At 35.8% G+C, this 144,179-nt stretch overlaps 2 protein-coding genes, 2 long non-coding RNA genes, 1 other non-coding gene and 1 pseudogene across 6 annotated transcripts; 4 read left to right on the forward strand and 2 right to left on the reverse strand.

Annotated features, from left to right (window-relative positions):
• The first annotated feature begins 12,464 nt into the window (after positions 1–12,464).
• Positions 12,465–62,610, forward strand: TMEM196 (transmembrane protein 196). 2 transcript variants are annotated; one of them, XM_010984663.3, is made up of 5 exons: positions 12,465–12,817; positions 53,819–53,875; positions 57,993–58,247; positions 59,417–59,490; positions 62,192–62,610. In XM_010984663.3, the coding sequence occupies exons 1-5, from the start codon at positions 12,671–12,673 to the stop codon at positions 62,196–62,198; spliced, it is 540 nt and encodes a 179-aa protein (XP_010982965.1). In that variant the 5' UTR covers positions 12,465–12,670; the 3' UTR covers positions 62,199–62,610. The 2 variants fall into 2 exon arrangements, with proteins under 2 accessions (XP_010982965.1, XP_010982968.1); XM_010984666.3 differs by lacking the exon at positions 59,417–59,490 and having other exon boundaries at positions 12,666–12,817.
• A 3,506-nt stretch (positions 62,611–66,116) lies between these two features.
• On the forward strand, positions 66,117–72,842 carry LOC135321748 (uncharacterized). Its single transcript, XR_010381785.1, has 3 exons — positions 66,117–66,264; positions 70,327–70,419; positions 72,784–72,842. It is a non-coding gene; the product is annotated as an uncharacterized LOC135321748 (long non-coding RNA).
• A 4,228-nt stretch (positions 72,843–77,070) lies between these two features.
• Positions 77,071–107,306, forward strand: POLR1F (RNA polymerase I subunit F). The gene is made up of 4 exons (XM_031455019.2): positions 77,071–77,374; positions 82,108–82,249; positions 103,953–104,161; positions 105,407–107,306. The coding sequence occupies exons 1-4, from the start codon at positions 77,121–77,123 to the stop codon at positions 105,810–105,812; spliced, it is 1,011 nt and encodes a 336-aa protein (XP_031310879.1). The 5' UTR covers positions 77,071–77,120; the 3' UTR covers positions 105,813–107,306.
• On the reverse strand, positions 87,561–87,633 carry TRNAA-GGC (transfer RNA alanine (anticodon GGC)). The gene has a single exon. It is a non-coding gene; the product is annotated as a tRNA-Ala (tRNA).
• Positions 102,107–104,007, reverse strand: LOC116154009 (uncharacterized). The gene is made up of 3 exons (XR_004137814.2): positions 103,900–104,007; positions 103,577–103,709; positions 102,107–103,158 (listed from the first exon to the last, which is right to left on the reverse strand). It is a non-coding gene; the product is annotated as an uncharacterized LOC116154009 (long non-coding RNA).
• A 29,626-nt stretch (positions 107,307–136,932) lies between the features above and the next one.
• LOC116154008 (RNA-binding protein with serine-rich domain 1-like) lies at positions 136,933–138,107 on the forward strand (annotated as a pseudogene).
• The last annotated feature ends 6,072 nt before the right edge of the window (positions 138,108–144,179 follow it).

The raw sequence follows: 144,179 nt of genomic DNA on the forward strand, positions 1-144,179 counted from the left end.
ATCTCCCTTGCATGATATTGTGGAAATGTACTTCTCACCACCTAACACTAGATCTCTAGTCCATGCTTTCATTTATTATTTCAATAGACTCCTATTGCTTCCATCCTGACCCCACCCTTCAGGGGATTGTATTAGAAACTTGATTTTATTAAATTGATTTTATTTGATACAAATGAATCATGTCACTTCTTTTCTCAAAACCCTCAATCTATCCGCTTAGAATTAAATACAAAATATTACCAGGGTCAAGTAGGCGGAAATAATCTAGTCCCTGGCTACCTCTTCAAATTCATTTCCAACTACTATCCCCCTAACGTATGAGGTTTCAGCTGTTCTAAAAACACTCAGTGCTCCTTTCTGCCCTTTGTCTGCTATGCTTTTTCTCCAGTTCCTCTTTGAGTTCACATGCTCACCTTATTCAGGTCTCTCTGATCACGTGTCACATACTGGACACTATCTAAACTACCCATCTATCACATGATTCCCATACCTTGACTTAATTTGCTTCACTATCTGAAATTATGTCATATAATTATTTGTTGACTTATTTGTTGTGTGAATCCCCCACAGAATGTAAACTGTTTTAAGGCAGATATTCTGTCTTATTTATGGAGTACCCTCAGTTGCTAAAATAGTGCCTGGTAAATAGTAAGCACTCCATAAATATTAGCTATTATTCATCTTCAACATTACCGCATGAATCAGTATTATCCTGTTCTTTGGCTCAGAAAATGTTCCCAGAGTCTGAGCCCATACAGAGAACCCCAAGTCAAGATCTGGTATGTGGGTGAGGGTAAACTAATCAGAATGATTCCTAATAAATTGATTTAATCAAACTTTTAAAGTATTTTATAATATGTCTCTTCCTAACTCAAGCCACTGAAAATAAAGTTTGAACTACTTCTTTAAATCTTCTGCTATTACAAACAATGCCAATGTGATGGTCCAGCCAATCATTAAATCTAAGGTTTTTAGTTACTATTGGCTATGTACAGAGTTCCAAACTAAACCATTCATTCCTAAGTTATCAAGGAAATGTCAAAGCTTCTTTTAGTTCTCAAGATTTTTCTAATTGAAGATACAGGAAGTGAAATAAAGTAATAATTTTACTGGTGTCTAAATGGCCTGAAAAATGAAAAAACTTTTGATGCTTCCTATTTATTCCCAACAATGGATATACTTGCAGAAAGAATATAGTGTTGGCTGAGTAGGAAGGGTTTCCTCTGAACTCTCAGAAACTTAATGCTTATTCAATAGCTGTGGCATATGATCTGCTACAGTTATGGCCTGTCACTGGAGGAATAAACCCTTTCATACTATTGAATTTTCCATATTCCCTCATCATTCCTTAAAGGTAGAGAAATGTATTTGTTAAAGCTTAAAGATTTCTGATAATAAAATCTTTTTAAAACTTGTGATTTATTCCCCTGGCTTCTTAAGCTGGGAATATTTAGCATAACATACCTTTAATTTCCAAACATTATCACTGTTGACTTAAATTTCTAAGTTAAATTTTCATATAATGATGTTCTCTGAACGTATTGAAATTCACGTGTCAAGTGACCACAGACTGCTGTGCATTTTAGTTCCTTTTTCTTATCATATGACTTTTTCTAATTAAAAATTAATACAGGTTTTTTGTTCCCAAATTGAAAAGTACAGAAAGCATAAAGGAGAAAATAATAAACATCTAAAATATTAGTGTACTAATAAAATTTGTAATTCTTTACAGTGTTCTTTATATTCATACTTTTAAAGAAAATTAGGATTTTTTTTTACTGATACAATTTTTAAAGTATAGTTTCAAATGGTATTTATAGCTAGATACTATATGATTTTAAAATATAATTTTAATCACAATAAATTATTCTATTTTATAACTTTATAATTCTTTATTTTATTATTAGCCTTTAATTGGAAAATTAAGCTGATTTTAAGTTTTTCTGTAAAATAATACTATTGTTAACCCTTTTATATGTAAATCCTTTTGCTCATCCACAAGTATTTTATTAGAATAAAAATGGAAAGGTTAAATTACTCAAAGTGTATAAGCATTTTTAATACTTTTGATATATATTGCTAAATATTTTTAAAATATCATACTCATTTATGAGAATAACCATTTAAATTTACCACAATAACATTAATTATAATTTAAAAATAAGTTTTTGCCAGTCCAATAGGAGAATGAATGACCAGTTACATATTTAATTTACTACTGCATATGAACATTTTTTAACATGTTAACTAGCTATTTTTAATCTTTTGTTTGGGTATTTAATATGTTAGGTATTGAGTATTTAATATTTCATTTACCTGATCACACACTATTTCAATCATGTTGTTTTCTTTTTGGTTTGAAATAGCTATTTATATGTGAACTAGAACTTTATCATAAATGTTTTACTTTTTTTTCAAGTAATTATTTTAATTTGATATTAAATTAATCAGTGAAGGAAGCAAGGAGAGGGTGTCACCATGCTGATGTGATTTGTTTTGTAATTAAATGTAAATAGTTGAAGAAGTTGAAATGGATAGTTTGGAAAAATAATATCTTATCTCTCAATTTTCATCAATTCTTTTTTCTTCTAATTTTTCTCATATTTGTTAAGCAGATATTTATTAAGTATTTGTTCAGTTAGTTTACAAGTTAATGTCAGCTCAACATACGGGAAACAAGCATTGACATAGTGAAATATACACCCCAATCTCTAGAATACGTTGAGATGAGACCCTGGCAGATACTCTAGTTGTAAGATAGCTGAACTGGACAGGATTCTCTTAAAACCAAAATTCTGATTATAACTACAAATTCTTCATTTGATGGAAAATAAAAAGTTGATAACTATTAAGTCTTATGCCTGCCCAGGGACTACTTAGATAAGTATGAATTTTGAGGGAAATACGAAAAGCTAAAAGGTGGGGCATGTGCATGATTATAAACCTTTGAGTGACAAGAATCTAGAAATATAGAGGCAGAAAAGCAAGAGGCACAAATGAGCAGAGGCTCGTAAAAAATGCCAAAGACAATAAAGGTGAAATTGTTAGAAATGTTCAGAACAAGAAGAATGAGGCCAGGATAGGCCCACTGCTTGAGGGAATATGACGTAATTCTGGAAAGAATAGCTAATGCATGGGATGAGATCTCAACAGGAAAGAATGAAGGGCCAAAGGTAACAAGATGAAATTAGATAGTGATAAATAAATCGACCTGCCTTTAGGTTAAAAAAAATTCAACTGTACAAGTACACGATTGGGGAAATAGGATAGTCCACAGGAAAAATACTCTGGGTTTTTCATTGATTGAAAACTCAGTATGAATCAGTGGTTCAGAATGTGGCCAAAAATGGCCATAATCAACATAGGCCACATTTACCAAAATATAGGATTAGAGAGATAATTATCCTTCTTACTAGGTCCTTATCAGAACACACTTGTTATACTTCACACAGTTGTGTTTTTACTTTAGAGAAACAGGGACAAATTAAGACTCACTAGTGTCAATGTTTTGGACCATTTGATACGATCTTTAATGGACTTAGAAATTTCTCCTGTAAATGTTGAACTCGACACAAGGCATGAAAATTATAAACTATTTGTACAACTGTGATAACAAAAATATTTTTTACTTGCTTTCTGTTGTTCCAGAGGATAGAACTGAGTGTAATGGATGGAATTTACAAAAAATGTAGATGTTGGTCTAATATTCACTTTAAAAAAATTCACTATATTCCTAGCCACTAGAAGAGTTGAATAAGAGATCAAGAATGTGATAGAAGGGATTTAAATATAGGATGAAATCTAACAAGAGAGCATTTATGGCCCAATAAACTCTACCATTCTATGTTAACCTACTTTTCATATCTGTTAATGTAACCTAATAGCGTCTTATCAATTTATTTGTCTCTGAAATAATTATGTAAATGGTTGCTCAGGTAATAAATGTATAACAAAATGATTATGAGATACCTTAGCACTCATTTTTAAAGTATTTAAGAGAACATCAGAAATAATAATTGGTATGAAAACTCTATGGCAGCAAAAAATTTGGGCAGAACTCTGCATTTAACTGAACCTCAATAGCCAAGCAGCTGGTTCTTTTTACGGTAGAAAGCAAGTCTCAGCAGATATTATTATCTCTGGGTTATAGTTTAGGAAAGTTGGTTGATAGTTTTATTTTTTCTATGTATTTGCTGATTTTTTTTCTCTACTTGTTCTATCAATTGGGTATTATAAGTCTCCATATATGGTGAAATTTTCCATTTCTCTTCTAAAGTCTATCAATTTTGCCTCATATTTTGACATTCTGTTACTAAAATTTTTATTTATGATGGTTGTGTCTTTGTATTAATTAATCTATTGCTTTGCAAACAAAAAAAATAAAAGTATGCCAAAACTTAATGGCTTGAAACAACATTTATTATCTCACAATTTCTGGAAATTGGGAATGTGAGTGCATCTTAGGTGGGTCTTCTCATGCAGTCAAGGTGTGGGCTAGGTACGCAGTCATCTCAAGGCTTATGTGGTCAAGGATCTGAGGGTGTTGATTCTTCATTGACTATTGCTCTGAGGCTTCCCTCAATTCCTTGTCTTATGGACCTCCCAACATATCAATACACTTTCTTAAAAACACATGATCAGAGAAGGCAATAAAGATGACCATAAGATGGTAGTCAGAGCCCTTCATAACCTACTCACAGAGGTGACATCACTTTTACCAAATTCTATTAGTTAAAATTCACTTAATCTAGTCCACATTCAAGGAGAGGGTATTATACAAGGATTTGTGTACCAGTAGGCAGAAATCATCGTGAGACATTGTCAGAAGCTAACTACTGCCATATATTTGTCGACTTAATGCTTTTATCCTTTTATTATGTCCATTCCTATCTCTGGTAATAATTTTGTTTTGGAGTATATTTTAGCTTTTAATAATATAACCACTGTTTTCATGGAATATCTTTTTCCTTCCATTCACCTTCCATATATCTGAATTCTTTTTCCTTCTACGTGTGTATCTTGTATACAACATATGGCTGAGTCTTTTGTTTTTCTTCTATTCTTTTGGACAATCTCTGCCTTTTAGTTGTAATTTTTATTTCATTAATGTTTAGTACATTTAATTATTAATTTCATCAGATACTGGTGTGCCATTTTATTTTTTGATTTCTACTTGTATTTTTTCCTTGTCTTTCTCCTTTCCTGCCTTATATTAGGATTTGAAAATATTTTTTAGAATTCCATTTGTTTCCTGTTTGACTTCTTCGTTATGTATCTGTGCTTAATTATATACTTTGCATTTTCTTTTGGTTAATTAGGAATTATAATACATTCTTAACTTTTCATAATGACTATAATACATTATAGTCAATTATATAGTACTTCCTTTAAATATGAAAATCTTGTAAACATGTAGAATCATATTTCCCATCCTTTTCATTATAATTTGTTATGTGTAATAAATATACATTATAAACCCCACAAGATAGTGTTGTGATTTTGCTTTAAGCAGTTATATGGTTTATTAAGGTATTGAGAGGAAAAAGTAAAAAAATAATAAACCAGATATTGACTATTTATGACGTTCTTTGTTCCTATCTTAGGATCTGAGGACCATTTTCCTCAGTTTGAAGAGCTTGTGATTTCTTGTAGTTCAGGTCTGAATGACAAGAATTTTTAGTCATTTATCTGAAAATATTTTTGTTTTGTTTTTATTTTTAAAGGACATTTTAGCTCTGTAGAGAATTCTGGGTTGAATTTTCTTCTTTAAACACTGAAAATAAGTAATTTTTTAAATGTCCACTGTCTTCTGGTTTTCATGGTTTCTGATGAGAAGTCATTGATTCTTACACATATACCATTTTTCTCTTGTTGCTTTTAAGAGATGCTCTTTATCCTTGGATTTCAACAATTTGACTTGGCTTTGTTGTACTTTTTTGTTAACTTCTTTATGTTTTCTCTGCCTTGTGTTATTTAGCATCTCAAATATGTGAATTTCTCTTTTTCAGAATTTTTTAAAATTTTACTCATTTTATTCTCAAATATTTTCTGTACAATTCTCTTTCCCCTTCTATTCCAGTAATACCTATATTTGGCCATTTGATATCTTTTAACAGGTTCCTGTACCTCCATTCATTTTTAAATATTTATATTTTTATTATAATTATTAATTTTATTTATATATCCAAATTAACTTCTCTCTGTCATTTAGCTAAGTACTTCCATTTTTTATTTCAAAAATCGTATTTTTCACTTCTGGAATTTTCATTTTTTAATAGATTTTATCTTTGCTAAAGTGTCCTGTTTCTCTACTGAAATATTCATTGGTTGAAAAAAAAAGTTATCTTTTAGATCAGTTGTAAGTACTATCTGAAAATCTTCATCTGTTAGTTCCAACATCTGGCTTACTTTCTAGTCAGATTTGGTTGAGTTTTTCTCTCTTGAGAATTTAAAAAAAATTTTTGACTTGTCATATGTTGGATAATTATTATATCTAGGATATTTAGACTATTAACTTGTAAAGATTCTGGATTTTGTTATTTTTCTTCAGTAAACATTATTTCCTTCATTTTAGCTGTTAATTTTATTGGCTATGCTGGAACTACAAACTCTTTCTTTCATGGCAACTCTGGTTTCAGTGCATATATTTTAATCTGTTTGAGACTAAAACTGAGAAAAAAATATTATTTACAGCTACCCAGATATGTACCATTATGATGCTCAACATTTCTTCGTGTAGACCCAAGTTTCCTTCTGGTATATTTTAATTCTGTTTGAAGAGTATTTCTTTGACTATTTCTTACAGTGAACATCTCATGTCTGTACTAAGTAAACTGTCTCAACTTTTGTTGGTCTGACAGATCTGTTTACCTTTCATTTTTTAAGGTGTTTTTGCTGGAAATATAATTCTAGATTAATAGGTTTTTCTGTTTGTTTTTAAGTTTCAATACTTAAAATTGTCGTTCACTGGTCCTCTGTATTAAATAACTTAAGACGAAAAATCTGAAATTCTTTCCTCTTTTCCTCTCTATATAATGCATCCTTTTCCCTCTGGCTGCTTTTAACTTTTTAGCCTTATCACTTGTTTCCAGCAATTTGATTGTGGTATCCCTTGTCGTGTTTATTCTACTTGCAGTTTATTGAGCCTCTTGGATATGGGGATTTGTAGTTTTCACCAAATTTGGAAAATAATTGACCATTTTTACTTAAAATATTTTTACCTACCTATTCTTCTAGTACTTTTATTATGTCCATAAAATCACTTCTTGAATTGTTCTACAGGTCACAGAGTCTCTTAATTTTTTTCAGTCTTTTTTTCCTCTGTGATTTATTTTGTATTGTGATTTTTCTTTGTGTAATTTTATTTATTAATTTATTAATAAGCAAAAGATATTTCAGACATAAATGGAAAATTGTGATAAACACAGTTCTGATTTTTTCTTCTTTGGTGTCTAATCTGCTAATAATCTCAGATTACTATTTTTCACTTCATACATATAATTTTTCACCTATAGAAATGATAGTTTGTTCTTCATTAAAAATTCATATCTTTATTACATTAATGTATTTTTTTCTTCATCTTTGAACATATTTCTAATATTTATAATAGAGGTCTTCAAGTGTTAGCTAATTCCATAATCTCTAATATCCTGGTTATGGATCACATTTTCCTGGTTCTTCACATTTCAGGTATTAATTAGATAATGTGGATTTGAGCTTTGCATTGTTTAGTGATGGTTTTTGTCATCTTCTTTAAGATGTATTAGACTTTGTTGAGTTACTTATCAAACAGATTGATACTTTAGAAGCCTGTTTTAAAGCATTTTTAGGTCAGATATAAGAGTTATCTTTACCCCATGCATACTTTAGCCCCACTACTTATGCAAACTCCACCTGTGATCTCTACTGAAGGCTGAGTGTTCAACAAGAACTGTTGTTGGCTATTATGAACCTGAAAAGTTTCCCAGACATCTTGTAAGCTTCAAATTTTAGTTCTCTGGTCATTCCATTTCTAGCCTTGTGGAGTTGCACCCCATGATTTTGTGGCTTAGATTTAACAACAGACTCAAGGGAGTCCTATGGAGATTTATGGATCTTTTCAACATTAAACACCCTCCTCCCTAGTACTCTATCCTGAAAATATTGACTACCCTAGGCTCTAAGAACTCTGCTGTTTGTATCTTGAATTCTGTAAGACCACCATGCTCTGCATGGTACCTCTCTTCTTGTAACATAGTTTGTTAGTTGCTTATAGTCAAAAGACCAAGACAGAAAACCTTGCTTGTTTCTCTTCTCCCAGGGATTACACTTCTGCACTGTCATACACTATCTGAATGCTGTTTATCTGAATATCTTGTATATAGTAGGAGAGTAAATCCAGTCCTAATTACTCCATAATGGCTAGGTGGAGATGCTCACACCCTTTTTTAAAAAGTAGAAATCAGTATAAAATACATCATTTGGAATTTTTACATGTTTAAAAGTTATTAATAAGCAAAAGATGTTTCAAACATAAATGGAAAATTGTGATAAATACAGTGCTAAGTACTATACTTCCTCAAATTAATAAACACTAATGTTGCTATTAAATAATGACTTCTAAGCTATATTATCACTAGAAGGGATAAGGAAAAAAGGGAAAAGATAAACTTGGGTTTAATTATCTCTTCTTATTCAGCTTTAAATAAGGAAAAAAGTCTTTAGAAAGTTGTTTCCTTTTTTTTTTTTTTTTCTTTTTTAGCAGAAAATCCTAGATAAATCTTAGGTAAATTATTTCTAACCACACTGACAAGATTACTAAAATATTAAGTGGACTTGTAGTACTTAAAAACTTCTAAATGGTTTGTAGTGATTTTTCTTTTCCTTAATCTTCTATACTGCATTGGTCGTTCAGTCCAGTGCCTAAGGTCACTGTATAAATTTAGCGTCTAATAGCTTAAACAAACACTTTAAATCAAATCTCAAAATTAATCAGTTTAAAATTTTGACCTTTTCATTTACTGACCTTATATTTGTAACTAAATTTATTATTTTATCAATTTACTTGATTATATTGAGTTGTGGTATTTGTTTACCAACTCCTGCATTTTTCTTTATCCTTGTATTAAAATTTCTATGTATGGCACAGGAAATGTAGTCAATAATACTGTAATAACTTTATATGGTGACATGATTAATAGACTTATTGTGGTGATCAGTTCTTACTGTATATAAATGTTGAATCACTTTGTTGTACACCTGAAACAAATATAATATTATACATTAACTATACTTCAAGAAAAAATGTCTGCTTAGGTAAATGGGTGCATGAAGATCTCAGATACTTTTAGATACTTATTGGCAGAACTTAGGTCTTTAAAGAAAGCAATTATGAAAGATTTTTTCTGATTAGCAAGTAAGTTAAGTAAGAATTATTTTGAGATTATCTATACATTCATATTCACTGTGTCCTATATAAGCCAGCAGGTGGCAAACTTGAGATTTTTTTTTATATTGTTGCTCTATTAAAGAAGTACAAGTATTGAACCCTATATCAGTGGATCTCATGAATAGCTTTTCTGGTGTACTATGGCATAAAAAAAATTAAACTCTCTCATTGTAGAACCACTGATATTTGGATAGCAATGTACATTGTATATTTTTCTCTTGATTTATTATTTTATCCTATAATTCTTTCTCTAATAAATAATTTTGAGAGATAGAGGATGCCAATTTGAACCCTTTTTTTGCTATGATTTCCACAATTAAGAGTACAGATTAGTGGTCCTGAATTTACATAGGAGTGGGGAGTTTTCATCATTTAAAGGGGCATGCAAAATATACTTCATATCCCAGAACAAGTAACGTAAGATTCCTTTGAAAGTTCTAACAACATTGATCATCATGTTTTAAAATACAAAACAGTAATTTTTTTCTGTGGATAATGATTGTTTTTATCTTATTCCTATAAATATTCCTGTTTTAGTGTGACTTATTTGTAGTCATTTATAAATGAGATGGATTTAATTTCTTATATGTACACTTGATTTTCAAAAATGAGGATTGGTTGTATTCAGGATATGATTAGGCTTTGAGGTATTTAAGAAAATACATTTTTAGCCATCATATTCAGAGCTGGAAATTCAGTCATAATCAATGATTTACACATTTATTTCTCTCTGTGAAATTCATTTATTGTTAATACTACCTCTGTGTTCTCTAAAAATTAATTTCCCTTCCTGTAAGTTATTCTCCTCTTCATATGGCTGCATCATCCAAGCTATTTTACAGTTACTATAGCTTTCTCTTTTCAATGGGGAAGAATTTTTTTAAAAGTAAAAAAAGGAAAGCTTTAGTGACTAAAGACAAATAAAAAGGCAACATAGATATTTTATTATTTCTATATGTAAATTGGATCACTTAAATGGTTACAAGGTTTAAATAAAATAAACTATCCTTAGTTAAAGCCAAAAACTATTTGAAAGATTCTAAAGATTAGCTGTTTGGTGGACTGAGTTTTCAAGAAGTGGAAAGTGAATTCACTAAATATTCAAAATAAATATTTGAGCTCTCCAAATATCACAATAACTGAAGATTCTTTAAGACTTACTAAGAATCTAATAATGTATAATTCTTCTTTCCTTGCTTTTTTATTTTTAAGAATCTAATAATTTATCATTCTTATTTCCTTGCTTTTATATTTTTAAGGGAAGAAGACTCAATTTTTTTAATTTGGAATATAAATATATCATAAGGGAAGTAAGTTATAGTGTACAACTGAATTTTAAACTATGAAACAATCCTTGAATCAAATTTAAGGAAACTGAAACTGGCATTTATGATATATATTTTATATCACTCAACTTCACTGGGGCTTTAAAAAAAAGAAACTTCTAATCAGAGGTAACTGCACTGCTGTAGTCTGCATGTATTCAGAAGTCAAGATGCCCTTGTCTTGCATCATATGTTCTAACTCAATCCTCCTTTCTTCTATTTTTCCTTCAAACTATCCTCAAGTTCTTCAGAAACCAGTTTTTGAGAAAGATGACCCGCAGACAGTCTCATCCCCCAACTCCTTGCATCTTTTTGATGGAATATGTTGGAATTTTTCATGAAGTAAAATTAGGGACATGAAAATGGGGTCCAGACTCAGTGATCCGCAGACTTCTAGAGTCACATGTGCATCAAAATATAGTACAAAAATACCTGAGCCACAGTTGGCCCTTGCCTTAATGATTCTGACGAAGGCAGACTGTCATAAACAATTGTGCAATTAGCCAGATTTTTGTTTTTAATAATGCCCTTTCCAATGTAGTACTTAAATGTACACATCTCTTGAATTTGAGTGAGAACGTGCAGTCCCAGGGGTGTGGTCTAGTGATGCTACCCAGAATGTGTGACTACGCTGTTAAGGGAGAGCAAGGGTCTGCCAGCAGGGGAGGACCATAGCCACTTTCCTACAGAAGTGCGGCCCTAGCCAGTTGCGTCTTCCTCACCTTTGGACGCAGAAGTTGACAGGTCGTGACAGTGGGGAGTGAATTGCTTTAACTCCTTAAAGCAGGCTTGAGTGTAGCTCTTCTTGAGAGAGGGGTTCCTTGGTAAGGGTCCTTCGGAGACCTAGTGAATTTATGAGTATGTCCTTTCTTCACCCCCGTGCTCTCTCTTCTCTGCCTTTCTTTACCTACTGCGCCCCCAAATCACCTCACGTACACGTAGAAGAAAGTTTTACACAGAATGAGCCCCGTGTTGACGTAGGCATCCCCTCCCCTCCCATCTGGACAGAAGCCCAGAAGCGAGCAAGTGGGGGAGATGCAGGGGTAGGGATCGGTTGGATCTCTGTGGTAAGGGTCCCGAGGAGGGGCTGATTAAGGACCAGCCAAGAATATTGGCTCTGGACCTACAAATAGATCAAGATTTGCCCTCCTCCATCAATCTCTTAAATCCCAATGAGGTCACTGCAATGAGAGAGAATCAGATCAACAGAGAGGGGGAGGAAGAGGACGACGACGAGGGAGAAGAAACCCAGACGGAAAAAGGCCATCAGACAAGGTCGCTTTTTCTGGCGACACAGCAACTGCGAGGAGCGTGGTGCTGAATATCATCCACCCGCTCAGCCTGGGGACCAAGGGACTCGTAGAAGCACTTTGTGTTACCACGAAAACAAAGGAAAGGAGACGAGAGGGAGAGAGAAGCTCTGAGCCGTTCCGCTTTGGATTTCGGGGAAGCAAAGCTCATCTACTTGGCAAAGGAAAAGGGAGCCTGAAAGGGTCTGGGAGGATAAGGAGGGAGCGGGTTTCCCTGCGGAGACTTGGGACGCGGCAGAACTCTGGACAGCGCCTCCCAAGCGTCGCTTCGAGCTCCCTGGTTCCTCCAGGTTTCCGGCTCCTTATTGAAAGCCCTTTCTACCGGTGTACTCTCCTCTCCTGGACTTCGACCACCGAACCCAGGAAAATCCTTCTACGATCACTGTCTGAACGTGCCAGGGTGTGGAGCGGCTCCTTGCCTCTGGCTGGGTCAGGGAAGAGGGTCTCCGGTGCTGGAAATCCAGTCCTTGTGGATAATGCTTTGCTGGTGAAGAAAGAAAAGTTTTGGGGTCTGGTAGGGGGCAGAAGGGGTAAGGAAAGTAGTGGAAGAAAGAAGGTGGATGGTTGTTTTCCGTCTCTGATCTGGAAGGAATGATGACCGAGGAAGGATGTGCACCAGCGGCCAGATTATTGGGAGCCTCTTGGTGCTCTCTGTGCTGGAGATAGGGCTGGGGGTATCCAGCGTGGCCGTGGGGGCAGTGAGCTTCAGCCTGGCCCTCCGAGAGCACAAGCCGCAGCTTGGAGACTCGTCCCCGGTATGGAGCGGGGTGTGTGTACGTTGAGCCATTTCACTCTCTCTTTACCTCTTTACGGTGATGGGCAGTGTGCGTGCGTTAGTCACCCCCTCCTTGGGGAAGAAAATTATAAATAGCCACTGGCTTACATGTAGGTTCATGTTTACAGGCTATGCCTTTTTACGTTGTCCTTTATTTATTAGTGTTTTGTTTTTCCTTACCTTGACTTAATACCAAATCAAATGGCTTTGTTTAAAGTTGGAAGGGAGGGGCAGTCTCCACCAGCTGAAACTGCAAAAGGCTGCCCAGTGATGCTGATTACGAGGGTCACACATGTCAAGGGCAGGCTCACTTAGCCTTCTTTTACAAGGAAAATCAAAATGAAAGTGTTACATCATTTTCTTATACCAGAAACGAGCGAGGATAGAGTTATGCATTTATTTCTGGGCAACAGTGCCCAAGGTATACTACAGGCAACACCAATATGACAAAAGGAGAAATGTGGTATGAGTGTGAAAAGAGCATTTTTTTTCCCAGAAAATGCTGCTCTTCATTTTCCGCTAGCTTTCTGATACTTCATATCTGAAAACTCATTTGTAAGTTCTAGGCAATAAGTTAAACAACAAATGGTATGATATGTAACAACATTCTATTTGAACAGTAACTCAGCTTAAAGAGTACATAATGTTCAGAGAAAATGTCATAATTTTCTCTAGATCAGAGGGCAGACCTAGCAAGTTTCTTATTTATTTACTTTGAGTGAATCTCCAGGAAAACCTTAGAGACTCATTCCTTCCACCAAGGATCAATAAAATAACTCAGCACTATTGCTAGTGTAAGCCTAATTGTGAAAATCAGATTTTTCTTCTCTTTTAAGTTGTATAGCTATAATATCAATATTCTTCTGGGTCTCTAGCTTGATTCTACTTTCTAGGCAAATTTAATAGGAAGTTATTCTATCACTGATAATAAGTGAGTATAATTAATACTCATGGCTTACTTGTGCTTCAGGTCACTGAGGAAAAAGTTACCACTTATGAATTGAAGGATAATTCTGAAATAATTCATTTTTGAGAGAAGTTCTAGCATTTTTAAAACTGGTATAACTGTACTTTAGAAAATTAGTTTCTATATTTTAACTTTTCAAAGTGAGGTGACTGTTTTTAAATTGCAGAAGTTAAAAGAAAAGAGAAAAACGGTGTTTAATTCTAACATTGAATTCTTCTAAGAATCCTTGTTCTGAATTCAATGTTACCATCAACCTCCAAATAATTACCTTTTTCTTTATTATGTAATTTTTAACAATGTATATTTTAAATTTAAGTATGAATGGCCAAAAGGCAAATCTTAAACCTAAATTTTACATCTTATGTGTAGTAGTGATTCTTCTGAGAGTTGTAGTTAGTGTTGTTATTATTATTATTTAAACAGAAATAGTCAGGCTTTAAAACTTCTATCTTCTAACTTCTAAAATGAAATATAATGCCAATATTTAAAGCAAAGGGAATAAAATGTGATCTTTTAGTGGCTTATAAGGAACAAGCCTCAAATACTCTTCAAATCACTTTCCCTCAAATCAAATTCAAGAAATTGGGTAACTAAACTTAGGTTGTCTCTAAATAGTATCAAAGAATCCACTTTATCTTCAAGAATAAAAAAGTGGTTACATTTGCTTGGCATCATGTAAGAAAAATAATTGAATGATCTTTTTTCTCTCTTTCCAGACTATTTACTGTTATCTAAATGAGTCAACATATATGTATGTACAGAAAATGAAAATTTTGAATCAGCTCAGTGAAAAGTAAATAAAATAGTTTTGCAGTTATTATTATAAATAATTATTTCCATTTTTAACTGGTTCTTTTGAGTAACCAAAATTCACCTAAGATTCCCAAATAATAGTTTCAATTTCTATTGTCTGATTCAGTAAAATAAATCAGTATGGTTGAATGAATGGATTTGAAACTAGAGTGCCCAAAGAGTTGGTCACTTTTATAAACTCAATTTAAAAAAATCAAATTTGTGAAGAAATAAATATCCAAGTTTGATCAATGTTTGTCAAATTATAGCCTTCCTAAATTGAATTTTAAAATAATTTTTTAGAGGTCACTTGTGATACAGTCAGAATTATTTCTCAATTCTGGCAGTGATTAATTCATATAGCCACTATTTATACAGAGTTACCATATGCAAGACATTTTAGTATTTAACAAGGACTATTAAGATGAATCAATGCCTAGCAGAGGAAACAAGATGCGTACATCACTAACTTTATCAGTGGTGAGAAATTGACTTCAGAGGGTTACAGGGGTACATAAAGGGAAAGAGTTTGGGGCGGTCAATAAAGGATCCATAGGAGAACTGTTATTTTTCTCTTGACCTTTATATTTTATTGGAACTTGGAATTAATATATCACAGTGTTCATGTATCACAGTATAAATTCCGAGTCTGCCTGTTTGCAAAACCCAGTTCTGCCATTTACTATCTAGATGGCTAGCCAAAGTGTCCTCATACTCTGTAAAATTGGGTTGTTAGAAGGCACAAATCAAATTATGCTCTTAGTAAAATACATGGTATGTAGTAAGCACTGAATAAATGCAAACACCTCATACTGGGTGCACACAAACTGACAGTGAAGGGTGTGAAAAAGGAGAGACTTTCAGGCAGCAAAAAGAAAGACAAGAAAACTGGGACAGGATGGGTTGTGTTTCAGGAAGAGTAAGCTCTTGTATTTTTCTGGATCTTAGTTGTGCGAGGGGGAGATAAGAATGGAAAAGATGGTTGGGACCAGACCATGGGAGGCTGTGTGCCAGTGTAAGGCGATAGATTTATTTCCTCATAGTTTTAATAATAGTAATAGTAATAATAGTAATAATAATAATAATAATAATAATAATAATAATAATAATACCAATTCTTAATTCCCAAAGAGACTCCAGGGAGATGCAGAGGAAAACTAGATTGAAAACTACTAATCTCTTTGGTATTTTATGAATTAAAAATCTGTGTTATTTATAGATACTAGATGAGATTTTATAATACTTAACCTGTCAGGTCAATAGTCTATAATCAGAGTGTATTTTGATTGGTGCCATGAAGTTTTTTTCAACACGTAAATACCATTATTGCAATATTTCTGAATTAAATTTTAGAAACCAATAGAAATAAAAACTGTACTATGAAGGAATTTCTTCTTATGTATGGACTTTGACATCATAAGCTTTTTATCTAGGTCAAATGCACTAAAAAAAAATAGGCAACTATTTTGATTATTTGAACTTAAATTATTATTGGATATTTTTGTATTATTAGGAACATTATTGGACCAATTTTTAAAAGGTGGCTTAAAAGTAAAACAGTACCAAGAAAAAGGGCTTAAAATCCATGAGATGAATGCTTACATGGATTATTTCCGGTCACTATTTCATAATTGGGCAAAAGTTGCTTCCTGGGATTAGTCTAAAAGATGTGGGCAATTAGAAGGAAAAAAATATTTAACTAATTTCATAGAGAAAGAAAGGTGTAAATGCTTTATAAGATTTTGGCTTCTTCCTGATTCTTTGTTAGAGTTGACACAGTCACCTCATGAAAGCATGAAAGAAGACATTACTTCATTATTAACAATCAATGAACCATTGAGTAAACCACTTTGGAAAAGACATAGGCAAGTGAAATATAATTGATGTGTAAGATACATTGACAGGGAGTTAAGTAGACAGGGCTGTGTTTCCCAGCTGCTGTGTGATAGTCCCCTTTCTCAGTCTCTAGTGCATCATCTGTAATGGGAATGTATTGTATTTAGTGGTACACAGATCCAAGAGAATTTTATTTTACTGCTCTAAGTTGGCACTTAAAAATCTAAAGATTCAGATTGTAGTGTCCAGAAAAACATCTGATACTAAAGTTGTATTATATACATATATATATATCATGCTAAATTCCACCTATCTATAGCTGATATCAATCCAGTCTATTAACTAATGTATTAAAAGAACTTTTCTTAGGCTCCTTTACCCCACGTATAAACATAGTCTTTTAAAATATTCAGATTTTTTATTGAAATCATATAGAGTTTGTGTGCTTTTTAATTGCTTATTTTTCTGGAGCATACTTGACCTGTATACTGTAACTTTGTTTGCTTAATAAATCTGATACTTTAGGTGAGTGAGATTTACAGCATAATCAAGCCATATACTTAGTATGTGGACTCCTGAATTCACCATGGCAACAACTTAGCCAGTTGTAAGATTGTGTTCACATTCACCTACTGTACATTCTGATCCAACCATAGCAACACAAATGAGGTGCTGAATATAAATGTTAGTTGCTCCAAAGTATTACTTCCAATATTTAATTCTGTTCAGTTCATTTAAGGAAAAACAAAACAATAAATGGAAAGAAACCCTTCAAACAGTTACTTCAAATGTACAAAATTTGAAGCTAGTGTGTGTCTGACCAGATAATATATCATTTTTCTCCTAAGTCAAAATATGTAACATAAGGGACTCATATAATTTATTTTGAGATGAAAACACTGCCCCTATCCTCAGAAAAATATTACAAATGTACATTTATATCCAATTTTTAAATTAATTTTTATTTATTTATTTTTTTAACATTTTTTATTGATTTATAATCACTTTACAATGTTGTGTCAAATTCCAGTGTAGAGCACAATTTTTCAGTTATACATGAACATATATATTCATTGTCACATTTTTTCCTCTGTGAGCTACCATAAGATCTTATGTATAATTTCCCTGTGCTATACAGTATAATCTTGTTTATCTATTCTACAATTTTGAAATCCTGTCTATCCCTTCCCACCCCCTGCTTCCTTTTTTATTGAGTTATAGTCATTTTACAATGTTGTGTCAAATTCCAGTGTAGAGCACAATTTTTCAGTTATACATGTACATACATTCATTGTCACATTCTCTTTCGCTGTGAGCCACCACAAGATCCTGTATATACTTCCCTGTGTTACACAGTACAATCTTGTTTATCTATTCTACATTTTGAAATCCCAGTCCCTTCCCAACCCCCATCCCCCTGGCAACCACAAGTTTGTATTCTATGTCTATGAGTCTGTTTCTGTTTTGTATTTTGGGGGTTTTTTTGTTTGTTTGTTTTTTAGATTCCATATATGAGCAATCTCATATGGTATTTTTCTTTCTCTTTCTGGCTTACTTCACTTAGAATAACATTCTCCAGTAATATCCATGTTGCTGCAAATTGCGTTATGTTGTCCACAAACGACAAATGCTGGAGAGGCTGTGGACAAAAGGGAACCCTCCTACACTGCTGGTGGGATTGCATTTTGGTTCAGCCACTGTGTAAAACAGTATGGAGATTCCTCAAAAGACTAGGAATAGACTTACCATATGACCCAGGAATCCCACTCCTGGGCCTATATCCAGAAGGGACCCTACTTCAAAATGACACCTGCACCCCAATGTTCATAGCAGCATTATTTACAATAGCCAAGACATGGAAACAGCCTAAATGTCCATCAACAGATGACTGGATAAAGAAGATGTGGTATATTTATACAATGGAATACTATACAGCCATAAAACCGACAACATAACGCCATTTGCAGCAACATGGATGTTACTGGAGAATGTTATTCTAAGTAATTTTTATTATGTAAGTAATTCATAAGTAATTCTTGTTTCAAAGTGTTAAAAACAGGACCGAAAACAAGGTTACCTTCCCTACCACCTCATCAGAATTGGCTACTGTTATAAATTTAGTGTGCAATCTCACAGATATTTTTCCAGGAATAAATAGTACTGTTTGAACATACAGACTAATTTTGGTCAAGTTTCTGAATATAAGGAAGCCCCTCTGTGGACTCTCTCTAGAGCCCAGGTAAAGGATATTTTCCTTATCTGAGTCACACTGTTATTCTCAAGTGTTACTTGTTATCCTCTGGGATCAGGGCATTGAGATATCTGGGAATTAGATAAGTTAGACAAGCTAAACTATTGGGAGGTGTAGTTACTATTCAAGGAAACATACTCTGTGTCAAAAGAAGCATAAATAAAATGCCTGTTTCTGGTGTTGATTGATAATGGTATAATGGAAGAAAAATGATGACTTTTACCATTATCTGACGATATTCTTTTTGTTTTAGTCTATATTTCATCCACATATGAGTGACATGTGTTGGAATTTCTGTCGAGAGCCCATGACAAACATGGCAAATCCTGCTTCAGAATTTTATCATTTCACCCTTATTCAAGGATATAACTGATCTTGAAGAATTTGCCATAGAAATATTCACTTTAGGGAATAAGTGATAATAATGGCATTAGTCACCTAATTGTTTACAATTTTCTTGATACAAACATGATCTAAAACAAAGTCAAATCCTTGCATTTGGTTGTTTTTGCCTAAAATGTTCAAGATGGCTCTTTGTGTTGACTCAGTTATTAGCCAGATCATCTAATATGTGCTTCGAATATGGCCAAGCAATTTAACTTTTCTGTATATTCACTTAGCCCTCAGATACTAGTTTTATTGGTAGATGAGAGGTATAACTCAGCCATCCAAACTGAAATGATTGTCTTTAAAGATTCAGTAAAAACTAGTATATATTTCCCACCAAAAGGGGAAAACCTCAACAATTTTCTGTTCAAATCATGTTGGGTCATTCACTTATGAAGTGAACAAAATTTCATCTTATTGCGCTATATATATCAATATATAATCCTGTTCATTCAAATGTCATTTCTGTACCTAAATAACTAAGCCCAGAGTTGTTCAAAATATTTAACTTTAGTGTCCTAATAATTTAGTCAAATTACAAGGTGGTTATTCTGCTGAGGGATGTTTGTTTCAATGACGTGTTGAAACACACAGATAACAGAATAGTTAGAAGATACTGTATAAAGACTCTCCTTGAGCATCTTTCTAGAAGAAAGAGAGAAAGAAAGGAAACTGTGTGACTACTTTCCTCTGTGATTATAAAGCCATGCAATCCTTCTCATGAATGCAGATCTCATCTATATATACTTTACTCATATTGAATGGCAGATGGGATTCATACATCTCACTCAATATAACTGTGGCTCTGGATAACTTGTTTCTTCACCAAGTCAAGGAGAATAGCAATACCTATTTCATGGGTTGCTGTGAAGTTGCTATGGAGCTAAGACAACGCTTGTAAAGCTGTCAGTACAGAGCCTGGCACAGAGCAAGCGCTCAGTGAGCATTAGCTGCTCCTCTCTTCTGCCTCGTGCAGCTGCGTGAACCCCTGCGACCTATAGCCCATTAGTGGTGCCCTGGTTCTCAACATTTCTCCAACACCTTTAATTAAGGGAAAAAGAAAATATTAGTGGTTAAGTGAATTACCTTGGGGGACAGGGTCCCTTCAGCTATTTATCCTGCAGAAATAATACTAGACATAATTATTAATAGTTAACTATGGCCCAGATGCGTCATATACATTCTATTTCTAATCTTAACAACTTTGTAAACAATGTAGTGTTTTATAAAATTTATTTAGGAAAAAGAACTTACCTAGAAGCCACCATTATTTTAATTGGCTGAGTTAGTATTTAAAGCCAGGGCAATCTTATTTCAAAGTCTGTACTTTTTCTATTGCATTATGTGGAACATGGGGAATTTTCATGAAAAAAAGTCCTTAGCTGAGACCTGACCTCATTATTTTCTCCCACCCACCCCCAAATCTATGAGTCAGTCAAGATGGCATAAAGGCCAGGTCTGTATCTATTTTTTAGAAGAGACTGGTACAGTTAACTGAGCAACAGCACAACCCCCATGTTCTTAGAAGAGTGTGAGATACTAGATTAAATTGTTCCTACCCTTAAAAAATAGAACTGAGTTACACATCTCAAATAATCATGGAATAATATGAGGGAAAATCAGGAAGACACAAAACAATGTATTTGTTTAAATATGTTCAAAATAAGAGATATCAATGAAGGATCAAGGGTGTTCTTCCTCATGGGGGGAGAACTTTATCCAGGCTTTGGAGATAGGGCAGCTTTCCAGTAGGCAGAGGAAAGAAGGTGATGTTCTTATGCACAGTTGTTAACATGTGTAAAGTCATGTAGGGACAATAAAATGGAGAATGTGTGGAGGTTTGAGGAGACTGAACTTATTAGAACAAACACATGTTCACATAAAAACCAGTAAGTAAAGATCTAATTCATCTAAATATGGGACCAGCTTCAGAAGGGTCCTGAAAGAATGGCAAGGCTAGTCTGCTCTTGATTCTCAGCTAAGCTTGGTGAGCTCTCCTGGGTAGAACTTGATGATCATAAGGCCAAGGCAATTGTACAGGCATTGCTGCTCAACTTCAAGGCAAAACACCAGCCCTTGGTAACAGGTTGTGTATGTGAGATCAAAAAGACTTGAGAGAAATCTTGAGACTTGAGTGAAGTACAAATTATCATTACAAACCTAAATTCAAATGGCTTTCCCATTATTGATGGTGGATTTATAGAACTATAAGCTCCTTTTGTTCAGTTATTCTCGTAGCTGCCTGACATATAAAAATAAGAGCTTATTTATTTAATTGGAGGCATTGGCATGACACCAAGAAATGAAAATAGGTTTCAGAGGTATTAAGATACTTGGGTTCAAATTCTAGCTCTAGCATTTTCTAGTTTAAGTCTGAGCTATGTCAATGAGCATTCAGCTAACTCATCTGTAAAATAGCAATCCTACTACCTATCTTATGGAGTTTTCTAATAATTAAATGTAGTACTTATACGAAGGGCTTGATTAATATGTGTTCAATATATGGCTCGCTCATAACAATGACTGCATTTTGCTGTATTTCTGGAAAATCCATTTTCTGTATGTGATTTTTATCATGTATTATAAACATTTTATTTTTATACATTTCTGAAAGGGAGCTTATCGTAAGACCATTGATGAAATTGACTTTGGACTCAAGACTTGGTAACATTTAGGTCATGTGTCCTCTCATGTACTTTTCATAACCAATTCTGAGCATTAATAGTTGTAATTTAGTATACATGTCCCAGGGTCCCAGGAATATTTTCTAGGTCAATATTGGGATAAAGAGATATAATTTTTTTTATTCTACCAAATACAGATGTGTGCTTGATTTTCTCATTATTTTTGCCTGAGTTGTTGGAATTCTTGGTTTTTTCTCTACTTGTTTCTTGCCAATTAATTTCCTACATGGTTTACTCTGAGGAATTAAAATAATAATGATAATAACAGCATTAATAATAATAGCAATGGCAGCTTATGTTTATAATATACTACATTGCCTAAGAATTCCAACTGCTTTCATTATACCACGCATCTTGGCACACAGGTTCTTCACTTAAGGGATGAGAACCTAAAGGATTTAGGATTCAGTGGTACAAGATCAGAAAGTGCAGTCAGTTACAAGAGTAGGATAAAAACCTAAATCACCTGAAGAAAAAAATGTATGTGTGTGTGTTTGTGTATGCATGTGCAGTAGAGATGGAGGGATAAACAATTCCTAGGAAGAAGTTGATCATTGTCATTGATATGCAATATAAGCTGCATTTAGGCTGCTTGTGCCCTGATCTGGGGACAAGTTCACAATGTTGTGACCCTCTATCAGCTGTCCCTTATTTCCATAACTGGCTGGCTTTCGGAAACTGCCAGGCATATTGGATGGACATCAGTCTGTGATGTTGACAACTCTTGGGAAGAGAGAGCATAACTTCTACCCTCTAGTCCTCTGGAGTCCCTGGCTATTTTCAGCTCTGAGAAGACAGGTCACAAATCATAAACTCAAAGCTGGCATGTACCCAAGGAAGTATCTTTTTTTTTTCTTTCTTCTTCACCAAATCCATCTTCTACATTTTGAACTCTGTTATATCTTCCACATGTATCAAGTTGTAGGCTTGATATTTGAATGTTGCCCAAATATATCACAGCATCTAAGTTAATTTTACTCATGTATGACATGAAGGAATCTTAAATATAAAAATATAAGTGAAAATCATGCAAATTGGGATAACACACATTAATGTAAAACTACCTTAAGTTATATAAAAACACTTATTAAATTGTTATTATGAAATATACAGAGTTCCTATATAACGTAAAATTTAAGCTACATTAATAAGTAGACTATTACTGACAACATTATCTATATCTGGATGTTCAATATTGATTGCATCTTCCTTTACTTTCCTGTAGATCTATTTATCATCTTATATTTTTATGTAAGTTTGAATTTTAACAGTTATTTATTGTACTTGGCTAAAATAACAAAAATTTGGACTCAGGAGATAAACTCCTTTGATTTTGTTAGAGCTATCTATGAGATAATTTTATTTTGTTTTGTCTTAAGGACTAACATGAATAATAACTATACCTAAGATTTATTGGACAATTGACACTTAAATATTCTGCAAATTCAAAGTTCCTCTTGCTAAAATTCACAAACTTAGTTAAAATTTTCTTTGCTACTTTTGAAGCAGAAATAGCCCTAACATCAAAAAGCCTTATTTACTTACCATCCTCAAAATACTCAACAGATTATTTTTAAAAAAAGGAAAACTTTCACAAAACAAAACTGTAACAGGACCCAATGCATAATGTATTAAATACAAGAAAGATTGCATTACATGAACACTGAGGGGGTGGTGTGAAGGAATGAATGGCATTCTGAGAATCAAGGCTGATTCTTTCAGAAGAAAGAAAGAGTTCCACCCTGAAGGATGTGAGTCCCAGGCCAGTGGGAAGTTTCTAAGATTTTTGACTTGGATTCGTTTAGAAGAGCTTGACCTGCCAATCAGCTACACACAGTGTTTGATGCTTTCTTCTGAAATCTATTCTTGTGTATTATTGGTTTTGTTCACTTACTTTACAGTTTCTGCAAAGGTTTCTTTCACCACCTACTGTGCATACCCATTTATCACTGTGGAATTTTCCTTTCCATTTCTCCCTTGAGTGCTTTTGGCTTAATTTCTTTATTTGCTATGGTTGCCTCTTACCCACACTGCTAAGACACTAAGATGGCCTGGTGCTACTGCAGGACTCCTTGCTTACCACATCAACATATCTCCTGTACATTTTATCCTCTTGGTATTTTATTTTCCTGTGAAGAATATTGTATTTGTGAGTAGTCATGGCTCTATTGATAAGGATGTGCATTTATCTTTTCCCAGTTGAACTTAAAAAAATTTTTTTTAATTTCAAAATTTCCTGGAGGGGAAGAAATATGGTATATGGATCAATGTATACGAAATGCCTTGCTTTATTTCAGAGTTCTGTTTTAGCGTGGAAAAATAAGAAATTAGTTCTAGCTTAAGGGAATAAAAGAACACTGCATAATTAGCAGGGTTTTCCATGGACTAAGAAAAGAAAGAAATATAAATAGGAGAGTGGAAAAGTGACTTATTTTAAAAATGAACACTTTGCTAAAGATGCAGAAGATTTGGGAGAGGGGATAGCAGAGGCCATTGAGGAGAAGTGCCCAGGAAAGTGGGTTGTCATATAGCATAGCCAGGGCCTGGGATTTCCAGGGGTTAGGCTTATGAAAAAGGGGCCAAATCAATTTTAAAGTCAATGGTAAAGGCACTTGATGGGCCTAAGCTACATGGTCTCCACTAGGTTGGGATGAGTCAAGAAGAGGAACGACAGCTTGGTGTTGGGGAGGAGCTGTGGCAAATCAGGAGTGTCAAGCTCCTATTCCCATTCTCATGAGCCAGATGCTTATTCCCTTAATTCTCTTTCCTATCAGATTTAGTTAACAACTATTGATTCGACAGCTATGATGTTCTACGCTGAGTTAGGTGTGAGGATTTAACAGTGAATCAAATGATCATGACCCCTGATCTTTCTGAAGCTTAATTTTAAAAAGAATATAGACAAGGAACAAATAATGCACAAGTTAACAATTAAAAGTTGTACGTATTAAATAGGAGAAATACAGGCTTATGAAGACTATAGTAGCTGTCAATAATGGGACAATCAGGAAATGCATCTCTAAGGAAGCAATACTTTCTGAAGGATGACAAGGCATTACCCAGATGGAGAGAGGAAAGAGTATTATTATTCCAACCAGAAGGCACAGCATGTGTAAAAACTCTGAGATAGAAAACGTTAGGTGTGTTTGAGAAACTGAAAGAAGGCCAGGGTGACTGGAGTATGGCCAGTGAGCAGGAGGAGATAGAAGGCACTGGGTCGGGGCAAGAGGCAAACAGGGAGGGGATGGGGAAGTCACTTAAGGTGTTATACACGTGCTACAGTGTTTTTATTTTCTCCTGATTATAATAGGCGCCACTGAAAGATTTTAAGCGGAAAAAGTGACAAGATTATATTTGCATTTTAAAAAGCTCACTTGGGGCTGCCTTTTAAAAAATAGTTTGGAGTCAGACAAGTTCTTAACTTGTCACGAGTTAAGTCACAAGTCTAGTTAGGAGGCTACTGGGATGTATGATATAATGGTTACATGGAAGAAAGTTAAAGAATAAAATAAAAATAGAAGCAACACAGATATTTGAGATGCAGGGTTGACAAGACTTTGTATTTGATTAGATGCCATTGTAAAGTATTAAGAAGGATTCTCAGACTTTGGGACTGAGCAACTGATAGGATCCTATTCACTCTTTTGAGACTAGAAAATTAGAAAAGGAAAAATTCTCTGTGTGTGTGTGTGTGTGTGTGTGTGTGTGTGTGTGTGTGCGCGTGTGTTAGCAGGTAACTGTATAGAGGGGAAGAAGTCAAGGATTTATTTGTGGTCTGTTATGTTAGAGGCACCAAATGGAGAGATGCTGTGGGCTATTAGATGGGTCAAAATTTCAGCGTTAGAAATTTAAAAATAAGAGTAGACTGTAAATACATTAACTACATTTAAATGTATTTAAAACCACGTGACTTGCTGAGACCACCAAAAACAATGAGTTTAGTTATTATCATATTCAGAAGCTTGGATATTCAGAATTTACCATAATATTCAGAAGTAGAAAAAAGAGACTAAGAAGTTGTGACCAGAAGAATATGCTGAAGACCAGGAAAGTGTGGTTTCAGGGAAGCCCAAAGGAGAAAGGTTCCTTGTAAGATGAGGACTGAAATGTGGAAATCATTACTTACCTTAGCAGTAGTGGCTGAAGTAAAACAGTGGATGGATAAGCCAGTCCAAAGTTGAGAGAGAATGGGAAGTAAGAACATGGAAATCTTAAGTGTAGAAGCTCAGCAGTAAAGGGAAGGTGGAGTGGAGAGATAGAGCAAACAATGTAAGAAAGATTTGGAGTCAAGGAAGGCTTTCGTTTTTAAGGGAGATTTTGGAAGACTTAAGCATACTGATGTGAATAATGGAGTAGAATGAGAGAGTAAAAGGGGAGAAAGTCTTTGAGGAGGTGGAAGGTGATTGAATTTAGAGCTAAAGCGGAGGTTTTGTGTTGATAAGTTGTATCTTTGTTTCCTATAAAAAAGCGAGATGAAGATGAGTGAAGATGCAGAATTTGTCACACCTAATGGCAAATGGAAGGAGGATTCTCTGACGGCTTCTGTGTTTTCTAATTCGAGATCTGTCAATAGCTAAGGGTAAAGAAGAGTCAAAAGTCTGCTTTGACACTGAGAACATGATTAAAATGTCTTCTCTCCCTCTCCATTGAGAATTATAATTAAGTCACACAATATGGACAGGATTAGAGACATAAAAATAATTTATTCCAAATTCATCATTTTACAGATAAGTAAACTGAAGCCCAGAGAACTGGCACCAGTGGCTAACTATAGAACCTGGACAAGAGTCCAAGTCATCTAATTCTTGATCAAGACTATTTCCACAGATGCCTCAAAACATTAAGTATCCTTAAAGTAAATATTCAGCCAAAAGGGTAATGCAGTTCTTTGGCTACTGCCCCAAACTGAACAGGAATGATCTCAAATTATTGGCACTGCTAAACTATCATGGAGATACAATAATTATTTTAACAGATTTCAGGGGTTTCCTCTCATTTGGGAGTTTCAAAGAAACAGCTTTCCACAGAAATTGTGACATATTCTCCATGGTGCTTTTCCAAAGCAACTGGGAAACTGAAGCTAAGTTTTAGAAGTTAGCTAATATTTCCAAACCCGCAAAAGCTAGTGATCAATTTAGGTAAGTAAGCAAATTGCCTTCAAGAAGGCTTTAAAAACAGGCTCCGAATCTCATTTATCAAGCTTTACACATTTGAAGAGCTTGGACAGGGAATGTCAAAGGCCTGTAGTTCTGAATATTTTCTGTCTAAGGGTTTTCTTTTTTAATTCATACATCTAGAAATTAACAGTCAGATTTAATACACAATTTGCCTAAAATGGCTAGGAAAAAAAATATGTGTACATGTATAGTACGTCTTTATCCAACACTGTTGTAAAACTTGTCAAAATATTTTATAATGATAAATTCCCTTAAAAGGGCCACATTAACAAAAGTGCTCTTTTCCATAAAAGTATCCTTGGCCATGAATATAGCAGAGTGTACTTACTAGCATTAGGGTGAGCTGAGTTTTCTAGTGTGATGTTACGAAATTAAAATATCATTATGGAAGATTAGCAATTTTCACTACATTTATTCCCAAATTAGTTGTACTTAAAGGATTTTCTCAGAGGAACAGTTCTTTTGGAGAAAGAGGTGTAACTTTAACTCGTGATTTTTGCTAATGTCTTTTCAGCTCAAACATCTTCGGCCCTCAGACCTTCAGGATAGTCTCTTAGAGGGCTATTTGAGAAGTTTATGACATATCAAGTTAGAAGTATCTGCAGCATTAAAAGCTGCAGGTTTGGCAGACATCATGCAATGGGTTACCAGGAAACCTGGACCAACGGACAGCAAGCTGCCTCTAGAGCTCTCTCGTAAATGAAATTAACTAACTTAGGAAATCATTGTATCTCTTGGGTGATATTTGTTGTGGGTAGGGGGCGCTTGTTTTTCTTTGGCTTGTGACCATAACTAGAATTAGGTGTTCTCTAGATTTGCATAGTCATAGCATAGTCACATTAGAGTAGCCACTAGCCACATGTGGTTATTGAGCACTTTAAATGTGGGTAGTCTGAGTTAAGATCTGTTACAAGTATAAAATACACACTGGATTCCAAGGACTAAGTATGAAAAAAGAATATAAAATATCTCAAGGTTTTTTGATGTTGATTTTATAGAAAAATGACAATACCTTGAATAAATTGAGTCAGAAAAGATATTATTAAAATCTTTACCTTTTTCTTTTTTCATGTGACTCCTAGAAAATGCAAAGTTACATATGTGATTTGCATTTGTGGCTTATATAAGATTTCTATTAGACAGCTCTCGTCTAGATACCTTTTTTTCTCATCAAAAAAAGTAACTAGCTGGTCAAGAAAATCTTCATGCTTTATTTACCTAAGACATGAACTGTAGATGAAGAAAGACTTTAAGACAATTTGAGTTACTAGTGAACTGAGAAGGCTGAGTTGGCTTAGCTGGCTGCTAGAAACACAACAGCCAAGGGTTACAGTACAACATTTCCCTAAATGGACACCTCAGTTACCTGCTCCCATGACACAAACCTTTCAACCACAGCTTTTTAAATGGTGAAATCAATCTGTGTGACTTTTTGATAAAGGGATTTCAAATGTTATTTGGCAGGTATCAAAAGTGTTTTGGAAGAGGAGAGGCTTTTTCTCACTTCTTTTACTAACCTGAAATTCATTCATTTATCCATTCATCAGCAAATATTCATTGAACTTTTTGTAGTAAGTGAGGTCCTGTGTTAGGGCTAAAGTTTTAGAGATTAAATATATAATATGTGATGAGAAGGAGTCCAGGAACTTTTAGAATGACAGATATATAGTGAATAATTACCATGAAATATGATCAGTGCATCAGTGTTATAAGAGACATGAATATATTTTGTTAGGTTCTGACTAGGAGTACACAGAAGGGTTGAAAATGGCCTCACAAACTTAATAGTTACACTAGATCTAGATGTTTTAAAAATACTTTTCCAAATAAAGGGAGAAAATAAACATTTATTGGTACCTGCCATATCTGATAGCCAAGAATAAGCACTATCCTATGGGTTATCTCTGTTAATTCCATAATCATGTAATGTTAATATTAGTCTCCTCATTCTTATAAAAGGAATGGAGAATATCGTTTCATTGTAAATGATATATTCAGTGTCATAGAGCTGTGATGTATGTCATGGTAGAAACTGGAGAAATATCTGGTATATATGATCAATTCTGGAGAAATGTCTACTGAAAATGGGGGAAAATAGGGTCTTTTAGATTAATGATGAGAGACTTACACAGCAAGGAGGAAATCACAAGTCCCATCCAATCTAACACCCTCCTTTTAAAGATGAAGCCCAGAGAATTCAATTGATTTTCCTAATGTAGTTAAATGACAAAGGGAGACTGAAAGAGAGCCCAGGGCTTCTGTTCTAAAGTGCACTTTTCCCTCAGTAGTGCGCCATGGCAGCTTCTTGAGCCCGTGACCAGAGAGAACAATTCCATCAGAAGCTGCACTCGGGTAACAACAGATATCAAATCCTGCACATTATTTGTTGCAAACTTTCAGCCTGTTTGTGCAAGATTCCTTTCTGTATTCTTCTATTTAGAGTTACAATTATAACATTATTGACAATTTTTCACATAATTTCCCCATTTTGAAATTTTGGCGATTTTCCCTCCTCTTTCCTTGCTTTCCTAAATATTTTTTTAATAGGACTGATCTTATTGAGATAGTGATGGTAATATAAGCTTCAGGATATTCACAGGTCAACCCTAGAGGTTCCCAATAAATCAATTTTACAAGTAATAACTGGTCTTACTTTAAATGAAGTGCTTTGCTGAGAATTTGAAGGTAGATAATTATTTGGACTCTGGATCCAAGGACTTTATAGCTGGTGAAGGAAAATGTGTGTAAACAATAAGAGATATTGAACACTTGAATTCCTCTAAATGCTTGACACCTCCTAGTTTATCTAATATTTATAGAAATTCTATGAAGTATCTTGTGCATCTAATTAAAGGGAAAACTGTGGCAAAATGTTTAAGTAATTTTCTCAGTCTCACAGCTGGAAAATGATGGAGCTATGATTCAAACCCAACCAATTTGACTTTAGAGCATTCTATTGCCTCCTACTAAATCAGATAAATATAATTAAATACTGAATGCAGTGTACAAAAATCCTGTGAATGCACAAAGGAGAGTGAAGTGGGGAGACAGATCACTTCATGGAGGATGTGTTTTGGTGGCAAGTCTGAAAAAAAAAATAGGGAGGCTTGATGGGTGGTGAGGAGAGAAAGGCATTTCAGGTTGGCAGAGACACGATCCATGGAGAGCTTGGGAAAGGGAGAGGATGCTGCTCTCAGAGCACAGACTGCACAGAAGGAAGAGCATCGGAGGAGGTAGGCTTGTCCTGTTAGGAACTTGAGTACTATACTATAGGATTTTAATGTATACTTTTCCAGTAATGGACATGTATTAAAAATATTTTGAAAGTTTTGAGGCTAGAAGTTACAAGTGTCAATGTATTTTAGAAAAAATCACCTAGGAGGCAGTGTGAAGAACTAGAGCCAGTGGGATTGTGTATATATTTCATATTAAAACTTTAGAATTAGAATGAAGATAACTCCAGGGGGAATGGAAATTAAAAGAGCACATATGAGCAACTTTATGGAGGCAGATTCAACAAGACTTGGTGGGAAACAGGTTGTGAAAAATGAGAGTTGAAGAGATTGGAAATTAAGGCTGACTTTCTGCCTGAGATAAAGAGAATGAGAGTGTACACTGAGATCAAGAAAACAAAAATGGAAGCATATGTGGAGGGCAAGAAAACAAATTCAGTTTAGACAAGTTGTGCTTTGCTAATTCATTTATTCATGAAATATTCATGCATCAATTTATAACAGACTTTGTGTTATGTACTGGGAATAGAATAAAAAACAAGAAGATAAGGTCCCTGCCTTTAAGACACTTACAGTCTATGGTAGGGAGACAAACATTAAACAAGTAAATATAGAAACAATTAATTACAATGCCATAAAGGAAAAAGTCAGGGTGCCATCAGAACCTAGAGTGGGAAGAAGTAATATTTAGGCAGTCATATTTAGGTAATATTCAAATCAGGAATAGTATTTAGCCAGTCAAAGAATAGGATTATTTCAGGCTAACGAAACAGTATACTCCAAGTCCTTTTGTTGACTGGGAAGGAATTTGATGAATTCCAAGAAGCTGAGAGAGAGATCAGTGAAGTCTGAGGCTGTAGAAGAAGGCAGATCATGAAACTCTTTGTTAACTATGTAAAGATTTTGTTTTTTTTTTCTTAAAGACATTAACATTAAAAGATGTGAAATGTGGAAGTAACAAGTTCAGACAAGAGTAGATTTGATGAAGGCAATTTGATGAAGGCAAAACAAAGAAAGAAAGAGCAATTTGAAAGCTTTTGCAGTAACACTTTTGAGGGTTGTTAGCTGTTTGGAATAGAGTGGAAGCTATAGAAATGAACAGAAGCAGATATTCTGGAGACAAGAAGAATACTGTGTGGTTCACTGACTGTGGGACATGAGGGTATGAAGGAGGTGTCAATAGGTCATCTCAGATGTCAAGAAAGAGAGCTGAGTGGTCACTGTGCTATTTCTGGAAGTGAGAAATTTTGAAGGAGAAAAATATTTTCAAGGAGAAGATGACAGTATTTTCAGGAGAATATGCTCACAGTATTTTCAGGGGAAGATGATTAGGACATTCTGAGTGTAAAGGATTTTGTGAGGCAAGGGAGTGCCTGATTCTTCTGGTTGGCCTCATTCTTAGTTTTCACATTGTGACCCCAGCAGTGCTCAGATTATATCATCATGAGACCTAGGCAGAGAAGTAATAGTTAAAGCCACAAAGAGCATAGAGTGAGAGGAGAACAGAAACTTCAGGAATAGCTGCATTAGCATGAGGAGGGAAAAGAGAATCCAACAGTAGAGACTGAGGAGTGATGGGCAGAAAAGTAGGAGGGCAGCCAGGAGATTTCAGTGCTATGGATTCCAGTGAGGAGCCTATTTCAGAAACAAAGGAATGGTCAATAGGGTGTCACTGATAATCTTTGAGCCGTTTTAGTGAAGTGTGAGAATAAAAACTATATGTATTATTTATTTATGCAACAAATAACTGAGAACTTGCTGATTGTTAAGTTCTGTGACCAAGGACATTACTCTTCCATTCCAAAAATTTAGTAAGTGCGAATTACAAACCAGGCACCATGCTAAGTGTTCTGGGTGGGAGTAAGGTGCTGGAGGTGGTTATAAACCAGAATTTAAAATAGTCTCTTTCTTAAAGAGGTTACTGTCTAGTGATATAGATAATAAGCATATGAATAACTATAATAAAAGGGAAATGTAATAAGGACCATAAAAAGAGGCACATAAGGTACTATGAGAATTCAGAAAAAAGATGTGATCACATCTGGTCAGAAAATTTGAGATGGACCCTAGAGAATAGGTAAGAATAAGTATAAATTTTTGTAAGCAGAGAAGTGAATATAGGCAAAGATGATAAACTGAGAGTGTACAGGGATTATTAAGTCCACCTTGGCTGTAAGATACCAGCAGGGACCAGTTCACAAATTAGGTTGGAACCCTCAGCCCTGATGACAGGCCAAGAAGTTTGCTGAGCCATTGGAAAAAATTGTGTAAGGTACTAAAAATCATGCTTGGAAAGAATTTCAGATGATACTAGAGAAACAGAAGACAGAGAGACTCTCTAGAAAGCTCTTAGCTAATCCAGGTGAGGGCTAGTGAGTGCCTGAATAATATAAGAGGTTCATTGTGTATATAGAATTAATAGCACATAGTAATTGATCTGATGGGAGTGATACGGAAAGGGGGAAAAAATCCAAAGTGCCTCTGAGTTTTGAGAGAACAGTAGTAAGAGTGGTAGAAATAGGAAAATGATGAATGAAAGCAGATTTAAAACTCATTTGGTGAGTATCCCTGCTGGATCTCTTTTGTTGACTTCCATACATCTGGCTGTGAGCACACTGAATTGCGGAGTGATTGTAGGCTGAGCTAAAAATAGATGAAGCTTTTGTGCTGACCAACATCCTGTGTTATTCTCTGGTCTCTTGAAACATGGACCTACTTTAAACATGACATTTTTGCTTTGAAACATCACATTCAGAGGTGAATATTACTGGCAACACTTAGAAGACTTCCATTGCGTTGAATAGAAATTAATACATTTGATAATGAATTTCTAGAAGGTAGTCCATTTATGAGCTTTGAAGTCTTGTTAATTGCAGCTCAGCATATCTGGGCTAGAAGTAAGAGAGGATAATAGTGCCAGATCCCTGAGTACATACTGATTTGATGTGGGGTAACCACATCCATGAAGAAGAGAAACGTGAGCCAATATATACACAGTTTTGGCATTAGACAAGAGTCTGTGAATGAGACCAAAAAAAAAAGAATAAATGTATAAAATATTTTTCATAATTCCTGTCAGGAATTCAGACACTGGTCTAAACTCATCAGTGACTCGAAAATATTATACAATTTTAACAATTATTATTAATAGCTCCATTTGTTCATGATTTATTGAGTATTAGAAATTACACCAAGCACATCATAAGGGTAATCTCATTCATCATTTTAATAGCACTGTAAGATAAGTATTAGGATAATTGTAGTAGTATATCCATTTTACAGATGGGGAAATTGAGATTCAGAGAGTTTAAGAAGTTGTGATAAGTCCCACTAATATGTGGCATAGCCAGAATTAAAACCCATGTTTCCTGACTCAAACATCTGTGCTTTTAACCTTTATGCTATACTCCATCCATTTTTTCAAGTCCTGGCTGTTAAAAGAAGCACTAGTTCTATATCCCAGATCTTAGTGAACAGCACCGATCAATTAATCTTATCCTAGAGTGAAAAATGTTCTGGAGCTTAACTATGGCTCCTCTAATGTTTCAGAGTACCCAGCAGCTCAACATGAAAAGGCACTGCAGATACCTTTCTCCCACGTGTAATCCATTCTGCTAGCTGATGCACAACCATCATGCTATCTGTCTTGTCAGGGGAAAGAGATTATTTTCTCTCCCAGTATTTGTGTTTCTTGTTCATGTCATTTAGCAGAAAAACCATGCCAACCTGCTTCTTCCAGTACTGCCCTAAAAAACAAAATAACCATGATGTCCTTTTCCTCTAATTAGAATCTCTCATTTTTTCCCTCCAAAAATCAGGGTAAACTTAAAAGGGCATTGCATTTTTCACCATTCCCCTCAATTTGTCCCAGGTATTATAGTTACTGCTCACAGACACCAGTGGAAACAAAACACTATTCAAGGAAATGAGCATGGGGAAATTGTGACCTCTAAAACAAATATTTAAAAAGAAGATGATACACGATTGCTTCTCCCTCTGAGATTGTAAAGCTGTATTTTGGTTATAAATTGTGCAAGCCTCACTTTATTTCTGAGGGAATGGCATGGTTTTATTGAGTTCTGTAAAGAATAGAACTATCTGTAAAAGAAAAAGAATTGGATAATGGATGGTGTTTGTTTCTAGATTTCTAAACATTGTAGGCCCCAAGTATTTTAATCTCTGTTGTCCTGTTTGAGAGTAGAGAATGGCTTGGAATAGACAAAGAACACCAGAGAGCCATTGTGTGAAAGTATCTCACCCAACAGCAAATTTCCTCCAGTTTAAGCCTGATCTGTGTTCATTCTTCTGAGATACAAATACTTGTAGGGAAGGTAAATGTTGTGGACCAGACATAATAAAGATTAAGGACATTGATGATCTGGAAATCTGCTAGAAAGAAATCTTCTCCCTGGTAAAAGAAGGTCTGCCAATGTATTGATTTGCTTTTCAGGCAATTCCGTCACCAGTCAAGAAAGACAATAGAACATTAAGGAGAGAGCCACCATGAAATAAGAAACCAGGGCATGTTTGCCCTAGAGAAAACACAGGGTTAATGGTATCCTTATCCTAACTTGTAGACAATGAGTAGATGCTGCAGGCATAAAGCTTTCAGGCTAGTGAAAGAAAGAACTCTCTGACAAACAGTTACTTAAAGATGAAAAAGGCTGGCTCTCTTGATGGAGCAGGTTGATCCTAAACTGTAAAGACTTGTCAAGCAGGGAATGCAAATACTAAAGTAATGTTGGACGTGTTATGACTGATTCACTAATATCCTAGTGTTCACTGCAACAGACTGAGCTTAGCCCCAGCAAGTAGGAGAATGATTTGTGAACATTGTTTATTTGAGAGCAGAAGGATAAACGAAAGAGAGGAATCTGGAGGAGCTGTTAGGGAACAAAAGGTTAACCCTCAAAAGGCCTTCATCTTTCCATTCACCTAAAACCAAACTCTCCGGGACATTTTGCTCTGTTCTGCTGGATTATTACCAAGGGTTCTATATAGACATAAAGCAAGAAAATGTTTTCCCCATATGGATACTAATTTTGCATGTAAAAACCCACCCAAGTTATAAATTAGAATTTAAATGGATGCCTTTGGGTTTTTGTGACTTAATTCAAACATATTATTCACATGGTGGGAATTTAGAGCCAAGGAAGGGAATATTTTGATTAGCCCTTTCCACATTACACTTTATAAGTAGATCCTTCTCTGTTTTTAAGGAGGGTTGCCTCTGCTGTCTTATTTTCCATCTTTTTCATATTCATTAACTCCTCTGATCACTGGCTTATACAGTGTGATCAGAACAAAGTTCTGGAAATACTAAATGAAATGTCCTATTATTTTGCAGTTTACCATAGAGAATTGGGAAAATAAAAAAACAAAAAAGACACTGAAATCACCAATGATCCCACCACGCAGAGATAATCACTGTTTATATCATGATATATTGCCTTAGCTTTGTATGAAAATAATTTTTGCAATATAAAAAAGTGCATAAAGTTTTGTATTCCACCATTTTGTCAGATTAGTGCTATAAGCATTTCATCATGGCCTAAGATATTCTAAGTAAACACAATTTTAAAAACTATATTTTAGTTCTTTAGTCCAGTCTTCTGCTTTCATATAGTTTCATACAGTTATTTAAGATTAATGTTACCTATACCTCCTAAACCAGATAAGTCTTAGTTCATTTTAGTAGACCGCTCCAACTTTCTACGTGACTTCAAAATATATTCTTTATCCAATAAATTTATTTCTTTTTGCCCCTACATCAGAGAGCTGAGCATCCTTAGAATTTTGATATTCCCTTTTAAGCTTAAAAATTAGATGTCTTTTATAACTGCTTTTTTACTTAGACATGGTAATACCATTATCAGTGTTAGCATGAGACACTGAAGAGTGTGTGTGCTGTAGAGACAGTTCTGAATTTGAATCCTGATTTTGCCATTCATTAACTGTATATACTATCCAGGTATATCTTGGACAAGATCACTATTATTTTTCTGAACCTCAGTTTCTTCTATAAAATGGACTGATTTTGAAACAATATGCTTAAAGTTTCTTGATTATTGTAAATCAGTGTTAATAAGTTATTAAGTCAATGATTGTAAGTTTCCTTTCACTCAGGTTTGATAAGCCCTACTATCCATTTTTACCTAGTTCTGTCCTCACTCTGTTTTGGACAGCCAGTGAACACTTTGAAAGCTATAAGGTTGAATGGAGGAATCTTCTTTGTTGTAATTATGTATAGTCTTTATTCTAAAGGCAAATCAAAGGACTTTAACTTAGGAGAGGCAGGCATGCATCCAAGACATCATCATCATTATTATAAATATACATGGGACAAGAATTTGTAGAAGTAAATGAACTATATGAAAATGTTAATTAGTTAAAGGGTGAAATATTTTTAAAAAATCATGCCCAGCTAGAAATAAAAACCAGTATTTCAGCTGTAAAGTAATCCTATGAATTAATTGGTAGCTACTGCCACCAAGTGGTAATAAAATATTTCTTCAGAGACTAGAATTCAATAGCCTGTAGCAGGGAAAGCTCTCTTACCACGATTTAGTAACTACCTGTGGACCTGAATTTGTTTCATCCTTTCCTTTTGCATCATAACCACTCAAGATCTGCTTTTCATGGAACACCCAGCTGTCTTTGATTTCTACTACCTCGCTACCGAAATGTTCTCCTGTTAAAAGAGAACACTTAAGGCTTATTTTGATTTCTGTCCCAGAAGCTTTCTCTAAAACAGAAAGACAAAAGAAAAAATAACTGTGATGTATGCTGAGAGAGCTGGGGTAAAATCATGATTGGAAAACCCCAATATAGTTCAGCCTCCAGAGTTAGAAAGGATGGTATTTAAATACTAGTTCTGCCACTTACCAGCTTCAAGATGTGATAAAATTGGTCGTAGGATCAGTTTTCTTGGCCAAATATGAGAGAATTCAATTAGATGATGTACGTAAAATGTTTAGCCCAGAGCCTGGTATTCAGCAAGTGCTCAATAAACATTAGCCTGTTCTTTTTATTACTATAACTATTATACTGCGTTTCCCTTCCCCAAACCTAAGTAATTACTTATTGTCCTTACAATTAATATGAATATGATTCAACCCAATGCTGAAGAGGTATAAGCTAAGAAGGTAAAATTCACAGCAAACTTTGCCAACCGTGATAGGGATATTCTATGATCTCTCTGGCTCCAGAGAGAACTAGGGTGAGAAGACAGGGATGAAGAAACCCTCTTCTAAATGTAGGTCTGGCAGTGGTTCCTTCCTGCTGAGGTTCTGGGCAAGGCCATCAAGTCCCCTTTGAGCTCCCCTAACTCACACGGTGCTATAAAAATATGAATTAATTAATTTGGGGAAAGTAGCCTAGAATATAAAATGTATATACGGATGCCAATTACAGTTTTAGAAGCTAGGAACCATAGAGTCATCTATTATTAACCTTAAATAAAAAGAACGGTAAAAATAACATGGCTGTTTCTGCAGTTACTGTAAACTGTTTCTGGCATTCTGTATTCAGCAGCCTCAATTCATCAGTAGGTTTATACATTTATACATTGTCTTCACTGATATATGGTCGTGACAATAAATAGCTCAGGACACTGAGGAGCCTGAAAATGTCTTCTTTTTCATCAGAAATAGATAGCATGGTGCCACATGTCTGTCACTAAACTCCAATTCTCTGAAAATTGATCATCTAAATGCGATATATTACTCTCAACTAAACTGTCAGTTTACTTCATAGGACTCTATTTCAAGACCTTGTCAGAACTGTACCCACCTGTCCTCTGCACCACAAGAGGTGGTCTTTCAGTCACTCCCCAAACATTTCCAAAGGGACCTCATGCATGTTATGAGGAAACCCAAGCTACTTTGTGGACAGATTTGTTTATTAGAAAAGTTTTCCTGGTAATGAGTGGAAATCTCCATTCATGTAACTCCGATCCTTTATTCTTCATTCTAGCATTTAAATCAAGAAATGATAGGCAGTATTTTAGCCTACCGCATTTCCTAGATAGGCTGAAGGACAGAATTTTGGATAATACTAACTTTATCCTATGAATTTGCATATCCTGCTGCACAAAATATACCTGTTCTGTGTAGCTTATCGTTCAGCAATCATGCATTGTCATGGACAGGTGTTTTTATGGTCTCATCGCTGTAAGATAAATAAAAATAAAGGTCCTCTGAGTTATTTGATTTAAAAAAATCTGAATAGAAAGCAGAATGAAATGCAAACGTCACCACTTTTATTAAATCAACTCACAGAGTACTCCAAAAGATGACTTCAGTTGGGAGCAGATGACCAAAGAAGTGGCCTGAGGCCCTTGCCCTTTATCTCCTAAGATTTGATATCCTCTTGGAATCATCAGTATGAGGTCCTTCAAACAGAGTATGGGATGGAACACAGTCTGAACATACATATGCGTTATGCACCAGGAAGGGTACCACTTCCAAGCATCTTACAATTTCTTTGTTAATTTTGCCCTTGTACCCCTTTTTTTCTTCTCAAATGCCATTGAAAATACCAGTTTATTTTAGTTGTGTTGAGTGAATAAATAGAAATGAATTTATTTTATGTTAGATTTTATTTACAACTAGGCTAGAGATACAGCCAGGAACTTGAAACTAAGTATGAAAGTGACTGTGAGGAAAAAGAGGAGAAATTTCAAGGGGAAGGTTAAAACTAAGGTGATAGGCATACTTGCATACCAGGGAGATTTCCCAAAAAAGCTTTCCATTGGAGACATTTTATGACTTGTCTATTAAAAAGAATCTTTTTTGACAAGGTGTTTCTAATATACTTAGAGTTATTGTGAAATGAGTTTAGCGCATGAGAAGCAATAATTTGGGAACCCCAATTTTCAGTTTTCATTGAACTTCTGCCACTGACTTGCTGTGTGATTTTTTTTGGCATCTTAATCCCTGTATCCACAAAATGGAAATATTAAAGAATTTTTTCAGCCTTCCCAGAAATACTGGGAGAGAGAACCCAAATAGTAAGTGTTGCAAACTTTTGACAAAGTAAACTATGGAAATTTGAGAATTTATACCAACAGGATACTTGACAAAGTGTTTCCATTTGGGGTTCTTTAACAGGAATCAAAATAAAGGGACTGGATAATGAGGGTAAAGGTTCATCTGCTAAAACATCTTGTAAACTTTCTTCCAGTAAGGCAAATAGTCTTTGTGCTGAAGGATATTAATGGAGAGTGCAGCGTTTAAGATTTTCTCCAAAGCCCACAAGCCAAGTGCTTTTTTTATGCTCTGAATTATTTCTTTTTGCTACATTATTATTTCTTCCTGTAATCTTTGTGGAGTTTTCAGTAAAAGCACACCTTAAAACTCCAGGAAATAGAAAACCTGTCAGGCTTAAATTTCCTGCTTCTTTGAGCCAACCCCTATTATCTGGCTCTGCTGAGAGTATGTTATTTTTTATTCATGCAGTATCATAATACTACAAAGACATAGAAGTGTCTATGCAACTACTCGCAAAATAAAATTGCTGAGTAATAAAGAAATGAATCAGTGGAAGGCTAGAAGAAGGATTCAAAATTATTTTATGGTGGTCCTCTTTATCCAGAGAAAGCTGAAAGACATCACATTTATAGCATAAATCAATGACACTCAGAAACCACCATTCAGCACTATTCTGAAAAAATTCAGAAATTCAGCAACTTCCCTGGGTTCTTTATTAGCTTAAGTTTATAAATCTTTTCCACCACTATTACACTTCAATTACAATGATTCCTTCCAAAATCGTCTTCAGACATCTTACTCTCCAGACTCATTTCCCCAAATCTGCTAGTTTTAACAGCCTGATTCATGTTCTTTTAGTGTCTTATTTGAAATTTTAAGGCAATGAGAAATTTATAATCAATTTTTAATTTTATAAGTTTTCTAATAACCTCTTTTGCAAATTGACGTACAAGTCTTCCTATGTAACTTGTGAAGGTTTTAGGGCTCTCTGGCAATCAAATTGAACCAGTAAAGGAAAGATGTAATACATGATTGTTGTTTAAAACAAGTTTGAAGTTAACTAAATAGTTATGTGGAGAGAGGGGAGGACACTTCACCCTCAGAAATTTCAGGTGAGTTATAATTAGTGCTATGCAACTTATTGGTTACCCATGGTTTATGGAAACACCTTACTCTAGTTGACTCTTAACAATCTTGTGGTTTTTCGTAGGCTGATTGTGTACATTGACAAGCTCTGGCATAAATATATTCAGAAAGAAAACTGTGATTTCCTACTTGACCCAAAATTATCATTATAAGAACTGTAGCAAACAGAGAAAGCCTGGCTAAGTAATATAAACACAGTGCTGAACCAGAGTGGAAGTAAAATTCTCTGTTTATTTCGCAAGACTACTCAACTTCTCCAGACTCTCTTAAAAGAGAGAGGGAGACAGAGAAAGAGATGAACAGAGGAAGCTGGGCAAGAAAACTTTCCTTTTGTTAATGCCCTTTTAAAAAAAGCAATTCTCTCATTCCTTAGAGGCTCTCTGTGGAATACTGATAGTCCTGCCTTTGCTTCAGTCTGGGTGTCCTGATCATCAGAAGTGATTCATCATCATGGGAAACAAAGGGAAAAAAATAAAGCTTAAAAGACCTTAAAAGTCCAAATATACCAACAGTTCTTTGATGGAAGAAAGGAATCTGTCAAAGACAAATCACTTAAAACTTGCCATGCAAAGACATGAAATGTCTACAGTAGGATCCAGAGAAAGCAACACCAACTTCCTTTCCCCTGTGGTTGATGGAGGTATATCTGAACAAAACACTCTTACATCTGCTAGAGTGCTCCTGACAACTGGCTTAACACCTGAGAATGGAGAGAGAAGTGTTCTCTGTGAGAATCTAAACACTTAGGAAGGAGAAGTAGCTTGGTTCGTCATATAAGCACAGGGAGTCTTCAGAGTCTGGTACTGGACAGCCTCTCCTGCTCCCTTTGGGCTACTACTCCTATGATAGCTTGCACGTCTGGCCAGTTCCTGGGAGGACCAGCTCATCTAAGCCAAACTAGATAATTAAATCATTCCTTTGATTCTACAGCTAAGGTTCTCAAACGAGAGGAAGCATAACATTTATCTTGGAATGTATCCAGGATGCAGATTTTGAACCCATCCCACCAAAATCTGATTCAGTGGGGCCCGTGACTGCATTTATAATAAGTTTCCTCATGTCATTCTGATAAAGTGACCTACCATGTCATTCCTTGAAAAATTTTTGTCAGTACTTTGTAACTCAGGTCATTTGGGCTAAAGTGGGTCCAGTTGTTAAGACAGCCAAAAGCATATTCTACAAGACTGTCTTTGGAGATGAAAAAGGGCATGAGCAGCTTTTACACACTGCCTAAATCCCAAGAGTGTGAGGGGAAATCTTGTTACTTGAAACTAAATGGATACATATTCACATGGGATTATTATGTGAAACATACGTCCTCAAACAGGAAGAGCTCCCTTCACTTTGAGTGAGAATTTACAAAGGATTTTAAGTGAGGTGCATAAATTCAGGATTATTTTAATTGTGACATAAGCCCTGAGGTTAGATGAAGTTGTTTTTAGAGTTCCTATTCTGTGTACCATGGTATTATCTTCTTCCCCAGAAGGAATACAATAAAGACAGTAGTCACCTACCTTTTACTCATAGCCCTTCTGGGACAGCCCATTGTTTATAACCAGAAAATACTCTTCTTGCTTTAGAATCTCTGCTTTCAGACAGACTCAGCTTGTTAGGTATAGTACCTGATGGCTTAAAAGAACCACAAAGTAACAAAGTAATTGACTCAATGTTTAAAAAAATTGTATTTTAATAATTAAATGTCATGAAGCTTTTTGTGATATCCTTTGATTGTTTTTACATAGTTTGATCTTGACTGAATGAAAAGTGTCTAGATTTCTTCCAGGAGCAAATTTCTGAATGGCACTGAGATAGTGTGTATTAAGGTTAAAGAGTGAGTAAAGGGGAGACTGAACTATTACCACTCAAAACAATTTACTATAGAACAGACCAGCAGATAGTAGGTAATAGGATTCAGATGAGAGTGCTAAGATATTGTCCAACTTCTAATGTCACCAAAGGGAAAAAGCTATTCTGGGTCTGTTCTGAAGTCAAGCCTGGTGTTCTGAACCAACAGCTGTGGTATATACTCATAGGTTACTTCCCCAAGTTATTTTCTATCTCACATACCTAAGAACACAAACTCAGATAAAGTTATATGTCAATTATAAAATTATATGTCAATTATACTGCAGTAAAAAATTATTTTTTTTTAAAGAATACAGCCTTTTCTAGTTTGGGAAGCCACTTCTCATCTTTAAAAATAATCTGGCAATTTTCACTCAGTGCCAAGGTGCCATCTTTTTCAGTGATTTTTTTTTTCTTTTTTAGAAAGGTCTACTTATGCTGACAACTCAAGATTATCTGCGGTTTGAGAGAGAAACTTTTGAAACCCACAAAGCTATAATTGTGACACTTAAAAGGTCAACGCCAAACAAATTAGGTTCCAGTACTACCATTCAGAAGAGAATTAAGCTAATCTGATCAATTTTGAGTATTTCATAAAAACAAAAAAGAAGTTAATTGGATTTTATTCAGTGAAAAGACTAATTACACCCAGTTATGTGTCTTGGAATTGGCAAAACTTGATTAATTTCTGCCCTTCCCCTGCATACTGTAGATACATTCATCCACCCATCTACTAATTCATTCATTCAGTTTGAAATTCCATTAGGTCATCTAAAAACTTTATTTCAACAGAACAGCTTTGTCTGAGGATCTATGGCAAAGTTGAATATAAAAATAGATGATTCTCACCCTAACAGTATCAGTAATGTCAAATCAAATAACATATTCAATTCCTTTTTTGTATAACACGAGGTTCAAAATTATTCTTTTGCTCCATATTTTCTTTTCTTCTTTGACTTGCCCATCACAGAGCAAAATTCCCTTTTTCAATCCATTTTTTTTCTAGAGCATTGAAAGACTATCAAAATGCTTTGCAAAACAAGAGCTTTATTTCAGCTACTATTATAAATGTGTGGAACTACAAAAATCTCTCCTAAATAAAGATGAAATATGGTAGTCATTGAAGGTGAAGCTACATCTGATACATAGTGGTTTATAATTCATTATATTTAACTGAGAATAAAACCACATTCAGCCTTCAATCACAATTCTCCATGATAGACTCCATTTATTTCAAAAGGACTGAACTCAATTCTTGTAAATTACTCTGTGGCACTTTTGGCTTTGTGCCTGAAAGCTCTGACCATAGCAGGTTCCAGATTCAATTCTATTAAACAGGCAAAACAAGCCTTGTGTAAAAGCAGACAAGATGATGGCCTTAGTGTTGTGTTTGAAGAGATACCTACACAGCTCCTTGACTCCAAAATATGGGCTGCCATCCTCCTTTCCAAATACACATTCTGAAAACAATTAGGTTGGGGAGTTTTATTAGCTTTTTTTTTTTTATAATACCCACAAGGAGCATGGAACTTCCAGTCATTCACCAATCTGTATATCTATGTATCTTGCCTGCTTATCCCCTTTACTAGTCATTCACTAGTAAAGCTGAATCTCGATGGGCTATTGTTTCCTAACACCTCAATGATAATTTTGCTTTGAGCAAATAGGAGGCCGCTCTTTTAACTTTTTGAATAGGTAACACCTGCACATGGTTTAAAAATAAATAACCAAAAGTATTCGATGAAAAGCCTAGTCTCCTTTATCCAATTGTCATCACTCCTTCCACCCACATAATCACAGTTCCTTGTCTCTTCCATGTTTTTCTAGAATTACCTTATTCATGTAAGGGCAAATATGTGTATAGATTATTATGTATTTCTTGTCTTTTTACACAAAAAGTGGTTTATTACATATACCATGCTGTACCTTGCTTTTTTCATTTAACTATATATGTTGGAGAACTTTCCATATCAGTGTATGGAGAACATTCTCTTAGGTCTTTAATAGATGAAGAGAAATCCAATGAATTTAATCAATTCTCTACTAACTGATGTTTGAGATTATTCCTTTTATATTATTACTAACAATACTAAAATACTAATTTGACACATAGATCATTTTGCACACTTGCAGCTATATCTGTTAGATGAATTCTCAAATGCAGGATTTGAGGCAAAGGAGATATACATATATGTGCATATATGAAATTTTGGTAATTGTTGCCAAATTCCTCTCAGTAGAGGCTTCTCCTGAGCAGTGTATAACATTGCTTGTATCTTCCTACAAGCAATGTATAACGATTTGATTCCCTTTATCTTTGCCAAGATTATCAAATTTTAGGACTCCTGCCAATCTGATAGACGAAAAATAATGTATCTGAGTTCATTTGAAATTGCATTGCTCTCACTATAGATGAAGTTGAGCATTTTCATATTTAGTCATTTGTATTTCAGGGAAGTATCTGTTCATATGCTTTGCCTATTTTTCTGTCAGATTGTTAGTCTTTTCCTTGTTGATTTCCAGGAGTTCATTTTACTTTAGGGAGATTAGTCTTTTGTTAATAAATTGCAAATGTTTTCCCCATTTGTCATTTTGAACTTGCTTATGATAATTTTTGCCATGCCGGAATTTTTGTATATTCTTCCTCTAATTGTTGAATTAATCCATCTTTTATTTCATGGAGTTTAATCATAATTAAAAGGTCTTTGCCACTCCAAAATAATAAAAGAATTGCACTTTCTTCTAGCATTTTTATTATTTATTTCTAAATTTAGTACATTAATCATTAATAAATCATTAAGTACATTAGAGTATTACTGTGTTATATAGTATAAAGTATAGATCTAGTTTCATTTTTTTCCCAGATGGGTACACAGATGTCCAAACACCACATATGAAATAGTCTTTTTTTCATAAATGTTTAGGGATGCCATTTTATTATGTTTTGTATACATTCAGTATATTTCTAGATTTTATAATTCTACTCTTCTGTTCAATTTTTCTATTCATGTGCCAATGTCATTCTGTTTTAATTATTGAGAATTTATAATATTTTTTGGTATCTGATGTTAACATTTACCATTATTGCTCATATTTATCAGAGTTTTTCTGAGAAGATTTTGATATTTATTTTTTCATATTAATTTTAGGATCACCTTTCCAATTAAAAACTTGATTCTTTTGGCATTTTTATTGAATTATGTTAAATTAACAAATTAGATTATAAAGTATTAGCATACTTATACTAAAGCTTTATATCCAAGATAATGTTTTATTTTTCCATTCATAAAACTATTGTGTTATTTATTAATGTTAGGTTTTATCTTTATTGGTTAACACTGTATTTTAAATTTATTTTTAGGAATTTTATTATTTCTTATTAAAAATGGGGTTTCTTCCCTTATAGCTCCCGATAGGATGTTATTTGTGTACATGAATATCATTAGTTTCCGTATGTTAACTTGTGTCTTGCTTCCTTACTAAATCGCCTTATTTTTTGCAGTGAATATTAAGAGTTGATTCTCTTGAGAATTTCGTGTGTTAATCGTGTGTCTGCAAACAATGATAGTTTTACCTCTTTTCCAATTTTAATCCCTTTAATTTCTTTCTGTTATTTAATTGGGTTATCTACTTGTGTTGTAGCTCCGTTTCAATATTCAACAAAAGTGGTGCTAGTGAGCATTCTTGCCATTTTCATCACATCATTTCAGGGATACATGTTATCAACATGACATTGCTCTTGGTGTTTACCTTGGACACGTGGCTGAGGTAGTGTTTGCTAGGTCTCCTCTAAGTTACTCTTTTTCCCCCTTTCTGTACTGTACTCTTTGGAAGGAAGTCTTTATGTGTGGACCACACTTAGGGAGTGAACCATGTCTCTGAGAGTGCAGTAACTACATAAATTATTTGGAATTTTTCTGCATAGGTTTGTTTCTTCTCCATAGTTATTTATGTCTATTTATTAATTTACCCAATCATTCATCTATATCAGTATGGTCACATGAATATTTATTATGGACATTGGGTCACAATCCAATGCATCTTTATTTCGTTGCTCGAATTGTTGCAGCTTTAATCATTGGGAGCCCTTTCAGTTGGCTTCTGAGTCTCTCTGACAAACCTCAATCAGTGTGGGTTTTTTGCTTGTTTTTTGAGCACCCCCATATTGTCTGGCACTATAGTATGCTCCTAGCCTGTATAAAATATTTCTTGCCACAGTCCGAGGAACAGCCATTTCTTTGAGGATTAATGATTCCTTTTACTGGTTAACAGTATTAGAAACCAAGATCTGAGCAATAGGTTATGCTCTTTGCTACTAGTATCATAGCATCTAGGCCCTCTCAGAGGACGGAGCAAGAAAACATGCATGTACTAATGTGTTTATGCACAGACCTATAGATAGTTCCATATGTAACTATGTTTATAAATATGAAGCTAAAGGTTAGTTCATACTGCTGTCTACAACTCTAATCCATTACCATATGGGTCAATCTATGATGTTCCTTGTGCTTATCAATAAACTCTCACTCTAACACTAAGAAACCAGTCTCCCACCATCCGTCCCCATTTAATTGATCAGTTTCAGAATACCTGTATAGTAGGGTCAGAATTGTTAACCAGTAACCCTGTAGGGAACAACTTTGCCAGATAGAGTATGGTGCTTATATATGGTTTCTTTAGCCTTTAGTTTTACAGACTCCACTCATTTCCAAAGTTACAAGGCCAGCATCATCTCCCCTGCCTCCTTCAGTGAAGCCATTGCATGCATTTGTTATATAGGAGGGTTGCTTTGTCACATTCTGCATTCCATCCTGTGATTCTATAACTCTCTAAATGATTTTTTAAATTTGCATACATTAATGTTTATTCTTTGTGCTGTAAAGTTCTGTGGGTTTTGACAAATCTGGAGCATCATGTAACCACAGTGTAATGCAGAATAGTTTCACTGCCTTATAAATTTCTCGTATTCAACTATACAACTTTGGCTACCTTCCCCCAAACCCTGGAAACTACTGAGCTTTTCACTGTCTCTATTGTTTACTTTTTTCAGTGTGTTATATGATTAGAATCATATGGTATATACCCTTTTTAGACTGGCTTTTTTCATTTAGCAATATACACTTAAATTTCATTATGTCTTTGAGTATCATTTTATCTCATTTATTTTTATCACTGAGTAGTATTTCATTGTATGAGTGTACCACAGTTTATCCACTCACCTACTGAAGGACATCTTGGTTGCTTCCAGTTTTTGTGAATGATGAACAACACTGTTATAATATTGCAGATTAGTTTAGTACATACCTAAAAGCAAAATTTTTGGATCACATGGGAAGACTATGTTTAGCTTTGTAAGAAACTGCCACACTGTCTTCCAAAGTAGCTGTATCACATTGGATGGGTCATTTCACTTCTCTGAGCCTCATTTATCTCATCTATAAGATCAGAAAAATATAATAATACAGTGGGATTTTTTTATCAAATGATATAATCTCTGTAAATCAATTAGAGTGACTGACATGATAAAAGTACAATAATTTTAGCAATAGTTATATTAATAATAGTAGTTGTAGTAGTACAAATCAGTAAATGTTGGTGTTTTCATATAGATTTTTCCTTTTTTCTGCGTTCATCAGTAATGGGCAAAATAATTTTAAAAATTAAAAAAGTAGCTGTATTAAGACTCATAGACATAGAATACAAACTTGTGGTTGCCAAGGGGGCAGAGGGTGGGAAGGGATAGACGGGATTTCAAAATTGTAGAATAGATGAATAAGATTATACTGTATAGCACAGGGAAATATACACAAGATCTCATGGTAGCTCACAGAGAAAAAAATGTGACAATGAATATATATATATGTTCATGTATAACTGAAAAATTGTGCTCTACACGGGAGTTTGTCACAACATTGTAAAATGATTATAAGTCAATAAAAAATGTTAAAAAAAAAAAAAAGAATTAATTGGCTACCATGTTTCCACTTGTAATGCGTTAGTATAAACCTGCACAGAATCCTGCAGGAGGGCAGGCAAGTTCTCATAAATATTTGAAAAAAATAAAATAAACTTATTTTTTTCCCAACCTAGAGAATGAGCCAAAAAAAAAAAAAAGTAGCTCCACTTCTATAAGGAATGAATGAAAATGCCTGTTGTTCCACACTACCAGCAGTTGATATCTCCAGTTTTTTTTTCTTTCTAATTTTAGCTATTCTAATATCTGTGTGGTGGTATTTCATTGTTGTTTAAATTCATAACTGTTTAATGATAAATGATGTTGAATAACTTTTCATACTTGCCATCCTTAGATCTTCTTTGGTCAGATGTCTGTTCAGATCTTTGGCCCAAGTTTTAATTCAGTTGTTTGTTTTTTAATTGTTGATCTTGTTTTGATTTCAATCTATTTCCTTCCAATATGGTTTTACAATGATGTTTATTTGTATTGATGTCTTTCTTACGCCTATATGCCAATACAAAATTAGTCCAATTCTTCCAGATAATAGTGTATCTAGCCCAATTCTAGATCTAGTTAACTAAAACAAATCACAGAAAATTTAGAAAAGATTAGGAGTTTAAGAGAAAAATCTATTAGCAATGATGAAAGGCACTGGGTAGAATATGTTTAAAAATTATGAAGTAATGATCTCTATTTCTAAGAACCATTAGAGACCAAACAGCTCTGAGACCTTTACCTTATTTTATAAACAAAGACTTTGAGTTTCTCCCTTGAAGAACACTTTATTTGGCTTCATATTTGTTCATATCTCACTGAGAGTAATTAAGGGGAACATCTGTGCTTCAGGAGAGCTCTAAGATGAGCAGGCCTGCTGGCAAAGCACTGGTGGACACCTTGTGTGCAATTTCAGACAATGAGAGCACCCTGCAATCACCTGGGGAGATTAAAATCCTGATGCCTAAGTCCCCGCCTAGAGGGTCTGATTCTTCATTGGTCAAGGTATCAGGAATTTTAGAAGCTAATAAACAGCCAGTTTTGAGAATCACTGCTTTCGGGCAGGCTTTCCAACTTGATAAACTTCCCCTATTTTACTCAGATGATTGATACTGGAATTATTAGAGAAATGGGATCCCAAATGAAAAGAAGTCCATGACAGAGAGGACGTCCTCAAGAGTCTAGCCAGGTATCATAGAAGAAAGTCAAAATCAAATCAGCACAGCATCAGGAAGAATATGAACTACTTTGGCATACTAGCATTTTGGGAGCTAAACTACAAAATAACCCTTTTAGAGACTCCAGTTATTATTTCTTAACAGGTGATTGAAGTAGAGTAAAAATATTCAATAACTGATGATAGCAAAGCAAGTCATCAAACTTTTATCCAGGTACAAGGAGAAATATGCTCTTTTAATCAGAGATAGTTTTCTTTTGAATCAGTTTCTTAATATTTAATATTTTTCTATATGTTTTCCTGATAGTTCTTCTGTATGTTTTAGAGAAATTGACTAGTTTTAATGAAATTGTATAAATCATTAAATGTTAGCAAAGCATCAAGCTCAATTTGTGGTTCATCTCACTATCTTGAAGGAAGAAAAGTACCATTTCTATTTTTGAATATGTATGTCTTCTGTAATGGCTAGTGAATTCCAGTGAAAATTATTTCACCTAAGGTGGTTAAATACTATGTGAGAAAAAATTTAATAAGCTGTCTTAAAATAAGATTGGCCCACTATCTTTCGTAATCCCATCTGCCCAACATTTGCTGTTCTCCTATCCAGCTGATAGAACCATTGCTTTTATCTGTTTCCATTACAGCCAAGGCTCCCAAATTTTCCATTATGTAATTTAGACAGAAATTCTACAATAGTCTTTTTTACTCGTAGTCCTTGCCCAAAATAAGCTTTCTTGGACAGAAAGAAATAGTAATAAGGAAATCATAGCATCTAGGTCAGTGCTGACACACACAGAGAGAGAGATTGACATAAAGGGGGAAACAGCGAGAGAGAGAAAGAGAAAGACAAAGAGAAAACGAGTAAGGAAAGAGGTTTTCATTCATTTTAGGAAAGTTTGAACAAATCTCTTTTCTTTTCCTAGCAGAGTGTCTCTCCCTCTCTCTATTTTCCCTCTTATTAGGGAAATTGAATACATTCACATATATTCTGATTGCTTACATTATTGAAATTATTTATACCAATTCATTTTATAGTTTCACTCTCACCTTATTTCCTTTCATTTTTTAAACTTTCTTGACATCTGTTGGTTCAGTCTGTATTGTCTATGTATTTTTTCTCTTAATTTTTATTTTTCTGGTCTTTTATATTTTAGTGCACTGATTTAAACTTCTACTTTTCTGTCAATATCTAGCACTAGTCAGCTCCTCTATTATTCTGCTAAATGATACAAGAATCTTTTTACTTACATTTTACTTACATTTACTTACAAGAATCATTTTACTTACATTTTCTTGACCCCCAACCCACCATCTCTCATGCCAGCATCACCTGGGATATTCATTCTAAACAGATATTAATTTTTCCAATCAATACTTGTCAATTTAAAATATTTACTGTTTCACTTTATTTTGTGCTTTTGCTACTATACTTCTTTCTTAACTCATGTCTTCCCCTGTTTGTTTTCCTGAAGAACAGCTTCTAGTTTTTTTTTTTTTTAATAGCTTCCAGTTCTTTAAGAGACTGTCATGTGAAAAAATGTTTAGACTCTGTATTACTTACCTATTGCTGCTAGAACAAATCACTGCAAACTTAGTGGCTTAAATCAACAGAAATGTATTCTCTCACAATTCTAGAGGCCAGAAGTCTAAAATGGGTGTGCAGGACTGTATTCCTTCTGGAGGCTCCAAAGAATCCCATTTCCTTGCCATTTCTAGTTCACACAGGCACCTACATCCTTCGCATCATGCCTCTCTCCCCCCATCTTCAAAGCCATCAGCCTCTTCAGATCTCTTTCTCTCTATCCCGGTGTCTTCATTCAAGGAGGTCTTTTGACCTCCTTCTGTTCCTCTTAAGGGACTTTGGGATTACATTTCGCGCCTGACTGGATAATTTATGATAATCTCTGCATCTTGAGATTCTTAACTTAATCACGTCTGCACAGGCTTTTTTTCCATATAAGGTAACATTCATGGATTCTGGGGAATGTGTATATCTTGGGAGCCATAATTCAGCCTATCACAGTTCTTTTTCCCAGATGAGCATATCTTTCTTACGATCCCTCGTGTAAATGAGAGTTTGGCTGTATATGCAGCACAAATTCAAAAGTTATTTTTTCAAAATCTCTTTATTTTATTTTATTTCTTTTTATATATATTTTTAATTGAAGTATAGGCAGTTTACAATGTTGCGTCAGTTTCTGGTGTACAGCATAATGTTTCAGTCATACATGAACATACATTTATTCGTTTTTGTGTTTTTTCACCATGTTACTACTACAAGATATTGAATATAGTTAGTATTTTATCTTAATATCTTCTTTTAAGCTGCTACTGTGTAAGGTGGAGTCATTCTGGTGAGGAATTGATTTTATTGCTATAGTAATTACCTTTGGTGCACCAAGTCTTCAAATTCCATTAATGGAGGGGCTATGGTTACCTTAACTTCTTTTCAGTGTCAGTGCCTCACCCTCAGCTTTCCATTGTCCCTGCAAACTTCTAGAAAACTTACCTCCTTTTCTTACTGATACACTAGAAAGAAGGAATTTTATTGCCACTTAGTTGTTCCACCTGAGTGGATGCAGAGCTGTGTTGGAAAGCTCTGCTTATGGTCCTGAGGTGCTCTTGGGTTTTGCTGTGAATAAATAATGACAATGTTTATAGATTTCAAAGGTCCAACAAAACTGCACTGCTTTCAAATTATTTCAAGAATGAGTTCTAGGTGAGTGCACTTTCAGGATGAATAATGGGTTAGTCAGGGAAGCAGGAGAAAGACATACTGAAGCTTTGATTTGAAGCTTGGAAGCACCGACCAGGCACAGAATTGGTCCAAAATGGAATGACTTGAGCATAACCTTGAGAGGTCTGAGATGAGATCAGTAAGAAAGAGTCTATATGAGGACAGGATCATGTAGACCTAGGACACAGAAAGGTGTGAGAAATGGTCGCTCAGAAGTAGCTTTTTAAGGCTTATAAAAAATCATGCAAGTATTCAAGTTTTATAAAGTTCTGAGTTCCTATCTTCTCATGGTTTTAAGGTATTAAAATTATTTTGTTAGATCTATTTATATAGTATATCAACTCTCCGACATATGTTTTCTGAATATAATCCCAATTTATTTTTGCCTTTGAGAGTTACATTGTTTATTATCAGAACTGTAATTTTATGTATTAGTAACTATTTTCCGTTTTGGTCTATGACTTTGCTGATATTGTTTAGAAAATCCTGCTTCTCTAAAATCATATAAATATTTAACTTTCTCATCTCCTACTACATTTTAAAAATACATTTAACTATTCAAACTGTTCCATAGGTATTTGGTATATGATGTTAGGGAAGATTAACAAATTGTCCTAATTCCATGTATTGAACAAATGATCCTGATCTTTCCCCCATCAATTTGAAAAGTCATTTATATTATGTACCAAATTTTTATATATTCTTGTGTTCCCTGGTCTGTCATTGCCTGCTTTGTAACCATTTTGTTCCCTTAAACGGAAAGTTCCCTGAAAAATGAGACTTTTCTTACCCATTATTTTAAATCACATTTTGTTGGTGCATCCCATAAGCATGTTGTTTATTTCAGATAATCCTAGGAATATTTTGATGTGTGTATTTTAAAATCTTTCCATGCACAAAATACTCAGTTAAAACCACTTGTATTGCTAGTTCTGACTTGAGATAGCAAAATTTAAGAGAAAAATCGTACAAAAACAACCTTAACCATATTCAAGGTTTTCTTTGCTATTCTGAAAATCTTATTATTTATTAGTGAATGCATTATTTTATTTATATCATTTACTTCCAGCAAAAATATGCACAAATGGCCTAAATATTTCTTTCCAAATTAAACAACTTACCACTTTCTGATAACCAAAATGTGTAATAGTGTGTCACTGGTAGACGAACTGATATAGCTGCTTTTGCAAAACAATATGTCACCAATGTGCTTATTTACAAAAAAAATTACATGCCATCAAAAGCTTCATCCCCTTGTATTCTTCGGGCGTATACACAAAGATAGTATTTCTGGTAGAATGAGGGGGCATCTATCTTACCTGACATAATTTGAAATACACAAAGAATATCTCTATAGAAAAACATCTCCTTGTCTGATGCCTTCCCTTTTCAACTGTGCTATACTCCCTACCATAGCAGAGCCCACTGAGTTCTAATTCTTGGTATGAATGAATGTACCATACCACTTTTTTCCCTGAGAAAGGAGGAAGGGACAAGAAGACAGTGAAATAAATAGGAGGAATGAAGCTCTAAATTCATCTCTTTGATCATTTTGCCTGGTGGTAAACAGATTCAAGTTTTGCTTAAATTCCACAATCACCTTATATCAACCTTGCAAAAAATGTTCATTAGATTTTACATTTTTATCCCTTACGATTTTAGAATGACGTATTTTCCTTTCTGGCTTTTGATGGGAATGTAAAATTTTCAGGCTTCACTGGAGCAAGTGTCATGAGTGAACTATGAGCTAAAAACTAAGTGTTCTCTTATCTTTGGATATGAAATAATTATTATTCTTTTCCTTTTCAGTTTCTTCTTTGCGGCATATGTGGAATACTGTGCGCCAAAAAAAAATCTGGACTCGTCGTAAGTTTTTGCCTTGCTTGTATTGTGCGTTGAAGTATTGGAAATGTAAGAACTCAGAAATGGAAATGATGACTAGCCAACTTCATAGGCTGAATGTTACTAATTTAGGATAAAAAGAAAACTGACACATAAATCCTGGCTTTTTATTTTCAAAGAAAGCCATCAAGATTATTACAGACTATGACTAAAGAAAAAGAAAGAAAAGCTTTGATATACCCTTTAAATACATAAATCTGCAACCCTCAATGACTGCTGTGGATGCCTGTCTCCACTTATCCAGTTTATCGACTCCCAGATACTCACAAGCTTGAGTTCATGGGAAATTTAACAGTTTAGATATGGAACCGGGCCTACTGGCTTGGACTGTGAAGTTAATTTTGCAAAACAGCAAAACAGCTGTGTTGTAGTTGCAGTTAATTACTAAAGTTTTTTTAATTTAATTTTATTTTGTGACTGTGAATGCAAATGTAAAAATGTAAAAGTGCAAATCATTCTCAGATGTCTTATGGTGCTAACATAGGTTTCAGGGGGTATGGACCTTGCTCCCAGTTAACTCTACTATTGGCTGGAGGAGAATTTCTGTATGCTGAAGTATGGATTCCCCACTGCCTTTCATGACAGTTTTTGGGAGTTAGAAAGTAGGAAAAAGCATGTTTATTTTATTGAGTACAATAAGAAAGATCATAGACCTGTATATGTTGGCAAAATTCATATTATCTATGGACATTAGAAAGTGATCTTTTTGAGACTAAAAAGAGTTTTCCAAGGGGAGGCCAGTTATCTAAGGAGACCAGGGAAGGGGGAGTATTGCAGTCATTTTGTTCAGTTCCTTTTCTAATCACAACCTTCTTTGTGAGAATACCTATTGTGACAAAAAGGATGAAGCCCCCACTGCTTTAGATAGGTAAGATGTAATTTTTAAAAATTACATTAAGAGAAACTTTTGGATAAAAAATTGTCTGGAGGCTTATAATTTGCATCTGTAATTCTCCCATCTCTCTTTAGCATGGTTTTCATTCTTTCTATACTTTTCCTCTTTGATGACTCTTTATGACTGTATAGTAACAATTTCTTGGAAGGTGGATGAAAGTAAAGGAAAGAAAGGAAGAAAGGAAAGAAAGAGGGAAGGAGGGAGGGGATGTGATGAAAAGGGAGAGAGAAAGGAAGGAGGGAGAGGGGAGGGCAGGGGAGGAGAGACGTCCAAGTCGGTTCAGGCTGCTGTAACACGTTCTGTAGACTGGGTGGCTTATAAACAACAGAAATTTACTTCTCACAGTTCTGGAGACTGGAAGTTAGGGTTAGGGTTAGGGTGCCAGCATAACTGGGTTCTGATCAGACTCTCTCCTGGGTTGCAAATTTCTGGCTATGTCCTCTTGTGGCAAATGAGAGTAAAGGTCTCTCTAGAATCTCTTTAATAAAGGCACTGGTCCCATTCACAAGGGCTCTAACATCATGATCTAATTGTCTCCCCAAAGCCCTGCCTCCAAATACTGTAGTATTGGGGATTTGGCTTTAATGTATGAATTCTGGAGGGACACAAATGTTCAGTTCATAGAAGGGGAGGGAAGGGATTTTTAAAAGGTCACTGGTGTCTTTCCTGTCTTTCTAATTTCCTTATAAGTTATAAAAGAAAAAAATTATAAGATCTAAACTTTTTAGAAACTGTCATCTGGTTATCCTCCTGTAACATCTGAGGTTCCCACAGATGACATTAACTGTCAAAGATTCTCTACCCTTTAATCAAATTGTGTGAAAATTTCTCCACTCCAAGTATCTCTAAAGTCTAGAATCTCTAGTCTGGTGAGATTTAAAAATAGTGTATGATTATAAACTTGGGTACAGATTTTAACATGTTAATTCCTGGGTGAGAATGTTCTGTGAATAAAGTGTCGTGCCTTTAAGGAATTAATGGCAATAGCATCAGGAGAGGTAGTGTTTTCCTCTAATAGTCAATTAACTTTGTTATTTACTTTATTAATTAACAGTAATTCAGAGTTATTTGAGGCTAGAATATAATATCTTTCCATATTTTCTGAGAAAGTGTAAACAGCAAAATATATTCTCAAGAAACAACATACCATTTGAATGTACTTTAAAAAGAGATGTAACTGGTTGATTCTGTTTGAAATGAGGAGCTACAATTTCCCACTTGAGATGATTCAGTTATTTGGTAATCGACATTCAGTGTTATGTTTAATCAACTATTAAAAGATTATACTTATGCATCCCTGGGTTTCAGTCTTGGTGATAAGTACTCTATGACAGACACAATAAGGAATGCTGAATTGTTAAAGAAACAAAATGAACTACTTGTACTTCTTTCTGCTCACCCTGCTGTTTCATGCATCCATGGCCTTACCCTTTTCTGGGAACTACATACACTTAGCTTAGATGACACATTGTCAAGAAAGCCTTGTCTGAAACCTCTGGTTGGACTAAATTCCCCTCCTCCCTACTCTGAGGGAAAACTTTTATCATTCTTTCTGAATATTTGCCATACCACGTTAGAATGTTGGATTTTCTCTCACACAGGACCGTGATGTATACCCAAGGGGAATGACTATGAGCTCTTCTCTTTTGTAATGCCAACTGCTGCCTCACTCACGGTCTAACAGATGCTGGGTGCTCAATGTGTGTTTGCTACCTCAGCTAACTGTCAACAGCAAGTAGTACCTAATGATGTAAAACTGAATGCTAAAGTAAGTTATGAAACTGTTTGCCCAGTAAAGTCCAGGAAGGCTTTCTGAGGAAGTTAGGGCTAGATTTGGGTCTTCTATCTAGGGATTCAAGAAGGAAGAAAATAATTTCCAGGAAATGAAGCATGTCATTGAGGTGGGAGTGAACAAGCTATATTAAGGGATGAGGGAGGTGACTAAAGTAGAGACTGTGCTCCAAAGAAAAATGGAAATAATTACATTAGTATCACACTATAACGTATCATGAAAGCCCATAGGAGACTTTAGACAAGATACAAATATAAAATAAATGATTAATCTTGGGGTAGTGTATAGCTCAGGGGAAGAGTGCATGCTTAGCATGCACAAGGTCTGGATTCAATCCCCAGTACCTCCATTAAATGAATAAATAAATAAATAAACCTAATCAGCCCCCACCCAAAAAAAGTTAAAATAAAAAAATTTTAATTATTAAATCTATTGAAGCATTCAATTAAATGTATTAAATATTCACAGAACATTTACTACACGGAAGGCATTATGCTCGGTTCTGCCAGGGATCTTATGATATTTGGGTTGAATAAAAACCCGTAGCTGTATTAAAAGAGACCCACATCAAACCAACAGTAGAATCAAAAGCAAAGCCACACCCTGTGTTTCTCCAGAACAATCAACCAAGCAGTATTTGGGGAATATCTGTTGTGTGGTGCCACAGAGTAACAAATCATTTGTAAAATAAATCACCTCTAAGTTCATAGAGAGTCCCTACACTACCTGTTGGGAAAATAGATACTAAAACAATAAAATTCTTCTAAACGAAAAAAAGGAGCTAACCAAATTCCCTAAGCCCACACAGCTAGAGAACTACAAAGTTTTGCAGCTCAGTGGAACTAGTGACAATTCAACAAGATGGTATTTAGATCATTTGTGGGGATTAACAGTGAAAGTGGATTCCGAGTCAGAAAATCTGGATTCAGTCCCTAAATTTGAGTGTTAACTGCTCACCATTCATTTTCCAAAATGTGTATTACCTCTCAGAGGATTACTTGGAGGGTTAATTGAGATGATTGCTGTATGATCAAGTTCCTAGCATAATAACACACAATAGATATTAAATAAATTAAATAAATATTAAACAAATTAAATCTGAATCTACCTAGAAGATAAATTTTGCTTACTTCAGAGTTTTCATGAGATATATTCCTGGCCATTATAGAGTCAGCTATTAATTCCTGAAACACTGTGGTCTGTGCCCTCTCTATTAAGCCAGATTGCATAGAAACTTGGTAAAAAAAAAAATAGCCCCTGTCCTCTAAGAAGCACCCAAAGCACCTTCTGTTTATGGTAGCTCAGCTATCCTTGACATGTATAGCAGAGCAGGGTGCTGTGTTTTGGTCAGCCTTGCTTTTTCAACTTTAACTCCCCCTTTCTTTTCATGTCAGATGATCCTCTTTTCCGCCTGCTGCATCTGTGGACTCATCGGGGGCATCCTGAACGTTCAGTTCCTTCGGGCTGTGACAAAGAAGACCTCTTCCCTGTATCCTCTGCATCTCGCCTCCATGTCTCTTGCGTGCATTGGGATCGGGGGCTGCACCCTCTCTTCATGGCTCACGTGTCGACTAGCCAGCTATGAACAGAGGAGAATGTTCTCAGAAAGGGAGCATTCTCTGCATCACTCTCATGAAATGGCTGAGAAAGTGAGTTTTGTACCTTTTCCTTTCACTGCTATCATGCGATGAAGACTGCAGTCAAAATAGGTGAATCAACTTGTAGCCTTAGATGAGAATTTGAGGGATTGTATTTTATAAGAGTTTGGCCCTATTGTACTAAGAATAGGAATTTTTTATTATTTTTTTTCTTGGTAATTCTAGGAACACCTATTTTCAACGTAATTTTGTAGCCTCTCTATCTATGTAAAAGCACAGTTCCTAAAATAGAATCTCATAAAATATTGAATGCCTTATAAATACGGATTTTTATGTGTTGTACTGTGGAAAAACATAAACCAAATACACTCTCAAGTCAATAATGCCAGTTTTAGCAATCCGATGAATTCTCCTTTCTAGCTCACCCCTTGTGCTTGTAAGTAGATGCATTTGATTATGTAAATTAGATTTTCAAGCATAAAGAGGCCTTTTAATAAGACGACAAAAAGCTTTGCCTATCAGTGCAGATATTACAATCCATGTAAAGCTTCATTTAATTCTTATCTAAACTTCATGCATATTTGGGTAGCTTTGCCTGTATTTTAAACAACGTTCCTTGCATAACTGTTTCATGAAACCCATTCAAAGAGGAAGTTACATTTATTGCATAAAATGACAGTGATATAGTGAGCTGTCTGTGTTTCTTCTACATTTTGTACATATTTCTTAATTCAGTTCCTGCTACTGGGTCTGTTAAGGAAAAGATAAAACATCTGTAAAATAAACTCACTAAGATAATGGCTACATCATATTTTACTTGATATCATGGAAAAAAACTGCATAACAACAGAATAGAAGAAAGAGTAGTAAGAGTTGCTACCGCATATTTCTTTAGAATGTGCTTTTGAAGAAAAAAATATTCATTTTGTAGTTTTATGTGTTTCCATTTCATATACAATCTATACATTCAAATAAGGAGAGTAGGTGCTCTTAAATTGTTTCAAGAAAGTGATTTTAAGCTGAACTACCTGTGTCCTTCCAAAAAGAGTTAATAGTACAAATAGGACTGGTAACTTAAAGAAAAAGGATTGTTAAAAATAAGTTATCGTTATATATTTGGATAGTGGCTCATTTGTGCTCTATTTTTGTACTAGTGTGCTTTAGTTTTTTATGTATATGTTTGTGCAATATTTATTGTATGATTGTTATATTTATATTAGAGATTGAGGGCTATTGAAATAACCGACTTGCCCAGCTGCCCGGTGGTGCCCCCGACACCAGAGTTACCTACAAGGTACGCTGACTTCTAGGGAGTTACCATGTTGTAATGTCACTGCAGGAAGCACTGCCTCTTCTAGGAAGCCATGATGTCAGCAGATCAGTCTGGACTGATGCTGTGATGTTGTTCCTCAAAGTATTGCTTTCATGACAACTACTCTGAGGACCTGACATAAACCTACATGGCAGAGTCCTGCAGCTTGAAAGTTGGTTGAGTATTTAAAATATTCAGCCTGCCCATAAGCATCCAAACACACTTCTGCTTGGATGATTTGTGACTCCTTTATTCTCTGCTTTATCATGAATCTGACTTGATACCATCATTCACAGACCAGAGTTCTGTGTTTAGTAATAGATGTGTCTGATAAAGGCAAACGCTCTCATGCCAAAGTTGCATGAGCAGATAACCTAAGTTTGACACTACTACAGTAAAAATTCGGTATAAAAGCTTTCTCCTTGTAAACTTACCTGGTGTGCTACACTTCAAATTTATTTCCCTTGTTATGGATTTCTGAAAATAGTCACCATTCTTGCTTTGGTTAAACAATACAATTAGAAATATAGGAAGTGATGTAGACACGATGGCCCAACTGCAGAAAGCATATCCATTGGCAAACAATCACATCGAGTCCTGCCCAAATTTAGAGTATAATCTTCTTGTTAAATTGGACATGCCTATTTGCAAATTAACTGAAGATACTCGTCCATTTTAAAACAAATTTTCACTCTTTTTTCCTGTCAGTACTTTTGTTATGTCCATACTAGAGTGAATATAGTTACAAAAATTCTTTCTTTTTGTAAGATTTTTAAAAACTGGATTTTTTCTTAATCCCACAATATAAGATTATACCTTGGATTATTTTTTTATGTTTCTTAAGATACTTTTGAATGCAAAGTTATTTTAGGATAAGAAAGGTCACCTGGGAATCTTTCTTTTGTAAATTCATTAGAAAATTGTGTTTTTGTCTTAATAGAAGGAATAGAAAAAGATAGATGAGTGAATTTTGTCAAAGATCATATTGGAGGGATCATTTCTGTTTTTCTTGCCACCCATAATGAGTTCTGAAATGAAGCCTCAAATCAAGTATCTTATCAATAAACTTAACTTCAGCCAAATAACCCCAGTGTATTTTCAGACCTACTTTCAGCAGCATATCTCTAGCAGAGCTAGCCTCTCAATTAGACTGAACCATCACCAGACCATAGAGACAGGCTGTTGATTCCAAAAGAACTTCTCCACATTCTGTCACAGCCTTTCCCCCAAATGGTTTGAGTTCTCAGCTTTAGGTAATTCCTCAGCACCTTGCCAGGATAGGTATAATGGATATCCACATACAAGACAACCCCCCAGGGCCTGGAAGAGGCCAGGTACTTCGCACAGAGAGAGAGGTCTTGATGTGAAAGGAGGAAAGGTCTTCTTTGCATATTGCCTTCTTTCTCAGAATTTTTTTGGACAAAACTCTATCTCATTTTCTAAAAGACAACAAAGTTTTCAAAAGCAAAGTTCCAAAACCAGACCAATTCTTACCTTCCAGTCCTTCACTGATCTTCCAAAACAAGTTTGAAATCCACTTAATACAAGAAGCAAGTGTCTTTATTCTATTTCATCTCCCGTACTGAATTTTCAAAGAGAAGAGACTAAAAATGAGACATGGATGTCATTTCATTTTTAAAATAGATATTTGGAAGAATTTCTAAATTTACAAAAGCAAGCACATTACTTTTTATTTTTAATTCACCCAACCAGAAATTAGATATATCTGATAGGCTTGAGATCATTGAGAAAATAATTTCCACTTGAGTCTTCTTTATGGCACTTTTGCAAATAGGCTTGTTCATCTGTGGAAAGATGTTGTCATCTATTTTTAGATAGTTTAGCCTAAATATTAATATGGCGGTGAACTAAACATTATAAATCTGAATGGGACTCACACCTTCTCATTACCTTTTATTGTATAGGGAAGAGTTTAATGTTTAACAAAACATATGAATCAAAGCATCTAAATTCTTCTTAAATTAACATATTTTCTAAAATTGCAAATGAAACTTTTTATGTTAGTTCAGCCTTTATAGCTAAATTTTTGTTGCCTTCCCATGTAGTTTTCCTTATTAACTACTTAGTAATTGATCCCTTAAAAAACATGTTAAGAGCTTTTACCGTTTGTTTTTTTACTGTATGAGCATTAGTGTCATGAAAAACAATCTGTCCCACTATGAATGATTATTGATCCTCACTTACAGATAAGCAGTGATCCCCTTGGGGGCCTTTTTCAGTTCTTCGCAAAAAAGCTACACATTTTTCTGTAGGATAAAGGTAACCCCTAGAATTTGTTGGCACTTTGTTGACATGCTCAGCAGAGAAGCCTGTACATTGGAAAAACTTGGGCATTTAATCATTTTCTTCCTAGGTGAGTGAGTTCTTTCCAAAACAGAGTTGAGGAACAGAAGGGGAGACTCTGGAGACTGGGTAGAGGTTAAACTGTTGTTATGGATAGAAGACTTTGATCTGACAGGCTGTCACTTTAGCATTTTCATGTGCTCCAAGATGCCATGAAACTTCACTTCCTCAAATGCAGCAACAGTTTTAATCCTTGTCCTCCCCCAAAACTCAGCAAGGTTTTCAATGGCTTGAAGTTTCTGTTTTGCAAACTCATTAACCAAATTAATGTCTTACTCTGAAAGTGAATCTTAATTAATTCATGTTATTTTCCTAACAGGAAATGACAGACAACATGAGCAATGGAGGACCACAACTGGTATTTAATGGAAGAGTCTAATCAATGTTTTAAAGAATTGATTATTTTTTAGGATTTTCATGAGGCAAGGAAATACCAAAGGACTAGGAGATAAAATTAAAACAGTTCTTGCATTTGCTGTTATCCCTCCCAAGCACTCACTAAAATTATTCTTCCTCAATTTTGCCTCACTATTTTCTTCAGCTTTTTTAACTGGGTGAGAAACTTTCCAGAAATGCTCTAGTATGTAATATCAACCAGCTTTCTAAATTGTGCTAAAAAAGACTTTTCAGGGGAAAAAAAGGAATGGATAAAACAGAAAGGTTCGTATTCTACACAAACACTATTTGACTAGCATGAGTGTTAGATTTGTAATGACATGTTTCATATAAGTAATTAAAAAGTGCAAGTATCAAGAAATAATAATTTATTGATGTCTTCGTTCTGAAAGACGGTGGCTTCAAAGAATGCCACAATTCAAAACCTCATCAATGCCTTGTTGTAAAAACATTGTAATTATTTTCAATTTGGGAATGAACTATATTTCATAATTTATTTGTAAATTACCAAAAAACCTAAAGCATAAAAAAGAGGTTTTTTTAGAGAGAGACAATATTAATCTGTATGATATTTTTGCACAAGAGCGAAAAGTTGTAAATGAATATCACGTAAGGAGAATAAATATGTTTGATTTTACTGTGCAGGTTGGTGGGCAAGTTCATGAATGAATCTAAGAATAAAATAAAGTATACGTGTATGTATATATACTGTAAATATAAAAAATATATATAGCACAAATTTATAGCATTCATGAATGTAAATAAGTAGTAGAAAAGAAATTGTGATGCTGTGGGGGTATTATCAAGATTTTATTCCCACTGAAATGAGACAGCAATTATTCAAGGCTTTTCTGTGCCTACAAAGTCACATTTAATTTCTACTAAATTTTTTCATTTTTATTGCTTTTATTATGTCTGCTGTGTGTAAATATCATTGTGGCTGGTATTTATGGAGTTATGTGATCTGAATAGTGTAGTATCAAGATAGATTACTTAATTATTTGGCTATATTACTATTATGATATTTATGTAAGAACAATTATTAATATTGATTTATAAACATAACCACTTTAATTCAAATACTTCCACATTATAAATATAGACATAATGACTTGTGATTATTCATGATATTTATATTTCAAACACTATAAGCCAAATTAAATTATATAAAAGTACAGATGATGTATGCCCAAAAGATGAAGTTACAACTAGCTTTGTTAGAATTTAATTTAGGTTTTTTGTTTTGTTTTACAATTCACATGGAAAAATACAGACAGACCATTTTTAAGATTGCATATATCCAAAGGATCTGAAAGAGTTCTCTGTAGAAGGAAACAAAAAGATAGGCTTAAATTTATATAGCTAGATTCAATCCTTGTCTTCCATAACGGAATGTTAGAATGGCAACCTGTGACAATGTATATAGGTGAGAAAATAGCATGGTCTTGGAAAATATTTCTGAGAATGTAACTTATGGCAACAGATAAAGAAATCTAATGTTTTAAAATATATAACTCACTGTATTTATGGTATACTTTTATTTTTCCTCAAAGCAGTTTTCAAGTCATTTTTTATGATTTGCTTACTGAATTATAGATAAATTAACACCTTTAATATCTAGTATGAGAACATGTTATCATTTAGAAGCAATATATAGGTTTTAATTGTACTAACAAAGTACAAATAATTCCAACTAATGGAAATCTAAAGGTCTTTTAGTTTTAGAATAACTTGATCATCACCTACCCTATTTAAATCAGCTTATAAACAAAATCTGGCTATATATGTTTAAAAGAAATGACTGGACCATGTTGTTTGGTATAGTTTTTGAAGTCTCCCAACTCATATGAATGATTTCATTAGCCAGTAAATTACAGAAGTTGCCCATAAATGCAGCCTCAGATAATGAACCAACATCATCACTATTCATTTGATGCCATAATCAGCCATGCTCTTTGTCACTGAAAATCTAAACTATAGAGTGAATGTATTTTGTGGTTAAATGGTTCTATTGAATTTATGCAAGGATGTAGTTTTATACTGAAGGACTAACCGCTGACTCTAATTTTAGGTGGCATTTCTTTGTCGACATATTTGTACAATACAGAGTTATAATACACCAGTAAGATGTTTTAATGCCTTTTGAAATAATACACGGAATCAGCCATTAAAGGACAAAAGTAGGTCTATCACTGCTTTGACATAAAGTTAAGAAGCGGTGTCATCATCATAATTATCCAAGTAGTCTACAGTGTATTTAGCCAAGTATAGCTACATATTTAATGTAATTATTTCAACCCAATCTTTTCAGGACTCACTTATTTAGAGTGATTTATTTGGGAAGTGTGATTCTTTTTGAGATAAGTGAAGGAAGTTAGAAAGACTTTACAAGTACTTGAAAATCTGATTTTCATAATAATTGAAATGTGAACTAGAATATTTCAAGTGACTATCTTACAGTTTTAGTATGAGCCTACCCTTGGGAAAAAGTAATGTGATACTAAATTAGAAAAAATATGTGAAACTAATGTGGCAGTGTGCTGTCGAGACTAGCTACAAAAAGGGGCAGTAATTTTAAGTATAAAAGAATAAAAGTGGACTCTGCTTAAAAAATTTTCTACATATATGTGTGTGTCTCTGTACACATACATACACATATATACAACTGTTTAGAAGTGGAACATGGTACAATGAGTCTATTGCTATGTCTGGGTAATAAAATGGTGTGTTTTGAAACTAACTGGTGTGAGCTTTCTTTCCATCATGATACAAAAAATAGTTTCCCCCGATAGCTAGATGAATAAATGTGCTGTTCTGAGATTAGAGGGAACAGGATGCTGTAAATGAGGAAGCAGAGATAGTCCCAGCTAGAGGATATAGAATTAAGAAAGGGTATTATTTGAGATAGAAAAGATTAAAGTATGTTCAAATGTAGACAGGAAGTGGTTGAAGATACAGGACAAAACAAGCATGATGAAAAAGTGAGGTCCCTGAGGAGGCAGGAGGTAATAAGATACAGATCATAGGAGAGAGAATCAACTAGAGATAGCACTGAGATTGCAAATCTCACAAATGAAACCTTTAAATGAAATATTTGGAGAACTCTGCTGACCTATTTAGATTTGTCAGATTGGTTGTTACTGGCATTTGAGGGGGACAGTACTTCACTGTGCAGACTGCACTATGCATTTCAGGCCATTAAGCATCTCTGGTCCCCACCCACTAAATGCCAGGAGGACACTTTTGTTATAACAACTGAAAGTATCCTAACAAACTTTCACCTGTCTCTTTGGTAGGGAACTATTGCCCCCTAATTTAGAACCACTGAGGAAAACCCTTGAACATGATCCAGAGTGACCAATGCTAGTGCAACTCACAGGTTGAGACTTGAATTGCTCAGGGTCATAAACTCACTGTTCTAAGTTCTGCTGTAGTATTTGATATAGTAGCTACAATCCTGTCCACATGTGATTGTTTAAATTTAAATATAAATCAATTAAAATCAAATTATTCAGTTTCTCAGTTGAACTAGCCACATTTCAAGTTCTGAACAGCCATATGGACAACATCTCAGAAAGCCTACTGGACGATGCTAGTCAAAAGTACATTGAGGGGAACCGTCCCTCACCCACAGTACTTATTATAAAGGTTCTTTCACAGTCAACCAATTTTCATTATGATAGAATTTGGGAAAAGAGTTGGTAAACACTTGTGGAATTTGTAGTTGATGAACCAGTTAAATCTAAGGACTGAACGAAGCTAGCAAAAACTAGCAAAAATACAGTGTAGGCCAAACACATAATAAAGTTGAGAAGTTGCTTTAGAGATTTCATGTTTAAAAAAAAAATCTGTTCTTGCAAAGATTCCACTAAATCACTAAATATTTTATGTTTGACAGGTAAAGTGAGATGTTGCATAACGCCTATTTTTAAAGAAATGTACTCAGCCCATCGCCCTGCGTCAATGAAAAATTCTGCATTTCTTGGGCTTGGGAAGGTGAGAACAACAACATGCTGCCCTCCACTTTTTTCATTTCGTTCACTTAGCACAAAAGTGGCACGTTTAGAACTACATTTTCAAAGATTATTTAGCAAACACATTTCAGAAACTCAGAGAGAGTATCTTAAGTACCATTTGGTTAAAACAGAGTTTCCAAATAAAGTTTCAGAACTTGGCATCACTTCACTCTTTTCTCCCTTAAATCATTTTTCTGGAAGCATATGTAATATTTCTTACTCAAAGGATATGACAGCCAAGAAATTCAATTATTCCAAGTCCATAAATCACAGGTTGTCAGTTACTCATAGCAGAGGAAACCAATTCAGAAATTGCTGGAAATGTGTATGCCTAGTAAACTTATACAGAAGAATTTAAAAAAAACCAAAAACTCTTTTTACTGAATACAAAGTCTTTTACTAGGAAAGTATTTCCCAAGAAATATACTGTAAAAAGTCAAACTCTAGATCTAAAAAAATTTATTTCACTATGTTAACAGTTCAGTATTACCTACATCGATTAACTGCGGTCAGATCACTTTCATTTACTTGGGAATCTTTCAGAACTCGGGTCCATCTTCACTTTCCTTCCTATCAGCTAGACTACTGATTTCAACATCTTTCCTGCCTTAACATCCAAAGGCTCTGCTTCTGTAGCCTCACAGCGCATGGCAAGCCCTGCCCTCAAAGTCAAAATGTGTTGTTACTGAGGATTGCCAGAGAGACTAGATGCTTCACGGGAAAACCTAAAATCTTGTCAAATTTGCATCAAATCTTTTATTGACCACAAGGGATCAGGACTCATGATTGCACCTTCTTATTAGTCAATCTGGTTATTGGTCCTTAACTACTCACTAAGACCATGGACCTCAAACATTCCACAGCATCTGGAAGAAGGGCTAGAAGAAATCCCTCCGGCCCTCCAAGTTCACTTCCCCGGGAAAGAAAAGCCACAGGTTACTCTGTGGGTGGCTGCACCAGCCAACACTGTCCCTCGCCCTGCCCCTCATTGTAAATCAGCCAAAGAAAGAGGTAACACTCAACCTCTTTCATATAAACGGGCTCTAAGGCCTCTAAGCTGTCTAGACGCCCACCGCCCCCATGACTATCCACACAGTCTTCTGAGATTTGGACGTCACTGCCTTTTCTGTCTTCCAAGTATATTGATACTTTCACAACAATATCTGAGAAAAACAAATAAAATAAAATGAAGGCTCTGTATCTTCTATAATAAAACACATTTCTGGAAAGAATATCATGTTTTCAGGTCATGATAGAGAGGTAACATTAGCCTATTACTATCCATCGGCAAAAAAGATGGCAGTGCAGCAGGTAAAAAGACAGCCATTTATTAAGCACTCTTATAACATACATTGTCTATAAATGTGAATATTCCTCTGTCATATCAATAGCATTTATTTTACTTGAAATATGGAAAAGGTGGGAAGACATCAATATTTCACCTAAAAGGTAAGGTCATTTCTGGTTTCTGTATCCATGAATCTTAAAGTCATTCAACCAAAGCATGCAATTTATATACACTTAGGTCCAAAAAACAAACCACCACTCCATCCCATACAAACCACTCCACTTGACTTGTTCTGCTGCTTCTGATTTCAGATCCAAATATCTGATGTGTGGCACTGCCTTGATTTCAGTTTCTGGCCCCTGTTCTTGGACCTGAGGCTTTATCTCTCTAGCTGTCAAGCTTTGACCATCGCAGCTACACACCTCACTCTAAACTAACAGGACTTCAGTGGTGTTAGTTACCCGGCAAACAGGCATGTGCTCAAATTGAAAATGGGAATTCAAAGGAAGGATCTCAGATAATTAAAGGGAGAACTTGAGCTCTCTATACCTTGAATGTAAAGAAGTTGAAAAATCTAGGAGGTCATTGGAGGCAGTGAGGGAGCTGTCAGTGAGAAACCAAAGCAAGATGACTTCCCCCCTGGGTTTCATAAGGGAGTTAGATCAGTAAGCTACAAAGAACACTAATTTCATAATGAACAAAATTCTGCCTTTATATTTTAGATATGTTAATTTCTTGTAGTATCTGCCTTTTCTTTTAAATCTTTAGCCTACTCACCTGCACCAAAAAAAAAAAAAAAAAAAAAATCACCATCAGAGGAAGAGGTTTTTTCAAGCAGAGCTAGCACTATCCGTAAGTATCATCCTAAAGCAGGTATGGTGCATGACAGCAGGAACCACAACAAGAAACATCAAGAGAAAGTGAGACACTTTGGTCCTCCTCACCCAGAAATACCCATTTCCATGTGTATTTTGGAGTTTCAGAGTTTTATTTTACCGACAAATGCGGCTTTTATGTAGTGTCTTCCTGCACGAATTCTGCCCACTGTTGCTTTCTTTCACAACCGAGAATGTCCACTTTGCCACTAGATAAAGATAAATTCCTTTACTGTAATAATTTCCAAAGCCTTAAAGTATTGATGGCACCCTGTAGCCAGAAGAGGAAGTGGAGAATATGATCTATTAATATGGATTTTGTGTAATGACTTGAGAGTAAATTCTGTATCAAAATGCACCATCTCTAAATTTCATTTTTAGCTACTTTCCACCCTCAAACTTTCCATACCACGTTCTTTGGAATATATTTAATGTCAAAGATCTGCGAGTATACACCTACACAAAACTCTGCAGCCAGCAGGTGGTTGATTAAACTACAGCTTTAAAGTAATATTCAAAAACATATAAAAGGAAAGTGTTCTCTTTTTGTTCTGCAGCAAGCTAAAGACAGATGGAAGTAAACGAGAATTTCCACAGATACCCTTGCAAAGCACCATGGTTAATTTCATTGGCCAGATTCCTTGGATTTGAAAACCTTGCAAGAGGGGTGTTGAAATTTTGCTGCAGTAATGTCTAACTGAGAAGGAAACAGGGCCTTAGGAGAAATGCTAGCCCTAGTTTTCATCAAAGGACAGGAAGCTATGTAAAGATGACATCAAATCCTCAGAAAGTAGCCCACTCCTTCTGAGACCTTCTTTACCTCTTCCCAACCAAACCAGTGCACACCTACAAGTGTACACCCACAGACACAAACACACATCCTGAATTCAATTTATTAAGATGATCCTTTTTAAGTAGAATCTTTCATCCAAAAGAGCTCTGTAGGTGCCTTCCTGGTAATGACTGATAGATACCTAGATACTTGCAACCTCAGGTGGCTAAAGTTAAATATTGGTATGATTTTATGATTTTATCTAAGTCTATATTTTAAAGTTTAGGTTTAAACAAATGTATATATATAAAAGTGTGTGCTAACATATATATACATGTATGTGTTTGTATAAATGTGTTTGTATTTTGAGAGAGAGAGAATTCTAATACACTTTCTTCAGTAATATTCAGAACATCTAAACTACAGCCAGGAGATAAAATCCAAGCATAAAGATCAGGGTGTTTCAACATTATTATATCTGGTTACCGCAAAAGTCAGACACAAATAACTGCATATCTAGAGGGTGAAAATATGATGAGTACTTAAATTTATTGTTCTTTTTCTTACCCTCATAAGCACCTAATGTGATTTACAAATAATCTATTTATTAAAACTGTGAAAACTGTATTTATATATTATGGATGAGAAAAAAGATTGCCTCTAGACTGAAAAAGTTGAGTAAACACTGCCTCTTCATGGGAACAAGTAGGTTGTGTTCTTTGAGAAAGTTTGAATTAAGCAATTCAAGTAGCAAGATAATTGAGGCATAGTCATGTTTTGGATGAAATTATCACATAGATAAACAATTTTGTATGCCTTCTCTTATTTACAAATGAAAAGTGTGCACAAGTGTATTTGTTGTTAATTTAACATGGCTGGGCCATTGATTTCAGTGACACGGATTGCAAAGGATTTGTCTGTGCCTCAGAAAAGAGAACATAAGTATGTGTTAATAGAAATAAGAATAACACACATTTTGTAGAAAATTGTTTTCCTTCATGAAGATTGTTCTCTACTCCTTGGAAATAATCCTATTTTGACTTAGTTTGAATTTGTTTCATTATTTAGGTTCTAACACAAAATTTACCAGAATGTTATCCCTTTCAGTGTAATGCAGAGGGGAACATAAATTGAAATTCTTCTTTCGGTATGAGAAATGCATGGAAATTAAGTAATGGCATTCTACTCGTCTGAGTCTGTGTAAGTCATGTACTATTTTATGTTACTTACTTTACAAACTTTACTGTGTTTGAATGCTAAATCATATAAAATATATTATTGATTATCACTGTATTTATATCAATTATACCTAAGTTAAAAACTGTCAGTTAAGAGCCTCTCTTCTGTATTTCAAACCTCTTTGGAGGCACTGGTTCTCAAACTTCAGCAGGTAATACTAATCACTTGGAGAGCCTGGTAAAAGGTATTGCTGGGCTCCATCCCCAGAGTTTTGATTTAGGAACCCTGGGTGGGGCCTGAGAATTTGCATTTCTAACCAATTTAGAAATAGTTTTTGCTGGTCCAGGGACCTTACTGAGGACCAGCAATAAAATATAACTTTATTAACTTAATCAAGTCTTAACTTACAGACAGATACATTTGAGTCATTGCATTTCTGTGTATTTTCAGTAACAGCTATAGCTTGCAAAATGTAAAAATCTATTTTATTCAATGAAATGTAATATAATGAGCTCTATTATTTCTTTTTCTTCATTGCAAACAAGGTTTATGTCTATTAGTTAAACAATCTAGTAAGCCGGTAGGAAGGGCCTTCAGAGTCAAAACTTAATCCTAAGTCCTTTAGTCCTTTTTTTTAAAGGATCGTAGGTAAAAACAACTGTCAATAAACAGTTGCCTTGATTTTTGCCATTCTTACAGTACTTTGGGCTAAAGCAAAACTTTACAATTTAAAGTTCATGTTTGCCATCTGCTGACATATTTGTGAATTACAAGTAGTCTGCATGGTTGGTGTAGTGTTCAGATTTTTGGTTTCTGTTTCATTTCCAAAACCCATTAGGTAAATTTTATACATGGATTTTCCCGAAAAGTGCTGTATTTCACAATTTACTGAACTACTAAATTAGAACTGTTTCCCAACGTGAGTACATTTATTTCAAATAACTAGTTTGTACTGACGCTATTTTAATTTTTCCTACTGACAAAAGAAATTGCAAATTTGTATCACTATGTATCTAGAGTGAATTTTATCAATAAAACATTTTCAGAGGCTACTGTATTGAGATCTTTAATTGTTTTAAGCTGAATCACATGTTTATGTAAATAGACTGCTTTAAAATGCCAGTACGTTGAAGAGGAGCTGAAATTAATCATGCTAATAACCCAAAACACAACAGCAACAACAAAATCATTCCCAGGATGGGGCCAAGGCATTTCCCAGTTTTCAGTCATACTCTTTTCCAAAGTTTCCTCTTATGTACAGGGCTTTACCTTGCTTTTCATTCAAAAAGATCACAAACTCCTGCTCCCATGTTCAGCTTTATAGCCTTGATCAGACTGAATTAAACATATTAAACTGAAATGGGTTCAAACAAAGATCTATTCTTCAGCACTTCATATAGATGAGTCACTGTGCCTAGTATTGCACTGTCATTATCATCTTTCATCCTCACGGCTGTCCATATCACCATACCTTTACCCTACAAATTAGGAAGTTGCAGTTTTTTGTTTGTTATCTTTTGCTTTCAATAGGAAGTTGAAGTTTAAAGGGGCCAGGCACGTTGTCCAAGGTGACAGAGTAAAGATGATACCCAGACAGCCTGACTGTAGCATCTGGCTCCTACAAGCCATGTCACGTCATCTGAATTACTTTCTGCGAGACTGCCGATACTTATAGTTTGGCCAAAACCAGTGTCCCTTTGACATCTTCCCAAGCCTGTTAAAACAGTAGTATTTACCAGTTTGGTCGGATTCCAACTTTAATATTTTTTTAGGCAGAGGCTCAGTAAAATAAGCCACCCATTTCTCTGACTCTTACAATTTCTTCCTTTATCAGCGTTAGTCATGTATCCAGGAAAAGTGAAGATTTTTAGTAATTCAAAGCATGAGCTGTGAAATAAGTCATGACTGGGTTCCACCCTCAATTGATTAACAGCTGTTTCTCCTCAGGAAAGTCAGTCCTTTGCTCAAGAAATATGTTGTAGGCAGTCAGCTTGTAGCTGTTAACAATACAGATAAAATTGCCACCAACGTGGGGCCTACATTTTTTGATCTTCTTTAGAATCTGGTTTCCTTATCTGAAATATATATAAAAATTACAGGAAGTGAAATATCAGGCCACCCAGGATGGCTGTTCTCCTGCTCACTGTACATCCCCTGCTGGACTAGTGCCTGCTTCTCCTACACCTACTCACACAACTGACCTCCCTACATACTTGCCCCCGCCCCAGCTAATGACTGTTCTAGCTTTAGATCAGAACATCTCCACTAGGAAAGCTTATGAAAGGGGCTGTGAGGGGCATGCCTCTCTGCTGATTTCCCTGGTAACCAATGAGCCAACCTGATGTCAACTCCCCCTATAACTGCTAACTTCTCCTCACCCCCCAGGAGCGAGGACTGCCGCCTTGTCCTGCCAGCCAGCCAGCCGTTTGCTGCACACAGTGGGGTACTGCTCCAGGACCTTGCTTCTGATATGTAAGATACCCTCATTTATTAAACCATGGATGTCTCTGTGGCTGACTCCAGGTTCTTTCTTCAGTCTTGAAGCTGGGGAAGTACAGGCCTTATAGGCCTGTGAGGTACAGCCCAACAATGCATGAAGATTTTGTGCTGATGGTTTGTATAAAACACTTAGCACAGTGCCTGCCAGGTTTGTAATAAACCTTAGCTGAAGATAATGATCGTGGTGGTGGTTGTGATGTTGATAAAATCATCATTCATCCTACCAGTTTGGTAAAATCAACCCAGAAAGGTGATGAAACCCTTCCTATCAGTCCTATTATAACTTTTTGTCCAGGATGGGCATTTTTAGGAATTTCCAGTGTCCATCTGGTAGATGATAAAAGTAACCCCTCATCCTGTCTTAGGCGAGGACAAAATACTTGAGATGCATGCACTGGATTGACATTGTGTGAGTTCCAGAGCCTAGGCAAGAGATCCTGTATGTTTCTCTCTCTCACTCTTTATCTGAAACGTGCACAGCTGCCAGGAAAGCAGGCCAACTCTAACCTGCTGGAGTAAGAGACGTCTAGAGCCACATCTGCCCACAGATGCATGAGGGAGGCCAGCCCAAATTTGTATTCATGGAGTTTTGAGTTAAATTTGTGATTGTTATTTAACACCACTAAATTTGGGAATGGTTTGTTATACAGCAAAAACCAATTGATGAAACAGCATTTTTGCCTGAAATACCCTTTACATGAAATTTTTGTGTAAATCTGCACACAGTTCACACTTCCTGACTAATTCAATTTCTTCATAAAAGTCAGCTCTAAGAATTTCAGCTTTAAAAAAAAAAAAGGAAAGAAGCTTGTGGCTTTAGCACCCAGGCTCTTCACCTTGCACTACATTAAACTGTCTAAAAATAGAGAATTTCTTGTAATAACCAAAATCTTCAACAACAGGAATCCTTTTGCTAATTTTTTTTTTAGTATGAAGCAATGTATGTCCATAGCAATAATATATGAAAAATTTGCTTGAGGGAAAACAAAGCCATAAACCAACCCACCCTCAAGAGATAACTAATATTAACACATGGTATTTTTATATCCATAGTCTTTTCTAATCATATAAGTGTGCATATTTCCTGTAAAAATCAAAGCATGTGGCACAAATTACTTTGTAATTTATTTAGGCAAAACCACCAAATTATTGCACATTTACATTGCTCCAGGGATTCTCTGATTGCAAGAATTAGAAACACACATAACATACTGTGTGTGTGTGTGCGTGCGCGCGTGTTGGAGAGAGGAATCAGAGGTTTAAAAAAAATATATATATATATATAGCAAGTTGCAGGAACATTTATTCCTTTGGGGTCAGTGGACTTGAGGTCAAAGTCATTTCTAACCTTCTCTTCTTGTAGAAAGGGGATTTTCTTACCACAGACTTGCCATTGGCTTGACAGGGCTTTTCGTGAGACTGGGACCATCGATGCCTGACTTTCTGTTGCAGTTTGATCAAATTTTAGAGAAAAAGAAGATGGTGCAGACTGACTATAGGTTCTTGATAAAATAAACTTTGTACGTGTGTAGGATGGGAGATGGGTGGGAGGAATCACATTGTACCTTGTTTTCTTCTTCCCTGAGCTAGTAGGTGGAACAGGCTAATTTGGTAAAGTCACCTCATGGTGGTGAACATTTACATGCAGGCTGAATCACTGTTTCACTATTTCAAATCATGCAGAGTGTGGATAGTGGCTAACCATCAAACCAGGATTTAAAAGACTAAAGAGTAGAAAACAAATTTCAAAATCAAACAAGCAAATCTTTAAATGACCTCTGTACATACAAAGGGTTACAAAACTACTCCATATTTTAACTTTGTCAAAAATCATTACTGGGGTAATTGATTTCAGGTGAGTTGTTTTGACTGAATTGTCCTGATATCCAGCGTTTTTTTTTTTAAACTAAATTGCTTTTGGAGAAATTGTTTTCATTCAAATCAGCTGCAGACAATCTAGATGCATCTTGACTTCAAGGAGAGGTTTTTTTATTTAATTGGTCTGGAGTGCCTTCTAGGCATCAGGTGATACTAAAGCTCCTCAGGGAATTTTAATGTTTGGCTAAGCATAAGAACACTGAACAAAGGGGTCCAGCACAGGGCTGCTGGAGGACTTTGCAGCAACATCGAGGTAAAGGCTGTTATATTTCCCTTTTATGGACTTCACGTGTTTATCATTGGGCCTTGAAAGCTGTTTCATACCATTCTCATCTCAGGCTAAATTAGAATTCAATTAAAGAATACTAAAGAAAATGCTTTTTACTTATTTGAAACTTCTATCATCTCTATAGTAGGCAGGAGAAGTATTATTTTTACAAGTGGAAACAGGTATGGAGAGGTTAGAGGCTTTTGTAGTATCTAGGAAAGGTGGGAGTGTGTAGGTACTCACACTACTAATTGATAGACATTTCTCTTGGCACTTATGCAGTCTAATATGTGTTATATATTTAGATCCTATTTCTTCACTTAGCCTGTGAGTGATAAATCTGTTATTTCATTCATTCATTTAAGATGCATGGTGTCCATGAAAAAATTAATCAGTAGTCGATCCAAGAAAGAAATGGAAAATCATATTTGATCCAATCTGACAATTATAACCTGGGACAGTCTTTTAGAAAGCTCCGAGGACTGTTCTGCCTGTTAGACAGCAAAGCAGAATTATATACATTTTTGAGACAAAGGGTTATACATCAGATGATGGATTGATAGTTTACACAATCCAGATATGCATCTACAAAGTGCATGGTGGGTCATCATGACCCCTTAGAGGATTAAGAAGGTTATCTCCTGCGGAGGTCTGGTTACTGCAGATGCACAATACACACTAAAGGCGAGGGAGGAGGCCCAAACTAGCAGAGAAAATTCTTATGTTTAAAATTTTCTTGTCCTGCTATAAAATACAAATTTTATTTTATCATTTGTTCCAGTCATATGGGGGTTGCAGTGGTGAACAAGACTGATAACATGGTCCCAGCCTTAGTGAGATAGGGGTCTAGGTAAGGAACAGGGGAACAAACAGGCAATTAACATAAAATTAACATAAAACAAGAGCTTGATGGTGGTAATTTACAAAGGGGGGAACTACTTAATCACTTCGTGGGAAAGAGAATAGGATGGTGGTAAACTTTGCAGAGAAAGAGAATGCAAAATCTAAGTTAAAATTTGACACCTGAGAAGAAGTTTCTTATTTGAGAAAAGCTACCCTATTCCCAGGCAGAAGCAACAGTGTAAGACTGGAGAGAGAAGAAGAGAGCGGGAAAGAGAGGGGGAGGCGGAGGGGAGAGAGTGGGCTGAAAGTGGCTCACTGAGCATAGGTGGGGCTCGCAGATAGTTAAGTGGGGCCTGGTGAATGAAAACGCTGGGCGCAAATCATAAAGTGGCCTGGTAATTTAAGAGCCGTATTAAGGAGTTATTATCCTGAGGAAAACGGGTCGCCTGTATGGAGGTTTAAAGCGGCAAGTTATGGTCATATCTGTCTTTCAGGGATCTGGAGGCTCCAGGGTCCTTCTGACCATAAAGCTAAACTTCCACAGGCAGTTCTATAGTTTTGGAATCGAACACGGAAAGAAGTGTCCGAATAAACTGACGTTTCGGCTTGGGGCCCCACAGGCTTTGGAGCTGATTTGATGTTTGGGGGTACACGAGCGGCACCTGGGATGACAGCTGGACTAAGTCATTTGGAAAGCGGCGGTATGAGTTCCTGAATTAGTGATTACAGAATAAGGAGAGAAGCTGGACTGGAGAGAGATGATGGGTTTGTTTTCAGAGGAGTTGCATTTGAGATACCTGGGCTACTTTTTAAGATTGGGAATGTATTCCTGCAGAAAATATATTCCGTAAACATTTAAAGATTTATTATTGTACCGTCCAAGCTTGTAAAACCTACCAAACCCACCTTACTACTGGATATGATCAAAGTGTAAACCCCTATTAAATCCACTGAGGACATTAGCGAAAATATAGGTCTGTGCGCCCTTAAGAGACGAGGGGTACATTTGGCCTTCGAGCATGCTCAGTGCTTACCCACGGGCTCCTAGCTCCTCAATCATCTAAGTGTGAAAAAGCGGTTTCCCTCTGCTGGTCAGAACTGCGTACTGCAGCGCAAGGAGAGGCAATTTCCTAGGGGCGTGGTAGCGGGTGGATGACGTAGAAATCGGGCGTCCGGAGATAGGCGGTTGTTGAATGCGTCATTAGCGCGCGCCGTAGGAAGCCTGACAAGCCGCATGGCTGCGGGTTGCTCAGAGGCTCCGCGGCCGAAGGCGGCCTCAGAAGGGCCGGTGGTGGGGCCGGCCGGCGTCTTGCCTTGCCTAGAACTGCCGACCTACGCTACCGCTTGTGCGCTCTTGAACAGCCGCTACTCTTGCCTGGTGGCGGGGCCGCACCGAAGACACATCGCACTGTCCCCGCGCTACCTTAACAGGAAACGCACCGGTATCCGAGAACAACTGGATGCGGAACTGCTGCGCTATTCCGAGAGGTATGAGTCTCTTAGGCTTTTCTTTCGCCGAGCGGAGAACACCATAACGTTGCTTACCGCTCCTTCGTTGGGGCATGAGAAGGGCCCCAGGTGTACGTACTAATGGCGCGGCAGAAAAGGGGCTAGTGAGAAACGTGCACCGGCCGCGAGCTTAGCCCGGAGGCATTCTGGAGTCGCTACCACCTTGAGGGGCCAGTTCCTCCCTGGTCAAGATTTGTACGGGGTCCCTTTCGTAAGCAAGAAAGAAAACGTTAAGACGGCTCGAACTGTGTCGGTGTAAGGAGTAAAGCGCGCTCCAGAACCGGGGTTTAAGGGTAAGAATAGACCAGGGGCTGGAGACCGGTTAGGCCTCTTTATATTTTCTCATTTGACAGTGAAAGTTTGGAATGCAGTACTTCAGAAGATTCTTTCACCCTATAGAAAATTATACTCGAAGCTTTAGTACAGTCGTTTATTTGTAAACCACGAAGGGCGGTTTTTGTTGAATGTTTTGTCTCTGGTACTTTCCCTGGGTTCTTTTCTCTTGGACCTGATCAGGGATGAGATAAATACTTTGTTTTTTATTTTTGAGAGCCTCCCTGTTGCTTTTGAACGTGAAAAAAAAAAACCTGATGCATTTAAAGATATTTAAGATATTCGAAAATAACTTAAACTCTCAGAATTACATGGGTGGAGGACCAGGGGGAGGGGGCAGATATGCTTTAATAGTCCTCTAGACTACTTGGCTGGAAAGCAGGGGTTCTAAAACTAGGGTAAAGGGATTCTCTGGGGGTTCGTTATTGCCCCTCAGGAATTTAATGAATCCATGGAAATTGCAGGAATTTTCTTTGTCACTTTTCTTGAACCAAATATCCAAAGTTTTCAATACTGTTTTTCAAAACTTCTTTTTTCCCCGATAATGAATCACTGCGATTATTGCACATAACACACAACACAGGTTAGTCAAAGTAGAGAGAAGGGGAGGGTGGTAACGACCCACTCCCAGGAGAAGTTTGGGAAGAAGGCGTCTCAGCACTAGCAGTGGTCTCTGGTCTAGCAACGAGTCTGGCTACAAGCATGAGTGGGAAGTCACCCTCTGTTCCCACAGGGCCTTGGGCAGCGACCCTGGAACAGCTCTCTGCTGTGTGGAGCCAGGGCCTCCGGTGAAAGCCTTCAAGTCACTGGACTCAGTGGTCTCATTTTAAGGAGTCTGCCAGAAGGGAGTGAGGGCCAGAACGTTCAGGTGGGGAAGATTAACAGGTCGTCTTCATTTGCTCTCCCTTTTTTAGCTCAAAGGTTATTTGAGAGCTTTCTCTCTCCTTGTAGTCAGGATACTTTGACCAGATAAATTGTAAGTACTATATAATCAGAGTAAGGTTTACATAGGGGAAAGACATTGGGTGCAGCTGGAGAGAAGGGCAGTGGATTAAAGACGGGCTGGAGGACAATTCAGAGAGGATGGCCATTTTGCTCTTCCCTTCCTGTCTTTGCCAGGTGTTTTGGGTTTTTGTTTGTTTTGTGTACTTAAGCAGGAAGCAGGGCTCGCACTTCATCCTCTCAGTGCTCTCTGAAACTTGGCACACTTTTGAGACGGTGGTACTGTGATGTCTGGGACATAATCACATTTGCAGTTTAAGAAACAGCACTTGTTAGCACTAGATGATGGTTTAAGGAGGGTGAGACAAATAAATATGGAGAACAATTAAGAGATTGTTATAACTGTTCAAGAGAAAAATGATTAGAGAGGATAGATTTGGGAGATTTAAGGATATGCAAGGTGGTCATAAAATCTGGAAACAGAGGCACATGTTTGATCCTGTAACTGATTAATACATCCATTTCACAGACTAGGGGAATAGGAGCCATTCCACCAGAGATGAGGAGCTGATTGGATGATGATCATTTCTATAACTGAAATGGACATTGTGGCCATGTGGCCCAGATAGTACCCTGAGCAGATATGGACTCCCCACCCTACCTCCCATTACTTCTGAGGTGTGCTAAAAACTCCAGTTTATTCTGTGCATATCAAACACTGTACTTTGAACTATGCATTACTAGTCAGGGATAAAACACTGAACATACCAAGAATTATAATACTGATCAACCATTTTTCATATATAGTTTTATGTTTCCAGATTTGGGGGCCATCCTGTAGAATCAGAAGGACATACTTCTCTTTGTTTAAGAAGTGAGGAAAAGAGAAGAATTGAGAGTGGCTCTCATATTAGTTACTAGGTTATCTCAACAGCATCCTCTGTCTGACGGATTGCCCACCTTTTCCCTCAGTGACAGAATTTTTTAAAAGATCATCCCGTTTCAGTTTTGGAAAGTCTGCTTAAAGAAAGTAAGCAGTTTTCTAAAGTCACGTAAGTTAGATCTCTGAGAAGTTATTAAGGAACAAAAAAATCTTAGCTCTTTTGTAAATGACAGCTCTTGAGTTATTTGAAGGTGGCAATTATATTCCCTCCTAGTAGTTCTAGAAAAGTATTAAGTGTGCAATCTAAGCGTCTCTGAATTTAATTGTTCTCTAAATATCTCAAGTGAGGCTACCACCTTGCCCTGAAACCTATTTAGGATGGTTTCAGAAAAATAAAAGAGGAAGAGATACAGTGTTGTGTCTGTCGTTGTCTACCTGATGATTTTTAGTAAGTTATATGCTGTGAGTTGCTTTCCCAATTTTGCTAGGTTTACACAAATCCTTTTGGGGTTAGGCTCTATGGTCACATTCCCTAGTCAGCAAATTTGAACCCTACAGAACCCAGGGCTTCCTATTATAAGAAATATTTTGCAGTACTGCCTTTACTATCATTGAAAACACTCTTTACTATACTGAAATGAAATGTAAAGATAACAACCTATCTACACAATTGAAGAAAATTCATATAGTGCTCTAATACAATATAGTAAAATATGTTTCAGTGTGATAATGCTCAAGCATGACTAACTGGGAAGAATGAAGTAGTAGATGCCTCTTGCACCTATACCTAGAATCATTGTGAATGTATCCGTTGCAAATGTAGATTGATGCAGAAGTTTTGAGTTGACAACTCACATGACACAGTGTCTTCAGTGGTGAAATGCTATTCTAAAATAATGAGCAGTTCTCAGTGTAGTTCCACATAAAACAGTCTACTCTTGAATTTACATATTAGCAATATTCCTGGAAATTTTAATTTACATTGAAAGCATGCAAAGATGACTTTATATATAAATGTGTACATACATATTTAAGTTAGATACTGTGACCCATTGTTTATAAATATTTATGAAATGAAGTTTGTCCTCTCATTTAAATCATGTAGAGCTAGGAACATTTTTCATGGCAGAATATCTCCCATCCCTGGACTTTGCCCATGAGACAACTATGATTAGTTCTGCAAACTCCCAAATGCCTCCTAGGGGACAACATTCCCCCTACTTGAGACTCATTCTCTAATTTTTGATTAGGGGAAACAAAGTCTTGATTTTCTTTTCCTTTTTTTAAAATTTTATTTTATTGAGTTATAGTCAGTTTACCATGTTGAGTCAATTTCCGGTGTAGAGCACAATGTTTCAGTCATATATGAATATGCATATATTCATTTTCACATTCTTTTTCACCGTGAGCTACTTAATTTTGTTTTTATTATTGTGGTTACTTTTTTTTTTTTTCCATCCCACCTTGCTCTGTTTTCTGGGCCCCTAATACTGTCTTAGCGATGGTATGGTTCCTGTTGAGGAAAACCACATGCAAAAATTAGCAGTTCAAAAGAGTGCTTTCTGGAATAAGTTTTTCTAATTTGGTAGTTAATAAAGTTCCTTTCCAGTGGCTCCTGTCTGTTTTACTTAAACAACTGCTACTAGGGATAAATTCTCTCTCATTCTGTGTGACTCTTTTTAGAAGTTAATAGAGTTCAACAAAAATGTTCTCTGCTCTGAAGGGACTTAAGAGTCCTGTCTGGAATCCAAACTTAAACAGAGATCAGATAAATAAGAGCAGTGATAATACTTTGCATGGAATCCTATAGGAGTAGAGGAGGAGTGATTTCAGCCTTGCCTGGGGGAGTCGGGACGTTTTCTGGAACAAGTGGCTATGGCAGGGAAGCCACCAGCTCAGTATCCTTAGCAGTTGTAATTTTTTAAGAATTTGGAAACGACATTTGGAAATAGTTGCCTCTTAATCCTGACAGTCAACATATGTTATCTAAAGTGTCAGAGTCAGTTCTAAAGAAATGGTATAGTTGTATTTCTTAATATTTTTTTATAAGACAGTTGCAGTTTGGAGACTTTCCTTCATTAAGTCACTGGCTTTAATATTCAGGGGCTTCTTCAGCTTTGACCCAAATACTTTTCTTGCTATATACCATCTAGTATAGAAATTTGATAATGGTGGATAATACCAAAATTGGCTTGAGTCAATAATACAGAAATAGACTTTTTTTTTTTTTTTTGCCAGTCTCATTTTTTCTTTAACTCTAGTGTGACTAGAATTCAAATGAGTAGCAATTAAGGAAGAAGGATCAACTTACTGCTGTTGCATAATTGGACATTTTGTTTCTGGATACCTATCTTGAATAATTATTTTTAAGTTAGTCATTATGTTGTAACCCTTTGATGAAATTACTATTATGTTTTTGCTGTGGGTGATTATGTCAGGAGATGTATACTTTTGACTCCGAATATCTAATCAGTATGATAAAGGCCTAGTTTAAAAGAGGATTAAAAAAATACCATTTTCTTCTCTCTCTCTCTCTCCCTTTTTAATTTTACAGCCTTTTAGGTGTACCCATTGCTTATGATAATATCAAAGTAGTGGGTGAACTAGGAGATATTTATGATGATCAAGGACACATTCATCTTAACATTGAAGCAGATTTTGTTATTTTCTGCCCTGAACCAGGGCAAAAGCTTATGGTATGTATCTTTCTTCCCTAGCTTTCTTTGTAGAGTTATTTAATTATGTAATCTGGAAATTTTTAAGAACTATACACCCTGGGATTCACATGGATTATTATTGTAGGTAACAGAAAATCATTTTTAAAGAAAAAATGAAAATTATTTTCTATCAGTTCAATCTGGGTAAGTTTTGTTTTGTTTTTTAATTGAAGTATAGTCATTTTCTGGAGTACAACAGTGATTTAGTTTTATATATATGTATATGTACATGTATATATGTGTTGTTTTTCAGATTCTTTTCCACTATGTGTTATTATAAGATATTGAATATAGTTACCTGTGCTATACAGTACGTCCTTGTTGTTGATCTGTTTTGTATATAGTAGTAGGTAGCTGTTAATCCCAAACTCCTAATTAATCCCTCCTCGCCTTCCTCTTTGGTAACCAGAAGTTTGTAAATTCATTTGTATTTTTTTTTAAGATTCCTCATATAAGCAATATGATATTTGTCTTTCTCTAACTTCTCTTATTATGATGATCTCTAGGTCCCTCCATTTTGCTGAAAATGGCATTACTTCTTTTTAATGGCTGAATAATATTCCATTGTGTGAGTGGAATACACCAAACATCACACACAAAGAATACCTTCTCTCTTTGTCTGTCAGTGGACATTTATGTTGCTTCCATGTCTTGGCTGTTGTAAATAGTGCTGCTGTGAACATTGGGCTAAATGTATCTTTTCTAATTAGAATTTTTGTCTTTTCCACATATTTGCCCAAGGGTGGGATTGCTGGATCTTGTGCTAAGTCTGGTTTTAGTTTTTAAGGAGCCTCCATACTGTTTTCCATAGTGGCTGCACCAATTTACATTCCTACCAACAGAGAAGGAGGGTTCCCTTTTCTCTACACCCTCTCCAGCATTTATTATTTGTAGACATTTTGATGATGGCTATTTTGACCAGTGTGAGATGATACTTCATTGTAGTTTTGATTTGCATTTTTCTGATAATTAGCAGTGTTGAGCGTCTTTTCCTGTGGCTGTTGGTCACCTATATGTCTTCGTTAGAGAAATGTCTATGTAGGTCTTTTGCCCATTTTTTAATCTTTTTTTTTTTTTTTTAATGTTGGGCTGTGTGACCTGTTGGTATATTTTGGAAGTTAAGCCCTCATCGGTTGCATTATTTGCAATTATTTTCTCGCATTCCATAGGTTGTCTTTTGGTTTCGTTTATGGTTTCTTTTGCTGTGCAAAAGCTTTTATGTTTAGTTAGGTCCCATTTGTTTATTTTTGCTTTTGTTTCTGTTACCCTGGGAGACAGATCCAAAATCTATTGCTGGGATTATGTCAAAAAGTGTTCTGCCTATGTTTTCCTCTAGTTTTACAGTATCCAGTCTTACATTTAGGTCTGTAATCCATTTGGAGTTTATTGTATATGGTTTTAGAGAATGTTCTAATTTCATTTATATTTTGCTGTCCAGTTTTCCCAGCACCACTTATTGAAGAGACTGTCTTTTCTCCATTGTATATTCTTACCTCCTTTTCTGTAGACTAATTGACCACAGGCGTGTGGGTTTATTTTGGTGCTTTTTATTCTCTTCCATTGATCTGTGTGTTTGTTTTTGTGCCAGTACCATACTGTTTTGATTACTGTAGCTATTCTTTTTGATGCAGTGGTAAACGGGATTGTTTCATTAATTTCTTTCTGATATTTTGTTGTTAGTGTATAAAAATGCAACACGTTTGTATATTAATTTTATATCCTGAATCTTTACCAAATTTATTGATGAGTTCTAGTGACTTTCTGGTGACAACTTTAGGATTTTCTATGTATAGTAACATGTCATCTGCAAAGAGTGACAGTTTTACTTCCTTTTCAGTTTGGATTAAAAAATTTTTTTTCTTTGATTGCTGTGGCTAGGACTTCCAAAACTGTGTTGAATAAAGCGGTGAGAGGGGACATTCTTGTCTTGTTCCTGATCTTAGAATTCTTTCAGTTTTCACCATTGGGTATGATGTTAGCTGTGAGTTTGTCATATTAAGGCTATTATCATGTTGGGTATGTTCCCTCTGTGCCCAGTTTCTGGAAAGTTTTTACCATAAATGGATATTGAATTTTATCAAAAACTTTTCCTGCATCTACTGAAATGATCAGATGGTTTTTATTCTTCAATTTGTTGATGTGGTGTATTACGTAGATTGATTTGTGGATATTGAAATATCCTTGTACGTCAAGGATAAATCCCACTTGATTATGGTATATGATCCTTTTAATGTATTGTTGGATTCGGTTTGCTAGTATTTTGTTGAGAATTTTTGCATCTGTGTTCACCAGTGATACTGGCCTATAATTTTCTCTTTTTGTGATATCTTTGGTTTTGGTATCCAGGTGATGGTGGCCTCATGCAGTGAGTTTAGAAGTGTAATTTTTTGGTATAGTTTCAGGGTAGATGTTAACTCTTCTCCAAATGTTTGGTAGAATTCGCCTCTGAAGTCATCTGGTCCTAGACTTTTGTTGGGATTTTTTAAAAATTACTGATTCAATTTCAGTAGTGGTAATTGATCTATTCATGTTTTCTGTTTCTTCCTGGTTCAATCTTGGGAGATTGTGCCTTTCTAAGAATTTGTCCATTTCTTCTAGGTTGTCCATTTTACTGATGTGTAATCACTCATAGTGATTTCTTATAATCCGTGGTATTTCTGTGGTGTTGGTTGTAACTACTTTTTCATTTCTGATTTTATTGACTTGGGCCCTCTACCTTTTTTTCTTAATGAGTCTGGCTAAAGGTTTATTAGTTTTGTTTACCTTTTCAAAGAGCCGGCTTTTATTTTCATTGATCTTTTTTATTGTTTCCTTTTTAGTCTCTATTTCATTTATTTCTGCTCTGATGTTGATTTTTTTCTTTCCTTCTACTAACTGTGGGTTTTGTTTGTTCTTATTTCTTTAGTGGCTGTAGGTGTAAGATTAGGTTTTTTTATTTGAGATTTTTCTTGTTTCCCAAGGTAAGCTTGTGTTACTGTACATTACCTCTTAGACTTGCTTTTACTGAGTTCTGTAGGTTTTGGATCGTTCTGTTTTCGTTTTCATTTGACTAGGTATTTTTTGATTTTTGTCTTTAATTTTTTCTGTGATTCATTAGTTGTTTAGTAGCATGCCATTTAGCCTCTACGTGTTTGTGTTTTTTTCTTGTAGTTGGATTTCTAGTCTCATAATGTGGTTGGAAAAAATGCTTGATTTAATTTCAATTTTCTTAAACTTACTGAGGTTTGCTTTTTGGCCCAGCATGTGCTCTATCTTGGATCATGTTCCATGTGCACTTGAAAAGAATGTGTATTCTGCTGCTTTCCGATGTAATCAATTAATCAATTAAATATCAATTAAGTCCATTTGGTCTAATGTGTTATTTAAGTCCTGTATTTCCTTGTTATTTTTCTGTCTGGATCATCTATCCATTGATGTAAGTGGGTTGTTATACTACCCTATTGTTACTGTGTTACTGTCAATTTTTCCTTTTATGTCTGTTAATATTTGTTTTATATATTGAGGTGCTCCTATATTGGGTGCACCTATATTTAGAATTGTTATGTCTTCTTCTTGGATGGATCCCTTGATTGTTAAATGTAGTTTCTGTCTTTGTCTCTTGTAACAGTCTTTATTTTAAAGTCTACTTAGCATGATACAACTATTCGCTGGCTTTTGATTTCTAATTCCATGGAATACCTTTTTCCATTCCCTCACTTACATTCTATATGTGAGACTAGATATGAAGTGAGTCTCTTGTAGCATATATATGGGTCTTGTTTTTGTATCCATTCAGCCAGTCTGTTTTTTGGTTGGAGCATTTAGTCTATTTACATGTAACATAATTGTGTGTGTTGTTATTGCCATTTTATAAATAGTTTTGGATTTGTTTTTATAAATTTTTTTTGTTCTCTCCTCCTGTGATTTGATGATATCTTTAGTGCTATGTTTGGATCCCGCGCCCCCCCCCCCCTTTTTTTTTTTCTGTGAATACCTAGTTTAGATTTTTGGTCTGCAGTTAACATGAGGTTTTTCTTTAGCAGTCTATATACGAATGTGATTGTTTTAAATTGCTGATCTCATACTTTCAAATGCACTTTAAATATCCTGCATTTGTATTCTCTCACAATTACTGTCTTTGATATCATAATTTACATTTAATTGTTTTGTATATCCCTGAACTGCTCATTGTGGATACAAGTGATTGTACTGCTTTTGTCTTTTAACCTCCCTACTGGTTTTGTATGTGAATGATTTCCTGCCTTTTCTGTAAGTTTGCCCTTACTGGTGTGATTTGATATTTTGAAATTTCCTTTCTTTTTATGTTTGTTTTACAATGTTGTATTAGTTTCTGGTGTCCATCAAAGTGATTTAGTTTTTTATATATGTATATATACATGTATATGTGTGTTCTTTTTCAGATTCTTTTTCATTATGTTATTACAAGATACTGAATATAGTTCCCTATGCTATACAGTAGGTCCTTGTTTGTCTGTTTTATATATTGTAGTATGTAGCTGTTAATCCCAAACTCATAATTTATTCCTCCCTCCCCCTTCCTTTTTAGTAATCATAAATTTCTTTCCTACGTCTGTTTTGTAAAAAGTTGACTTGTACCATTTTTTTAGATTCCATATAAGCAATATGATAATTGTTCTCTGTCCGACTTACTTCAGTTACTATAATCAATAGGTCCATCCATGTTGCTGAAAACATCATTATTTCATTCTTGCTTGTGTCTGAGTAATATTCCATTGTATGTGTATGCCACATCTTCCTTATCCATTCATCTTTTGATGGACATTTATGTTGCTTCTATGTTTCAGCTATTGTAAGTGGTGCCACTGTGAACATAGGGCTGCATATATCTTTTTGAATTAGTTTCTGTCTTTTTTGGATATTTGCCCAAGAATGGTGTTGCTGGATCATATGGTAAATCTGTTTTTAGTTTTTACAGAACCTCCATACTGCTCTCCATAGTGGCTGCACCAATTTATATTCCCACCAACAGTGTAGGAGAGTTCCCTTTTTCTCCACACATTCTCCAGCATTTACTATATGTAGATATTTTCATGATAGCCATTCTGACTGGTGTGAGGTAATACCTCATTGTAGTTTTGATTTGCATTTCTCTGATAATTAGTGATACTGAGCATCTTTTCATGTACCTGTTGGCTGTCTGGATGTTTTCTTTAGAGAAATGCCTATTTAGTTCTTCTACCCATTTTTTGATGGTTTATTTTTCTTTAATTTTTTAAAATTTATTTTTATTTGGAGGGGGCAGGTAATTAGGCCTAGTTATTATTTTTAGTGGAAGTACTGAGAATTGAACCCAGGACCTTGTGCATGCCAAGCACACACTCTACCACTGAGCCATACCCTCCTCCCCAACTTGTTTTTTTGGGGGGGGGGGGTTTGATGTTAAGCTGTATGAGCTGTTTGTATGTCTTGGAAATTAATACTCTGTTGGTCACATTGTTTGCACATTATTTTCTCCCATTCTGTAGGTTGTCTTGGTTTTGTTTATGGTTTCTTTGGCTGTGCAAAATCTTACAGGTTTGATTAGGTCCCATTTATTTTTTTATTTTTATTTCTGTTGCCATGGGAGACTGACCTAGGAAAACATTGCTGTGGTCTATGTCAGAGAATGTTTTGCTTATGTTCTCTTCTAAGAGTTTTATACTATCATGTTTTATATTTAAGTCTTTAAGCTATTTTTATTTTTGTATTGTGGGAGTATTCTAATGTCATTAATTTACATGCAGTTGTCCAGCTTTCTCAACACCACTTGCTGAAGAGACTGTCTTTTCTCCATTGTATATTCTTGCCTCCTTTGTCATAGATTAAATGACCATAAGTGCTTCATTTCTTTCTGGACTTTCCTTCCTGTTCCGTTGATCTGTGTGTTTTTGTGGCAGTACCATAGTGTTTTGAATACTGTAGCTTTATAGTTTAGCCTGAAGTCAGGGAGTGTGATTCCTCCAGCTCCATTCTTCTTTCTCAAGATTGTTTTGACAGTCCTGAGTCTTTTATGAGTTCATATTAATGTTAGGATTATTTTTCTACTTCTTTGAAAATTGTCATGTGTTTTAGAGAAGTATCACATTAAGTCTGTAGATTACTTTGCATAGGATAGCCAGTTTTTTACAGAACCTCCATACTGCTCTCCATAGTGCTGTACCATGGAATGTCTTTTCATTTCTTTAAATAATCTTCAGTTTCCTTTTAGTGTTTTTATTTCCCACTATATAAGTCTTTTACCTCCTTCTTCAGGTATATTCCTCAATATTTTATTTTATTTATATAATTTTTTTTTTTTTACTTTTCTGACATTCATTTTTTGTTGTAAAGAAATGCAAGATTCTGTAGGTTAATCTTGTATCCCACTACCTTACTGAATTCATTTATCGGTTCTGGTAGTTTTTTTGTGGAGTTTTTAGGATTTTCTATAAATAGTGTCATATCATCTACATATAGTGATAGTTTTACCCCTTCCCTTCCAACTTGGATACCTCTTATTTCTTTTTCTTGTCAGATTGCTGTGGCTAGGATTTTCAAAACTATGTTGAATGGAAGTGGTGAAGGTGGATATTCTTTGTCTTGTTCCAGGTTTTAGTGGGAAGGCTTTCAGCTTTTCACCATTGAGTATTATGATGGCTGTGGGTTTGTCATAAATAGATTTTATTATGTTGAGATACAGTCCCACTGTACCCACTTTGGTAGGAGTTTTTAATCGTAATTGGATGTTGAATTTTTATCAACTGCTTTTCCTGCATCTATTGAGATGATCATATAGTGTTTGTCTTTTCTTTTGTTGATGTGGTATATCACATTGATTGACTAGTATATGATGAACCATCTTTGTCACCCTGGGATGAATCCAATTTGATCACGGCATATGATCATTTTTATTTGTTGTATATTTGGTTTGCTAATATTTTGTTGAGAGTTTATGCATTTGTATTCATCAAAGATAGTGCCTGTAATTTTCCTTTTCAGTAGTGTGTTTGTCTGGTTTTAGCATCAGATGATGGTAGCTTTATAGAATGAGTTTGAAAGTGTTCCCTTCTCTTGTTCCTTTCTGAAGAGTTTGAGAAGGATTGGTATAAGTTATTCTTTGTATGTTTGGTAGAATTTCCTAGTGCAGCCATTCAGTACTAGACTTTCATTTACAGGGATTTCATTATTACAGGCTCAATTTCACTTCTCCTGGTGTGTTCAAATTATATATTCTTCCTGAGTTTTGGAGGGCTATATATTTCTAGAAACTTGTCCATTTCTTCTAAATTGTCCAATTTGTTGGTATATAATTGTTCATAGTATTCTTTTATGGTTTTTTGTATTTTTTGTGGTATCAGTTGTCATTTCTCCTCTTTGAGTTTTCATTTTGTTTATTTACATCTTCTCTGTTTTCTTCTTGGTGAGCCTGGCCACAGGTTTGTCAAGTGTGCTTACTCCTTCAGAGAATAAGCTCTTTTTTTTTTTTTTTAATTGATTTTTGATTGATTTTTTCCTATTTTTTAAATCTCTTTTTTATTTACTTCCTCTCTAGTATGTTATTTTCTCCCTTCTGTTGACGTATAGATTTTGTTTGTTCCTTTTATAATTCTTTTAGGTGGTAGGTTTGTTCATTTGAGTTTTTTTTGTTTTGTTTTGTTTTTAGAAGGCCTATATCACTCTGAACTTCCCTCTTTGGGCTGCTGTTGCTGCATCCCCTTAGATGTTGTGTGATTGTGTTTTCATTGTCATTTGTCTGTCTAAAGGTATTTTTTAATTTCCTCTTTGAGTTCATAGTTAACCCATTGGGTTTTTTTAGTAGCATGTTTTTTTTAGTCTTCGTATAGTCATCTTTTCTCTCATTTCTAGTTGACTTCTCATTTCATATCATTGTAGTCAGAAAAGATGGTTGAAATAATTTCTGCTCTCTTCAATTAGTTGAGGCTTGTTTTTTGTCCTACTGTGGTGGTCTATCCTAGAGAATGTACCATGTACACTTAAAAGACTGTATATACTGGTTTTTATGAATGTAACATCCTCAAAATATCAAATCTAACTGGTATCATTTAGAATCTCTGATGCCTTATTGATTTACTGTTTGGAAGATCTGTCCATTGATGTAAAATGTTAAAGTCTCCTAGTATTCCTATCAATTTCTTCCTTTATGTCAGTATTTGTTATATGAATTTACATGCTTCTATATTGAGTACACTATACTCTTTCTTGTATTAATCTTTTTATCATTATATAATGTCCTTCTTTATCTGTCTTTATATCTTTTGTTTTAAAATCTGTTATGTCTGATATGAGTATTGCTACCCCTGCTTTCTTGACATTTCTGTTTGAATGTCACTTTCCGTCTGTGTCTTTCACAACTGGGTCTCTTGTAGGCAACAATATTGTTGGCACTTGTTTTATCATTCACTCTGCTACTGTACATCTTTTGATTGGAGCGTTTAGTCCATTGACATTTAAGGTAATTATTGACAAATGTGTATTTATTACCATTTTAAACTTTGTTACCAGTTGACTTTCTGTTTCTTCTTTGTTGTTTTCTTTTTCTTTCTCTTTTTCCTTTTGTGGTTTGTTGGCTTTCTTTTATATTGTGCTGGAGTTCTCTTTTTTGTTTTTATGCATCTATTGTATGGATTTGATTTGCAGTTACACTGGTTTTCAAGTATGTTCACCATTACTATACCTACTTCCTTTAGAGTGGTAGTCAGACAAGCTCAAAATAATCTACATTTTTTTACTCCCCTCTATATTTTATATTTTGATGTCCTCTTACATTCTCATGTTTATGCTTTTGCTATTCATTGTAGTTATTGTTCCTTTCACAAAATTTTTTTGATTTTGACTTTTTTAATCTATGCATTGGCTTTTTTTTAAGTGATAAACTTTCCAATTGTCCTTTCTCTGATAAATTTCTTATCTTTCCTTCCATTGTTCATGATAATCTTGCTGAGTCGAGTATCTTAGGTTGCCAGATTTTCCCTTTCAGGACTTTGAATATATCTTTCCAGTCCCTGCTTGGCTGCAACATATCTGTAGATACATTAGCTGATAGCCTTATTAGGGTTCCCTCTGACTCTTTTTATCTTGCTGCCTTTAGTATCTACTTTTTTAATCTTTAACTTTTGCCGTTTTAGTTACAATTTGTCTTGGTGTGGGTCTTTGGGTTTGTCTTGTTTGAAACACACTATGCTTCTTCTTCATGGATATCTGAGTCCTTTAGGTTTCAGAAGTTTTCTGCCATAATTTCTTCAAATATATTTTTGATCCCCATCTTTCCTTATTCTCCTTCTGAGATCCCTGTTATGGGTTGGCTCAGTTTATTTTATCCCATAGGTCTTGTATATTGCTTTCTTTTATTGGTATTTTTTTGGTATATATATATTTTTATTGAAGTATATTCAGTTTACAATGTTGTGTCAGTTTCTGGTGTATAGAATAATGCTTCAGTCATAGATGAACATACATTTATTTGTTTTCATATTTTTTTCACCATAAATTACTACAAGATACTGAATATAGTTCCCTGTGCTATACAGTATAAACTTGTTTATCTATTTTATATATATTAGTATCTGCAAATCTCAAACTCCCAATTTATCCTTTCCCATCCCCTTCCCTCCCTGATAACCATAAGTTTGTTTTCTATGTCTGTGAGTCTGTTTCTGTTTTGTAAATAAGTTTGTTTGTCTTTTTTTTTTTTTTTTTTTTTTTAGATTCCACATATAAATGGTATCATACAGTATTTTTCTTTCTCTTTCTGGATTACTTCACTTAGAATAAAGATCTCCATGTCCATCTATGTTGCTACAAATGGCATTTTATTTTTTATGGCTAAATAGTATTCTATTGTGTAAATATACCACAGCTTCTTTATCCCTTCATCTGTCAATAGATATTTAGTTTGTTTCCATGTCTTGGCTATTGTAAATAGTGCTGCTCTGAACACTGGGGTGCATGTGTCTTTTTAAATTAAGGCTCCATCTGGATATATATCCTGGAGTGGGATTGCTGGATCGTATGGTAAGTCTGCTTTTAGTCTTCTGAGGAATCTCCATACTGTTTTCCATAACAGCTCCACCAAACTACATTCCCACCAACAGTGTAGGAGGGCTCCCTTTTCTCCACAGCCTCTCCAGCATTTTTGTTTTTGGACTTTTGAGTCATGGCCATTCTAACTGGTGTGAGGTGATACCTCATTGTAGTTTTGACTTGGATTTCTTTTATAATTAGCAATATAGAGCATTTTTTTCATGTGCCTATTGGCCATTTGTATGTCTTCACTGGAGAATTACGTAGGTCTTCTACCCATTTTTGGATTGGGTTGTTTGGTTTTTTGCTATTAATTTGTATGAACTGTTTATATATTTTGGAAATTAAGCCCTTGTCAGTCTCATCTTTTGCAAATATTTTCTCCTATTCTGTAGGTTGTCTTTTTGTATTGCTTACTGTTTCCTTTGCTGTGCAAAAGCTTATAAGTTTAATGAGGTCCCACTTGTTTATTTTTCCTTTTAATTCTGTTGCCTGGGTAGACTGCCTTGGTGAACATTGCTGAGATTTATGTCATAATGTTTTGCCTGTGTTTTCTTTTTTTTTTTCTGCTTTTTTTTAAACATTTTTTATTGATTTATAATCATTTTACAGTGTTGTGTCAAATTCCAGTGTTCAGCACAATTTTTCAGTCATACATGGACATATACACACTCATTGTCACATTTTTTTCTCTGTGATCTACCATAACGTTTTGTGTATATTTCCCTGTGCTATACAGTATAATCTTGTTTATCTATTCTACAATTTTGAAATCGCAGTCTATCCCTTCCCACCCTCCGCCCCCCCGGCAACTACAAGTCTGTGTTCTCTGTCTATGAGTCTATTTCTGTTCTGTATTTATTCTTTGGGTTTTTTTGTTTTTCGGTTTTTTTTGTTTTTTTTTTTTAAGATTTCACATATGAGCGATCTCATATGGTATTTTTCTTTCTCTTTCCGGCTTACTTGAATTAGAATGACATTCTCCAGGAGCATCCATGTTGCTGCAAATGGCGTTATGTTGTTGGTTTATATGGCTGAGCAGTATTCCATTGTGTGAATATACCACATCTTCTTTATCCAGTCATCTGTTGATGGACATTTAGGCTGTTTCCATGTCTTGGCTATTGTAAATAATGCTGCTATGAACATTGGGGTGCAGGTGTCATCCTGAAGTAGGGTTCCTTCTGGATATAAGCCCAGGAGTGGGATTCCTGGGTCATATGGTAAGTCTATTCTAGTCTCTTGAGGAATCTCCATACTGTTTTCCACAGTGGCTGTACCAAACTGCATTCCCACCAGCAGTGTAGGAGGGTTCCCTTTTCTCCACAGCCTCTCCAGCATTTGTCATTTGCGGACTTTTGAGTGATGACCATTCTGACTGGTGTGAGGTGATACCTCATTGTAGTTTTGATTTGCATTTCTCTGATAATTAGTGATATTGAGCATTTTTTCATGTGCCTTTTGATCATTTGTATGTCTTCCTTGGAAAATTGCTTGTTTATGTCTTCTGCCCATTTTTGGATTGGGCTGTTTATTTTCTTCTTATTGAGTCATATGAGCTGCTTATATATTCTGGGGATCAAGCCTTTGTCGGTTTCATTTGCAAAAATTTTTTCCCATTCCGTAGGTTGCCTTTTTGTTTTACTTATGGTTTCCTTTGCTGTGTAGAAGCTTGTAAGTTTCATTAGGTCCCATTTATTTATTCTTGCTTTTATTTCTTCTAGGAGAAAATGTTTCAGATGTATGTCAGATAATGTTTTGCCTATACTTTCCTCCAGGAGGTTTATTGTATCTTGTCTTATGTTTAAGTCTTTGATCAACTTTGAGTTGATTTTTGTGTATGGTATAAGGGAGTGTTCTAGCTTCATTGTTTTACATGCTGCTGTCCAGTTTTCCCAACACCATTTGCTGAAAAGACTGTCTTTATTCCATTGTATATTCTTGCCTTCTTTGTCGAAGATTAGTTGACCAAAAGTTTGTGGGTTCATTTCTGGGCTCTCTATTCTGTTCCATTGGTCTATATGTCTGTTTTTGTACCAATGCCATGCTATCTTGATGACTGTAGCTCTATAGTATTGTCTGAAGTCTTGGAGAGTTATTCCTCCAGCCTCTTTCTTTCTCTTCAGTAATGCTTTGGCAATTCTAGGTCTTTGATGGTTCCATATAAATTTTATTACGATTTGTTCTAGTTCTGTGAAATATGTCCTGGGTAATTTGATAGGGATTGCATTAAATCTGTAGATTGCCTTGGGCAGTGTGACCATTTTAATATTGATTCTTCCAATCCAAGAGCATGGGATATCTTTCCATTTTTTTAAGTCTTCTTTAATTTCCTTCACCAATGGTTTATAGTTATCTGTGTATAATTCTTTCACGTCCTTGGTTATATTTATTCCCAGATATTTTATTACTTTGGGTGTTATTTTAAAGGGGATTCTTTCTTTACTTTCTTTTTCTGTTGATTCATCGTTAGTGTAAAGAAATGCAACTGATTTTTGAACGTTAATCTTGTAACCTGATACCTTGCTGAATTCTTCGATCAGCTCTAGTAGTTTTTGTGTGGACCTTTTAGGGTTTTCTATATATAGTAACATGTCGTCGGCATATAGTGACACTTTTACCTCTTGTTTTCCAATTTGGATCCCTTTTATTTCTCTCTCTTGCCTTATCGCTGTGGCTAGGACTTCCAGGACTATGTTGAATAGGAGTGTTGATAGTGGGCATCCTTGTCTTCTCCCAGATTTTAGTGGGAAGCTTTTGAGTTTTTCACTGTTGAGTACTATGCTGGCTGTAGGTTTGTCATATATAGCTTTTATGATGTTGAGATATGTTCCCCCATACCCACTTTGGTGAGAGTTTTTATCATAAATGGGTGTTGAATTTTATCAAATGCTTTTTCTGCATCGATTGAGATGATCATGTGGTTTTTGTCCTTCCTCTTGTTGATGTGATGTATTACATTGATTTTGCGTATGTTGAACCACCTTTGTGTTCCTGGGATGAACCCCACTTGGTCATGATGTATAATCTTTTTTATGTGTTGTTGGATCCTATTTGCTAAAATTTTGGTGAGGATTTTGGCGTCTATGTTCATCAGTGATATTGGCCTATAATTATCTTCTTTGGTAGTGTCTTTGCCTGGTTTTGGTATCAGGGTGATGGTGGCTTCATAGAATGAGTTTGGGAGTATTCCCTCCTTTTCAATAGTCTGGAAGAGTTTGAGGAGGACTGGTATGAGTTCTTCTCTGTATGTTTGGTAGAATTCCCCATTGAAGCCATCTGGTCCTGGACTTTTATTTGTAGGGAGATTTTTTATTGCTAATTCAGTTTCTTTTCTAGTGATCGGTTAGTTCAAGTGGTCAGTTTCTTCTTGATTCAGTCTTGGTGGACAGTATGTTTCCAGAAACTTGTCCAACTCCTCTAGGTTATCCAGTTTGGTTCCATATAGTTTTTCGTAATATTCTTGTATGATATTCTGTATTTCTATTTTATTTGTTGTAATTTCTCCATTTTCCTTTCTTATTTTGCTAATTTGTGCTTTCTCTTCTTTCTTCTTTGTGAGTTTGGCCAGAGGTTTGTCGATTTTACTTACTTTTTCAAAAAACCAGCTTTTGGTTTGGCTGATTTTTTTCTATTGTCTTGTTAACCTCTATTGTATTTATTTCCTCCCTAATCTTTATAATTTCCTTTCTTCTGCTGCCTTTTGGGGCTTTCTGTTCTTCTTTTTCTAATTCATTCAGCTGATGGGTTAAATTGTTTATTTGAGATTCTTTTTTGAGGAAGGCCTGAATCGCTGTAAACTTCCCTCTTAGCACTGCCTTTGCTGTGTCCCATAGATTTTGAATGGTTGTGCTTCTTTCATTGTTATTTGTCTCAAGGTATTTTTTAATTTCAGCTTTGATTTCCTCATTGACCCATTTTTTTTAAATAACATATTGTTTAATCTCCATGCTTTCCTTTTTTTCTCCTTTGTTTCTCTGTTGTTGATTTCTAGTTTCATGGCATTGTGGTCAGTAAAGATGCTTGAGATAATTTGTCTTCTTAAAATTGTTGAGGTTTCTTTTGTGCCCAAGTGCATGATCAATCCTGGAAAATGTTCCATGTGCACTTGAAAAGAATGTATATCCTATTTTTGGGGGGTGTAATGCACTGAAAATATCCACCAAATCTAATTTTTCTATTGTATTATTTAATTTATCTGTTGCCTTATTTATTTTCTGTCTGGAAGATCTGTCTAGTGATGTTTATGTGGTGGTAAAATCTCCAGCTATGATTGTATTCCCATCAATATCCCCCTTTATTTCTGTTAGTAATTGTTCTATGTACTTAGGTGCTCCTATATTGGGTGCATATATATTAACAAGTGTAAGATCCTCATCTTGTATCACTCCTTTAGTCATTATAAAATGTCCTTCTTCATGGCCTTTGTTTTAAAGTCTATTTTGTCTGAAATCAGTACTGCAACACCTGCTTTTTTGGCTTTTCCATTTGCATGGAATATCCTTTTCCATCCTTTCACTCTCAGTCTATATGTGTCCTTCTCCCTAAAGTGGGTCTCTTGTATGCAGCATATTGAAGGTTCTTGCTTTATTATCCAGTCTGCCACTCTGTGTCTTTTGACTGGAGCATTTAGTCCATTAACATTTACAGTAATTAATGATAGATGTGTGTTTATTGCCATTTTGAACTTATCTTTGCAGTTGAATTGGTATTTCCTCTTTGTTCCTTTCTTCTTCCTTTTGTGGTTTGGTAATTTTCCTTTGTAGTATCATGGATTTTATTTAATTTTTGTGACTCCCTTTTAAGTTTTTGGCTTGTGGTTACCCTTTTTTATAAATCTATTAGCCCATTACTATAACTGTTTTTATTAAACTGATAGTAACATGATTTCAAACCCATCCTACCATTAAAAAAATTTTAAAAAGAAAGAAAAAAATATATTCTAATTTCCCTGCCTCCCTCTCCCACTCTCAGTGATTTGTATGTCTTCTTTTATAATTTTGTGTTTATTTTATTTGTAATTCATGAGTTATCACCTTTCCAGTTGTGAGTTTCTCATTTCTGTAGCATCCTGCTGCTTTTGTATTTAGAGTAGACCTTTCAATATTTCTTTTAGCAGCTTTTTCTTGTCTGTGAAGCTCTTTCTCTCTCCTTCTATCCTAAAGGATAGCCTTGCTGGATAAAGTTTCCTAGGCTGCATATTTTTTTCATTCAGGACTTTGAATATATCTTGCCACTCCCTTCTGGCCTGTAGTGTTTATGTAGAGAAATCAGCTGAGAGCCTTATGGGGGTTCCCTTGTAACTTACTCTTTGCTTTTTTCTTGCTGCCTTTAGAATCATTTCTTTATCCTTGACTCTGGCCATCTTGATTATGATATGTCTTGGTGTGGGTCTGTTTGGGTTCTTCCTGTTTGGGACCCTCTGAGCTTCCTGTACTTGGATATCTGATTCCTTTAAGTTTGGGAAGTTTTCAGTCATGATTTCTTCAAAAACCTTTTCAATCCCCTTTGATCTTTCTTCTCCTTCTGGGACCCCTATTATGCGAAGATTGGCACACTTTATATTATCCCATAGTTCCCTTATGCTATTTTTATTTGTTTTTGTTTATCTTGTAGCTCTTCTGATTGGGTGCTTTCTATTGTCCTGTCTTCTAGGTTATCTAGTCAGCTTTGCACAGCTTTTAGATCATCCCTCATCTCAGTCAATGAATTTACCCATTCTACTTGTCTCTTCTTTATAGCTTCAGTTTCATCTTTGACATATTTTATATCTCTAAACTATCTCTTTTAGTTCCTTCAGCACTTTGATCACTCCTTTTTTGAAATCTTGATCTTGAGTAGGCTATCGATGTCTATTTCATTGATCGTTCTTTCAAGGGATTTCTCTTGTTCTTTTAATTGGGAGTGGTTTCTCTGCTTATTCATCTTGCTCATACCTCTCTGGCACTGTGGTTTATGGAGTATCAGTTGTCTGTTGTGGTCCTTAAGGAGTTTATCTATCTAATGCCTATGTAGGAATAAGATTTAGGAAAAAAAAAGAAAAGAGAAAGAATTTTAAAAGAAGGGAGAAAAAAAGGTTTGAAAACAGTGTATAATGAATAATAGAAGAGCAAGTTGAAGCAGAATAGCAATCGGGTTGAGACGTCCTTTTAAAACCTTTTAAAAAAAGGAGAAAAGATGTATTTGAAACCTGTGTATAATCAATAACAGGACATCAAAACCCAAGAGAAATAAAAATGAAGAAGTAAAAATTAAGAGGGTAATAGAAAATAGAACAGGTAAAAACATTTAAAAAAAGAAAAAGGGTTGGGGTCGGTGTTCTCCTGGAGACTGTGTGCTTTTAATGTGCAGTCTTTCTGTCTTCGTCCTGTTTTGGAAGCTCAGATTGCTGTTTCCAGAGGCCCTCCACTGGCGCCCTCCTCTGTGCTGCTCCAGAGCCTGTCGGCAAGCAGATCGCGCCCCCTCCCAACACTGGGTCAGGTGCAGCTCTCCTTTGCTGTGGGCAGGCGGGTCACTGCCACTCGCAATGCCGCAATCATATGTTGCAAACTGGCCACGTGGGAGGCTGGGCCGCACCCCGTCCCAGCACTGTGGTCAGGGGTTGCGTTCCTGCCTGAAAGGCGGGGGGCCGCCCTCCGTCTCCAGCGCCGGTCGCTCTGCTGCTCTGTGCCGCTGGGCACTCTGCCTCGGGTTGGCACTTCGCAGGTGGGCTCGATGAAGGGAGAGAACAGCCTTGTCCCTGCTCCTTGTTTGTCTTGGCGGAGCAAGTTCTCTGAGGGACCAGGATGGAAGGATCCTGTCTGCCTCGGGCTGTAGACAAGTCTCCCTCTGGACTTTGAGGCTGCTAAGTCCTTAGGTGCGGATGCAGGTTTCGCTCCCGCCCCCGCCTGGGTGCTAAGCACCGGAGGACGTGGCAGCTGTGCCTGAGCCCCGCCTCTCTTCCCCCAAAACTTCCCGAGGGTTTTCAGAGATGGGGGTGTGCACCCTTCCCCCCAGGGCACATCAACCGTGTTTTATGGAGGGCCCAGGTTGTTCTGCCCTGTGCACCCACAGCCACAGCCCCCTGCAGTCCCCCGGGGCTGCCTCAGTGCAGCCGCCCCCGTCCTCCACCCGGCTTGGGCAGCCTGGCTCTGCCCCCAGCTGCCGGCCCTCGTCTCGGGCTGGGTGTTGCGGGTACTCTTTAACTTAGTTCTGGTCAAGGGCTGCTCTGTACAGATCCGAGCCTCGGAGGCTCCCCCTCCATCCCGCTGGCCTCTCAGTTGGAAAGGGGAGACCCAGCGAGCGAGCGCCAGTCCTCCTTTGCCGCTCCCTCCCCGCGGGACCCGTCCGCTCTGCTTTGCCTTTTGTTCTTTGTTTTTTCCTTTTCTCCTACCAGATTTTTGGCATCTTTATCTTTTGAAGAGGGCGATGTTCTGTCGGAGTTTGCAGGTGCTCTGGTTGGCTGAGTGGGTCTGTGGATGTGAGTATTGGTGCATTTGTGGGAGAGGGTGAGCTACAAGTGTCCTTCTACTCCGCCATCTTCTCTTTTCCCCTACTCCCTGTAGTTTCTAGTTCTTATTACAGTGATTTTCATTTCTACCAATAGTTTTTCTTAATTTCTTTAATATTTTCCTTGCGTCTTTTGAATTTGGGAACTAGTAGAATGGAGAGATGTTTCATTAATTGTTCTTTCCGAGATTTCTCGTTCTTTTAATTGGGAGTGGTTCCTCTGCTTCTTCGTTTTACTTTATTTCTTGGACTGTATGGATTCAGGAGAAACATCTATTCTGGTCTTGAAGGGCTTTTTTATGTAGGTGTGTAGCCTGTGTGAGTCTAACATTTTTGTGCAAAGGCTGTTTTTATTACGGATCTTGCCACATCTTTCTTCAGCGTGCTGGGAGTTATCTCCTAGATGGGCGTGTGATTGGTATTGCAGTGACCAGAGCCTGTACCAGGTGTTGAGAGGGGTCTCCTCTGCTCTGTGGTTGTCACAGCCCAGCTGGGGGGCAGGGTCTCCTCCCCAGTTGTTGGAGTAGAAGCCTCCAAGTCTGTTTCTGAGCTGCCAGTGTGAGGTTGAAGGGAGCACTTCCTCCAGGAATGGAGCCAGTGAGTATTCCTGTGCATTGAGTGCACAGTGCAGTGAGTACAGGGACTCTGCACCAGAAAGTGCACTCTGGTGTTGCCTGACACCTGTTTTGTGCATTCACAAAGTACACTGTTGTTGGCCTTGACCTCGGCCCTACCTCTGCTGCGGGAATGCTGGCAGTCAGCCCAGATCTCTCTCTGTTGTTGTGTTCAAAAAGTCCCGGTTGCGGCTCAGACCACACTGCAGCCCATTCAGGCTGTCACATGCCACCAACAACAGTCTTCTCACCAGGGCTGAAGCCCAAGTTCCAGCACCCAGCCCCTGCACACACCAGCAGATGCGTGACTCAGGCTGGGGAGTGTAAGGAGGTGGCCAGGACTCTTTGCTGGTCATTCTCTGTTCTGCCTGCTGCAAGCTAGTTGCTACATTCTTTGAGGCTCTGAAGCTCCCTTTCTGTCCTGGCTGATCTTCCAGCCTTGAAGGGAGCTCCCAGGGTGAGGAAATTTCCTCTTTCACAGCTTCCTCCAAGGCACACAGGTCTAGTTCCAATTCCTTTTCTTGTTTGTTTTTTCCTTTTGTCCAACCTGGTTACATGGTGATCTTTCTTGTAGCTTTGGTTGTATGAGTTCTTCTGCTAACATCAGTAGGTGGTATTCTGTGAGTTTTTCCACATGTAGATATATTTTTGATGTATCTGCGGCATGAGATGAGCTGTGTCCTACTGTCTTGATCTCTCCCTCTCATTTCATAATTTTCTTGCTCTAGTTGTGGCCTTTTCTTTTTCACCAGAGAACTTCCTTTAACATTTGTTGTAAAGCTGATTGGGTGTTGCTGATTAAATTATTATAGCGTTTGCTTGTCTGTAAAGCTTTTGATTTCTACGTCAAATATGAGTAAGAGCCTTGCTGAATAGAATTCTTGGTTGTAGGCTTTTCCTTTTCATCACTTTCATCATAAACGTGCACAGAAATAACATTCAAATTGTTTAGGAAGTGTGAAATGAAAACTTAAATTATTCCTTTTACTCTACTCGTTTAATAAGATCCAGTCCTCAAATACATTTGAGCAATTTTTTTTAATTTGTATTTAATTAACACGATACAATCTTCATACAATAAAATGAGATTTAATCTACATGCAGCAAAATGCAGAGATTATGGTATGCAGTTCAGTGAATTTTGGCAAGTGCATATACATACACCATTCTGTCTTAGAAGTGATCCTCATGTCCTTTCCTGGTCAATCCTCTCTCTATGCTAGGTACAACCATTATTACGATTTCAATATCATAAATTAAATTTGCTTGTTCTGTAATTCTGTGGTAGTGCAGTTTTTCATTATACACTGTTAAAATCTGGCCCCTTTTACTTAGCGTATTTTTGAGTTCCATACATGGTATTATGTATATTGGTAATTTTTGCCTTTTAATTGTTGGTCATATTCATTTCTATGAATATATTACGGTTTGATTATCCATCTTCATCAGTGGACATTTTGGTTGTTTCTTATCAGGAACTATTATGAATAAAGCTCTTGTGAACATATATTTTCATTTCTCCTAAGTGAAAACTAGAAGCAGTATTGCTAGGTCACAAGGTAAATGTGTGTTTAACTTTGTGGAAAACTGTTAGCTAATTTCTCTTTTTAACACTTAACAAGTTGCTCTGCATCTTTGCCAACATCTGGTGTACCAGTCTGTTGATTTTACTGATGGGCATATAGTTGTTTTTCATTATGGTTCTAATTTGTATTTTTCTCATTAGTCCTTTTTCCTGTGTTTCAGTCAGAAGGGCCTGTTCAAGTAGTTTGTCCCCTTTTAACTGGGTGTGTTGTTATTGAAGTATAGTAATTCTTTTCTTTTTACAGTTACAATACAAATCCTTTTCAGTTAAATGTATTGTCAATATTTTTTTCCCAGTCTGTATCTTTTAATGGTATCATTGGATAAACAGCAGCTTTTAATTTTGATGCAGTCCAGTGTGTCATATTGTACTTCTGTGGTTATTGCTTACTGGATCCTAAGAAACTTGTGTACCCCTCAGTTTTTAAGATACTCTTTTTTAAAATTCTAGAATTTTTGTAGTTCTACCTTTCTGTTTAGGTCTGTGATCAATCTTAGTTTTTTGTGTGAGGTAGGCCCTTGAGATCCATTTTCTTGTCCATATTCATTGTTGTAAACCCATACTTTGAAAAGACTTTTCCCACTATGTTTTTAATTGCTGAAGTTTATCTTTGTGACAATTTTAGACATATAGAAAAATTAAGTGGAAAGTAGTGTTTTTATATACTTCACTTCACTTCCCCACAAAAAATAACACACATATATACTGTTTTTCCAGTTATTGACACATACATACAAATGTACATTTGTTACAGTTGAGCCAATATTGATACAGTGTTTATAGTTTAGAGTTTACTCTTTGCCAAACTCTTTGTGGGTTTTAACGTATAAAGACATGTATCCAACATTACAGTATCCTATGGAAAAATTGGTCACTGCTCTAAAAATCCTGTGTTCTACCTATTCATCACTTCCTTCCTTCCCTGGAAACCATGGCAACTACTGTGTTTTTGTTTTTTGTCTCCATAGTTTTATCTTTTCCAGAATGTCATATATTGAAATCATACAGTATGTAACCTTTTCAGATTGTTTTCTTTCCCTTAGCAATATGTTTTTAAGGTTCTTCCATATCTTTTCAATAAAAATAAACAAGCTACCAAGCCATGGTGAATAATATTCCATTGTATAGATATACCAGGTTGTTCAGACCATCCAGCAGATAACGTTGGAGACTCCAGATTCCTGATAATGACAAAGAAGTTTTAGTCTGTCACATGTAGGAGTTGCTGACATTAAACAGCATTGTATACATGCTAGTATTATTTATAGTTCTATAATTCAAAATATGTGATTTAAAAAAATTTTTCAGATTTTCATTGAAGGGGAAGAATGGAAAACTAAGGTTCTTGGAAATTTTCATTTTAAACTTAACACCATGTAACACATACTTACACTTTAGTTTTAAAGCTTCTAATAATGTTGTAGTTTAGTCAAAATAACCATGCTCAAGATTTACATATAAAGGTAAGCTGTCCTTTAATAGGACTGCTTCCATTATGCTAAGTTTAATTATTAAAGAATGCTCTTTAAGTGTTGAAATTCAGACTTTATAGGAAAAAAAAAAACTGGATCCTAGTTACAAAAAGCGTATGCTTCTTACCTTGAGGTCTCTTCACATGTAGGTCATATCAGAGTATTTGCTCCTTGGTTTCAATATGGTTATAGAGTAACCCCCTTCCCAGGGAATCCTCCAGTGGCTGCTAAGGTAGGGGTTTTGGGTTTTCTTTTTTTAGCTAGGGAGAGGGAATAAGGTAGTTGTTTATCCAGTTAGGCAATTGATATGCAATTCTTATTTAATAAAGTTTGAGGTTTTTAAAATCTTAGTATTCTTAAAGTGATGTTTTAATGGTAGGTTTTGAGATAAACTTTTTCTAAAGTAAATTATTTCATTATTTTGATATTTTCTCTTTGAGTTTGATTCACCTTTTAACTCTGGATCTCTTCTTGATGAAACATTCTTTTTTCCTTCTTCTCAGGGTACAGTTAATAAAGTATCTTCCAGCCACATTGGCTGTTTGGTACATGGGTGCTTCAATGCCTCCATCCCTAAACCTGAGCAGATGGCACCTGAGCAGTGGCAGACTCTGGAGATAAACGTGGGTGATGAACTTGAATTCGAAGTATTTCGTTTAGATTCAGACGCTGCTGGAGTATTCTGCATTCGGGGAAAACTAAGTATCACTAGGTCAGTTCCTAAACACATTACTACCATTTTGATAATCATTTTTACTTAATTCTGAATTTAGGGAACATAAGTCCCTCTTTTAAAAATAATTTTATTAGTCCATTTGTACTTCAAACTATAAAGTCAGTGTAAGTAGGAATCGCCTAAGTGTAATAATGACAGTGCATTAAATACTCTAAAGCTCTACATTTAGCTAACTGCTGTGTATTTTAATAACTTTCTTCTTCTGAGTATTGTTTATTTTTTAGAAAGTTGATCCCTGAGCTTGAAACTAACAGCTGAGTCATTTTGCATAACTATTAGTCTGCTTTTATTTTTATACAGTTGAAACAAAAACAATTTGGTCACTGTCACTGGACCAGGCAGATCATTTAATTTCTGTATTTTTCTGGTCTGAAATTCTTCTAAGAATTTCTGATCTTAAGCCTAGATTCATGGGAGCCAAGTTTAATGGCAGGGTAGGAAAAAAACTCGCGGAGTACTTCTGTGTTAAAAACTTTTTCCAGATTCTGCCTTGTTAAGTAACAAGAGTATGGGTTAAAGTTCTAGAGCAACTGTCCAGTAGAACTTTCTGTGATGATAGAAATGTGCCATATTTGTGAAATATAGTAGCCTCACTATGGCGCAATTAAAATGAACTGAATTTTTAAAGTTATCTTACTGAAATTACTTAAATTTAAATAGTTACACATGGCTAGTACTACTGTATCGGACTGCGCTTCTATAGAGAGAGGGCTACTACATTGATCCTTGTTTTTATTTTAGTGATACAAAATAATTAACTTTGAACTAATACTGCTTCAGCATTGGTTAAGAACAATGTACTGTTACTTAAAACAAGAATTAAGATAGTAGACAAGGAACGCCATTACTTTGATAATAACCAGAAGTATATTTTTCTCTATCGAATGTTAGTGGTTTGACTAATAAGCCTGGGTGTGGTGATCTTTGGTTCAGAAAACACTGAACATTAAACTAAAATTTAGAAGCCATACTTTGACAAAATTTATGTCATTTTTGTGTGTAACAGAGGGAGAAGTACTTGGGAAACAAAAAGTTCAACATTTCCAAGACATTTCAGTGTGCTGAGGGCTAATAGGGTAGAATATTTGAAACTTATGAGTTATATTATCTTGTACCACTGTCATTATTTAGAAAATTAATAGCACATTGGAATATTCATGATCTTATTTTTTTTAATTTTTGCTTAATGTTCTGCAAATTGTTTAAATTGTTAATTCATAGTTTACAAACCAAGCGCTGTGCAGTTTCTGAAGAAGTAACAGGAACTGGCACTGAAGAAGCTGTTGAAAAACCTCCAAAGAAGAAAAAGAAAAAGAAGAAAGACCCAGAACCATATGAAGTGGAAGGTGGTACCACAGAGCTAGCAGATTTTGCAGATGTTACCATGAAGGAGACAGACATGCAGATGAATAACAATGTGAATGGCCTCCTGGAGGAAAAGCCAAAGAAGAAAAAGAAAAAGAAAAAGCACCAGGAAGATCAGGACCAGGACCCTCTTTTCCAAGGCAGTGACTCCAGTGGTTACCAAAGCGACCGTAAAAAGAAAAAAAAGAAAAGAAAGCACAGTGAGGAGGCTGAATTTACACCACTTTTGGAACATGTACCTAAGAAGAAAAGGGAAAAGTAATTTTCTCTAGTGCATTTTAAATATGATTTGGTTTTTAAAAGAGTGATTTACATACAATAGATGACTAAATGTTTAAATTATATGAAATGTTTTATATTCCAGTAGTTTGCAAAACAGGAAACATTTGATTAGGAGTTGAGTTTTTGGTGCTAAAATTATAAAACTGATCATTTGGGAAATACCAGTATTAAAAGTACCATTTTATTGTATACAGAATAAAAGGGCAAGAGCTCTTTCATTCTTCCAGTGTATACATTTTAAGTAAAATGATTTCTAAGTCAGGCTCAAGGCTAGCAGGACTTGGTCATACGTATTTTGAACCTGGGTTTTTGTGTTTTTAAACAGGTTTAGCATTTAGTTGTGGTATTACATGCCTGTTTTATTTTACTTTAAAATTCAAGGCGTTTACCAGTTTTAGGATTTCTTTTTTCATGGCTGCTACAGTAGTTCTCTTGTGGAACTTAGAATGGTTTGCCAGAGGGTTTCTGAAGTTTCCAGAGCTTATAAGAACCTTGCCACTACTGACTGTGGTAGGAAACAATATTCACTATTTTTTCCTTCTAGGTGCATGTGTTTTCCTTTTTCTCTAGGAGGTTGATGGAGAGGCTGTTCTCTTACACTTGTTCATTTGTGCCTCATCCACTCTGCTTTTGTTGTGTTGGAGGAGGAGAGTCTGACGAAGACAGGAAAAGTATGATACTTACTAGTGGAGAATTTCCCAATTTTTAATAATTGAGTTAAGCTACTAGAAACTGTTAAGAGGAAACAGCTGTTCACTGCTTTCAGTAAGAAAATGTGGAATATATCTTAACTATTGGAAAACAATGAAATGACAAGCTGGCTCAGGCTGATATTCAATGCGAGGTCGTGTTCATCCATTTAATAGGTATTCGATTAACTACTATGTGTAAACACATTCTACTAAGGTCCAGGGTATAATGGAAAACAAGGTACAGGTCGTTCCTTCCCTAATGGAATGTCATTGGAGAAACAGATTGCACAAACAGAATATAAGTAAAAAAATTAGTAATTACAGTAAGTGCTATAAAGAAAAAAATTATCTACTTACTGTTAGTTGTGTTAGAATCTGTAAACAGATGAATGAATATTCCATGTGGCATCCATTTTTATTGCCATTTATCTAGTATCAGACATAGTACTGGTCTTAAATTCTGCTAGTAGTATATCTTGATGCACATCTATGATGACAGAATATAGAATTTGGAGAGTGGCTGTCAGTCACAGTGTCTGTTTACAAGCAGATATACAAGACAGTAGACATGTGCAGGCCAGTTGGTCTTTACATATAATTTAGTTTCATTTGTCTATGTAGCCCTTGAAATGTGGCTAAGTCCAAATTGAGATATGGTATCAGTATAAAATACATATCAGACTGAAGATGTACAAAGAATGAATGTAAAAATATCTCAATTTTTGTATATTGGTGAGAGAATATTTTTGGCATAGTGGGGTAAATAAAATGTTAAAAATTAATTCAGCTTTTTTTTTTCCTGTTTTTTTTTTTTCCCTTCAAGTTTCATATGAGGCCCACATTGTCTTTTGGACAGCACTGGTTTAAAGGAAGGATGACTTGAAAAAGATTTTAGAACAAGCTATATTATATTCTCAGAGTTTAAGATAGTGCCATAACCAGAAAATGTTTTATAAAAATTTAAAATTTGAATAATTATAATCACATCTGACTTATGAAAAATTAATTTTCGTGAAACAGTTCTAAATCTCTCCTGGTAAATACCGAGGAAGCTTTCAAATTAATGCTCTTCTTGGAAAAATACATTGCAGTTCAGCAAAATAAGCAAATTCCCACATGTTACTTGTATTTTGCTTCAGTTGCTGCTTCTGTCAATCATACTGTATTTTAAAATAATTTGCATCTTTGAAGAAAGAAGCATGCTGAACTTGAAACTAGATTTATTCATGGTTTTTCATAATGTCAGTAGCTTTGAAAAGGCAGATCTGGTCTTTTGCCTTGCCTAGAATACAGTGACTTGTTTTTACCTAGTACAGAAACTTCTAATGATGTATCTTCCATATATTTTTCAACACATTTCTCACATGCTGTGCTAATCTAGGTTTTTCCTTTACTATCTCAGAATTTGCTCATTAAAATCCTCTAGCCTAAACCCCTTCTCTTCAGTTCATATTATTCATCAACTTTGCAAAGCACCTCATTAATCATTGGAAATAAACTGATGTTTGGAATGTTTTTTGTTTTCAAAGCAGTTAAAGTTTTGTCTGTGAGATACACAGCAAAGTGTAACTCAGTGGTAAGTATGAAAGGTGTGAACCAAGTGTGGAAACAGTTGAGTAATGCCAGTTCTGCACGCTGAGGCAGGGAGTAATGCTTGAGCTGGTTGTTGGACCAGCAGCATTCTGATGTATGGAGAAGGGCAGGAGGCGTGGCATTCCAGGGGGAGAGCTAGCAGAGGCCTGAGAAGTATCTAATGCAGAAAACCTCACTCTACCTTCTACATAAGGTTTTCCAGGCTAACGTGGGCTATGTATGGTTTGTAATCATAATTGTTTTTAGTCGATTTTTTCTTATAGCACTCTGCATTACTATTTCCAGCTGTTGACCTGTTTAAGCAGCTTGTCTCTTGATCAACTTTATCTTGACCAAATGATGTTACCTTGAGGGCTGAGATTCTGCCTTAATGTACACTATTTAGCAATGGGCCCTTTGTACAGTGACAGCATCAACAGTTACTTATAAATTGATGAAATGAAAAGCACACTTTAAATGGTATCACTTTGCCTCTGATATGATACTTAACTCTTTCACACATCTCGTAAATGCATTAAGTGCTTTGTCTATACATGATGTAGTTTTCAATACTTTTATTCCATCATGATGTCACTGATAACTTAGATGGAAATGGTAGAAATTGAGTTACTTACTTTTTTATACATTCAGCACGAGGATCATCTTTGGACATTTCTCTCCTAAAAAAGACATTTTGTGTTACAAAATTAATACATATTCATTATTGTAAAAGTTCAAGAGTATCTCCCTACCCTCCCACTGATCTAACTTCCTCATCCCTTCTCCTTGAAACCCACCCCCAGGGGTGATTCTATATTCCAGAAATAACTACTGTCAATTCTGTGTGTAGTTACTGTTGTTTTTAAAGGGATTTTAAAACATTTTGAAACATAAAGGGAATCAAACTATTCACTCTTTGGACCTACTTTCATTTGGTATAGATTACTTCCATATTAATATATAGAAGTGTACATATTTTTGATGTCTGCAGAATTTTAGTGTATAATTTGTTTTATTTCCTAATCGTGAATGCTTAGGTTGTTTATATATTTTCCTTCTTATTAAACATACACATTGAGCATACATGTACATACCTCATTATTTGACTGATACAGTCCTAGAAATGCAACTGCTGTATAAAAGGGAATAAATAATTTTGCTTTTTGATATAGATTGTCTGATTATCTTCCAGGAAAGTGGTATTAGTTTACAATCCTATCAGCAGCGTATGGTTGACAACTTTGCAACATGGAGAATTACCAATTACTTTAATGTTTGACTGATAGGTGAAAATGCTATTACACTGTAATTTATTTGGTTACTAGTGTGAACCAGTTTTGTATGTTTATTGTCTATGCATTTGTTTTAATTTCTCTTCATGGCCTTTGATCATTCTTAGGGAATTTTTTTTGTTACTCTTTTTTTCATGGAGCTTTCTACGTATTAAGGATGATAATGCTTTTTTTCTATTCATGTTCAGTTTTTTTAATTTGTCATTTATATTTTATCATCTGCTGTTCAGAAATGTTTATTTTTGTTATCAGTTATCTCTTTTAAGTGTTCTTATAAAGGCACTTCTGTCCCAAGATTATAAGATAAAACTACTGGAAGAAAATAAGATTATTACTTTTCTTTACATATAAAATTTTAATTTACCTGGAATTGATATGTGACTTTAGAAATTTTTTTCCCTAAATTGATATTCATATGTCCCCAAGTTATTAATTAATCCATATTTTCTGGATGTGAAGATGTAAAGACCTATCTTAGCCTACACTACACTGCAATACTAGAAATGGTCCTGTTTCTCTTGTGGTATGCTTATGTATTCTGGTACAGGACCACACTGTTATTACCCTAATGTGGTAGGCAGAATTCTTAGATGGCCCCTGAGATTTCCCACCCTAATTCTCTTAACTGAAGAGGACAGATTTTACCTCCATGATTATTATATTAGATGGCACAGCAGGTTTTTAGAAAGAGGTGGCGCTAAAACTTAACCATATGAACCCTTTAAAGAGCTTTAAATGCCCTTTAGTCTTCTTTAGCTCGTGGCAAAAGCAGTAAGATATTTGAAGTATGAGAAGGATCTGACTGGAGGGAGAGTCTCCTTTACTGAAGATGAAGGGTGATGTGGCAAAGGAGCAGCCGAGAGTGACCCCTGGCCAGCAACCAGCAGGGAAACAGGGACCTCAGTCCTGCATACACAAGGAACTCAGTTCTGCCTATGGCCTTGGAGGCAAATTTTCCCCTGGATAGTCTAGATTCAGCCAGCTTACACCTTGATTTCATGCTTGGAAAATCCTGAGCACAAAACCCACACAGATCTGGCAGACTTCTGACCAACAGAGCTGTAAACTACTGAATAGATGTTTGAAGCCACTAAGTTTTCTATGGCTATTTAACCAGTTATCACACACTAATACACATAGCTTTGTAGTAAATTTTGATATCTGGTTAAAATCATCCTTATTGTACACTAACAACGTGATTGACTCATCTTGCATATAGTCTTCTGGATAAACTTAAAGGTCAGTTTTGTGAAGCTAGAAAAAGAAGCTTTGGGAGATTTTGAAGAAATTGCTCTAGACTAAGAAATTAAAGGACAGTGAGTTCTGTAAAGCACTTAGTTTTCCTAGTCAATAAACATGTTAGGTCTTCATTTATTCAAGTCTGTTACATTCTTCAGTAGCACTAAATTTTGTCTGTTAAGATACTACATTCCCTAAATAGTAATGACTGACAAAAAAGTGATTTTATATACTAACCTACATGGCCAGATATGCCAGAGTTTTGTCTATTTTATTGGCCTCTTCAAATCACCACTGCTTTTATTTATCAGGTTTGCCAATTTTTGTTTTGTTCCTTAATTCCTACTCTTCACTAAATTTTGTTTTACTTTTTCTTCACTTGTATTTTGGTTTACTTTTTCTCTCCTTGGCTTAAACCAAGATCTTAGTTCTCATTTAATTTTTAAAGCTCTCATTGTTTAATTGAAGAATTTGACCCTAAAATCTTCCTCTGATCCCAGTCTTGTATGTATCCTAAAGGATACATATGTAATGTTCTCATTGTTTCTGACGTCTAGATATCTCTGAATTCTTTGATCTAAGATTTATTTAGATTAGTAGTGCTAAAATTTCTAAGATGTTTCATTGTTGATGTTTATTGCTAACTTTTAATTGTTGTTAGTTTTTAGCTGTTTTGTGCATTGTGGTCTTCAAAAGTAAGCTCAGATTTCCACTTTGGGAAACTGAGAAGACTTTGGTCATATTTAAAAACTATTCCTTAGTCATTCAAAAAGAATATTTCTTTTTAAAAATATACAAATCACTGTTTTAAAATACTGTACCGTGACAAAAAATTGAAAAATAATGAATAACTCTGCATACCTTCTGACTCCTTTGGGCATTCCTCCTGGGTAATTCATGAAAAATTCACTTAATGTTCAACTCAGTGTCACTGGCTCTTCTTACTAAAAAAGATGCTCACCTCCTCCGACAAACACATCAGAAATACATTAGCATGTGGAACAATTCTCACAGAATACCGAACACTGGCAGAAGATCTCATATAACGAAAGCTGCAAGAAAGAACACCTCATAACTAGACAGGACAAAAGAAAAATAAAGGAATCGAGACTGGACCTGAGCCCCTGGGAAGGAGCTGTCAAAGAAAGGTTCCCTCGTGCTGGCAACCCCATTCACTGGCTGGGAGATGATCCAGGACAGAAAGGGAGCTTCAAAGCCTCAGAGGAGAATGCAGCAACTGGCTTGTGGCAGGTAAAAGAGACCAGTTCAGAGAGTCCTGGCCACCTTGCTGGTGAGTGCAGGGGCTGGGTGGCGAAGCTTAGGCTTTAGCGGACAGACCTGGGGAGAGGGCTCCTGTTGGCTGTGTGGAGGTAGCCTGAAGGGGCTGGAGTGGTCCTGGCTGCAGCTGGGGTTGTGCGCAGGATGGTGCTTGGATCTGCTGTTGAAGCCCCATTTGTGTAACACAGGCAGAAAGGGAAGTGTGGGACCCGCCACAGCAGCCTCATTCTTGTCATGCTTATAGCAGACACTCTGCTCTGCCGGTGCAAGCACTGGGAGCATGCAAGCCCCAGTCTCTTACACACCTTGGGAGGCAGGGCTGAAGTCGGAGCTGATCTCAGGGTGCATATTACTTTGGAAGTTGAACTGAAATCTGAGCCATGTTCCTGCAAATTGTGTGACTTTGGCAGCATCTTTGTAAGCTCAGCACCTGTAGGACATCTAAGCAGATTATTAGTGCTCCCGAGGCTGGGGCAGGTCCAGCACTGGCAGCTGTGGACATTGTGGGTGCCTGCACAAGAGATGCGGCCAGGGTCTGGGTTGCTTCCATAGCTCCCACGTGTGTGACTGGTGGGTCCTGGTGCTTGACTTTGATGGCTCTGTGCTTGTGGGCCTATGCTGGGAGCTTTGTGAACATAGCACCTGATGGACATCTGGGCTGACTGCCTGCATTCCTACAGCTAAAATGGGGGCAAGGGCAGGGTCAACAACAGGGTACTTTGAACACGCATGACAGGTGACATCACAGAGTGGACTTCCCGATGCACAGCTCCTGCAGAGGAACATTCAGCAGCTCCTCTCCAGGCAGAACTACCCCAGTCCTGACAACCTCACAATAGAGCTCACCAATGGACTTTGGGGCTTGTATTCCAGCAACTGGGGAACAGACCCTGCCCCCAACAGTGACAACCAGAGAGAAAAGAAGAGGACCCACTCAACATCCAGTGCAGAATCTGGTCACCACAACACCACTCACACTCCCATCAAGGGGATAATAGCCAGCACACACTCAGGAGAGATGAGGCAGGCATCCATACTAAAAACAGACCTTGCACCAAAAATATTGGACTTGGAGCCTACACAGGGACACTTCCACATAAAAACAGCTCTTCAAGACCACAGTAGATAAGTTTCTCTGACCCTAAGAATTTAGGAGAAAGTTAAGTAAAATGAAGACACAGAGACACCACTCCCAAATACAAGAACAAGTGAAACCCTTGGGAAGAACAGTGAAAACGGACCTCTGCAGTCTACCAGATCCCAAGTTCAAAAAGCAGGTCATGAAGATACTGAAGAAATTTAAAAAGTCTATCAATAGAAATGCAGATCACTGTAATAAGAACTAGAACCTATAAAGAGAAGCAATTTAGATAGAGAACACCCATTTACTGAGACCACAGCCAAGCTAAAGGTAATAAATAGCAATCTAAATAATGTGAAAGAATGAATAAATGATTTAGAAAATGGAATAATGGAAATAGAACAGGGGACAGATTTTTTAAAAAGCAATATATGAAGCCCATGGACCAACATAAACCAAGCCAACCTACACATAAAAAAGGAATCATATATATATATATATATATACACACACAGGATGTATAGAGGGTCTCAAACAAGATAAACCCAAATAGACCTACACTAAGACATTAATTAAAATAGCAAAAGTTAAACAGGATACTAAAGGCAGCAAGAAAAAAAAAAGACTTAAGTCACAAGGGAACCCCCATAAGGCTATCAGCTGCTCTACAGAACTATTGCAGGCCAGGAGGGGGAGCAAGGTGATTCAACGTCCTAGAAGGGAAAAACTGGCCACATAGGATACTCTACCCAGCAAGATTATCATGAACAATAGGAGAGAGAGAATTTCTCAGACAAGCAAAGAAAAGAATACAGCAATAGTAAACCCATCCTAAAAGAAATAATTAAAGGTTTTCTCCAAAAAGAAAAGAAGCAAGAAATCTATAGGAAAGAGGAAATGACAATTGGAAAGTAAATCACTTAAATAAGACAGTACATAGATTAAAAAAGGAAAATCAAAAAAAATTTTTGAAAGCAATGATAACTACAATGAACAACAAAAGCTTAAACATGAAGATGTAAGAGAAGACATCAAATCAAAGTGTGGGGGAGGGGAACTTTAAAATGTAGAATTTTCTTTTTTTTTAGATAGAGTAATGGGTGAACATACTTGAAAAACAGGGTAACCACAAAAAACATTCAATAGATTCACAAAAAAAAAGAATTCCAGCACCACACAAAACAAAACCATCGAACCACAAAAGGAAAAGGAAAGGAACGAAGAAGAAACAAAGTCAACTGGTAAGGTTTAATCTTATGGTTACTGGGGGAAAGGGAGTGGGAAGGGATAAATTTGGGAGTTTGAGATTTGCAAATACTAACCACTATATATAAAAAAAAAAAAATTTCTGTTCAATATAACTATATTCAATATCTTGTAAAAACTTTTTAAAATTTTACTTAATTTATAATAGGTATGTACCAGATTTCAAAGTGAATGAATGTATTAACTGTAATGCTTTTGCTAAGACACCCATCTTGATCCTATTTTAAAGCAACAGAAATACCTTTAGAAGGATGTCCTTCAGGGAGTCAGCTTTCCCTGTCCTTCCCCTCTTTTGGGCCCTCTGCGGGTTGCTTCACAACCTGCTATCTAGCCCTGCCTCTTCTAGAGTCTCCTACTGCTTGTTCATTGAGCCTTCTCCCTCAGCCATTTAACTCTTACTTATTCCTTTAAAAAGCCTTTATTTGGCGCCCAAAAAGGTTCAGTTCCAAAGTTTTATGGGTTTTTAAAAAATAACATTTATGTTATACTGAAAATTGTAAAGTGTTTCCACATATATGATCTCATTTGATTGTCACAGAAATCTTAAATACCCCCTTCTTAGCTAAGGACACTGGGACATTGAGAGTAAGTCTAAGGGCATCCCTGACTCTGGATATTGGCTGTTCTTCCTCTTACCTATCCAGTATCCAATTCTCCTTGCAGCATGTGGAGAACCCTCCATCTTATAAGGTAAGCCTGCACATTCCTAGCCTCTGTTTCAGAGTGCACACTTTTTGTCTGGCTTTTTTCACCCAGCATAATTATTTTGAGATTTAGCTTGCTGCAAGTATCACTAGATAGTTCCTTTTTATTGCTAAATAATACTCTACTGTATAGACAGACAACAATTCATCTATTCATCTGCTGATGGGCATCTAGGCCGCTTCCAGATTTTGGCTATTACAAGTAAAGCTGCTATGAAGATTTTGGTACAAGTCTTTATATGGACATATATTTCATTTTCTCTGAGTACACACCTAGGGTGGAATGGCTGGATAATACGGTAGGTAATGTTTAGCTTAAGAAACTTCTAAGAATTTTCCAAAGTAATTGTACCATTTTACATTCCTGCCAGCAAGATTCTCTGCAATATTCGGTATAAGTCTTCTTAAATGTTTGCCTTTCTAATAGGTATTCAATGATATCTCATTGTGGTTTAATTTGTACTTCCCTAATGACTAATGATGCTGAACATCTTTTCATGTGCATATTTACCATCCGGATATATTCTTTGCTAAAGTATCTGTCCACATCTTCTGCCCATTTCTATTGAGTTGTTTGCTTTCCTATCATTGAGTTTTGAGAGCTCTTTACATATTCAGGATATAAATATTTTCACTTTTTTTTTCCAGCTTGTGGCTTGCCATTTTAATCTCTTAAGAATTTTTTAAAAATCAGAAGTTATTAATTTTGATGAAGTTCACCTTATCACTTTTTTCCATTATGAACTGCTCTTAGTATCACACCTAAGAAATCTTTGTCTAACTCAAGAGCTCAAGGATTTTCTCCTATATTAACTTAGTTTTACAACCTCAGGTTTTGCATTTAGCTCTATAATCCATTTGGAGTTAATTTCTGAATTATGGTTTGGATATGTACTGAAGTTCTTGTCTGTGTGTTCAAGTATTTGGGTATCTGATTGTTCTAGTACCATTTGTTGAATATACTCTTCTTTCTCCTTTCATCTTTACTGAAAATCAGGTGTCTAAATATGTGTGGGTCCAATTCTGGACTCTGTTCCACTGACATTTTAAATCTATCTTCATGCCAATTTGTATTACTCTAGATTTAAAGTAAAGATCTTTTTTTACTTCTATAGGCATTTAGTACTATAACTTTCCCTTCAAGTAGTACTACAGAGTGGCATCCTACTAATTTCGATACGTTGCATTTTCATTTTAATTCACTTTAACATACTTCCTAATTTTTCTTTTGATTTTTTTTCTTTGGCTCATGGGTTACTTAGAAGTACTATTTTATTTCCAAAAATTGGGCACTTTTCAGATATCTTTCTTGTTGATTTCTAAGTTAATTCTGTTGAGGTAAATGAATCCTCTGAAATGTGTTAGCACTTATTTTATGGCCCAGAATATTGCCTGTCTTGGTAGCCATATGCAGTTAAAAAGGATGTCTATTCTACTGTTGTTGTATAGTTGGTTTTCTATCAATGTCAAATAAATTAAGTGGTTTGATGTGGTTTTCTCACATTCTGTATCCTTAATAATTACTTCTCTTCCATCAAATATTGAGAGATGGGTCTTGAAATCTGCAACTAAAAATGTGAATTTATCTGCTTCTCCTTGTTAATGTATTTTGAAATTTTATTACGAGCATAAAAATGTAGGATTACTGTTTACTTTTGATAAATTGACATTTTTTCCATTATAAAATGACTTTTTATCCCTTGTAATATTCTTTGCTTTGAAATCTACTTTATCTGATATTAATATTGTCACTCTAGTTTTCTTTTAATTAGTGTTAGCATTGTATATCTTTTTCCATGCTTTTATTTTTAATCTACTTGTATCATTATATTTAATGTGGGTTTCTCATAGGCAGTATAAAGTTGGACAATTTCTGTTTTTAAATTGAGGTATTTAGACAGTTAATGTGATCATTGATATGATTAGGTTTAAAGCTATCATCTTGTTCTTTGTTACATAGTCCCACTTTTTCTGTGCTCTTTTGCATTAATTGAACATTTTTATGATTCTGCATTATCTCCTGTGTTGGCTTCTTAACTAGATCTGTTTTATTTTAGCACTGCTTTAGCATTTACAGTATATAGTATAATCTTTCACTTATCACAGTCTACTTTTTACTCATTTAGTCTAGACCTAATTCCTCATTACTCAGTTAAGACACTACTAAATAATCTAAGTAATTCAATGACCCACTTTCCAGTCAGTGCACAGGCACTATGTGTGGCCTTGTGTGAGCTCTAGATACTGCTCCCTCTGACCACCCTTAACCTTTCAGTTCATTCATTCTCTGATCTCAGGTAGTTTTGTATCCATGAGTGTTGCTCAGTACTCATCTGAATACTCAAAGGGGCCCTCATGTATATCTTTTGGTGCAGCTCTCTCCTTTCTGGTACTGCAACCTAAAAACTCTAGCTACCTTCAATTAACTCCCTGTAATAACTTTTAATGAAAAAGAATATGAAAATATGTATATATATATATGCATATCTAGGACATTATGCTGAACACCAGGAATTGACATATTGTAACTGACTGACTGTAAATTTTCAATTAAAAAATGGCAATAAATATACATCTGCCAATCATTACCTTAAATGTCTAATAGACTAAATGCTCCAATCCAAAACAGTGGCAGAGGGGATAACAAAACAAGTGCCTACAATATTGCTGCCTAGAAGAGACCCACTTTAGTGTGAAGGACACACATAGACTGAAAGGGGATGGAAAAAGATATTTCATGCATACAGAAATGACAAGAAAGCAGGGGTAGCAATTCTCATATCATACATAATAGACTTTAAGCAAAGGTCTTATTTCTTTAAATAAAGATAAAGAAGGACACTATATAAAGAAAGGATCAATACAAGAAGAGGATATAGTCAACATATATGCACCCACTATAGGAACACCTAAATATACAATACAAATAGCAACAGACATAAAGGGAGAAATTGATAGGAATACAATAGTAGTAGGAGACTTTAATACCCCAGTCACATCAATGGACAGATCTTCTAGACAGAAAATCAATAATGCAACAGATTGTAAATGACACAAAAGTTAGACTTGGTATTTTCAGGACATTACATCCATCAATCAATCAATCAATCAATCAACAAAACCAGAATACACATTCTTTTCACGTGTACATGGAACATTCTTTGAGATATACCACAGAAGAGAGCAAAAAACAAGCCTCAACAAAGATAGAAATTATTTCAAGCATCTTTTCTGACCACAATAGTGTGAAATTAAAATCAACTGGAAATGAGAAAAGAAGATTATATGGAGACTAAAAAACATGCTATGAAAAAAACCAGTGGGTTGATGAACTCAAAGAGGAAATTAAAAAATAGCTTGAGACACAGTGTCTTGAGCAAATGGTGTTGGGAAAATTAGACAGCTGCATGTAAATCAATGAAGTTAGAACACTCCCTGACACCATACACAAAAATAAACTCAAAATGGCTTAAAGACTTCATCGACAAGACACTATAAACCTCTAAGAAGAAAACATAGGCAAAACATTATCTGACATAAATCTCAGCAATGTTCTCCTACAGCAGTCTACCCAAGCAATAGAAATAAAAGCAAAAATAAACACATGGGACCTAGTTAAACTTGTAAGCTTTTGCACAGCAAAGGAAACCATAAGCAAAACAAAAAGACAACCTACGGAATGGGAAAAAATGTTTGCAAAAGATGAGACTGACAAGGGCATAATTTCCAAAATATATAAACATCTCATACAACTTAACAAAAAACCCAATCCAAAAATGGGAAGAAGACCTAAATAAGCAATTTTCCAATGAAGACATACAAATGGCCAATAGACCCATGAAAAAAATGCTCAGTATCACACTAATAATCAGAGAAATGCAAATCAAAATTACAATGAGGTATCACCTCACACCAGTCAGAATGGCCATCATTCAAAAGTCCATAAATGATAAATGCTGGAGAGGCTGTGGAGAAAGGGAACACTCCTACACTGTTGGTGGGAATGCAGTTTGGTTGCAGCCATTGTGGGAAACAGTGTGGAGATTCCTCAAAAGACTAAAAATAGACTTACAATATGACCCAGCAATCCCACTCCTGAGCATATATCCAGAGGGAAACAATTCAAAAAGACACGTGCACCCGCCCCCCAATGTTCACAGCAGCACTATTTACAATAGCCAAGACATGGAAACAACTTAAATGTCCATCAATAGATGACTAGATAAAGAAGCTGTTGTATATTTACACAATGGAATACTACTCAGCCATAAAAAAGTAAAATAATGCCATTTGCGGCAACATGGATAGACCTAGAGATTGTTATTCTAAGTGAAGTAAACCAGAAAGAGAAAGAAAAATACCATATGATATCACTTACATGTGGAATCAAAAAAAAAAAAAAAGAACTTATTTACAAAACAGAAATAGAGTTACATAGAAAACAAACTTATGGGTACCAGGGGAGGAAGGGTGTGGGAAGGGATAAATTGGGAGTTTGAGATTTGCAGATATTAACTAATATATAAAAATAGATAAACAACAATTTTATACTGTATAGCACAAGGAACTATAGTCAATATCTTGTAGTAACTTATGGTGAAAAAGAATATGAAAACGAATATATGTATGTCCTATATGACTGAAGCACTGTGCTGTACACCAGAAATCGATACACTGTAAACTGACTACACTTCAATTAAAAAAAAAAATACATACATACATACATATATATATATATATATATACACCATGAGACAAATGACAATGAAAATACAACCACACAAAATCTATGGGATGCTCAAAAACAGTCCAAAGAGGGAAGTTCACAGTAACAAACAGGCTTCCTCCAAAAGTAAGAAAAATCTCTAACAACCCAACCTACCATTTATAAGAACTAAAAAAAGAACCAATGAAACATATAACATCTGCAGAAGGAAGGAAATAATAAAGATCAGACAGGACATGCATAGAGATTTAAAAAACTGTAGAAAAGAAATCAAAACCAAGAGCTGGTTTTTGAAAGGGTAAACACATTTGGCAAACCTGTGGCCAGGCTCACCAAGAAGAAAAGAGGGCCCAAATAAAATAAAAAATGAAAGAGTAGAAATAACCAATAATCTAGAAACACAAAAAACCATTAGAGAAAACTATGAACAATTAACATGCCAACAAATTGGACAACCTAGAAAAATGGACAAGTTTCTAGAAACATACAGCCCCTCAAAACTCAAGAAGAAAGAATTTGAATAGATCTATCACTAGGTGTGAAATAGAATCTGTAATAATAATAAACTCCCTGCAAATAAAATTCCAGGATCAAATGGCTTCACTAAGGAAGTTTACCAAACACATAAAGAACTTAAGCCGATCCTTCTCCAACTCTTCCAAAAGACTGAAGGGGAGGGAACATTCCCAAAGTCATTATATGAAGCCACAATCACCCTTATACTAAAACCACACAAAGACACTACCAGAAAAGGAAAATTACAGGCCATTACCTTTGATGAATACAGATGCATAAATTCTCAGCAAAATGTTAGCAAACCAAATGCTACAACACAAAAATGATCATACATTGCAATCAAACTGGATTCATCCCAGGGTCACAAAAATGGTTCAACGTATTGCAAATAAATTAAAGTGATACACCATACCAACAAAACAAAGAACAAACACCACATGATCATCTCAATAGATACAGAAAAAACATTTGATTACATTCAACATCCATTTATGATTAAAAAAAAAATTCTTACCAAAGTTAGTATAGAGGTAACACATTGCAACATAATAAAAGCTATTTATGACAAACCTACAGCCAGCGTAATACTTAACAGTGAGAAACTGATTGCCTTCCCACTGAAATTTGGAACAAGGATGCCCACTCTCACCACTTCTATTCAACATAGTTTTGGAGGTCCTAGCCACAGCAATCAGGCAAGAAATAAAAGCAATCCAAATTAGAAGAGGTAAAATTGTCACTATATGCAGATGACATGATACTACATGTAGAAAACCGTAAAGGCTCCACACAAAAAATACTAGAGCTTATAAAAGAATTTGGCTTGGTAGCAGGATACAAGACTAACATGCAGAAATCAGTTGCATTTCTTTACACTAACAGTGAAATTGGAGGAAAAGAGTAAAGAAACAATCCCTTTCAAAATCACATCCCAAACAATAACATACTTAGGAATAAATCTGACCAAGGAGGTGAAATACATAAAGTAATACAAAACATTAAGGAAATTAAAGATGACTTAAAGAAATGGAAAGCTATTCCATGCTCTTGGATTGGAAGAATCACTATTGTTAAAATGGCCATACTGCCCAAGGCAATCTATAAATTTAATGTAATCCCTATCAAATTACCTGTGACGTTTTTCACATAACTAGAACAAATAATCCTAAAATTTATATGGAATCACAAAAGACCCATAATTGCCAAAGCAATTCTGAAGAAAAAGAATGAAGCTGGAGGATTAACCCTCTCAGACTTCAGATGATACTACAGAGATACAGTAATAAAAACAATGTTGTATTGGCACAAAAATAGACATGGATCAGTGCACCAGAATAGAGAGCCCAGAAATAAACCCACAGACCCACAGTCAATTAATCGTCGACCAAGGAGGCAAGAATATACAATGGAGAAAAAGTGTCTTCAGCAAGTGGTGTGGGGAAAACTGGACAGCAGCATATAAATCAATGAAGCTAGAACACTCCTTGACACCATACACAAAAATAAACTCTAAAAAATGTAAGACATTATAAACCTAGAAGAAAACACAGGCAAAACATTATGACATAAATCTCAGCAATGTTCTCCTAGAGCAGTCTACCCAAGCAATAGAAATAAAAACAAAAATAAACAAATGGGACCTCATTAAACTTACAAGCTTTTGCACAACAAAGGAAACCATAAGCAAAACAAAAAGACAACCTACAGAATGGGAGAAAATATTTGCAAATGATGAAACTGACAAGGGCGTAATTTCCAGAATATATAAACAGCTCATACAACTTAACAACAAAAAATAAACAACCTAATCCAAAAATGGGCAGAAGACCTAAATAAGCAATTTTCCAATGAAGACATACAAATGGCCAATAGGCCATGAAAAAAATGCTCAGTATCACTAATTATCAAAGAAATGCAAATCAAAACTACACTGAGGTATATCACCTCACACCAGTCAGAATGGCCATCATTCAAAAGTCCACAAATGATAAATGCTGGAGAAGGTGTAGAGAAAAGGTAACCCTCCTACACTGCTGGTGGGAATGTAGTTTGATGTAGCCATTATGGAAAACAGTATTGAGATTTCTCAAAAAACTAAAAATACACTTACCATATGTTCCAGCAATCCCACTCCTGAGCATATATCCAGAGGGAACCTTAATTCAAAAAGATATATGCACCCCAATGTTCATAGCAGCACTATATACAATAGCCAAAACATGGAAGCAACCTAAATGTCCATTGACAGCTGACTGGATAAAGAAGCTGTTGTATATTTATACAATGGAATACTACTCAGCCATAAAAATAATAAAATAATGCCATTTGTAGCTACTTGGATGGACCTGGAGATCATCATTCTAAGTGAAGTGATCCAGAAAGAGAAAGAAAAATACCATGTATCACTTATATGTGGAATCTCAAAAAAAAAAAAGAAAGAAAAAGGAAAAAGAGGACACTAATGAACTCTTCTACAAAACAGAAACAGACTTGCAGACATAGTAAACAATGTTACGGTTACCAGGGGAAAGTGGTGGGAAGGGATATATTTGGGAGTTTGAGATATGCAAATGATAGCCACTATATATAAAAATAAAAAACAAATTTCTTCTGAATAGCACAATGAACCATATTCAATATCTTGTAATAACCTTTAATGAAAAAGAATATGAAAATGAATATATGTATATATATGCATGACTAGGACATTAGGCTGTACACCAGAAATTGACACGTAGGAACTGACTATATTTCAATAAAATAAACACAGTATGTCTAGTACATGAACAAAGTTCCTGTTAATTCTCATCACACCACATTTTGTTACAGTCTAATTTCTTTCCGATTTGGCTGTCTGTAGGCCAGATCACCAGTTAAGGAAGATTCTTAAAGGCATCATAAAAATGTATTTTATTTAAGTGAGTATTCATACATATGTGCAAGGAATCCTGAAAGAATACTAACCCTCCCAAATGAATGTACTATAAAAATAGTACAATGCCTAGTATTCTAAGATATTCATACCCATTTTTTATTCATTACTTTTAAATAACTTTTGCATGTTACATTGCAGTAATTTAACCTCATGGGAGTTGTGTAAATCAAACTTGACAGTGAATCTTCCTGATTCTTATCAATTTGTTCCTTTGAATAATTTTACTTTCTTCTTTAGGATGTGGTCCTTTACCTCTAAAATGAGAACACTGAGTTGGGAGCTAGATGATCTATAGGATCCTTTTGGTTATAAAATCCCAAATGTCATCGATAATGCTATTTTAAATAGTATGTTACATACTTGGACTCTTACTTACTTACATCTGTTAAGAACCATAAAGAGTCTGAGCTTTTAACCTATTTGCAAGCTAACAAGTTAGTCTGCCACAGTATCATGGATGCTGGCATAAGACGTCAGATGCCTAGGTCAGAGACACAGGACTTTTATGGCTCATCGCACACCAGGAAGCATGAACTTCTTATTTGTCAGTTCCCTTTGCCCTGTAAAACCAGTGGGGACAATGCTGAGGGCCCCAAATAGATGCTGTGTGTGATGAAAGCTTGTGTCAAGCTAAAAACCCTATGCTTAGTGACTAATCTTTTATAATGGTTGCAAGCAAAGCTGCCCAAACTTTGTCTCAGTAGGAGATATTATATTCACTTACTGGACAGTAAACAAACCGGCCTCTGCTGTGGAAGGAGTTACTGTTTTTATTTTCCAAGACTTTAGCTATATAAACATCCTTGAAAAGTTAGTTTGGAGCAAAAGCTGTAAGTGCCTCTGGTTTACAAGATGTGCAGAAATGCAAGACTTGTGGAAAATTGTCCTGTGCTATCAGTTCATCCCAAAAATTAAGGTGAATTAATATCCTCTAATTTTTATATATATATAAATATCACTGTAGATTGATACAACTTATCCAAATATATATATAATACACTAATATTGTAGAATCCATTATTACAACTTTAATACCAAATTATTCACTAATGCTTTTTATCTAATGGATTTATCTTTAGACAACATCTTCAAGTTGCTTTTTATTTATTGTTATTATTTAAAACTAACACATAATCCAAATACTAACACCTTGGTGCATTACACACACACATTTATACATATATGCACTCACACGTATTAGTGGGTATCTGCTAATTTGTCTAACATCCTTTTTAGAAACCACCTGTCCACTTCTCCGTGAATTCACAAAGCATTGTGAAATCATGGGACTGAGTTTTGGGGCCCCATCTGAGCCCATCCCATGAATCATGGGCTCTGAAACCACCAAGTGATTACACAAATGGCAGGGGAGCTTTGGGAGTCCTAATTTTTATCCTGTAGGAGAGGGGGTTGTGTTCTTATCTCCAGGACCATTCAACCTCCATGGGAATATGCCTCACAGTCCTTCAAAATAGGGTGTTTAATGCTAGGTGCCCTCACTGCTTCACTCTGAAATCCAAATCCATCACATGTGCATCAAGACCATCCTCTCTACTGCTGCTTTCAGCCAATGATGGCAAGCAGCGTGAATAGGAAGGCAGACTCATTCCTGGGAGACACTGATTCAACAACCAACTTTGACTTGAAAACAACCTGGTGGCCTTTCCCTGAACCCTCTTTAGTTTACGCAGCAACCTGGAACACTTCTGCCTAACGTTCCTTTCCTCTATTCCCTTTTGGCTCAGAGTTACATTGTGATCCGACAGCTTACCCTGTCTCCCCCAGTTCCCTCCCCATTTTCTCTCACAGGCATTTTTCCTAATAAAATCCTTGCAGAGTTAATCATGTTTAGGCGTCTTTTTCTTGGAGGACCTGACTAATGTAGATCACTTGCTGTTAGGATCTAAAGATGATGGTGACAATTTTGATTATCACGTAGAATGAGTCTACTGAGAATCAGGAAAACATAAGACCATAGAGCCAGAGAGATGGAGGAAACTGGTAACATTCTTTGAACTACAGTCAACGTGAAGCCAGAACTGTCTTCAGGGATTTCTATAAACCAGGTAATCTCCTCCCTCTCTTTTCTGTACTTCTCCTTTTCCATAAGAGCAGGGAGCTTACTTACATCCCTCCAAGACAGCAGAAACATGGCTGTTCTGGATTGCCTTTGAATTCCAAGCACTAGTATTTTGCTGTTTACCCAGTAGGCACCCAATACATATTTGTTGAATGAATGAAAAACTTACACTTCAACTCCTCTCTCGGCATTCGCTAAGCACTTCAAGGCTGGGTTATTACGGAACTACAGAGGATGGCCATGGAGCCAAGTACATTTCAGTGTAGGAGTTCCACTGAGCAGAATCTCTGTTCTGTTCCCCTTATGAAGGCAGGAAAAGGGTCTGAGTAAGCCACCCTTAGGAGAGAACAGCACTTATTAAGTCTACTTGAATGTTATGTATTTCAGGTTTTACTCTCCAGAGCTATATGCCAATAATAACCACCTTTCTGTTTTGCTTTGTTTCTTAGAGCCACACTGCCTTGTCCCATGAAATTAACATTTTCCACCTTGACAGGCTTTGTTGGAGCAAATAAGAATTTTAAAAACAATATATTGACTTCTCTCCCCATAATCCCATATTATAATTTGGAAGTTTTTTTCCCCAAGCAAATGACGTCTATCAAATTTACTTAAGGGTTTTTGTTTTTTTTTTTAAAGTAGGGATGAATTAGAGCTCCTATAAAAATTGAGGGGCGCCACTGAAATTCCAGAGTAAGAATGTAGCTAGACTTCAAGAAAGATTAGATGAAGTTACTGGAATGTACCAAGAGTTTTTCTTGGTCAGAGGTACTCCCTGCATTTTGCAGTCCCAGCTACACGGAGAGGTAATTCCTTGGCTCTCAGTCCAAATGGCAAAATTTTAGGAGAAAGAATCTGGCCCAGTTTGCGGATGATGTCCATTCCAGGTAGTACTAGCATGGCTGCCTAGCTCCCAGACTTGTGAGCACTTACAGGGATTTATGAAGCCTTGTAAGAGCAAGTCCCCCCAAAAAGGGGGGTCATTGTTATCTGGCAGATACTCCAATGGGTGACTTCCACACCTGGTATCCAATAAACATATTTTCATCTTAATAAGCATTTTGAAATGGTAAAAATTTTTTTTCTTTCCCCATAGAGTCCTTAACTGAGTTGCATCTTCTATTCAGTGAAAAAGACATAAGACAGAAGCAGCAACATTATAGTCATGGAGAATCATCCTAATCCATGTATCATTAGCATCTGAGCCTACCGGCAAAGTGCAGGCTCAGGCTATTGCTAACTGAATCAGTTCTGGGAACGTGTAGCTTTGAGAAGATGTACATTGTTTTTATAACCCAGAGGTAATATGCCTGTGTCATCACAAGGGGTCGTAAGTTGTGGGAGGATCAGGAGAGGCATTTATAAATTTATTAAGTTCTAGTGCTGGAAGTTTGTATTTATTGTATGAAATACATGGGTCATCCATTTCCCCCTTTCAAAAATCGTAAATTTTAAAAAATGGGAAAGAAGCCATTTATTTTTTTAAATCACTCATTAGTTAGAGCTAGCCCTGGGGGAGCACAGTTTATTCTTGTCTTCCCCTTCAATTGTTTGAATCTGCCTTCATTACCCTGGAGGCTGTGGTTTGTGACGCTGGCACACTGTTGGTCTGTGCAAGGAAAACAAATGAAAAACAAAGAGGGCTGCCAAAGTGCCTCTCTGGGTATATCAGCAGATTAAAGGAAATCCAAGAGAGGTATTGTTTTCATCCAGCCAAATGTTGCAGATTCTGTGTGTATTACCAATCCACATTTGACAGGAAAAGAGAAATAATATGTGCACACAGCCTAGATTCAGGATCCTTTGTTAACTGTCTCTGCATTTGAGTCTGATTTATTTCAAAACATGGAAAACCTGTGCTGCTAACACACTTAAAAAGCAAATGATCAAAACTTCAACTCGGTCACCAAAATGTCCAAAGAACACTTAAGAAGCAGACTTGGACTAGACATAACTAAAGTGAGGGGGAGGGGGGGGAGGAGGAGGAGGAAAAGAAAGGAAAAGAAAGACAAAGAAAGACATAACCAACTTTATTTTTGGAGCACCTTTTTTATGTAGCAAGACAAATTTTTAAACTGTATTTTCCATGCATGTATTTCTTTCTCAGTCTATTCTACTGGCTGTAAGAATATCACATATGATTTAAAGAGGAGACAGAAGATTGGAGTAATAAGTAAACTTAGACTCCTCCACCTACATTCTAAAGTAGACTTCGGATTTTTTCCCAAATAAGAGTTTATAGGCCAAAACAACTCAAGTCATAAAAGTGACAACTCTAATCTCAAATAGAGATCAGCACGGTTCTATATATCACAACTTAAGAGCTTCTATCAATTTTTCTTGGAAGGATATTTAGAACCTCAATAAAATTGAAGTTTTACATTGCACATATCATGTAAAATATGTGGGGTTTTTTTTTTTTACTAAAAATTATTTTCTGTTAATTTTGGTTTCAGCCTACATGTCCTATTTGGTATCATGTGATGCTGTACCTTAAGGTCTAGACTTGGTCTCTGGTAGCCCCGAGTTATCTAGTGAGGCTGAATATGAATATACTCTCATCTTAAAAGGCCATTTGCTTTGTTATATTCAGACAGGTTTCTTTTTTTTTTTTTTCCTCCAAGCCATTCATTCATACAACCAATATTTAGTGTATGCCTACTATGTGACAGAGTCTGATTTAGGCAATGGAATTATATCAGAGAACAAAACAAAATTACCTGCCAATGGAGGGTGTATTTTAGTTGTCCTCCACTGACAGGTAAGTAGGAAGTATGTCAGACAACGATAAGTATCATGGTGAAAAATAAAGCAGAGGACATGTCAGTGTGGTAAGGATTACAATGACAACTGTAAATAGCACAGTAAATGCAGGCCTCAGTAAAGGTGAAATTAGATCAAATACTGATAGAGATGGATTCTGGATAGAGAATTTCAGAGTTAGGGCATAGTCAGTGAAAAGGCCCAAAGATGGGAGGATTTCCAAACCAAAGATACCCATGTGGCTATCGCAGAGTGAACAAGGTGGAAAATGAGACGTGATGAGTTCAGAGAAAGATAATTTTTCATTTCAAATCTTTCTATCTTTGATATCATTTAACCTTGGCCAATAATCTAAAGATACTACTTTGAAGGAATGAATGGTGTCTGTGTAATAATTATTCAAACATCAATTCTATCAAAGATAACTGAAGACCTGTAATTGGGAAAAACTATTTAAAACGTTATGTGTCACATGAAGTATGCCTTATCTGTTTTGGTTTCAAATTACCAAAAAAACAAATACATTCATGGGTTTTCAATTTGTATATCAGAATTAGATCAAATAGCATCACTCCTGTTTAACAGATGATGTGGTAGCCTCCAGATGTCAAATTTTGGTTATTTTATCTTTCAGTAAGTTTAAATTATTGATTCAGGTATGCTTTCTTTATATGTTTGGACATATAAAAATCTGTAAAAATACCGAGTCTGATAGGGAGTATTGCAATGGAATTGTATGAGTTAATAGCATAAGGAAGTATTTAATATTGTTAAAATAAATGTTAAGAGAAATGCACTTAGAAATGAAGTTCTCTTTCCATGTACATCCCCTTTGATCCAATCAAGTCTGGCCCATAGTCCCTTATACTAAGGGCAGCCTTTGGATCATATAACTACAGTTTTCTAGCCTTGTTCATTAATTAGGTGTGGATAGTGATCCAAGCTGAAATAATCATGTCCTCTTTCTGAAGAACTTTGGATAGAGAAACAGACTGAGTCAGCATATTAGAGGGAAATTTGAGCTATAAATTCATGGAGAGTAGAGACATTGTCAGGAAAATAACCAGCGAGATTCTGGTGCAAGCTAAAATTACTGACCAACAAAAATCAGGACCTCTCAAACAGAGCCAGGTTTCTGTGAGAAGATGATAAATAGAATGTCCCCAGAAGAACAGAGTTTAAGAGGCTGGCTGCCAGCCAGATTTCTACTGCAAGTAAGGCCTGGCTGTAGTTCCCGCTGTTGGCCTTCCATGAGAGTATTCTCTTTATGATAAACATGCTTTTAATTTGAACTCTTTTGAGGGGGTTCTGTTTCTTGCAACCATAGAGCCCTTTACCACTGTTAGGGACTGGTTGTTGTCAGGATTGAGTTTAAGTCAATAAAGTAAGCTTGTTGCGCTGTTTCACTAGGCCTTTAAAATACTTAAATATGATAGAAAGCTGCTCAGATTTCTGATAGATACACAGAACTGAAATAAGGAAGGCATCTCTCTTCTCCTTCCTCATTTGAATAAAGTTGAGTTTGGAGCTCCCTTGCTGCGTTGGGGCCCTGCAGAGTCACACTTGGGAGTGTAGTAGTACACTCACTGCTTACAGGAAGTAGCTAGAATTGTAACTACCTTCATCTGGATGTGAATGGGTTTCATTACTTTAGTCACTTGAAAATGTAACAACTTTCCTTCTAACTACCTCCTTTTTTCCTTTCTTCCCCATTTTATGATAGAGAGACCAAAGTATATGAAGAACACTGATGAGAGGAAAAGCTTTGTACTGTATTTTATTTTTAAAACTTTAAAAATAGTGTATTAAAAGCTTACTCTTTGCAGGTTTATGTTAAATACAAAGAGGACTACAAATGAGATTAACAGGTGGTATCCACATTGTTCCTTCTTTTTTTGAGTACTTTTGGAATAAAGAAAATCTTTTGAAAAGGAATGGTCCACTTTCTGGTTTGTGTGACTTTAATTCAAACTTTGTTCACTATGATGGCCAAAAAATGCAGGCTGTTAACATTCTCTTACGGTGGTGACCCAGCTTTAGAAGGCTGATGTCACCTCTCTCACAAAATGGGCAAGATGTGTAGGTTAAATCCAAAAGTCATATGATTTTTAGATAACATTTAACAAATTTCTCAAAGAACTTAAACTCTTCACCAAACAGCACGATTTATGTTAGTCTTTTAGAGACCAAAACCAAAAACCAAAACATGTGCACATGGGAGGAAGGAGAGGATTAGCAGTGTTTTTAATCGTCAGTCAACTGTTGGATTACTAAATAACGTAGAAATATTGCATGTTTTCTGAAGTGAAGAATGAGTTATTTTGTAAGATGGATCAAGGTTTATACTAATATTCACCCTCACTTTTTACTATCTGTAACATTATTAAATTTCAATCCTAACTTTTTGTTGTTCAGGTTGCAAATCTATGATATGATGAATATGGGAGAGGAAGGTATTTTGAACTGCATTTTGTTAATTGCAGTGTCCCCTGGAATCCCCAGGTGATTAGTTCCAAGCTATCCCACAGATACCAAAATCCAAGGATGTTCAAGTCCCTTGTATAAAACGGCCTGCTGCAGTCCTCCCTCCATATCCACAGGTTCTGCCTATAGCTCAGAAACACGGGTTATGACAATGGATTTACAACTGGATGGATTCAGTCAGCTGAATATGGGGATGTATAATCTGAGGAGCCAGTGGGCCATAGTGTGTATTTATATATTTTTATATATATATATATACACATACACACACACACACACACACACATATATATATATTCTCCAATCTTAAAAGTCAATATGAAAAAGACCTTAAATCCCAACAAACAAAAGCCTAGGACCAGATGGCTTCACAGGCAAATTCTACCAAATATTTAAAGAGTTAACATCTATCCTTCTATATAAGAAGGAACATTTCTGAACTCATTTTATGAGGCCTCCATCACCCTGATACAAAAAGCAGACAAAGATATCACACACACACACACAAAGAAAATTACAGGCCAATATCCCTGATGAACATTCATGCAAAAATTCTCAACAAAATACTAGTAAACTGAATCCAACAATACATTAAAAGGATCATACACTATGATCAACTTGTATTTATCCCCGGGGTGCTAGGATTTTTCAATATCCACAAATCAATCAGTATGATACAACACATTAATAAATTGAAGATTTAAAACCATATGATCATCTCATTAGATGCAGGAGAAGCTTTTGATAAAATTCAACATCCATTTATGGTAAAAAAAAAAAAAAAAATCTCCAGAAAGTGCATAAAGGGAACGATCTCAACATAATAATGACTATATGTGACAAGCCCACAGCTAACATCATACTTAATGGTGAAAAGCAGAAAGCACTGTCTCTAAGATCAGGAACAAGACAAGGATGTCTACTCTAGTTTTGGAAGTCCTAGCCACAACCATCAGATAAGAAAAAGAAGTAAAAGCAATCCAAATTGGAAACAAAGAAGTTTGCAGATGACATGATACTATACATAGAAAATCCTAAAGATGCCACCAGAAAACGAGAACTCATCAATGAATTCAGTAAAGATGCAGGAAAAAATTAATATACAGAAATATGTTGCTTCTTTATGCACTAACAGTGAAACATTAGAAAGAGAAATTAAGGAAACAATGCCATTTACTATCTCATCAGAAAGAACAAAATTCACAGGAATAAGCCTACCTAAGGAGGCAAAAGACCTGTACTCCTTAAACGCTCTAACACTGATGAAAGAAACTGAAGACAATGCAAACAGATAGAAAGATATATCACGTTCTTGGACTGGAAGAACCAATATTGTTAAAATGGCCATAATACCCAAGGCAGTCTACAGATTCAACGCAGTCCCTATCAAATTACTAATGTCATTTTTCACACAACTAGAACCAGAAATTCTAAAAATTTGTATGGAAATACAAAAGATCCCAAATAGCCAAAACAATCTTGAAACAGAAGAACAGAGTTGGAGGAATAACGTTCCCTGACTTCAAACTTTACTACAAAGCTGCATTAATTAAAACAGTACAGCACTGGCACAAAACAGACACACATATCAATGGAAGAGGATAGAAAGCCCAGAAGTAAACCCACACTTACGGTCGATTAACCTATAATAAAGTAGACAAGGACATACAATGGAGAAAAGACAGTCTCCTCAATAAGAGGTGCTGGGGACACTGGACAGCTACCTGTAAAAGAGTGAAACTAGAACATTCTCTAAAGCCATACAAAAAAATAAACTTAAAGTGGATTAAAGACCTAAATGTAAGTCCAGATACTATAAAACTCCTAGAGGAAAACGGACAGAACACTCTGACATAAATCATAGCTGTATTTTTTGGATCCATCTCCTAAAGTAATAGAAACAAAAGCAAAAGTAAACAAATAGGACCTAATTAAACTTAAAAGCTTTTACACAGCAAAGGATCCCATAAACAAAATGAAAAAACTACCTATGGGATGGGAGAAAATATTTTCAAATAATGCAACCAACATGGGATTAGTTTCCAAAATATAGTAGCAGCTCATATAGCTCAATACAAAAAAAAAAAAAACCCAGTCAAAAATTGGGCAGAAGACCTAAATACACATTTCTCCAAATAAGACATACAGATGGCCAATAGCCACATGAAAAGATGTCCAAAGTCGTTAATAATTAGAGAAATGCAAATCAAAACTACAATTAGGTATCACCTCACACCAGTCAGAATGGTTATGATCAAAATGTCTACAAAGAATAAACGCTGGAGAGGGTGTGGAGCAAAGGGAACCCTCCTACATTGTTTGTGGGAATGTAAATCGGTGTAGCCACTATGGAGAATAGTATGGAAATTCCTTAAAAAACTGAAAATAGAGTTGCTGTATGATCCAGCAATCCCACTCCTGAGCATGTATCTAGAAAAGAAGAAAACTCTAATTCAAAAAGATACATACACTCTCTTCAGCAAATGGTGTTGGGAAAACTGGACAGCAGCATATAAATCAATGAAGCTAGAATACTCCCTCACAACATACACAAAAAAACTCAAAATAGATTCAAGACTTAAACAAGACAAGACACAATGAACCTCCTAGAAGAAAACATAGGCAAAATATTATCTCACATACATCTCAGCAATGTTCTCCTAGGGCAGTCTACCCAAGCAATAGAAATAAAAACAAAAATAAACAAATAGGACCTAATTAAACTTACAAGCTTTTGCACAGCAAAGGAAACCATAAGCAAAACAAAATGATAACCTACAGAATGGGGAAAAATATTTGCAAAAGATGAAACTGACAAAGGCTTGATCTCCAGAATATATAAACAGCTTATATGACTTAATAAGAAAAAAACAATCCTATCCAAAAACGGGCAGAAGACCTAAACAAGCAATTCTTCAATGAAGACATACAAATGACCAATAGCCACATGAAAAAATGCTCAGTATCACTAATTATCAGAGAAATGCAAATCAAAATTACAATGAGGTATCACCTCACACCAGTCAGAATGGCCATCATTCAAAAGTCCATAAATGATAAATGCTGGAGAGGCTGTGGAGAAAATGGAACCCTCCTACACTACTGGTGGGAATGCAGTTTGGTGCAGCCATTGTGGAAAACAGTATTGAGATTCCTCAAAAGACTAAACATTGACTTACCATATGACCCAGCAATCCCACTCCTGGGCATATATCCAGAGGGAAACTTAATTCAAAAAGACACGTGCGCCACCCGAATGTTCATAGCAGCACTATTTACAATAGCCAAGACATGGAAACAATGTCCATTGACAGATGACTACATAAAGAAGGTGTGGTATATTTATACAATGGAATACTATTCAGCCACAAAAATGACAACATAATGCCATTTGCAGCAACATGGATGTCCCTGGAGAATGTCATTCTAAGTGAAATAAGCCAGAAAGAGAAAGAAAAATACCATATGATATCACTAATATGTGGAATCTAAAAAAAAAAAAAAATGATGAAGACAAATGAATTTAAATATAAAACAGAAACAGACTCACAGACATAGAATACAAACTGGTGGTTGCCAGGGAGGAGGAGGGTGGGAAGGGACAGACTAAGAGTTCAAGATTTACAGATACTGACAGGTATATATAGAATAGATAAACAAGTTTATACTTTATAGCACAGGGAAATATATACAAGATCTTGTGGTAGCTCATGGTGAAAAAGAATATGAAAATGAATATATATATATATTCATGTAGAACTGAAAAATTGTGTTGTACACCAGAAATTGACACACTGTAAACTGACTATAACTCAACAGAAAAAAAAAAGATACATACACCCCAGTGTTCTAAGCAACACTATTTACTATAGTCAGGACATGGTAGCAACCTAAATGTCCATGACAGAAGAATGGATAAAGATTGTGGTAATACACACACACACACACACACACACACACACACACACACACACACACACACACACAAACACAGAGAAATATTACTCAGCCATAAAAAAGAATGAAATACTGCCATTTACAGCAACATGAATGGACCTGGAGATTGTCATACTAAGTAAAGTAAGTCAGGCAGAGATAGACAAATATCATATGATATCATTTATATATGGAATCTAAAAAAATTATACAAAGAAATTTATTTACAAAACAGAAATAGATTCACAGACACAGAAAACAAACTTATGGTTACCAAACAGGGAAGCGGGTAGGGATAAATTAAAGAGTTTGAGATTAACAGATACAAACAACCATATATAAAACACATAAACCATAAAGTCCTACTGTATAGCACAGGGAACTATATTCAGTACCTTGTAATAACCTATAATGGAAAAGAATCTAAAATAGAATATATATATGTATATATAACTGAATCACTTTGCTGTACACCTAAACCACTGTAAACCTACTATACTTAAATATAAAAAATATGATGCCCCAGTATGGGATCAAAGAAAAGCCAGACACATGATAAGCTGCATATCAAAAATTTGGATATAGCTAACAAACTGAAGGCTATTTTGAGAAGAATAGAAATAATTAAGAACCAGAGAGGTTTATGCAAGATTAACATAATTTAATAACTCAAAAATAGTACTTAATTACAGTTAAGTGTATGGTAAATTAATCACTAAATTAACTTGAACATGTAAAAATTAAAGCAGAAACTGATTATAATTGTATAAAACTGGACAAAAAACTGATGAAACATTAGGTCAAACCATAATGATACAATTAACTAGATTATTAATTATCTTCCAAAATAAGTGATTTTATTTATGCAAAGTCAATTGCATTTTTACTATTTTTAATATGTGAAACAAACTTAATAAACATCATATAATTTTTCTTGGTGGTGACCAGGAAACAAGTCCTAATGGCTCAGGTTTTCTGGGAATAGAATAAGGCCAAGGAAGTAGAAGTGTTTTCTTGAGCCCTCCCAACAACGTCAGTAAGTGAGGATGCGAGACCATTAATAAGGATTTTTTGTGTCTCATATCTGCACCTGAGAGAATGCATTCCATTCTGTTTTAATAACTTTTTCCTTAGGTAGAGAATGTAAACAAGCATTCCAATTTCACAATTCCCAGAATACAATAGTAACACATTTCTCATTGTTCTTTTGTCTCTTAACTCCTCTCACTTTCTCATATCCTTCCACTGATACTCTTTTGTCATATCGCCTTCTCCACCCCTCCCATATTTTTCTTCATTTTTCCTTGTTTGAATCTTTGGCATATTGGAAATTCTCCTTCCTATAGCAGATGACCCCTTGAAATCCCCTATAGTTACTAAACCTACAATGTAATTATTTTTTTTCATATCACTCTTCCCATTAATTTACTGCCTCTCATAAACGCACTTAAATTATGAGAAACTTAAGTATTCAAAAGAATCTTAAAAATCAATAAACACATCAGAGGAACTGCAATTCCTGCTCCCACATATGAGGAGTTTGGAAGTCGCCACTTCATGCTAACAGTAATTAAAAAGTCTCCTGCCTGGGCGCGGCCACAACCTTGGCCCAACCCCAACAGAACCAGACGCAGACTCACGACACCACACAGCATACATTCCTGAACACAGCACTGCCTCCTGGCTACAGTTACACCAGGCTGCCATCCTACAAAGGGGTTCCAGGCCTCCCCTGCACCTTCCAGTATGGGCCTCCTGCGTTCCCTGTGGCTCCTACCTCTTCCAAGCAGCTTGGTGTGAATGTTAGTGTGAATGCATCCGCCACCCCTTTCCAACAGCCAAGTGGATATGTGTCTCACGGATACAACACTGGAAGAAAATATCCACCTGCTTACAAGCACTTCTGAATGGCACAGAGCTAATTTGGCCCAAGGCTGAGGGCAGTGTTTTGTGTGTGAGTATAAATTTACATTTAAGTCTTGTTTCAGAAACCAGACCATGGAGGAGAGTCTTCTGAGCTGTGGCCATGGCCTGTGTGGCTTGGGGAAATAAGTTGGTGGATACCTTCTGGGCTTTTGAACTTGCCCTTCTCCCATTTCCCTCTCCCCCATGTGTCTGACCCTGTCTTACCCATTTCGCATTCAAGCACTGCAGCACCTCCGAAGCATCAACGCACACACCTGCTGCTGCTTTTGATTTCTGGAAGGCATGTAGTTTCAACCTGGAACAAAATATTTGTAGTCTTCAATAAACTGTGGCATTCTTTAGCTAAAAAAAAAAAAAAAAAAAAGACAAAAAACTGAAAAGACTGAAAAAAATCAATGACTTTTCTTGGCTGTATAAGGGAGGGTAGGACACAGGGCAAACTATTGCCCCCAAGACTGGGGAGACAGACAGTGGAATACAGAACTTCCCAGAGCTTGAATTCACAAATGCAAACCCCTCCGGGGGAACCAGGGCCAGAGCAGGAAAACCCAAACCATAACTGACAAATTACTGGAGGCTTAGTGTGAGTCTGAAAGTTAAAAACTCCAGGGGTATTCAGTCATAGGGGGTCCCCAAAACATTGTAAGACTTACCTTCAGAAGCTTGACCAGCTTTCCGCAGCAAATACTGGAGAGAAATCCCTTCATGCTTCTAACCCGGGAGAGGGAAAAGGAGCCATCTTGAAACAGACTAGAGTCCTCAGCTCTTCTTAATAAAACCTGCGCTCAGGGGAAACTAGTTAAGTGGAGCCCAACCCAACCTGCAGGGCATAATCAGAGCCTGACTCAGGGGAAAGAAAATAACCAACAGTAGTCAGCTGTAGCCTTCCATGTGAGAGAAGGGGAAAACCCAACCCCAGCCAAGAGAGAGAGACAGAGAGACAGAGACACAGAGACAGAGAGGACAGAGAAGAGAAACTTGAAAGGTTCACAGAGGCACAGACTCACCAAAACTGAGACCTCATCACAGAACTCTATAATACTCCCCCTCCACATGTATCTTATCATCACATGACCAAAGGCCTATTTACAGTAGTTGTTTGCACCTGGTACATCACGGGCAGATATCCAGAAAAAGTTACCAGCACAAGCTCAAGCAGCAGCTGTAGCTCATCTTCGGCATCAAGCCGCTGGGAAAATTCCAGTATATCCTGCTAGCTCCAGCAGCTCCTCCAGCTCTCCGAGTCCTTCTCGGTGCAGACACGACTATAGGCGGCGGTCCTGCTCCAAATCCAAACCACCTAAAAGACATGAAAAGGAAAGGAAAAGGCGGAGCACTTCCTGTAAACCCACCAAAGTGCACACTGGGAGGCTCGCCAGCAATGTAACCAAGGATCACATCATGGAGATATTCTCCATCTATGGGAAAATTAAACTGACTTACATGCCTGTAGAAAGGATGCACCCCCACCTATCTAAAGGCTGTGCGTATGCGGAGTTTGAGAATCTAGACGAGGCCCATAAGGCGCTGAAGCGCATGGGCGGAGGAAAAATCGATGGCCAGGCGATCACTGCCACTGCTGTGCTGGCCCCCTGGCCTCGGCCACCCTCCAGGCGATTCAGCCATCCCAGGAGAATGCTGCTACCACCTCCCTTGAGGCGCCGGTCACCCCCACGGAGGCGGAGAAGATCACGTTCCCCTCGGCGCAGGCCCCCCGTGAGCCGGCGATCCCGCTTCCCAGGCTGCAGCCCCAGGATTCGCTCCAGCTCCAACTCCTCCCCATAAGAAAGGCCACGGAAGCTCTACCCCTGTGGCTTATCTCATCCAACTCAGTTTTGTCACTCTTCTAGCTGGAAGATTATCAGTAGGAAAGGAATCCCTCACTCAGGGGCAGGCGAAAGGCGAAAGCAGCCACTGAGACGTTTCCTCTGGGAGCAGAGTTCCAGCTGCAGGATTGTTGTTGGTTTGGGATTGTGCCGATAAAAATGCCCTCCAGTTTTCTGGCTAGAAAGCTCCCACGTTGTCAGTTCGGTGGCAGAGCCAGCAGGGATGAGCAAGGGGCTTCAGGTGGTACAGCCCCAGCCCGGGAGCATGTTTTTCATTCCACACGTCCCGGGGACAACCTGGTGGCCTGGTGATGTCCTAACTTGCTGGCCTTCAGGCTCGCTGCCCCTGGAAAGGCTCTACTTTTACGCAGCTGTGTTCCTGTTAGCCTGGCCCTGCTCCCCTGCTTGAGTCCTTTTCTGACCTTGAGTATCAAAAACTTCGCTATTTGTCTAAAATGGCTCTTTTTACATGTGCTCATATGCGTGCGAGCGCGCGCGCACACACACACACCCGACGTCTCCCCTTCTCGCTGAAACTGGTGAGCAACTTGAAAGCCAGATCTCCAGTGTCATCACAGAACCCCCGTTACACTGGTATTCACGGTGGTCTTGCAGGTTACCTTGGCAATGTGTACATTGCTTTTCTTGGCTTTTATTGTACAGTCAGTATTATAAATTATCTGTTTTGAGTTTTGTAACTTTGTAACATTTTAGATAATGTTGTGTTTGTACTTTGTAGAGTAAAAGGATTGTGTTGAATAAATCTAGGATTACAGTGCAAAAAAAAGAAAAAAGTTACAAAGCACATTAAAAGGCAAAATAATAATAATAAAACAACTTGAAGGGACAGAGCAAGCATCAGAACTAGACATAGTGAGGATGTTAGAATTATCCGACTGGGAATTTAAAACAATTATATTAATATGCTAAGCGTTTTAGTAAATAGATAACATGCAAGAACCAATGGATAATGTGAGCAGAGAGACAGAAATCCAAAGAAAGTATCAAAAAGAAAAAAATGCTGGAGATCAAAAATACTGTAACAAAAACAAAGAATGCCTCTTGATAGGCTTATCAGGGATTAGGCATGGTTGACGAAAGAATCTCTGAACTTGATATCTCAATAGAAACCTCCAAAATTGAAAAGCAAAGAGAGCAAAGACTGAAAAACTAGAACAAAATATCTAAGGACTGTGGAACAGCTACAAAAGGTATAACATACACATCATGGTAATATCAGAAGAAGAAAAGAAAGGAACAAAATATTTGAAACAATAATTAATGAGAATTTGCCCACATTAATACTAGACACCAAGCCACAGATCTAGGAAACTCAGAGAACACAAAGCAGGATAAGTGCCACAAAACATCCAGGCATGTCATTGTAAAATTATAAAAAGTCAAAGAAAAATTTAAAAATCCTGAAAGAATCTAGAGGGAAAAAACACTTTACCTATAGAGGAACAAGTATAAGAATTACATTCAATTCCTCCTCAGAGAACATGCAAGTAAGAACGTGGAGTGAAATAACTGAAGTGTCGAGAGAATTCTGTACCCTGTTGAATTATCCTTCAAAAGTAAAGGAGACATAACTTTCTCAGACGAAGATTGAGAAAATGTATTGCCAGTAGACTAGCCTTACTAGAAATGTTAGAAGTTCTTCAGCAAAAGGAAAATATAGATCAGACACTCAGATACATATAAAGAAAGGAAGAGCATTGAAGAAGGAATAAGTGAAAGTAAAATGAACTTTTATTTTACTTATTCTTATTTGATCTAACAGATAACAATTTGTTCAAAATAGTAATGGCAACAGTGTATTTGATTAGGTATGCTTATATATTTACATATAAAATACTTACAAGCTACATATATGTTCAAGTATTATATATTATATATAATATATGAGCATACCTAAGCAAATATATTGGTACTATTATTAATTTGTTATTATAGTACACATACACATGTATGCTTCTATATAATAAAATGAATGAAAATAATGATACAAGGAACAGGAAATAGAAATTAGACTTATTTTGTTATTACAAGGTACTCATCTACCCATTGAACAGTATAATGTTACTCAAAAGTGGACTTTCACTTCCCCTTAATTTTGCTGTGAACCTAAGACTTCTCTAGGAAAACAAAATCATCTAAAAAAATTAAAAATTAAAATAAATATTTATAAAAGGAGAAAATTAATGAACACAGATGCTAATATATTTGATGAGTGCTCTCTACCCTCCTCTCTTCTCACTTGGAGACTTGAAGTACAAATCAGTTCTTCATTTATTCATCTATTTGATATTATTTTGTTTGGATTAGTCTATCCACATACAAATCATACCTCAATGAACTCATCAATGCTTTGCTTATTAATGTTTCATTACAAAGTCCTTAATACATGTGGAAGTTTCATGTAATTTTGCTGAGAAATGATCACTTGTACCTTATCTATTTTATTCTCTTCTCTCCATAGAATTATTAGCCATAAAAAAAATTCTAGCTCTTGAAATACATTCCCAATCTTTAGGAATATCTTAACCAAAACGCTGCCACATAAAAAATAATTGTATTTAAAAATTTTTAGAGGTGGTTCTGGTCAAGATCAAATAAGCAATATTCACCCTGTCTGAATTCACTTAAACACCCTGGGAAGAATGCTTAGGGCAACTATCTGAGGACTTCAGAGAGGAATGGTAGCTGGTGGATTGGGGAAGGAAAACAGAAAGTAATGTACCATGGAACCAGTAGTGAGTTTCCCATTTCTTTTTCCTGCGATTCCTCCTGATTGGCACTTAAAGGAATCCTGAAATCAAGAACTGTCCACTGGATGCCGAAAGAAAGAGTTCCAGGAGAAAATTTCTATTTCTAGTCCATCCAAAGAGTAGGAAAAGAGGGCCCTGTGAGACAGTAGAGTAAATGTTTTTTTTTTTTTTTTTTTTTAATTCCCTCTAGCTCTGATTTCCAAGCCAGCCGGTGGTGACGGCGGCAGCAACAGCATCAATGGCTGGATGAGGGCAAACTCAAACGGAGAGGAATTTTTTTCCTTTGACCAGAGGAATCGTGGTCTCAAGAGCAAGGGGAGGATGCCCATTGCTTTATTTTCTCTCTGTACCCTCTCACCACTTGGCTCTGGAGGCACACACAGTTTCAGGAATGCGTGGCAGAGCAAGGAAACTAAAGCCACAGCCTTTCGTAAAGAGGGGCCTCAGAGAGTCAGACACAGTTGCGAGCAGAGAGAAGGGAGCTCGAGAAAGTTTTGTACGAGCTTTTTTGCTTACCCTCTAGCTATAAATGCACGGATCCAACCCTAAACAGCATACTAAAGGCTTCCAGAACTGAACTATGGGTTTAGAGAACTCAGGTCTCACGCTGGCTATTGGGTAGCACTTTGAAACTGAACTGACATTGAAATTACGGCCCACCGAAGGCAGGCAGGAACTTCCTGTTTGAACCTAACAAATGCTACCGAACATTTAAAGAAGAAATAACACTATTTAACATAATTTATTCCAGAAAATAGAAAAGGAGAGAGCATCTTCCAATCCATCTTATGAAGCTAACTTTAATACCAAAACTAGAGAGAGTACAAGAAAATGAAACTATGTATCAATATTTTTCATGAACATAGGCACAAAATCCTCAACAAAATATGAATAAATTGACTCAAGCAATATATAAAAAGTCTAAATTCAAGATAAAACAGGGTTAATACCAGGAATGCAAGGTGATTTCAATATTCAAAAAGCAAACAATGTAATCTATCATATTAACCGCTAAGAATAGTCACACAACCGTATCAGTTGATATAAAAAAATCATTTGACAAAATTCAACATGTATTCATGATTAAAAAAAAAATCTCTCAGCAAACTAGCAAGAGAGATAAACTGAATCTACAAAACACCCCTGGCTAACATCTTACATAACGATGAAAGACAGAATGCTTTTCTCCGAAGCTTGGGGAAAAAGAAAAGATGTTCACTCTGACCCCTCCTAATCAACGTAGTACTGGAAATCCAAGACAGTGCAGTAACAATACAAGGAAGAGAAAGAACAGGCATACAAATCAGAACAGAAAAAACAGAGCAGTCCATACTGGAAAATGCCATGTTTGTCTACACAGAAAATCAATAGCTACCAAAAAGGCAGTATGACCAATATTTGAATTTACTATGTTTAAGATATAAGGCCAATACAAAAAGTCCAATCCTTTTTCTACATACTAATAATGAAAAAAATTTTTTTAATTCAGAATTCTCTAAATTGACTTACAGTTTAATGCAAATCCAATCAATATCCTAGCAGGATATTTTTGAAACTATAGGCAAACTAATTGTAAAATTTATATGGTAAGATAAAGGAAATAAAATAGAAAAAGTAGAAAAGAAAAATATTATTTGAGAACACTTAACAATTAAATATTTAATACAAATATTACTTTAGTAATCAGACTATGTGGTATTGAAGAGAAAGACTCAATATCAATGGGAAATAAGAGTCCAGAAAATGAACCATACAAATATGGGCAGTTGATTTTTTACATTTAATAAACATTTTATTTTAGAATAGATTTAAGTTTACAAAAAAGTTGTGAAGACAGTAGAGATATACCCATGTCCAGTTTCTCCTATTAATACCGTATAGTACATTTGTCACAATTAATGAACAAATATTAACACATTATTATTAACTGAAGTCCACACTTTATTCAGATATTCTTAGTTTTTATGTAACATCCTTTTTCCGTTCCAGGATCCCACTCAGGATAGTGATCATGTCCCCTTGGCTCCTCTTGGATGTGACAGTGTTTTGCAAACTTTCCTTATTTTTGATGATCTTGACAGTTTTGAGGAGTACTGGTTACATATTTTATGGACTATCCCTCAGTTGGGATTTTTTCACAGTTAGATCAGGGTTATGGGCTTCTCGAAGATGAGTAAAGATATAAAGTACGGTTCTCATCCCCGTATCAACATGACTTACCACTGTTGAACTACGATTACTCCATTACAATTTCAACTTGTCATCAATTATTCATGTGTTCTGCAAATACTTTCTCCCCATCTGTGGCTTATATTTTCACTGTTTTAAATGTCTTATCACAGGGCAGAAAATTTTAGCTTTAATAAAGCCCAACGTTTTCTCTTTCATGATCATGCTTTTGAAATCTCATCACCAAACTGAAGCTCAAATATTTTCTTCTGTGTTTTCTTCTATAGGTTTTGTACTTTTGTGTTTCACCTTTCTGTCGATGATCCATTTTGAGTTAATTTTAATGAAGGTGTAAAGTATGTGTCTAGGTATATATTTTTTGCTTATGGGCATCCAATTATTTCAGCACCATTTGTTGAAAAAAAATCTACCATTTCCCCTCTGAATTGATTTGCATCTTTGACACAAATTGTAGGTGTGCATTTATTTTGGGGGCACTTCAGCACTATACTTGGGGGCCATTTTAAACAGTGAAATTACCAAAAACCGGACAAAAATAAGAAAAATGCAGCACTTAGTAGACCGAGAAAAAGGCACTTTTTATAGTATAAGAGCCAAAATAAGAAGGCAGAATGTTGCTTTGTTTGATCTCAGCCGGGAATGTGCATGTCAGTTAATTCAATTTTTTTACCATTCTGTGTGTCTGTAAATGACCGTAGGAAGAAGGCATGTGCTGATTTGAGATTTACAAGTAAGTTTTAATGAGTAGGCAAGTGTGCAGGTATGAAATCTGCAAATAATGAGGTTCAGTTGTGTTTTCAAATCACATATCCACCAAAAGATTTATATCCTGAATATAGAAGGAACTCTCAAACTTAATAGTAAAAAAAAAAAAAAAAATCAAAATTTTAATTAAAGGCGTGGGGCAAAAGTTTTGAACAGATATTTCATCAAAGGAGTTATAGAACTAGCAAATAGGCACGTGAAAAGATAATCCACCTTGTTATTCTCACTAGAGAAATGCCAGTGAAAAGCTCAATGAGCTACCAGAACATACCGATTAGAAAAGCTAAACAAACAACCAACATGAA

The sequence above is a fragment of the Camelus dromedarius genome, chromosome 7 (assembly GCF_036321535.1).
Source record: "Camelus dromedarius isolate mCamDro1 chromosome 7, mCamDro1.pat, whole genome shotgun sequence".
NCBI classification, from domain to species: Eukaryota; Metazoa; Chordata; class Mammalia; order Artiodactyla; family Camelidae; genus Camelus; species Camelus dromedarius.

Coding starts and splice junctions, on each gene's coding strand:
- POLR1F (XM_031455019.2), top strand. CDS start 77,121: ATGGCTGCGGGTTGCTCAGAGGCTCCGCGGCCGAAGGCGGCCTCAGAA. Junction 77,375..82,107: donor CTGCTGCGCTATTCCGAGAG/GTATGAGTCTCT, acceptor TTAATTTTACAG/CCTTTTAGGTGTACCCATTG. Junction 104,162..105,406: donor GGAAAACTAAGTATCACTAG/GTCAGTTCCTAA, acceptor GTTAATTCATAG/TTTACAAACCAAGCGCTGTG.
- TMEM196 (XM_010984663.3), top strand. CDS start 12,671: ATGTGCACCAGCGGCCAGATTATTGGGAGCCTCTTGGTGCTCTCTGTG. Junction 12,818..53,818: donor AGCTTGGAGACTCGTCCCCG/GTATGGAGCGGG, acceptor TTTCCTTTTCAG/TTTCTTCTTTGCGGCATATG. Junction 58,248..59,416: donor CTCATGAAATGGCTGAGAAA/GTGAGTTTTGTA, acceptor TATTTATATTAG/AGATTGAGGGCTATTGAAAT.